This window comes from Nerophis lumbriciformis, linkage group LG05 (genome assembly GCF_033978685.3).
Source record: "Nerophis lumbriciformis linkage group LG05, RoL_Nlum_v2.1, whole genome shotgun sequence".
NCBI lineage: Eukaryota > Metazoa > Chordata > Actinopteri > Syngnathiformes > Syngnathidae > Nerophis > Nerophis lumbriciformis.
The window spans coordinates 37,164,404-37,289,392 of NC_084552.2; the positions used below are offsets into that span (position 1 = coordinate 37,164,404).

Below are 124,989 nucleotides of genomic sequence, written 5' to 3' on the forward strand. Positions count from 1 at the left end.
GCATTTCATGGAATCTACTTTTATACCCAATCATGGCACCCACCTGTTCCCAATTTGCCTGTTCACCTGTGGGATGTTCCAAATAAGTGTTTGATGAGCATTCCTCAACTTTATCAGTATTTATTGCCACCTTTCCCAACTTCTTTGTCACGTGTTGCAAATTCTAAAGTTAATGATTATTTGCAAAAAAAAAAGGTTTATCAGTTTGAACATCAAACATGTCGTCTTTGTAGCATATTCTACTGAATATGGGTTGAAAATGATTTGCAAATCATTGTATTCCGTTTATATTTACATCTAACACAATTTTCCAACTCATATGGAAACAGGGTTTGTATTATATACCCAGACTATAGTAACACACATTTGTTTCAGTGACTTTGCCGTGCAATCTAATGTTTTCTGTACGTGTTCCCTCAGTTTTTAACACATTCACTTGGCTGCTGGTTAGTGCCTTGCATGGCAACTCCCGCCATCAATGTGTGAATGTGAATGTGTGTGTGAATGGGTAAATGTGGAAATACTGTCAAAGCGCTTTGAGTACCTTGAAGGTAGAAAAGCGCTATGCAAGTATAACCCATTTATCATTTATTTTAACTATTGCATATTTTGTCAATATTATCAACCCAATTATTGCCTTCTTAGAGGGAAAATAAAAGAGGAAAAATAAGCCTTCAAATTTAAAAAAGAAAAGAAAAAATACAATTCTATGGAACCGTCAGCAGCTAATTAAAGTTAATTTGCAGCTTGTTTGAGCATAAAACATGAATGCAGCCGATTGTGACCTTTTTGAAGCAAGGGGCGGATTTGTCATCTCATCAGGTTGTCAGCAGCAGCTTCTCGTCTGCTCGTCATCTCTAATTGAATCCTGTTGAAGTGTGCATACACAACACCTCAGGAGGCGCGTTTACGTCACAGTGAAGTGGATAAACGGAGGTCAAGACACCGAAAAACCTAATTAGGTCAGATTCACTAGAAGGCTCTATTTCCTTTTTTTCCCGGACGCTGTTGCTTCACGAGGTTGTCACTATAAAAAATACACAAGACTCTTTGGCACGGCATGTAAAATTGATGGAACATGCACACTCAGCACGTCCTGCTGAAGGCTTGCAGGTATGTTACACGTGATGTCTGTCAACAGGTTGAGGACTCCAAGGCAGAAAGATGAGCTTCTTTTTTGACATACACGATAAATACATTTAAAAAGCGATTGTTCCCGTCTGCTATTTGTCAGAGGCAGTGTTCAGTTGCCACGGCAACAGAGGCAGATGTGCACGGCTCTGATGTGAACTGTTGACCTCTGCACTGGCAGTAATGGATATGGATTTGTGAGTGTTGTAGCTATATTGTCACTAACGCAGCTCAGCACGCCATATGCCACACTGTGCATTTTTTATGTCAGGCTCGCAGGAGATTGGCTGTTTGGAACCGCTGCTCCCAGTACAGTCAGCAGCCATTAGCATGATGGCTGCCCTCTTTCAATACACCGTTAATTCCACAAGCCGCTTCAGATATCTGTGCTACACATGACTTACAGATTTGCAGCTGCACAGATGCACGCATGCATTAACTCTTAGGCGCACATGTGATGGCGTCACTGCTTCCATCCGTGGGCTACAATGTGCTGGCTGCAGGTGTTTTCATGCCTCCTACCCTCCCTGACGCTGTTGTTCCACTGTCATGAGTGTTGTACACATTTACAACACCAATGTTGAGAATCATGTTGAATATGTCATTTATTAATGTTGCAATTAAATAAAATGTTGTTGAAAATATGTATTTGTGTGTCAAGAATTTAGGGACCCATGCGCTACACCGGTGTTTCTAACCATAAGGCAGGGGGGCTGCCAAAAAATATCTGTTTCTCAGCTGTGGTTCGTATGGGCCGTAGAAACTCAGTTGTAATACACTTTTCCATCACTTGTGGCAGTAATGAAAATCTCGAAAGAAACAGAAGAAGTCTGGAGCTAAAGTCATAAAGAAGTTTCTTAAGCACAAAAATTATGACTAAAGTGATCAAGCTGTCTTTTAATTTGCACTTTAATTTTATAGACAGTTAGTTAAGAAACTGTCATTATTCATTTAGTTTCTTTATTATAGCACAGCATAATTGTATGTAAATTAACTTTTCGTGAGTTATTTATGAGTACCTTCTTATGCAGTATATTTGGTTAGTACTTATTTTTGTAACCTAAGCCTAAGGGTTATGTGTTGAATAAATAATATTTGTGATTGGTCTCATATCATTTGAGAAGTTTGTAAACTGTAAGTAAGTTAGATATATTTATTGAATATGATTCAAATTAAGCGATGGATTACTAATTAATTGTTAATATTTGAGTGGGCCCGAGGCCCCCCTGTAGTGAAAAAGTTAAGGTTAAGAACCCCTGTGCTACACCATGGCTGAATATTAAAACATTAAAGAGTTCAGCGGCCATTTTGATATTTTTAAGATTCAACAGGCAAAAAAACCCATGTAAATATGTTAGAAAACTATATGGGCCTTTCCACCAAATCAGTGCCATTGTTGTCATAAAACTTTCAAAATAATTAGACATTTTACATTCTCTATCCTGGAGATACAAATTGCACCAAATCGGTGGAATGGTCCATTTAAAGAGGAATCTCGATTTTCTTATTTAATTTGTTCTTGAACAGTGTTCGTGTATACAAAAGTTTGTATATTTAAGCAAATTTCTCCACAAGAAACAAAGACAAATAAAGGGTTCAGCTTACCTGGGCTTCAGCTGAGGTAAACCCGTGCAATAAGGCGGCTCTGACGGTCATCTTGTTTGAATTCCTTCTTTTTCTGGCAGGTGGTGACTCTCCTGTGAGAAAATACTGCTCTCACTTCCTGTGTACACAATACCTGCTTGAGCCAAGACAATAGTAAAGTACTATAGTGCTTGTGGCACTGACTTCATTACACCCCCCATGAATATTTCATATTCGCCTCCCCCTGACCATCCAATTTTCATGAAGGTAATGGAGATAAAGCCCAAATGGAATATTAATCCCATCAGAAAGGTGGTAGAAAATATCCACTGTGGGTAAATGTTGTCAGCACCAGTGGAGGGCGCTCTTCCTCAGTGAACTCCTGACCTCTGCTGCTGGGTAGTAATGAGGACACTTTGATTATTTAGGCAAACGCGATGATGCACACTGACTCAGTGACCCTGTGGACGAGGACAGAGCTGACTTCCCTCTCTTGGTTAGTTGTCCTCTTCAGCCTTAGGGCTTCTGCCACCATGAGCTGATGGGAGGATGCTCGGCGAGGACATCAAGCACTCATCGTGCAGCCTAACTAACCTTCAGCTGAACCCCCACTGAGTAGATCAAAGTTGCTCATCCTCGACTTTCTCTTCACATTGACCTCATATAATGAAGACAATAATTTTAATGGACAATGATATGTTTTATTTGTACAAATTATTACATTATTGCAAAGACATTCTGGATGAGTCAGGTCATCTTTGTCCTGTGGTAAAAACAAGATGTTTTATTCATATCAGCGTGTTGCTTTCATTGTCCCTTCATATATATGTCACTGAATAAATAACATTGATATGTCTATATTATTTATCCCATGCATAGTCAAGCACACAAAAGTACATAAAAGATCACTAACGGAAGGCGGTGTGTGAAATGGCTTCAGATGCACTTAGAAAGACGCTCGTTTGCTTTAGTGTTCTAATAACCACACACCTTATGATTTGCAACGCTTACCCAGTGCTTCTTTATTATTAGCCAATCCTCTCAGCTTCTGCCAGGCTCTTAGCCAATGGAGACCTCGGTTTTGTGTGTGTGTGTGTGTGTGTGTGTGTGTGTGTGTGTGTGTGTGTGTGTGTGTGTGTGTGTGTGTGTGTGTGTGTGTGTGTGTGTGTGTGTGTGTGTGTGTGTGTGTGTGCGTGTCATTAGCTAGATTCCAGGAACTGGCCCTGGCCCACTGGACGCACTCAGCCGTAAAGGATGACGTCCAGAGGGGGATTCATCATCTGCAGCATCGTCTCCTCTCTCCAACTTTGCTGTCTTTTCAGGAACGCCTCAGGATGAAGATGACGGAATTTGAAAGCAGGCTTTCCACATGGCGACTGTTTCACCTTGTGACCCTCCTTGAATAGTCTTACTATGACTGTTAGATGCAAGTATTTTCATATTGAAATTAAAAAACAACAAGCAATTCCTGCACAGATAGTCGCAATGAGAGTACAAAAGTAAAAATAAAAATGTTCAAGGGTAAAAGACCTTTGCGGTACAGAGAGAAAAATGAGTATTTAATCCCTTGCTAATTGACTGAAGTTTATTCCCTTCACAGTGACCAGTCCATTATTTTTTTGCATGGGTGTCAAACTCAAAGCCCGGGGGCCAGATTTAGACCACCACATTATTTTATGTGGCCCTCAAAAGCGTAGAAGTAGAATGCATTGATAAAGTACACCATCTTTCTTCTTAAATGTATATATGTTCTTTCATTTTGACAGTATATAGTGCATGTACTGCATGCAATTGCATGCCTTTTAACTTTAATATTATCTGATCATGCAACATACATTACCCATCCATCTATCCATTTTCTACTGCTAGTCCCTTTCGAGGTCGCAAGGGGTGCTAGAGCCTATCTCAGCTACATTCGGGTGGAAGGCTGGGTACACCCTGGACAAGTCGAACATACATTATACTAACATATATTCAAAACAAACAACAACAACAACAACAACAAAAATATATATATATATTATACTTAAAAATCCACTTGTCACCCTGATTTAGGATTTCAAAGCCAATTATCCATTAAATGTGTACGTAAACAAATATGATCAAAATAATTGCCTATTGTATAATGAAATCATGAGGAGATTCTACAATAATATTCATATCTATTTAGGTAGGTTTCTTTATTGTCATTGCACAAGTACAACAAAACTTTGTTTTCAGCACAAACCCGTTCAAGATTAGACAAACAAACAGGTGTACAAAGTTACAGAACAGGTATGCTGATGGGTCGCCACAAGGCGCCCCGTAAAAGATGGGAAAAAGGTCAACGCTGGGTGAGGATGAGTAAAAAAATATAATCTAGACTGGGCTCCTAAAGGGTCTTAGTCTGGAGTGGGAAAAAACCTCCATAGCAAAGCATATATACATATTACAACATCTATCTCGAGACTTGCAACAGAGGGGAGGGAGTCGGGGCCACGGTGGCAGGCTGCAGCTCTTCATGCGCTGCCCATCCGTCCATCACCCCTAAGGGATTTGCGTCAAGGGCGTTGGATGGGGGTGGGGGGTGAGGTATGTGTGTGTGGCGTATGTTTTTGTGGATGCATGTCTGTGTAAGCCTGCCACGTGTCTCTATTCCACGGCCTTGATGTTGTGCAGTCGCTAGTTCAAAGTCAATAACAATAACAAGTGTGTGTCCATGAGAGACAAAAAGGGAGTTTGTTGTGTCTTCGCCGCACTGTCCTTCGGGAGAGTCTCGAAGCCAGGGAAACAATCCGAGTTAGAATGTTTTGTATGCGAGTGAAAATAAAATGTGCTTTTCACTCTAAATTGTCTATGACTGATCCTCAAAATCCATGATTTACTAGAATTATACAAAAATCCTGATACAACTTTTTCACTTCCTATGCGATAGCCTTGAGTATTGGCCGATACCGATATCAATTCAATATATCAGCACAATTCATAGTAAATACTTCTTATATTTTGTAGCGTGGAATGTTAGAAGTGAAGTGAATTATATTTATATAGCGCTTTTCTCTAGTGACTCAAAGCGCTTTACATAGTGAAACCCAATATCTAAGTTACATTTAAATCAGTGTGGGTGGCACTGGGAGCAGGTGGGTAAAGTGTCTTGCCCAAGGACACAACGGCAGTGACTAGGATGGCGGAAGCGGGAATCGAACCTGCAACCCTCAAGTTGCTAGCATGGCCGCTCTACCAACCGAGCTATGCTAGAAAAGTTTTGATGAAGTGAAATTACTCAGAGAACAATGGTACAGTAGGTATGACAAATACTAACCTATATGTTTAGAACTGGAATGGACTTATGTCGTGGAGTGGGAATTTGTTTTTGGCGACACCTTGTGGTCACGGAAACAATTTTGACACCCCTTTTTGGTTGCTAGGTGTAATGTAATAAAGAGACATAATGTGGACAAAACCAGAAAAGTAAACATATAAATGTGTTTTTGATTGAAGGAAATAAGTGTTTGATCCCCTACAGGCCGGTGATAAATAAATAAATGATAAATGGGTTGTACTTGTATAGCGCTTTTCTACCTTCAAGGTACTCAAAGCGCTTTGACACTATATGTCCATTAAGCAGACTAATTAGTCTTGACCCTTACTTCAAACTCGACTGCTATGTAGATGGAAAACACCAAACCTTTCTTCCATTCAAACCTCTTCGTCACAAGGGGAAAGACCAAAAAGCTATCAAAGCGTCTCAGGGACAACGAGATTGTAGACCCGCACAAGACTGGAAAGGATGATAACGGGGAAGAGGGGGAGAAGGGAAAGGAGGCAAAGACATGGTGAAAATGATCCCAACAACACATTTTTTAAACTATTGGTTCATCCTATACTGTTCATCTATTAAAATAAGGGTTTCACTTTAAGCAATCAGCATGGGATCAAATACTTATTTCCACTGAATGTTGGCTTCCTGCGGTCTTGCCTGCTGCAACTGCCCTGAGCAGAGCTAAATGTTGCCTCTGGGCTCTGGTTGAAGCAGACTTGGAGATCCTCACGGCCCATCGAGCCTGATAGAAATACTCCCCACCCCTGAGGGACGGCTGCTGACCTTAGCACTGACATCCTCTGAAGTTTTTACCAGTCTCATGAATGTGTAACTCAGCGCAAAGCAAATAATTGAATGTCTTTGTTTTTTTTCCATTAACAAACATTTTTTTTTCCTGTTCCTCCTTTTTTTCCCTCTTGGTAAAAACACCTAAAAGCCGAGCATGATTTATCACAAATGGGTCCAAGCAGCACGCTAATTAGGAGATCAAAAATAAACCTTAAAGCCACTCAAATATTAATGAAGACGTTGAAGCAGAATCCCATTTACATCCTTCCTGGGTCAAGAAGGACCAAACATGGCTGGCGAGACCATTATTCAAATGAGAGAACAAACGTAATAAAGAATTCTCTTCATTTGTAGAGATGGAAATGCAGACTGCATTTTCACTTTCCCAAAAGCTTCTCTCTCAATCTTTATAAGAGGCTCCAAATGAAAACAAATCGCTAGGCAGTACAAAAAGGCATCATTATTGCATAGGCATGAAGTAAACTCACGTAAGTGTTTCTCCTAATCAGTCCCAACTGAACCCATAGGAACACTTAAAATGTCTTAAAATTTGGTCTCACAGTTTTATACTTGATCTTTTACAGGATAAGTGACATTGAGGAGTGGTTGTCATTGTCATGTCACTATCCCAGGATATGGCTGCCCCAAAATGGCAGCGTGTCATGCAAATCTAGCTCAGTGATTGCAAACTGTGGATGCAGGGTCTATCTAGTGGTACGCCATATAATCATTTGATTAAAGTACAGTGGGGTTTTACCCTTATATTCAAACACAGTGTTACCGTTCAAACTGTGTGTAATGTAAAAGTGGCCAAAACTATTCAATATACATGTTAAATAAAACCTCTGCCTTGTTTTAATGAATACTTAGGCCTACTAAGCTACTGTATTTTAATGTTGGTCATTATGGTGGTACTTGGAGAGTGGAAAAAGTTTGAGAACCACTGAGTTAGCTCATTTTGCAAAAGCTTGCTGCCAGTAATGCTAAATGTGTGAATTTTCTTTAATTTGTTCATACAAAATAAGCTAAAAAGGTATCCCTATTAGGCATTTAGCCTCAAAATATGTGTCACAATGTTAATGCTAATGCTAATAAGACGCTTAATAAATGTGACTGTTTCAATGATTTTCAATGACTATATGTTGTTTGCTCATTCGACGTACATTTGTGATACACAAAAAGTGTAATGTTTTTAAAAATTAGAAATACATTTACCATGAACATCCATCCATCCATTTGCTACCGCTTGTCCCTCTCAGGGTTGTGGGGTTACCATGAACAGTGTAACATATATGTTTTTGTATCACAATTATTAGTAGTATTACTGACATTGCTCTGTTGTTCAATGTGTTAGAATCAATAAATAAACAGGAGGATGAATGATAGGTTTTTGAAAGAAATACATTATCCTTTTTGCGGTTGCCTTCAGATTTCAGTTTGTTTTCAACATGATGTTCAATTGTCCTCTTTTGTGACGGTTTGCAAGTTTGATGGAAGAAGCACGGATGCCAGAAGGACCATTAAAAAACATAGCCTCCATGTGTGGAGCACAGCAGCGCTCCCTAATTATTTGTTTGGTGATTGCCAATGCAGTATCAGGCCCACTCTGCTGTCAAAAAGTGTATTCAGAGCAAGATGTTGCTCTTTTCCACACTCATAATTTACTTGTCAGAGCACCGGTGCTCTCAGCGCGGACCAGGCCACCCTGGGTAATGATTTCAAAATGATTTTAGTTCTCCTTAAATGCCTCTGCTCAAGCAATGCGTGTTTTTGTTCCTTGTAACAGGCAGGCATTTATAAGGACACAAAATCTCATGTCAGCTGACTCATGAAGCAATGTCGCCATCTGGTGGCCACGAGAGGAACGTCTTCTTCTTCCTTGCTGGTGAGCTAAAGTTCAAGAAAACTTCATGTTTGTCTTGAGGAGCTGAAAGGTCTTCATCAAGTTTACCAGCCAGAACACTTTATGGGTGTTAAAATACAACTGTATGCTTGACTTGAATTCATCAAGGAAATATTTTGGAATAGTCACGGGCTACAGACATGTGACTATCTCAGGATATCCATAATGTGGCAGTGTGTCAGGTAGGCTAACTTATTTCCAAAAGCTTATTTTTCGCCATTAAAGCGATTTAACAAATACAATGTTTCCGTATTATGATAAACATCACAATTCAACCACTCTTAGTACATTTATTGAATTATTTCAAATAAACAATATAGGAAAATACCGCTATCTGTTTTTTTGCCTTCAAATTACAACATAAAGTCTGACGTCACGTGACACAAAATGCTAAAAAAAAAACAACAAAAAAAACAAAGACAATAAATGTCACTGTTTTAATGATTTTTAAAAAAAAATAAATGTTAATTGTGTATATACATTTAGGATTCATAAAAAAAGTGTGAAGATGAAATACATTTACCACGAACAACGTAACAGACATAAAGCATCTGAATTAGTAACTGCCCCATATTTTTGTGTAGATGTTAAATGTTTAAAATTCAACTGTTCTTACTAAATTTCTTCAATGCATTTTTACAAATCAAGCTAAAGGAAAATGTCGCTATCAACCTCTTAGCTACTTTGTGTTGTACAGTATGTCGCTCATCATTTGACTTTAAATGGTTCTTATGTGTTAAATAAATGTACTATTAACACAACAATACTAATTTTATTAAGATTAATTTTATAAATTCCCGTAAACAATGTTTTCCACCTTGTCCATTAATCCTTCAATCATAGAGTTGTTCTTCCTGCTGGTAACCACGTGAAACCTGCCTCCACATTTCTGCAGGAGTCCAGCCAGCTCAGCGTTTCTCAGGGCGTTTTTCTCCACGCTCTGGCCTAACGCCTCCCCCCATGTAACCAGCAGCAGCGTCCGCAGCCAAGCATCTTTTCCGAGGCAGTTCACATGGCTTTTGGCTGCTGTCTTGTACTCCCGCGTGCACGCCATATAGGCAGGCATGAGCAGGAGGACCACTTGAGGTCCTGGACTACACCAAGAGGCACTGGTGAGGATATTTTGTCTTTGATCCGTGCCGGACGGGTCTAGTCCATCTCGCCACCTTAGACCAATTGGCTCCACAACTTCCAGGCGGCGTCCGGCTATCTGGGTTTTCCAAGACCTGAATCTCAAATGTTTTCGGACTAGTGGAGTCTCTCCGCCCAGGATGGTGACTCCGGGTGGAGAGCGTAAAGACCAGTTCTCTCCTAGAAGCAGCACACTCCAAGGTCGTCCTATAGAAGGTTTTCCAGGACTGAGACTGGGAGACCACTCTTCCTGTTCCACCCTTCCTGTCTCACCCTCTTCTTCAGCCTCCAGGTGACTCACAAACTTGCCGCAATCTGCTTCCATCTTTTGATTGCTAACTCCTTCCTGATCCATGAAGATGGACTCTTTCTGGTGTTGACTTCCAGCTGTACTCAACTTTGTCTGTCTTTCTTCCAGACTTTGCTGGCATTTTCTCAGCTGCTCGGCATACCGATGTTCCCTGAGAAGCGTCATGTCCAGCTGCGGCATCATGCAGGTCACCTGCTCCATTTGCACTTCCACCTGTGAGGTACACTGGAGCAAGTCTTGATGTACCTCACCTTTCAGTCCTCTAAAGTGATCCTCTTTCTGTTTGACCTCCTCAATGCAGAGCAAATTTAGCTGCCGTCTTTCTCTGTTCTGGATGTGTTCCACCTTTTTGAACTTTCCTTCTCTCTCCATGTGTTGTTTTTGCTTTGCCTCAAGACATCTCGCAGGTTCTCGCTCTTTTATTTCAAGCATCTCTTCTTTCTTCTGCTGTTGTCCACATCTTCTGGATTCTTGTTTTAGACCCCTGCTCTCTTTCAGCTTATGCTCTCTTTCAACTCTCTCTCTCACCCTCACAACTTTTTGATGACTCTCCTTTTCCAAACGACGTAAAGCTGCGTCTTTCTCCTTGACAATCAGTCGCATGCGTTCAATCTCCTTCTCATACTCTTCCATCATGTTGTTGGTCTCTTTCTCCACCTTGCTTGTGAGCTCCTTCAGCTCAGACCTGGTTTTCTCTGTGGTCAGCCTCATCTGTATCATTTCTCTCTGGCTCTCTTTGACCCTCTGTTTCAAGTGACGGAGCTCCTCCTCTTTTTTCTCCAGTTGTTTCATCACATCCTGTGTTCTCCTCTCTTGCTCTGCTTGGCATGTCTTCGTGGCTTCTTTGTGCTCTTCTATCATGACCCTCAGCATGTTTACCTCATCTTCCTGTCTCTGCTCTTCGCTCCATTTCCCCAGTTCAGCCTGCTGGTCATGTACTTTTCTCCTCATGTCTTTCAGAAGGTCATCTTCCAGCTCCTTCTTGTCATTACTATGAAGTATTTGACTTTGCTGCATTTTTTCTTTCTCTCTGGTGCTTCTCTCCATCCCCTTACGAGTCAGATGAAGTTCTTGATTTTCTGCCTCACGTTTTTCTCCCATGCATCTTAGCTCCTATACTTGTCGATCTCATTCTTGTCCTCCTTTTTTAACACCATCACCTTCTATTTTTCACCTGCTAGCATCTCTGAGACTTGGGATAAGTTTGAACTCTTCTTCGCACTGAACTTTTTTTCCAAGTCTTTGTTAATATTTTTGCTCGACTTCTTTATTTTCTCTCATATTTTCTCCAAGCCGCTCTCTGACTTCCTTCTGTTGATCGACTTCCTGGTGGTGTCGAACATGTTGGGCCTCGGCCATCCCTTCAGTTTCTCCTGAGATATACTTTCAATATAATGTATAATATGTATATAATATCCTGCTGTTTTCTTTCTGTGATATTATTTTGGAGTCTCTGCTTTCTCTGCTCGCTGGTGTTGACATTGACGTTGCACAGGGCTGGTTTTTACGTTCCACCTCTTCCCCTTTTTGTTTCCTGTGTGGCGTCAGGGGAGGAGCCTCGTTGCTGCTGCAATGAGGAGCATTAGGCTATCGCTAGCACCATTGAGCGGCACAAAGCGGCAGGAAGTTTTGTGACACAATATGCAACTGTTAAAGTGTGAGGTGGGTGTTCCATGCGCACTGATACTCTCATGCTTGATTATTTGCCCCCCTCTGACGTTTTGAGGAACACTAAAAAGAGAGATTTCTCCCGTAAACATGACACACATTAACATTTCTTCAAACTTAGAACAGACCTGGTTGGAGGCCAGCTGTTGGTTTCTGTCAAAAAATATGCCTCTTTCTGAAAGGGAGGGAGGAAGGTTTGTCCCTAAAAGGTGAGGACACCGTATTGGTCAACGATCCAGGTGAAGGTGAATAAACGATGGCAGGTTAACCTCACTGGTGTGCACTGGAAAGGAACTGTTGATTCTCTACTTCATTTTTTTTACACCTGGCAGCAAGAGAAGCTCTGTCCGTTTGTATGAACATCTCACATTCCACATGTTCTTCCTAAATGGGACTAACGGTAAAACACACACACTCACACACTAGCTGGGGTCCCGCCCACCAGTGGACTAACCACCAATACACTATTTAAGCAGAAGCAGCTGAGCGGGGGGGACGAAAGCGTTCCGTCTTTCTTAGAGGTGTGTCTTCACTTGGAGACCCTTTACAAAGTTCTTGGTAAGAAACTTTTTGTATCCTCCAAACTTTTCTTTTGAACTTTCTTGCATGTTGTGAATTTTCAAGTATCGGGGATTAATGTGGGAAATGTTTGAAGGATTTTATTTGTGTTTGATCATCAGTCCTGTTTGAGGACGCTTAATGTCTTCATAAACCCTACAGCTGCGTTACTACTTTGGGCTTGTCAATCACGACATGTCACAACAATCTTTGCAAAGTACTCTCACTTGGTTGGTCATTACTTCATCATCTCTATCCGAACTCTGGCGTCAGCTAGGAGGACCATATAAGTCATAAAGTGATCCTGCCGTTCTGATCTCAAATAACCGTCATGCCAAATAATTTTTTTGTTTTGAGTGACTTCTGATGTGGCTTTTTTCTATTTTTATGTGTTTTTTTAGCAATTATTCACATCTGGATAGCTAGTTAATTGACATGTTGGCTGTTAAATTGCACTCAGTGCCAGGAGGATAATGGGGACCATGTGCGTCCTTAAAGTGTTGAATGTGCAGAGCAGAGATGTCCAAAGTGCAGCCCGCAGGTTGTTTATTATTGGCCCTCAGCATATCGTAAAAAATATAATTAATTTATTAGTAATGAGCTGTATAATTAATAATGACACTACTGTCCTTTGTCACCAGTCTCACACAAAGCTGAAGCCTGGTTTGTACATCAGCGTGGAGGCAACCCAAGAAAAATCAAGCCTCATGTTGCGGCTAGGTGGATCATAAACACTGTGATAAGTCGGCTTTAAATACATTATTTCTTGTGTATATGCGACATGTTCATGAGAAAGACCCCTTAAGTCCTGAAGAGGTGGGTTTTGAGTCTGGATTTTATTATAAGAATGTCTGGTAGGGGTGAGTTTCATAGTTGAGGAGCAGAGTAAAGGGAAATATGCAGATTATTGATGTGGGATTGAATTTGAATAATTAACCCCAGGGGAGGATGAATTGGAGGAATTGTTGTTACTGAGGGAGAAATTGTCAACTGTCTTAACGAATTATATTGCCAAGAAGGAGGGGCGCCCAGGACAGAGCCTTGAGGCATGCCTTTAGGCATGATAAAAGTGACTGTTGTAACACATCCATTCGTTCGAACTACAATAACACTCTCTGTTGTAATAGGTGCTCAGAGTTGACTCACCAGGTAACAGCACCTGTAGTGTTTCAACATAAATTGTATTGCAGGAAGATTCACGTCGGTGTCGGAAGGGACTTCACAGAAGCATGAATCAGGTTTAAAATATGTATTAGGAATGTGCTGTTTGATCGGCAATTTTCATAAAAAAGTATGTGATCGCCATTGCCGATTATTGCCATTTAATGCCGATAAGAAATGCAGAACACCTTTAAAGTTAAAAGTTAAAGTCCCAACTATAGTCGCCCACACCAGGTGTGGTGAAATTATCCTCTGCATTTGACCCATCCCCATCTCCCCCCTCCTGGGAGATGAGGGGAACAGTGAGCAGCAGCGTTGGCCGCGCTCGGGTATCATTTTGGTGATTTAACCCCCAATTCTAACCCTTGATGCTGAGTGCCAAGCAGGGAGGCAAAGAGTCCCATTTTTCTAGTCTTTGGCATGACTCGGCCGGGGTTTGAACTCACGACCTTCCAGTCTCAGGGCGTACACTCTAACCACAAGGCCACTTAGCTGACACTATTTATTTTAAGGCCCCTGGCTGCCAAGCAGCTTGCAGCTTATTATAGGTTTTCCTACACAGCGTGGAGCCGCTCCCCTAAGCTAATAATGATCACCTCCATTACTGCAAATAAACTGAATTTATTAGTATCTTAAATATCATTATCAAGTATCATTATCTCTGGAGGACAAGGCTTAACTTGTTACACACAGAGAGCAAGCCCAGAGCAGGCATTTCAATAGCTTAGCCAACCCCCTAAGATAGCTAGAAACAACACCAATAAATAAGTGCTTAGTAAAGTTTAAGAAGTGTAGATGGAATCACAATGCAGCAGAAAGTATGCAGATATTACAATGAAATTAACAGATAGATTAATAAGTGTCTAGAGAGAGGATAATATAACAGTAACTGTCGGTTGTGTCAGCTTTGTCACAGCCAGAAGAACACGACATGTTAGAGGGCGGATGGATCCATAAATTGATGGAGTCTATACCAAAGGTAGTATCAATATATGATCAATACAAGAGTGATTAGATAAATACTTTTGTTCTCTCAAAATATTTTTTGGGTTATTTTTGTTAACTCTTGTTACACACTGAAATAAATAAATAAGAATTATTCCCTGGACACATGAGGACTTTGAGGGGGGAGTAATATATATATTTTCTTAAGTTATTGTGTACCATTGACTTTTTTTTCGATCGAACAATTGTATGTAATAAAAGAGAAGAATTAACTAGTTTAAATATTGTGTTAATGATGTTGAACTGTCAACAGCACTCACCATAAATAAATGAAAAAGTGTACAGGTAATAGATGTGATCGGTATCGGCCAATTTCACTTATTAATGATCTGAGTCGGCATTAAATGTCGGAGTTCCTTTTCCTTGGAAGGTTTATACACCAGGCCATTATGTAATTTATTTGCCCTTTGTCTTCTAGAACTGTCACCAGCATGTCTGATCAATCTGCCACCACAACCAACCCCTCTACCGCCCCATCTGCACCTACCAATCCCGATGTCAAGGTGAGCAACCGTGGCCGCACCTCTGCTCCCATTGCCAACACCAACTCGGCTGAATATGACATCCCCGAGTTTGAGCTCTTTGGCGCGGTCGGACCAAGAGGACTTCCACCTATGACTGGTAAGGGACATCTGGCTGGAAAAAGATATGTCTTGCAAGCAGCATAGCTGCTCATCTTCCATGAAAGGTTTGACACTTGATTGACACTCTTGACAGGATAAACTCACTTCCTGCTTCCTGTCATCTCATCACGCTCTCTCACAGCTGCACATAAAAGATACCAGTGCATGATTGACAGCTAACAACTCACTCACTAATCTAGCTTCAAACACACAAGACGTATATGTAATCTAAATATAAAATGTGTGTGTCCAGAGTTCCTAGACGTCTGGGATGTGGACATGATGAGGAAACGAGACGAGACCAACAAGGTTCTCCACCACACAGCCATGTACCACTCTGAATATCTTATCGTGCGCAGAGCACAAGAGTTCCAGATCAAAATCACCTTTAACCGTCCCTACGATGCAAACAAGGACAAGATTGCTGTGGAGTTTGTCATCGGTGAGCCAACATGTTCACACAGATCCACGAACATGTCAATCACCGTCGTCTGGTCTTGTCTCTCAGGTGCCAGTCCTCAGTACAGCAAGAACACCTACATCCCCGTTTTCCCCACTGAAGAGCGCCGGAGTCCTTGGCAGGGGCGCATCATCCAGACCTCTGACAACATGCTCATTATGGGTATCATACCCACCGCCACCTGCATTGTGGGCAAGTACCACATGTACGTTGCTGTGGTGACCCCCTTCGGCATCCGCAGGACCAAGCGGGATAAAAGCCGCGATGTCTACGTCCTCTTTAACCCCTGGGCAGCCGGTAAGTTTAGACTGCCAGAACACGCCCCCCCCCCCGCCAGCCCCGACAAGCAGGAACATGAGCTGGTGTTGTCTTTCCTTAGCTGATGCCGTGTTTCTGGATGATGACACCGAGAGGGAGGAGTGCGTGATGACCGAGACGGGAATCATCTACCATGGCTCCCATGATGACGTTGCTGAGAGGCACTGGAACTATGGACAGGTGAAAGTGAAATCAACCGCTCGTATTTTCAAATGGCTAACTTTTTGCACTGTGTTGTTCTTGTGTCCAGTTTAACTATGGCGTCCTCGATGCGTGCCTATACATCCTGGACAGGTCTGAGATGCCCATTGCCAACCGAGGAGATCCCATCAAGGTGGCCAGAAAGGCATCTGCCATGGTGAGTGAATTCAGTTTCTCTTTGAGCACAAGTGCAAACTTTAAACAAGTCAAATTCCAACATAGCTGGACAATCGGGACGATGGCGGTGTGCTGGTTGGGAACTGGAGTGGCAACTACACTTACGGGGTAGCGCCCACTGCCTGGACGGGCAGCACAGAGATCCTCCTCACCTACGCAAACAGAAAGATTCCAGTCTGCTACGCTCAGTGCTGGGTCTACGCCGGCGTCTTTAACAGCTGTGAGAGCTCCTCCGTGCGGTCCTGACTTTTTTCTTCTTGAATTTGTGTGTCAACTCTTCTTTGGTTTTGCAGTCCTGCGCTGCCTGGGAATTCCATCTCGAGTCGTCACCAACTTTGTCTCCGCCCATGACAACGATGGAAACCTGAAGACGGATGTCATCCTGGATGACAACGGTCGCATGGATCGCAGCCGCACTCGGGACTCCATCTGGTACAAAAAAGCCTGGTTTCAAACTTATCAAGCCTGGTCTACTCTAATCACGCTGTGCTTCCATGTCGGCGCTATCAGGAACTATCACTGCTGGACTGAGTCCTACATGTCCAGACCGGACCTCCCCGCCGGCTTTGGAGGTTGGCAGGTTGTGGATGCAACACCGCAGGAGACCAGTGATGGTAACTATGACAAATAATTCAAGTCATAGTTCTCATGCAAACGTGAGGTCTTCTTAAAGGCATGTACAGATGCGGCCCAGCATCAGTCCACGCCATCAAACACGGTTACATCTGCTACCCCTTTGACGCGCCCTTTGTATTTGCTGAGGTGAGTGAGTAAGTGTCTGAGCCATGGTGGAGCCAACATGGTGCCCTTTGACGCCCTCTCCCCGCAGGTGAACAGTGACATGGTGTTTTATTCCCGGAGGAGAGACGGAACCATGGAAACAGTCAAGGTGAATCGCTCCCATGTCGGCCGCTTGGTTTTGACAAAAGCAGCCGGCACGCAGGACCGCCGTGACATCACTGAGCAGTACAAGTTTCCTGAAGGTGGCTTAGGAGCCTCTCTTATTTAACCATCCCACTCTGGAACACACCAACATGTCATCGCCCCCATGCAGGCAGCGCTGAAGAACGCACGGTTCTGGAGAAAGCAGAGATGTACAGCTGCCTAAGAGAGACGTCCAACCCTCCAATTGCGGATGTTGACCTTCTTCTGTCCAACTTGGAGGTCAGCCTGGGCAACGACTTCCAGTTGAGTCTGGAGTTTGTTAATCGCAGCAACCATCGGCGCACCGTGGAGGCCTATATCAGTGGCAGCGTGATCTACTACACTGGCGTCACCAGCTCCGAGTTCTTGTTCACCACCCCCACCATCAAGATTGGGTCGGGCCAAAGTAAATGATGGAGTGGCGGTAAAAGGGGATATGATGGACATGAAAGAGAAAACAGCTTTGTTCCATGCAGGTGTGAAGGAGTCTGTGAGCGTGGAGGCCAAGCAGTACATGAAGCTGCTGGTGGAGCAGTCCAACTTGCACTTCATCGTCACAGGGAAGGTCACTGAGACAGGCCACATTGTCACCGCCATGAAAGTCGTTCGTCTGCATAATCCCGTACTCAGCGTCAAGGTGGAGACTCAGCGAGACCCTGCTCAACCTCACAAAGTGCTCCAATGCCAATGGTGTGTGTGTGTGTGTGTGTGTGTGTGTGTGTGTGTGTGTGTGTGTGTGTGTGTGTGTCATGTCAGGTGTCAGGCCCCGCTGTGGTGAACGAGGAGATGATGGTAGTCGTGGAGTTTACCAACCCCTTCACCACCAGCCTTGAGGATGTCAACATTCGCATGGAAGGATCTGGAATCATGATGCCTACGTCAAAGCACTACAGGTGAGCCCCGCGCTAGTGGAAATTGCGTGTTCTGGTCTGAATCCGCTTACTCAGCTTTGTTTGCTGCTGTCAGGCTCATTACAGGAGGCTCCTCCATCACTTGGAGCGAGTTCTTCAGCCCGCAGAGGGCGGGCACCAGCCGGCTGATCGCCACCCTGGACTGTCCCACTCTCAGGCAGGTGCACGGGGAGGCCACGCTCACTGTGGAAGCCTGAGGATGGACGTTCAAGCTGGGAAGTTGACTGCTTTATCTGCAAGTTACATTAAAACAAATAAAAAATGCAGCTTAAATGCTTTAATGCCACTTTGACAATCCTCCAATCTCAGCCAAATAAAGGATTGAAAGACCCACATGTACACACGTCCATTATTGTGTCTCACCGTGTCTTTTTCACCCTAAACATGTGTGTGCTAGTGAATTTGTGTGTGCGTGCGTGTGTCAGCATGAGTGTTTATTTTGTTGAGGCTTTGCATGATCCAGCCACTATTGTGGCAGCGTCATAAAGGCCACCACTAATGGCGGCGGCCGAGAGGGGGAAGGTACATCCAGATGACAAAGATCACGAACACGCGTCGGACCTGATGATAGTCATGATGGAGCCAGCTGATGAATCCCATAATAAGAAGGAAAGTCCCTAGGAGCAACAGCAGCATCTTTCAATTGAACCACACGCATCCTCTTTGTTTGCTTCCTCTAATGGCGAGGTGGGTGTAGAGGGATGGGGGCCTGTGGTCAGGGATAAAGTCACTAATGGGGTGGCCCCGTCCCCAAAATGTCCTCATCACCCCCACCCCACACACACACACACACACACACACACACACACACAACTAGCTGGGGAAGCTATGAGGAAGTGAAAGTGCATGTTGACATTGATCCAACATCAGAAGTTTGCATCCCATGACTAACTTCAGTCCTATTCTGAGGCAGGTCACATGACTTTTTCATGCATAAATAGTGCAGAAAATGCTTGAGGAGCACACACACCATGAAGATCTGCACCTTGCTCACATTCGGCAGCATGCTCGCCCTCGTTTGCGGTAAGCAAACAAACACACGGTCATTGCATGTCATCTTCCTTCTTAAGGAGTCAAAACTGCTTCATCAGCATTTTGAGTTGAGTGACCTGATATTTTAGGCATGCCACCCCTGAGCCGTGACTACAACACACACTGCCGCTGCCTGCAGTTCGAGACCAGGGTCATACCACCGGACAGCCTGCGGAGCATCAGGCTGGTGTCTGAAGGGCCACACTGCACCAACGCGGAGGTCATGTAAGTCTTCTCGACCTTTGACATGTCCCAAGCTTTTGGCTCAATTCAGTACTTCCTGATGCTCGCTGGATGTTCTTTACCGAGTCCGTTTTTACTAAACAAGAATTCAAACTTTACCAGGAGTTCCACAAGACCCTATTGAGAAGAGCTGAAATGTCTAATCTTTCTGAGCAGAGCCATCCTGGCGAATGGCCAGCGGATCTGTCTGGACCCTCAGTCCTCGTGGGTCAAGAAGTTGGTCCACTTTGTTCTGGAGAAGCAGCGACATCAGAGGGGGGATGTGCAACGCCCCCGAGTTCCAGTTTGATGGGACAACAAGACAAGCTCCTGTCTCAAAATAATAAGACACTATATTTTCTTCTAAGTGAACATATCAGCAGTCTCTATCCATCCATCCATAGCAGTCTGTGTGTAATAATGTGAATAGCTAAAAAAAAATTCATTAAAAGTGTGATGAACTAAATGGTTGTGTACTTGTTTCATCAAGAGAAGGCCAGCGTCACATATTTGACTTTTTAATGGGGGAATCAGTTTATTATGCCATAAAATGTACTTATGCTAAGACAGCAACTCAAATTTGAGTACATAAACATAAAAATGAAGAATCATTAATGTAAGTAATAATATGTTCAACTTAGTGTTGTGGACATCTCTATCATGGCAGAGTTTGATATGAATCTCTTAAGCAACACACAAAGTGAAACAACAAATATTGTTCATTAGCATTTATTTGAACACAAAGATTTATAAAAAATGTTTTTTTTGTTTTTTAAATACACTGTGTGAGATTACAATCATGCATGTGTCTGAATCACATGTGGGCAAACTACAGCCGATTAATCTTTTTAATCTTGCCCGCCGAATGTTTTCCAAAACACATTTTCAAACCTTTAACGTCAAAGGCGATATTTATTGCAATGCTACTTTTGAATTGCAGTAAGTCTTGAAGTGTGGAAATAATTCCAATTGTTTGTGAAGCCGGAGACTACGCGATAACGGGTCATTACGGTAATCATAGGGACTGTGTGACAGTAGCTGCAGGAGGACGACGCTTTGATGCAAAGCTCAGAGCGAATGTGTGTGACGGAAAGGGACAGAAAAGCTACAAAAAAACCTTATTATTTTATCAAACATTTGATTGTTTCTATAGTTTTTATGTTTTATGGTGGATATTCACATACTCTTGGATGTTTTGTACTTGATAGTTCATATTGTAAATCCCAATTCCTTGACTCATGTACACTTGTTCAGTAGAAAAGCTGTAAAATCTGATTCAGCATTCAAAGTACTCCTGAAAAAAGGTAGACAAGAACAGACTTTTTTTTAAACTAAAAGTTGCTAAGTTTTTAAACCCAATGTGGTCCATAGGTCAAAGTTTGCCAACCGCTCGCCTAAATGTTAGTATTTGTCAGGTGCTCATGTCCTGTTTTGTGGACAGTTTAGTTTTTTAGAAGTGTACTTATAAAGACAAAATGTAGCCATGTGAACTGTCAAAAATTTAAGCCGGAATGACGTTGCAGCAGAGGATCATGGGAAATGGAGTCCTGACAGTGTGGTGCCACCACATAACCCTTTCCCTGAGGGAACCACTTGTTCAGAGCTTGTGTCCAACTGCCCGTGTCGTACAACGTCAGCATGATGTCCAACACTTGGAGCAGAGAGGCGTGGTCAGCATCGACACACACGTGACGAAGAGCGCCACTCACCTTGATTGATGGCCAGAATCTTGGAGTGGAAGTTCTTGTCGTTGTGCTTCTTCTGCATGTACTCGTCGATGGGGAGCCTCACCACGTGGACGCCAAGTTCCTTGGCTCGACTGAGGCTCAACATCTGCAGCACAGAAGAGTCAGCAAGTGACATTGGAGTTGCGGTCATGTGGAAGACGTGATAATAATAACAATAATAATAATAATAATAATAATTGATTACATTTATATAGCGCTTTTCTAGACACTCAAAGCGCTTCACAGAGAAGTGAGAACTCATCATTCATTCACACTTGGTGGTGGTAAGCTACTTTCATAGCCACAGCTGCCCTGGGGTAGACTGACGCAAGCGTGGCTGCCAGTTCACGCCTGCGGCCCCCCAAACCACCACCCATCATTCATCATTCATTCACCAGTGTGAGCGGCACTGGGGGAAAGGGTGAAGTGTCCTGCCCGAGGACGGCAGCGATTTGGATGGTAAGAGGCGGAGACCGAACCTGCAACCCTCAGTTTTCTGACACGGCTGCTCTACCCACTACGCCATGCCACCCCGTGATGTACCTTCTGGATGCTTTCGTCCACAAGCCCTCCAAGAACGTAGACCTTGTCCTGCTCTACACGCTCCAACACTGATGGATTGAGGACACAAATGTCAAATTTTAATATTTCCTTTTAGTTTTTGGAGCAGAGAAAAGCAATGCACCTTGTTCAGCGTCTGGTGAGAGGTACACAAGACTTTGTGCAGGGAAAATGTCCAGACAGCTCTGCTGCGTGATTTCCATCTGATAGAATGACAGATGTGAGAGAACCTTCACGCCAGGAATCAGTGTGTTTGTTTTTATAGGAAAGGACTCACAGAGTAATGCAGGAAGCCGGCATTCATGCGAACACACTCGCTGAAGAGGCGACTGTCCTCTCTCAGGTCCGTCAGGAACAGGTGGAAGGGTCGCAATGCCTGCTTGTTGGATCCGTAGAGTCTCCGTAACTGAGCCGCAAGTCTACTGACCTCCTGCATCACAACACGTGACACCTTTAAGAAAAGCTTCGCACAGCACGAGCATTTAAACCTACTGAGAGTTTAGTCCACCTTGTCAGACATGGAGTGTGTCATGCTGAGGTCGATACACACTTTGACGCCGCTGCAACGAGCCTCAGTTAATCGCTCTCTGCTGATGGCCTTCATGACCCGCTTGCTAAGCTGAGGGGACGCTAACACACAAACACCAAACATTTTCTACACTCTTCTAATTTATTATTTTCCTCGTCCTTACTAGACTCTCGGTTGAACTTCTTTCTTAGTTTCTCCTCTTTCCTTTTGCTCTTTTTAGCCGCCAGCTGCCTCTGCCAGTGTCGCTGCTTCCTCATCACATTCTTCTGTTCCAACACAGCATCACAAGTTGGCAATAAAATTAATCTGAAGGTATTTTAACGTGTTGTTGTTGCCTCTCCCCCACTTACTTACTGAACAGTGTGCTTGGTTTCTCTCAGGTGTGTCCTGAAGATCCTCCTCCTTCTCCTGCACGTCGATGCGAAGCAGCTCCATCAGCTCTGAAGCTTCATCTGCTTGCTTTTCACTCCAGTCTGACGAACCCTCAGCCATTTTTAGTCATAAACAATGTGGACAATAACATGTCCTAAGACGATGTCTGTATGTTTAGTTTGACATTTGACAAAATGTAAGAAATTATAGCATATATTACATGTATATAATGTACAGTACAATCCCTAGAGGGAAAGACAGCCAAGGCAGGAACTAAATGTGAGTGGAATGTGAGTGTCGCATGTGGATGACGTTTCGATGTGCCCACAAAACAGTATAATCGCCTTATTTTCTCAATTAATAGGTGACCATTTACGGTCAGTGTATGTTTTGGTATTTGAATTTTATTTTCATAAATGGGAATCAAAGAAAAAACGATTGTTTTATTTTAATTACATTTAGAAATGTGAAAGTGTGTATTGAAAATCAAAGCGTTCTTTTTTCATGTTGAAAAGCAATAAGTCGATCCAAACAACGGTTTTATTTTAATTTTATATTTCACATAACAAAAGTGAATATCATCAGTCAGCAAAAACAAAAACATAACCAAAATCAGATATTTGTCTAATGGGCGAGGGCGGACCTACGTCACTTCCGCCCTCCAATCCCCTAGCAACGCGGTCGCCATATTGAATTCGTTGAAAACAAACCAGTTCACAGCGAACACAGCATTGACAGAAAAGGCATTTAACGAGGTTTCACGGCATTTTAAACTGTTCTAAATGGCGCATGCCTATGTAAATAGTCTTTCCAGTGAGGCTAGGTTAAGATACAAGTTAAAATGTTCTGTAGTTGGATTAAACGACTGCCCTTACCGCCTTCCAGCAGATGCGTGGACTGATAATCCTCCACAATGGCAGGTGTTGTGCCGGAAAACGCACCCCTGCCATAATATGCACCCCCTGACGCGGGAGCGCGCTTACGTCACTCGATTGCATCACTCGTCTCGAAAAGTATATCTAACTCGGCTGTTGGCTGAAATAGCCTCTTTTAAATCGCCTCTTTCGGCATAAAAAAGTACATAAAGTGAAATAATCCAAGTTTTCTTTAATTGTGCTTTACTTGTGGATGAATTAAAAATTGTGAGCATTTAATGATTTCGCCGTCATTCAAGTGGCTGAAATCGCCTCTTTCGGCATAAAAAAGTACATAAAGTGAAATAATCCAAGTTTTCTTTACTTGTGCTTTACTTGTGGATGAATTAAAAATTGTGAGCCTTTAATGATTTCGCCGTCATTCAAGTGGCTGAAATCGCCTCTTTCGGCATAAAAATGTACATAAAGTGAAATAATCCAAGTTTTCTTTACTTGTGCTTTACTTGTGGATGAATTAAAAATTGTGAGCCTTTAATGATTTCGCCGTCATTCAAGTGGCTGAAATCGCCTCTTTCGGCATAAAAAAGTACATAAAGTGAAATAATCCAAGTTTACTTTAATTGTGCTTTACTTGTGGATGAATTAAAAATTGTGAGCATTTAATGATTTCGCCGTCATTAGATCAGATAAGGCGAAAACAACCAATTAATATTGGAATATTTGCTGTCCCGAAAATGTAGTATTGTCTACCAAATGACAGCTATACTGTAAAGAATGTGTACACCAAAGTAAACCTCTATATGTACTTTTTTAGAGACATCAAGAAGAACGAATGTTTGCTGCTTCATTCGACGTGTTGTCGTGATCCAATACTCGTATTTTAAAAATATGACATTTTCTTTAACTTTAGAGCTTATGGGTGGATGGATGAATAAATAAATGAATGCATCTGATGTCTACCTTTGATTTGGTTTTAAGAAGTTTCAAATTGAACATTCACAAATAACGTTACCAAAAGTACCCGAAGTACCAGAGGCGGAGTTATGGGGGGGTGCATTTCCCACCTGCCATAAAATGCACCCCCATCTATCTCTGGTTAGGAAGGTCCTAGAGACATGAAACTCACCCTGGTTACTCATCATAGCCCCCCGGGTATACACTGAAAACCATGTGAAAATTGGACTACCAGAAGTGGAGTTATGGGGGGGTGCATTTCCCACCTGCCACAGAATGCACCCCCCATCTATCTCTGTCTAGGAAGGTCCTAGAGACATGAAACTCACCCTGGTTACTAATCATAGCCCCCCCGGTATACACTGAAAACCATGTGAAAATTGGACTACCAGAACTGGAGTTATGGGGGGGGTGCATTTCCCACCTGCCATAAAATGCACCCCCCATCTATCTCTGGCTAGGAAGGTCCTAGAGACATGAAACTCACCCTGGTTACTCATCATAGCCCCCCGGGTATACACTGAAAACCATGTGAAAATTGGACTACCAGATGTGGAGTTATGGGGGGGTGCATTTCCCACCTGCCACAGAATGCACCCCCCATCTATCTCTGGCTAGGAAGGTCCTAGAGACATGAAACTCACCCTGGTTACTCATCATAGCCCCCCAGGTATACACTGAAAACCATGTGAAAATTGGACTACCAGAAGTGGAGTTATGGGGGGGGTGCATTTCCCACCTGCCATAAAATGCACCCCCCATCTATCTCTGGCTAGGAAGGTCCTAGAGACATGAAACTCACCCTGGTTACTCATCGTAGCCCCCCAGGTATACACTGAAAACCATGTGAAAATTGGACTACCAGAACTGGAGTTATGGGGGGGTGCATTTCCCACCTGCCATATCAATCAATCAATCAATCTTTATTTATATAGCCCTAAATCACAAGTGTCTCAAAGGGCTGCACAAGCCACAACGACATCCTCGGTACAAAGCCCACATACGGGCAAGGAAAAACTCACCCCAGTGGGACGTCGATGTGAATGACTATGAGAAACCTTGGAGAGGACCGCATATGTGGGTAACCCCCCCCCCTCTAGGGGAGACCGAAAGCAATGGATGTCGAGTGGGTCTGACATAATATTGTGAGAGTCCAGTCCATAGTGGATCCAACATAATAGTAAGAGTCCAGTCCATAGTGGGGCCAGCAGGACACCATCCCGAGCGGAGACGGGTCAGCAGCGCAGAGATGTTCCCAGCCGATGCACAGGCGAGCGGTCCACCCCGGGTCCCGACTCTGGACAGCCAGCACTTCATCCATGGCCACCGGACCTGTGCCCCCCCCCCCTCAAGGAAAAGGGGAGCAGAGGAGAAAAGAAAAGAAACGGCAGATCAACTGGTCCAACAGGGGGGCTATTTAAAGGCTAGAGTATACAAATGAGTTTTAAGATGGGACTTAAATGCTTCTACTGAGGTAGCATCTCTAATTGTTACCGGGAGGGCATTCCATAGTACTGGAGCCCGAATAGAAAACGCTCTATAGCCCGCAGACTTTTTTTGGGCTCTGGGAATCACTAATAAGCCGGAGTTCTTTGAACGCAGATTTCTTGCCGGGACATATGGTACAATACAATCGACAAGATAGGACGGAGCTAGACCGTGTAGTATTTTATACGTAAGTAGTAAAACCTTAAAGTCACTTCTTAAGTGCACAGGAAGCCAGTGCAGGTGAGCCAGTATAGGCGTAATATGATCAAACTTTCTTGTTCTTGTCAAAAGCCATAAAATGCACCCCCCCTCTATCTCTGGCTAGGAAGGTCCTAGAGACATGGAACTCACTCTGGTTACTCATCGTAGCACCCCGGGTATACACTGAAAACCATGTGAAAATTGGACTACCAGAAGTGGAGTTATGGGGGGGTGCATTTCCCACCTGCCACAGAATGCACCCCCCATCTATCTCTGGCTAGGAAGGTCCTAGAGACATGAAACTCACCCTGGTTACTCATCATAGCCCCCCAGGTATACACTGAAAACCATGTGAAAATTGGACTACCAGAAGTGGAGTTATGGGGGGGGTGCATTTCCCACCTGCCATAAAATGCACCCCCCATCTATCTCTGGCTAGGAAGGTCCTAGGGACATGAAACTCACCCTGGTTACTCATCATAGCCCCCCCGGTATACACTGAAAACCATGTGAAAATTGGACAACCAGAAGTGGAGTTATGGGGGGGGGGTGCATTTCCCACCTGCCATAAAATGCACCCCCCATCTATCTCTGGCTAGGAAGATCCTAGAGACATGAAACTCACCCTGGTTACTCATCATAGCCCCCCCGGTGTACACTGAAAACCATGTGAAAATTGGACCTCCAGAGGTGGAGTTATTTGCATTTTCAGGCAGGACGTTCAGGCCAGCTGCCTGAGAATGCACCCCCTATGTTTTTCTTGGTATGTACAGTGTCCCCAGCTCTTGGTACATGGGACTTCTCTAACAAAGTTTACCTCACAATAGAGATAAAGTCCCTGTCACACCAAACATCATAAATACATCGGTATTACGATAATATAATCTGAAACCAGTCTTGTAATTAAATAGGTTTTTTCAGGTCAGAGGAGAAGAAATATAATTTCTTATCAAACAAGGTATAATGCAAGTTATTTTAATACAAACAAATAACAAAATCCACCAATAGTTAAATAATTTATATATACAATATTCAAAGTCAAACGTCAAATAAAGTGAACACAAAGACAAGAACACTTTTTGGTAATAAAATGTAACTCCTCATAAAAAACTATACATCTATAAACAGAAATATTATTATATATTGGGCAGAAGGGGATAACATAAATATAGTTTAATACTTCCAACACTCCCCTCATCATGAACACGCAGGGCACAGGTAATCCCCATCCACATCTGGCCTCAGGACACACTCATGGTGAAACCACCTATCACAGATGTCACAGCAGATCTAAGGTGGGGGAGGAGGATGTAGGTGAGGAGGCAGATAAGTTGGGCCATTAAATGTATATAAATTCCGAATTTAAATAATTCATCATTATCACTGTTACAGCTCCATATCGAGACTTCACAGCCACAGAATCCACTTGCTCATACTACACATGAAATGGACTGAGACCTTTTTCCAGCTTCTGTATGAAATGAGGGAGTAGGTCATGGAAGAGTTAAGTAAACTGTTCTGTATTTGTTGGTTTCACTAACATTTGTAGGGCTTATTACAATTTTTTATTTTTTTACCTCTTTATCATTCAACCTATTTGTACACAAACACATTAAAACAGAAGGTACACTGTTTGAACTCATACGCATTATGCATTGTCACCAAAATACATTTTCCATTTTACTACAATAATGATGTTATCTACTCCCTGCTATTTCACAGCCTGACTGTATTGCACAGTGAAAACGTACCCATTGAGGGTTATCGCTCTCCTCCATCCCACAGCTGTGACAGACCTTGCTGGGATCATCTGTTCCGAAAAAAAGAGTATGCATCAATATTCAGTCTCGAATTTCTTCAAATATCTTGCTGAAATTAAAATAAACTCCAGTAATATGTAATTGTATTAAGCTGTCCTGATTATTTGATTTAATCTGTGCCATCAATATTTTTTATGGTTTAAAAATGTTAGTGGCAAACCTCATTTGAAATACGTCATCATTTACCGAGAAAAAATCTGTTTTTAAATGTGTTAAAGTAAAGCAATATGTTAAGCAGTCAACCAATTTTCAAATTCTTAAAATCAAGACTGTCTTGTATTACCTGGAGCAGGGGTCCCCAAACTACGGTCCACGGGCCGGATCCGGCCCCCCAGCATCCAAAATCCGGCCCACAGGAAGTCAGAAGTTAAACAAAAAGTTTTAATTTTTAATTTTTAATTTTTTAATTTTATTTTTTTTAAATCTTTCTTTTCTAATCCATTTTCTACCGCTTGTTACTCTTGGTGTCTCCTAGCTGCTCAGGCAAATCATATTGTCTAAAAATGAATTTTCCCATAGATAACGTGACAATGTTAAATGTTGATGAACATCAATGTTAATTGATGTTAAATGACAAAACTGATTATAAAGACAATGTATATATGAATATATACATACATATATATATATATATATATATATATATATATATATATATATATATATATATATATATACAGCCTGGCCCCCGGCCAAATTTTTTTAACCCAATGCGGCCCCCGAGTCAAAAAGTTTGGGGAACCCTGACATAGAGGGTTAAAAGAGAGTGAGACAGTAGGACCCAGAGGACCCCTTCCACACATGCACTATTAATGTTACTTAAATAATTCCAGAATATCCAGCATTTATAAATTGGTACAACATAGTGTCTTGTACCAAGGTTATGGGCAATTTCAGTTTAGAACTAAGCATTTGGATACAGTGCTGTACATTCCTCTATAATGATTTACCCATTCCCCTGTCATTCCAACTGAAGGGCATGGGATTTAAAACAGGGCATGGGATTTAAAACAGCTCAAACATGAAGTAATTAATTAATTAATTAATTTGGATTGACACAGCAGTGTGTGTGTGCGTGTGTGTAATATATATATATATATATATATATATATATATATATATATATATATATATATATATATATATATGTATACACACATATATAGACATTTTTAGAACAGCAATATCCCCCCCACTGCAAGGAAAGGGCTACGATGAGTAACCAGGGTGAGTTTCATGTCCCTAGGACCTTCCTAGCCAGAGATAGATGGGGGGTGCATTCTGTGGCAGGTGGGAAATGCACCCCCCCATAACTCCACTTCTGGTAGTCCAATTTTCACATGGTTTTCAGTGTATACCCGGGGTGCTACGATGAGTAACCAGAGTGAGTTCCATGTCTCTAGGACCTTCCTAGCCAGAGATAGATGGGGGGTGCATTTTATGGCAGGTGGGAAATGCACCCCCCCATAACTCCAGTTCTGGTAGTCCAATTTTCACATGGTTTTCAGTGTATACCTGGGGGGCTACGATGAGTAACCAGGGTGAGTTTCATGTCTCTAGGACCTTCCTAGCCAGAGATAGATGGGGGGTGCATTTTATGGCAGGTGGGAAATGCACCCCCCCCATAACTCCACTTCTGGTAGTCCAATTTTCACATGGTTTTCAGTGTATACCCGGGGGGCTATGATGAGTAACCAGGGTGAGTTTCATGTCTCTAGGACCTTCCTAACCAGAGATAGATGGGGGGTGCATTTTATGGCAGGTGGGAAATGCACCCCCCCCATAACTCCAGTTCTGGTAGTCCAATTTTCACATGGTTTTCAGTGTATACCGGGGGGGCTATGATTAGTAACCAGGGTGAGTTTCATGTCTCTAGGACCTTCCTAGACAGAGATAGATGGGGGGTGCATTCTGTGGCAGGTGAGAAATGCACCCCCCCATAACTCCACTTCTGGTAGTCCAATTTTCACATGGTTTTCAGTGTATACCCGGGGGGCTATGATGAGTAACCAGGGTGAGTTTCATGTCTCTAGGACCTTCCTAACCAGAGATAGATGGGGGGTGCATTTTATGGCAGGTGGGAAATGCACCCCCCCATAACTCCGCCTCTGGTACTTCGGGTACTTTTGGTAACGTTATTTGTGAATGTTCAATTTGAAACTTCTTAAAACCAAATCAAAGGTAGACATCAGATGCATTCATTTATTTATTCATCCATCCACCCATAAGCTCTAAAGTTAAAGAAAATGTCATATTTTTAAAATACGAGTATTGGATCACGACAACACGTCGAATGAAGCAGCAAACATTCGTTCTTCTTGATGTCTCTAAAAAAGTACATATAGAGGTTTACTTTGGTGTACACATTCTTTACAGTATAGCTGTCATTTGGTAGACAATACTACATTTTCGGGACAGCAAATATTCCAATATTAATTGGTTGTTTTCGCCTTATCTGATCTAATGACGGCGAAATCATTAAATGCTCACAATTTTTAATTCATCCACAAGTAAAGCACAATTAAAGTAAACTTGGATTATTTCACTTTATGTACTTTTTTATGCCGAAAGAGGCGATTTCAGCCACTTGAATGACGGCGAAATCATTAAAGGCTCACAATTTTTAATTCATCCACAAGTAAAGCACAAGTAAAGAAAACTTGGATTATTTCACTTTATGTACTTTTTTATGCCGAAAGAGGCGATTTCAGCCACTTGAATGACGGCGAAATCATTAAAGGCTCACAATTTTTAATTCATCCACAAGTAAAGCACAAGTAAAGAAAACTTGGATTATTTCACTTTATGTACTTTTTTATGCCGAAAGAGGCGATTTCAGCCACTTGAATGACGGCGAAATCATTAAATGCTCACAATTTTTAATTCATCCACAAGTAAAGCACAATTAAAGAAAACTTGGATTATTTCACTTTATGTACTTTTTTATGCCGAAAGAGGCGATTTAAAAGAGGCTATTTCAGCCAACAGCCGAGTTAGATATACTTTTCGAGACGAGTGATGCAATCGAGTGACGTAAGCGCGCTCCCGCGTCAGGGGGTGCATATTATGGCAGGGGTGCGTTTTCCGGCACAACACCTGACATGGAATTTGGAAATCTTTATGTCTACCTCACAAGCGCACCAGGTCGGTTGTTAGCTTCGGTTGTTATACAACGAATAAATCACATAAAAATTGTTAAATCACCCAAAGGAGGATGACACGGTGGCTACCAGTATCTGTATATTTATTCTGTAGAGAGCTCATTCAAATTCAGTTCAGTATTATGATTTATTATTTGCTGAATTACTGTTCCTTTTTTTAACTGAATTATTTATTTAAAATTACAGGCGTTTTCACTCATCAGGCCATGAAGGCATACAAATCACTGGAAGCTCATCGTTACTTCACAGCTGGATTTGTTCAAACTGTAAGACACCTCAAAACATGTTCATCAGTGACCATCCTGCAAGCCAGTGTTAGACCATCGCAGCGGAATGCTGGTATAACTAGTTCCGCAGCACATACAGTTGCAAAGTCGTCTTCCAGCGTAAAGCCTCTATCAGCGAGAATCTGATCACCTGGGTGATGAAGAGTCGGAGATATGAATCCTGATCTTCTTACAAGTTCCACATCTGAAACCCTACCACCCCATGCGAGTGACAAAAACGTAATGGCCCCAAGACAACTGCTGGCTATTAGCACCTTGGCTGTTGTGTGCTTCTTATAGTTTGAGTATGTCTGTTGTCGTGCTGAAAGACTTCCTGGGCTCTCAATAAATATCTCAAAACAGTCAATGATTGACGTCATTCGTGGGAATTTCTGACGAAATTCTGGGGGCAGGGTTTCTAAAATTGATTTGCGATCAGGCCACTGGATAAGAAATCCCAGCTTGGCATACATCACATCCAGCCATTTCCAAAAATAGGTTCTTATTGTTGTTTCACCGCGGCCAGTCTGATAAGCAAGAAGCTCAAATGAGAGGTCAAGCCGTAGTCGAACCAAGGTTAGGAAAAACTGGTCAATAAACGGAAGGCTGTCTTTGGTTTTCCCTCGAACGTGTGGAGCCAGGAAATAATAAGTCCTCATGAAGGTGTCCCAAGGCAAACCGGTGTAAAACTTGCATCTAGTATCATTGCCCTTCATAGCTGATGCAGAAAGACGCACCCCCTCCACCTTGTTTTCAAGTTCGTCAATCTTGTCTCTAGCATCATAAAGGTCCTAAGCAAAATAAATATAAATAAAATATAAGCACTATCGGAGCATGTTAGTAATACATAATACATTGCTGGTTTTTCAAATAACATGCTTATATTATACTTATATAAATAAAATGGAAATCTTGCCATTAATTAATTGATAAACATCCTCACCTGTCGCAGGGCCTGTATCTCAGAGTTCAGCTGTTGGATCAGTTGCTGTCGTTGATCTGGCTCAGTCTGGGTTGACTCTTCTCTCAGCAGCTCAGTCAACATGTTAACATTGATTGTAGCAGGCTCAATGTTTTCACACTCATTTGTCCTTTCCGTTGGATCACTAAAAGGTAGTCGTTTCCCACAGTGTTTCTTTGTACTTTTTGAGTTCTCTGCTGCCGATTCACGCTTTGAAGTTGTAAGTTGATGTCGCTCGTAACTCTCCATCCTATGGGATGCCTTCTTTCCACTCTGTGGCAGGTGAGGTAAGATGGACGGTGCATAATCAGGGTGCATGGGATTCTTTACAGGTCGTCCTGAGAGGGAAAAAATGAAAAAATATTGAGAGATTTGAGGGCTACAACTACAAGTAATGTTTGATTACAACAAAGGAGACTTGCAGACAGCATTTTACGACTGTCTTGAAAAGTTGATTAAATGGCAACATGAAAATTATAGGGTTTATTGGTTTTGAAAAACCCAACCGTTAAGTGCAAATTTAAATGAAACGGGTTTTCGAAAATAGCCTTTATACCGTATGTTATTGTTGTGCAACAACAACAACTTCAGCTGTCGAACGTTATTCAGTAAACATTTAACGGGTTCAACATTAGCATGGACGGTATAGCCAAGTTGTGGTTAAGAAGGTGGATTTTTGTTCCTTATATTTACCAGAAACGAAGTGATCCGAACACACGACCCGGGATTTTGGGGGACTCCAGTGAGAACCGTCCTCGTTTTCCCGGTGTAAAGCTGCGAGCCATTTGTCTCTTCTCTGTGGGCTTTTAGCACGCTTTGGCAGAACAAAATAAGACCTTTGTTTTCCCTGTTTCCAGTTGTGGTTTGCACAACCAAAAACAACACAGTTTTTGGGCATTTTCGAGGCAGAATGACGGGTTTAATCAGCGCAGGTCTACAGGTTAAACAGCAATGGCGACGGTTTGTTTTCAACGCCAGTCAGGTTGCTATGGCTCAAAGAACCCGTATGTAGCTCAGTTGCCCGGATGTCGGCGCTGCCCCATATTTCGACATGTGAACCGGAAGTTGCTACTTTAACTACAGGCCATGTGTGGATTGGCCAGTCGGAGGAAAAACTATAAAAGTATGTTGTTAGTTTGTATATATAAAATAAGGATACAATAACATCCTGATTTTTCCGACGTTTTTGTTTTTAAAATAGCAACTTCCGGTGTCCGAAAATAACAACACATTTGTTTTGGTCCGTTTTTTTTTCGTTTCTGCTGACTGGTTATTTTTATTTTATGTTACATGAAATATAAAATGAAAATCAAACCATTTTGTTCTATCCATTTGATACAAAAACGAAGAACGTTTTCGATATTGTCTTTTGGTATTTCAAAAATGAAAGTAACTAATCGTTTTTGCTCTTTAATTCCTATTCATAAAACGAAGATTTCATGACCAAATTATACACTTAGCATTTACCCTGTCGTCATCGGTAAATTACGTGTCCATGTTATCTGATTATGTTTGTGGTTTAGGAACTTTGACATGTACGATCGAGATAGACGCGACCAGATTGAACCATAGTTATTATTATAGACAGTTTTATATTTTATATTATTTTTTTATACATGTAAGAACTGTTTGACGAGAAAAATTAAACCGTATTAAAATAAAATGTTATCAGTGTTGCAGTTTGCACAATTGGCCACACGAGGGCATCAAGCACGGTGGAAGAAAATATGACAAGTTTTGTCTGCTTAATTGGGATAAGCGTACTCCTTTCATATGTAAAGTAGAATGTGTTCACTGTGATCGAATCAAATTTACAATTTATTGCAATGCTGGCAAGTGTTTCTATTTGGAATATAACACTGGTGCACAGCAAACCTTACTTAGCACCACTTTTGTGTGTCTTTTGTAATATTTATTTAAATAAAACTCACTAATGGTGACAAAGAAACACAAAAACACCACGAAAACTTTCCACATTTTAAAAAAAACATTATAAAACACTTTCAATCATATAGGTAATACTGTTTAATTCTATGCATAGAATTAAACAGTATTACCTATATGTTTAAGGGGCTTTAAATTGTTTTTGTTTCATTCGCTTCGAAGTGTCATCCCTTCCGTATAGGCGCTGTATTCACTGGAAGTGATAGATCGAACCAAAATAAGCAGTATCGTCCAGCCCTACATCTTCCTACTTTCTAAGTGGACCCCGACTTAAACAAGTTGAAAAACTTATTCGGGTGTTACCATTTAGTGGTCAATTGTACGGAATATGTACTGTACTGTGCAATCTACTAATAAAAGTCTCAATCAATCAAAAAAAATCCTTCATATTTACATATTTTATGATACAAGTCACGCCTTAAAGAAAGTTTTATTTCTGTCATTGAAGTTCAGTGCAGTGAAATGTTATGTTGTTTGTGGGGTAAGTGATTTGTCTCCCAAGCCTGCTTGCTTGCTCGTTCGCTCGTTGTCAGGGGCGACGCAACTAGATCCACCAATGAAATGAGCCGACGTGCGTCACGTGACTTCGGGGCGACTTATCCAACATGGCAGCGGCACATCGACTCTTGTGTTGCTGAAAGTTTGATTTAACGGCGCCTTGGTAACATGGCGTGCGTGAAAGTCGATCCCAGGGAGGGAGAAGACGACTCGCCGAGTGGATTGAGCGAGTAAGACATGTTTTAAACGTGTTTATTAAAGGCTGTATTTGCTGGTGCACTAATGGCAAGTGATGGTGACGTCAAAATGTAATATTTGTTCGTAATATTTGACACGTGAGGTCACTGCGTGCCAACTTGTTTGTGTCAGTGACCTGAGACCCGAATGGCTTGACAACGTTCAGAAGAATGGCGAGCTCTTCTACTTGGAGCTGAGCGAGGGAGAAGCCTCCACCATCGCAGCGCAACATGTGCCCACTCATCACAAACACTTCCATGAAAAGGAGGAGGAGCTCATCAAGAAACAGGGATGCAGCCAGCGGTCGAAGAAGGGGTTCCACCGCCAATGGGGTGGGACGGATGCTTCCACCTCATCTTCGCTACCTGCGCCAGTCTTTAAGAGTCAGCGGGGGAGCGGCAACCTGCAGCTTAAGGAAGTGTGCGTATACATCAACCCCAAATGTCTTGGAAGCTCGCCCTCGCCTCTGTTGGAGGCCTTGCTGGGCATCGTGCATCGGCCATCTTGGATCGGCGCTCACAAACCGGAAAGACTGACGGTAGAGAGCCTCGTCCCCAAAAGCCCGGCCAGCAAATGCGGCCGTGTCCTCATTGGTGAGCTTGAAACACAGAGTGACTGTTGCCACAGCAACCACCAAACATGTCACTTCTGCTACTTTAGGAGACGTGCTGCTTGCAGTGGATGCCTTGGACGTCAACGCCGAGAACATCGAAAAAGTTCTGTCGAGCATCCTGGGACCGACTCAGGTAGGAACAACAACACTGTGATCACAGCACATCCTAGCAATCTGATTGGACAGATTGCTAGGACATCAAGTCACATGACGATGAAGAAGACATTTCCTCCTCAAGGTGAAGCTAACCTTAGAGACGTCAGGCGGCGACAGCGGGCCGGGTCTTAGGGCGAAAGTTTCGGCGCCCATCAGCCCACTGGTGCGTCTCCTTTGGGGGCAGGACACAGCCGAACTACAGATGTCAATCAGCCAAATCCCACACGTGGTCATGTACCTGTCGCTTAAGATGGACGCCGCCTCACCACAGGAAGAAGTCAGTCTGGAGAAACATGTCAAACATGCTCTCGTATGTTCCCATTTAATCGGCCATGATGTGAACAGGAGGACATCTTGTACCGATACCCGGTATCGGAGGCGTTCGGTCGGCTAAAAGCAGCCAGAGGAATCTTCCTGACTCTATGTGACATGTTGGACAACGTCACAGGCAGCAGCATCGTCAGGTAGGAGAACTTTCAGATACACACAACAGATTGTATTCAAACTCTTTGGGCTGGTTCAGTTCCACGCTGCTGCTGGAGAAATGCTTGGTCCACGTTGGCTACTGGAAGGAAGGCCACGCCCTGCTGGTCATCGGGCTTCCTGCTGAGAGGTACACCAGTCTGTCTTTCTGTTTGTTTTGAAGATGAGGCTCACCTCTGTCTTCTTCCAGCGTTCCTTTGATGTGCCTGCGCTCGCTGGTTGGAGACGTGGTGCGAACATTAAAAGTCATGTACGGATCCTTGGACAGGTGTGTAACACGCTCAAAGCAGCAGGTGATTGACTTGTTTTACTTTTGATTCATGTGTGTCCCCCGCAGCGCCTTTTGCAGGGCGGAGCACACGCCACAGCTCGACCAGTTCTTCTGCATCTTCTTCCAGCGGCTCATCCAGCCGTGCCGCTTTACAGATGCCCTCTTAGCTCCGCCCCCGGATGTCTCTAGGAGCCTCTTCCTTGACAGACTGCCCGCCGTCCGATGGCTTACGCTTCCACCAGAAATTAAAGTAAGCGATCTATAACTCCTGATCTAGCACCCTTTGGCTTCTTTTGGTATCACACTGCTGCAGTAGGTTCCAAAGAATTGAACCAGTGTCCACTTACTGCCTACCTATTGTTCACCGAGTGCTTTGCAAGTGTCCACCTAGTGCCAACTAAGGGATTTACAAATATCTAAATACCACGTTTTGTACAGCATGTGCAAAAAATAAAATAGAGTGTACTATGAGTAGGCGTGTTGCCTGTGATCTACTAACACTGCGTGTGCAATTGACAAGAGGTGCAGACCGCCTTGTTTAATTTAGGATTTTGTGTGCCTATGGGGCTTTTACCACAAGACGATAATTTTCTGCACATTCATGTTACGCTCCTACCTGTGTGCGATGTCTTAATCTGGCGGCACACATCTACTGTATAATCCGTGACATTTTCTGAAACATATGCACACTGACACTTAATTCTGTGCGCGAGGCTCTGGATCTCATCACCAGCGCATTCGTACATCTGGAATGACTAAAACGCAAGAAAATGTGCACAATGCACATTTTCCCGTTAGATATGCTATTTTGAAATATTTCCTAAATAAAAACAACAAACGACATAAAAAAAAACATCGGCAGACACAAACGCACTTTTAATCAGCCCTAACAGCAATAAAATTATAAAATGATGTTGCTGAATAGACTGTGTAATATTTGTATTATTTCTGACTGTCCAAGATGTTGATACACACACTTGAAGGACGGAGGATTCTCGTCTTTGCAGCGCAAGAACCGATCCTGCAGTCGTGTGTGGAGTTTGCACGTCCTTCTGACACATGTTAAATAAAATCGCAAAACAGTGCTCGCAAAATGATAATTAGTGTTGATAAATCACATTGCGCATGCTAAAAAATTATATTTGCATTTTAGTCTCCCAGCATTTTGATGATCAGCATATATTTTGCATATCAATGAAAACAGAGACACAAAATGTATTGTACGCCTAAGGTCTTAATCATACTGCAGGTCAATGCCGATTTTTTTGCTCATATCCAACCTGTATGAGATTTTTTCATGTCCGTGTGAACAGTGCGATTCCAAATTTTTCACATGTGACCCAGGTTTCTTTCATATGTGGATATAAATCGGATATACAGTATATGGGATGCATCCTCAATGTAAACGCCGCCGCGCTCAGGTCGCATTCATCCGACTAAAAATCTTGAAAAAAACGATAAGCCTCATAATTATTCTCCTAAATAAAATTAATAAAATGTTATATAAAATTAAATTGTTGACAACGGAGCAGAAAACTAGGGAAAGTAATTAGTTTAAGGAATTTACATGAAAGTTTTACCACTTCTATCTTTGACTGCTCGCCCACAGACACGCTCTTTATTTTTATTTATTTATTTAAAAAAAAAAATTTTTAAACAGACATTGAAGCAAAATATTCCATAAATCTGCCAGAGCCAAAATATTGGTCTTCTTCCTACTCAATCTTCTACACGCATTAATTCCATTCAGAAACTGTTGAGTTTGATTTCACAAAATCCTTGAAATTGCCACAAATGTGCCAGAACTGAGACCGTGTCGAGTGGAAGCCATGTTTACTCCTGTAAACACTGCAGTGCGTGCGACGTCATGACGTCATGTCCGCATGCGGGTCAGATTGCATTCACATAAGAAATCACACTTTTTTTTGTAATGTGAATGGCCACTAACAAGATCGGACTTGACAAAAAAACAATGCGCTCTTGTTAGAGTATTTTTTTTAATGTATAGTTTGATTCTTTGCTCTGTAGATGGAGGTGGACTTTCTTCTCACCGACTTTGAGGCCTCTGATTTTGGAGAACTGGTGAGCTGACGAGCACCCACGGGCGGCCATAATTCTTGTCTTGACTTTCTGTTGCTGTCTTTCTTTTCACCATCATCAGTCGGAGGACTTCTTCGGCCTGAGGCGTTTCTACGAGATTCTGGGCTCTTGTCTCTACTACAAGGTTTTTTCATGTCTCAAAATAAGATCGTTTTCCTAATTGATGAACTCCAATATCAGAACGTTTGTGGTTGTTGCCGCCAGTCTTACCTGATCGCCAACCATCTCGCTAAAGAGGACCTGCTGGACGTGTGTCTGTATACGGAGCACCACTGCCTGCTACCGCTGGCGTCCAAGCCGCGAGTAGGCCAGCTGATCATCTGGAGGGAGGTGTTCCCCCAGCAGAGAAGCAACGCTGCATCTGAAGTCACGCGGCACCAAGGACGCCGCTTTCTCCTCATCGTAGGCCTGGTGAGAAGACGCACCATGGTCTTTTGTTCTCCTGTGGCATGCTTGTGACTTTGTGTGTGTGTGTGTGTCCTGCTCAGAGGAGTTTGATGCAGTGTGTCCTTCTGGAGACAGGCTGCATGTCGTCTTCTGGACCTTCAGGGCCCGACTGTGTTTACGTGGCTCAGGTGAAGCAATTAGCTCATTTTGTTCATGTAGCAGAAGCCTAACCACGCCGCCCGCTCTCAGGTCAAAGCCGCACTGCTGCAGCTGGAGACCTTGGAGGAGGCCATGGAAGAATGTCTGAACACTCCCGCCGCTCCTTGCCTATCCTGTGCCGACTCATTCCTGCCTGCCGCCACCGCCCGCAACCGCCTGGCTGCCTCCTCGCCGGTTCTTGGAAAGCTGGCAGCCAGTGTTAAGAATGCCTCGCCAGCATCCCGAAGCGGTAACCTGTTTGGAGAGAGAGCTCGGAGGTCCAGCCCCCAGAGGAGCACATCGGACTGTGGGGCTGAAGGACATGCAGACCATGGGGCTGCATCTCCGACAGCTCATGGTCTTAGTCCGGGCTCAGTCAGGACCCTGGCTGGAAGGCGGGACTCGCCGGGGTCTGATGGGAGTGGAAGCCTTTTCAAGGTGATGTGACCATTTAGGTGTGAGTGTGAGACATTCCTGCATCCATGTTCTTTGCTAATGAAGCTTTTCCTGTCAGGTGCAGAGGACGATCCCCCTGAGGAAGACCGTAAATGCGAGGGACACGCAGGAGACGTACAACACCACCAAGTTTGTCTTTCATCACGTTCCCTTACTTCATGTTGGACATTGTCACATCCTGAGTAGGGGTGTGCACAATTTTTTCACTTACGATAAGATACCAATATTGCCATAACCAATCCAAAAATTCCATGTATCACAAATTATACAGCTGTTTTTAATTACACATTTGACCAGCAGAAGGTTTCTTGTGCCAAAGCATTAATGAAGCTTCTGGAACCAATTGGCTCAAGTGGTTCAAAGCCTCCTGAGGCTTCATCTGACCATCACTACCTAGCAGCCACATTTCATTAAATCACGCTGATGACATAGAAGTAACGTTTGTTACTGGATACTTTCTAATATGCTTTTGCCTTGCAAACTTTGTATGTGTAAGTATGCTATACTATATTTATGATACTTGTTTATATTTACAAATGTGCTTTTTACACTGCAATATTGTTCAATTAGGGCATGTATTATGCACAAGCTGTTGTGTAGCTGCTTGCCCACTACAAGCCTATACCCTACCATGTTTATCATGTGTAAATTAATTGACTAAAATGCAAAAAAAGACCAACCATGTGTGCTTATTGGAGGACAAACAGTGCATCCGGAAAGCATGCACAGCGCTTCATTTTTTGTACATTTTGTAATGTTACAGCCTTATTCCAAAAGGAAATACATTTATTTTTGTTCTCTTTTGTTCTTTCAAATTCTACACGCATAATGAAAATGTGAAAAAAAAATTTAACTCTAATTTTTATTTTAAATAAAGAAATACAAAAGTATTCACATATTTAGCTCAATACTTTGTTGATGCACCTTTGGCCGAAGTTACAGCCAAAAGTATTTTTGAATACGATGCCATACGCTTGGCACACCTATCTTTGGGCAGTTTCGCCCATTCCTCTTTGCAGAACCTCTCAAGCTCCATCAGATTGAATGAGAAGTATTGGTTTTCCTCCAGGATGTCTCTGTGCACCGCAACATTAATCTTTCTGTCTATCCTGATGAGTCTCCCAGTTCCTGCCGATGGAAGACATCCCCACAGCATGATTCTGCCACCACCATTGTTCACTGTAGGGATGGTATTGCCTTGTGACGAGCAATGCCTGGTTTCCTCCGAACATGATGCCTGGCATTCACACTAAAGAGCTCAATCTTTGTCTCATCAGACCAGAAAATGTTGTTTCTCATGGTCTGAGAGTCTTTCAGGTTTTTACTAAGAAATGGCTTCTGTCTGGCCACTATACCATACAGGCTTGATTGGTGGATTTCTGCAGAGAAAAAAAAAACATTGCAATTATGGTGTATTATGTGTACAATTTTAAAGAAAGAAATAAGGCTGTAAAATAACAAAATCTGGTAAAAGTGAAGCGCTGTAAATACTTTCCGGGTGCACTTTAACTGGCTGTCCAGCTTTGCACAAGTAAACACGCTGCAGGACTGCTAGTATTGGACTACTTAGATGCAAGCCAAAATCAGTGTCAGATTGGGACACCCCATAATCCAGATAATTTTGTATCCACTGTGACAGACTGAGCTCTGGTGCCAACAATACCTTGTTCCATTACGTCCTCATGGAAACTGTCCAGGGAATCTTCATTACCCCCACACACACAGAGGAGGCTCAGCTCGGCGGATCCGTTCACCCTCAGCTCATCCACAACTTTCACCACTGCTGCCTGTCCATTCGGGCGCTGTTCCAACAGAACAAACCAGTGCAGGTCAGCGCAGCCAACAGTTCTAAATGATCCCTCCCAAACACGCATACCTTTTTAACATTTTTTTTTTTTTAATACAAGCATCTCATCCTGCTTTTCTTTCAGGATCGCTGCACAGCAGACGGACCTCGAAGCGCCAGCTGGGGTTTCGGCCAAATCCAAGAACACGGAGTCCTGTTCCAGTGCAAACCCCCAAATTGGACGGACCAGAGGAAAGTCGCTCCCACCCTTAATTACTGGGTCATAGGGTATGTGCACCTTGGCTACTGTACATCCCTCTGCAGCACCACAACAGCCTTTTTAAACCATTTTGTCTTTCAGGCGGTTTCTGCTGGAGCCTATACCTCAGGAGTTCTATGTATGTTTCCACGACTCTGTGCCAGAGGTTCCTGTGGAGATGGCCTTCAAACTTTGTTTCGGTTTGTCCACGTGACAACAACAACAAGAGCATTTGACAGCTTATTTATTAATAAAGGTGTCCTTTTTACAGTCATGACTATTGTTGATTAATGATTAGTGCTGCTGGTGCACAAAGAGTTTGGAGGTGGCGCTGCATGTTCTTCTTGTAGCACTGCAGACTGCACAGTGGGACACCCGTCTTGGAGCAGCTGTACTTCTTCAGCTCGCAGCAGCCACTGACCCCGCAGTTTACAGAGGCCGCAGGTGGCAAAAGGGTTGCTGCAGCTTCTGGAGCGGGAATGCCCACAGGGAAGGAGATGGTGACCCCCTGGGCGGAGTCACTATAGCGGATGGTAGGACACTGACTCTGCTTGGACTTCCTGTCTCTCATGCTTTTGATCTTGGCCTTGCTGGTCTTGGTCAGTCTCTCAATGGTCTGGTTCTTGTTCTCTTCCGCCTTCTTGGCCGCTTGCAAGCGTCTCTTCCGAGCGCGCTCCTCTCGCTTTTGCATCATCTCAGCAGTCAGCTCCTTCTCCTTGTAGCCCATGGGCAACTCCAGGAGGGGCTGGATCTGCTGCTTGTGGAGTAGCGCTTTCTGAACACACAAAGCGTTGGTCAGCAAGTGCGGAAGTCAAAGCTCATCTCATGTTATTACTTCCTCACCTGCCTGGTGGTGAGCAGCGACTCATCCACCTCCTTCTTCAGTTCGCCATTGTCATCAAGCTCGCCCTTCTCCAAAGCGTCCAGCCATCTCTCCTCCTCGTCCGCGGGACCTCTCAGCAACGTGTGTGAGTCCATGTCTGGCAGAGGAGAGGCAGCCATGTTGCTGTCCTCATCTGGCAGGCAAAGATGCTTAAATTATACACATGAACGCATCAGAAAATACGCAATTTTTCCTCACCGAGCCAGGCCCGATACTGCTCCAGAGGCACAGAGGGCTCATCGTCGTCGTCGTCATCGTCTTCATTATCATTGTCCACAATAGTCAGAGGTGAGGGAGGACAAGCCACACCAGGGTGCACTGTAAAGGTGGGGACACTGCAGACAAAAGCAGTAGTCAACATATGTTCATGTGAACATTGGATGTGTCCCACCTTTTGGTTCCCAGCGTCTGTCCTCCCAGCTTGATCTTGAGGCGCAGTTGCGGCGGCGGGCGAGGTACCAAGACTGGCTCCGGATGCTTCCTTTTGTGCTTCTTGTGTTTTTTGTGTTTGTGCTTGTGAACCGCATGCAGTCCAACGCTGCCATCGCCTGCACGTCACCAAACAATGACATTACACACACTCGCAAGTCAGAAAATCAAAATGTTTGAAAAAAATTGACAATCATACAACTGATGCTCACCTGGAAATCTGGAATGAACTATTTCTTTCCTCTTCCCCATTTTCTTAACTCAAAATGTCCAAAAAAAACCTTTTTACAGTAAACACAAACTCCTTAAATGTAGCACATTTTACTACATTCTCAATACGTTTTAAAAACGCAACAATACGTTGCTGCTTAATTAAGAGACGATTTAATCATAATATGGCAATATAGTAAAGTAACAAGTATATGCAACTATAATTGAATACAAGCGGGAAGATGATGTCGACAAGGGTTACACCAAAGTCAACACTTAAATAAATACATTCACGTAAACAAAATCTAACGTTCAAATACCAGTAGCCTTATTCGTGTAATTACCATTAAAACATCTAAAATCACACGAATTAATAATACAAGTAATAAATGCAACCCACGTTTGAACGAGGATTGTTGTTCGGATGTATGTGACAAAGTTTAACAGTTAAGAAGGCGAGTTGGAAAAAAACAAGGCAAGCTAAGGCTCACAACACGGAAGTGACGTCACTTAACGGTTTCCGCTCAATCCAAAACTCGACGCCTTATTACACACTGCCCTCTAGTGGCAGCAGGCCTTAAACACACTCGGGTTTAAATTTCCTTCCATTTTGTTTGGCTTGAAAAAGTCAAGACGTGTTGCCTGACGGCAGGGCGTGAAATAAACGTCCGAACTGGAGGAAGGTGGCTTTTTAAGGTGTGTTTGTGGTAATCTAGTCTTGTAAATTCGATAACGCAAAGCAGAGCGTTTGAGCGTTAAGAAGCTGCCAGTACTAAGCAGCACAAGGTCAGCTGGTAGGATCTTTTAGGTTACGTGCTGGTTATTCCTCCTATTTTCTATATCAGAATGGTTTCTCTGTCTCTGTAAACAACACATGTGTTGTAAATAAAGTAGTCTGGTTGAAATATAAGGGACCGTTGCTGCAGTCTGTACGTTTGACCTTTTTTCTTTTTTTTAACAGATCAACAAGTGAAAAGTTACAGACTGTAAGAGGAAAAGTGTGCTTACAGAAAATATGAACTATGCTAGATTTCTGACGGCGGTCAGCGCAGCCAGGAAGCCGTCGCCCATCAGGATGCTGAGTGAGTGACAGCTAAATCCACCAAACTGAGTTGACGTCATCTTGGCTTCATGTTGCTGTTTTGTGCTTGAAGCTGAGCTGCAGCAGCGTTCGCCTCCATCGCTGATCTCGCTGGCCGGGGGAGCGCCCAACCCTGACACGTTCCCCTTTGAGTCGGCGACCATCCAGGTGAAAAACGGCCAAACGGTCTCCTTCGACAAGATGGCTATGAAAAGGGCGCTGCAGTACTCTGCCTCCAGCGGGTAAGAAGGTCTATGTGAAAGGCCCCAAAAGGTTCTAAAATCTAACGGTGAACCTTTTATGTAGGATCCCAGAGTTGCTGACGTGGATGAAGAACCTGCAGAAGAACCTCCACAACCCACCGACGGCTGCCTACAGTCCAGAGAATGGACAGATGGATGTGTGTGTGACCACAGGGAGCCAAGAAGGACTCTGTAAGGTCGGTCCCGCCCCTTTGTTCTTATTTCCTGTTTGTCTGGGCATCATTCAGCCTGCATGTTTGCAGGTGTTTGAAATGCTAGTCAGCCCTGGAGACAACGTCCTGCTGGACTCACCCACCTACCCGGGAACACTGGCGGCGGTAATCGCGCATCCCCTGGAATTGGTCTCCAAACTCCTAAAACCTTCTGACGTCCCTCCTGTCTCCTGCAGCTGCAGCCGCTGGGCTGCAACATCATCAACGTTTGCAGTGATCAGCATGGAATGATACCAGCATCGCTGAAGGAGGTCTTATCTCGCTGGGACCCGTCAGATGTTCACAAACCCGGCAGCGGCGCTCCCAAGATCCTCTACACCATTCCCAACGGAGGGAACCCCACCGGCGCCTCCATGACGGCTCAGAGAAAGAAGGAAATCTATGAGGTAAACAAAAGATTAAACACCTTCATAGTCTTCCAAGGAGATTAATGCTTGCTTGGTGTGGTGCTGCACAGCTGGCAAAGAAGTACGACATGCTCATCATCGAGGACGACCCCTACTACTTCCTGCAGTTTGACAAGGTAATCCGTCTTTTTGTTGCTCTCAAGCTGTCTCTCAAGTCTAACACTTCTGACAGTACACTTCAATAAGTATACTGTGTACATACACGGTGTACTTAGCTCCTGAGTGAAACAGCATTTTTCAAACGGATATAAAAAATGTCCACTGTAGAGGACGCTGCTTCTCATAAAGTAAAAGTTGAAGGACTTTAAACTGAACATTAGTGTTCTACACGGGATGTTTACATTGTCACTTTAAAGACATTCAACTGTAAGTTTTTTTTAAATTTTTGCTTGAAACAGTGGATGTTCCTGCTCAACGATTTGCACTTAAAAATACATGTTTTTAGTAATAAATATGATTAGAACTTTTGAGCATTATATCTGTGTTCCATTACAGTAAGTGTGTATATCCCAAACATTCCTGCCAGTTAATTTTACACACTATGGCATTTTTAAAGTCTTTTTTGTGTACATATACCGCAATAATATCATACAGTGGCTTTAATACCGTAATAATATCATTCCGTGAGATTTTGTTACTGTTACATCCCTATTATGCATTAGTCAATTTCATAACAAAAATGTATAAAGTCATGTAGAAATGTTTGTTATTTATTACCATCAGAAAATCATTAATCAATTAATAACATAATAATAACAGTACAAAGTAATAAATGTAAACAAAAAGCATTTATAATGAACTAATGAATCATTGTATTATTAATATACGACTAATTAACTTAAGTGTTATTGTCATCAACTGTCATCCATGCCTATTAATTTTTAATCATCTATTTTATTATGCATTAATATAACTGGAATGCACTTACGGTAACTATATCCAATGGTATAGTGCAGTTATTGTACAAGCTCTTGATGTTATGTTTGTGTTTTAAAAATGTCACGTTTTTAATCACACTTAATTGGAAAATCGTTGCATCCCTGTGTGAAGGTGATAAGTGTCTAGCACTGTGCACTCACCAATTTGGCTGTTTAAGTGCTGCATCCACTGACAGTAGGTACTGACAGTGCACTGCATTTTTCCGTACTCCTCACTTATGCACTCCAAAGACTTAAAGGGGTTATTTTATGATTTTTTTCTACATTTAAAACACTTCCATATGGTTTACATCAGTGGTCCCCAACCTTTTTGTAACTGCGGACCGGTCAACGCTTGTCAATTTTACCACTGTGTACTCAATCAATACATAAAAAATCACGTGTTTGTGTGCCCCAGACTCTCAAGCTCTCCTCCTCTCCCCTCCCCTCTCCTCTCCCTCACCTCCCTCTGTTGGCGACCACTGTAACGCTCTCTGATTTTGGTTGCTATGGTAACGTTTACATGCCTTCAAACTAAGATGCAGATGCAACATTAAAAACGAATATAAAGTGCATGACAAGTTTAACTCACCGTAACGCTAAATCAATGGAGCCCTGAGCTTGTTTCTCTGCAACGAGACGGTCCTAAAGTTAAAGTTAAAGTTCAAGTACCAATGATTGTCACACACACACTAGGTGTGGCGAGATTATTCTCTGCATTTGACCCATCACCCTTGATCACCCCCTGGGAGGTGAGGGGAGCAGTGGGGAGCAGCGGTGGCCGCGCCCGGGAATCATTTTGGTGATTTAACCCCCAATTCCAACCCTTGATGCTGAGTGCCAAGCAGGGAGGTAATGGGTCCCATTTTTATAGTCTTTGGTATGACTCGGCCGGGGTTTGAACTCACAACCTACCGATCTCAGGGCGGACACTCTAACCACTAGGCCACTGAGTAGGTAACTGGGGGTAATGGAAGACAAAGACACCCCAAGTGTGTTGCTTATGTCCGGTCTGCTCCGTTGTTTTGTTTTGGTGGCTGTCACTGCAGAAAATCCCGCTTCGCACAGATAGGATGTCGGAAATGGCAACAGGGTTTTCAGTGCTGTGGTGGCGATCTCGGGGTATTCTGCCATGACTTTAATCCAGAACATTGTTGTCTCAAACACACTTTTAAGGCTGCTGTCATTTGCGATCTCCAGCAGTTGATCTTCTTCTTGCACAGGCATGCTGGATTCACCTGCTTTCTCAACAAATGGGTCGCGGATCCATTCCTTGGCAGTTTGTGGGTCCTTTGAAGTTGGGAAGTAGCGCTCAAACTTTTTTAAAAGCACAGACAGGTGATCCTGCACCAGCTTGGTGAATGAAGGCGCAGGCTCAGTCTCACATAAAATCCCCGCTAATGTTTGAGAGCCGTTCGCCACATATTATGCAGAGCGGGCTTGGTGCGTGGGAATCACCTGTTGCGATAAATCCATATTTCAAGTATGGCTCCTGGTATTGTCTATCAAAAGCTTTCTTTTTGTTGGAAGTCATAGGCTGTTCTTCTCTCTCTTCACTGTGCCTTTTCCCTTCACAAAGAAACTTTCCAAAGACGTCTGTTTTTTACTCATTTTGCTAGCTGGGTTAAATTTTGGCGCTCAAGTGACCAAGATATAACCGAGAGAATCCGGTCATTTTTCAAAATAAAAAAGACTTTTCAAAACAAAAGATTGTTCGGGCTCAGATAATAAATAAAACGGAAATAACTAATTAATTCTTGTGCGGCCCGTTACCTATCGATCCACGGACCGGTACCGGGCTGCAGCCCAGGGGTTGGGGACCACTGGTTTACATGACGTGTAATGGTATTTTTTTGGTCAAAATTTTGCATGTATCGTTTTACCCTGACCGTCTCTTCAGGATGCACCATTTTGTGGGCAGTCTTATTTACGGTACTTGTCTCCACTTCAACTGTCTTCTCCCCGTCAGCCATGTTTTAGTTTTTACTGCTTCCATAGCGAGTCTACTGACAGATACTGTATAAGTTCCAACTATATGCTACTTTGTATTAGAAATGGCAACAGCGCAGGATGCATGTGCATGAGCCAGTCTGCCCCACAACAAGAGAATAGCGGGGGGAAAAAAGGAAATTATTGACAGCAATGTATTGTCCATCCATTCATTCATCCATTCATTTTCTACCGCTTGTCTCTTTATGTAAAACATCTTAGTAAGTTGATAGCATTGCAGCAGTGAGAGCAGAGCTGGGCAAATATTTTGACTCAGGGGCCACATTGAGAGAAAAAATGTGTCTGGGGGGCCAATGTGTATGTGTGCATAAATTACATATACCGGTACACATTTAGCTGTAAAAGTCTGCTGTGCCGTATGTGTGTTTAGGTCCCTTTTTTTCAGGAACACTAATACCAAAAGTCACAATGTCCGATAGAGTCCTAAAAAAGTTATGACAGACCACCTCAAAAAACGGAATGGAATTTTGTGTTTTTTTACTGAATGGAACACCCAAAATATACATTAAAATAAAGAAAGTGGGATTTACAGTATTAACTATGAACAATAAAAAACTGAATATTATCAACATATGAACATCGCTCCTCTATAGACATCTTTTACAATCAAGCAAAACACAACAAAAATGTAACAAAACGCAAAATACGAATGCAAAGGGAAATAAACACCTACAATATGATATATTATCACTTTTATGCAGAACTATGTTGTAAAAATCTACTTCCCGCATCTGTTTCTGACACACGCGTTTGCGGCTGGCTGCTCTAAAAACAAACCCTGCCCACTCTGCTTTGTTCCTAGTCTGAGCTGCTGTGACATAGATTACCGTAATAACTCGTATAACACCCAAAAGTGCAGATTTCGACCATTGAAATACTTTCTATAGTTCAAGACTTACGGTCATTTAAAAACAGCACTGCACATCATAATGGCGGCTACAGTTTGATGTTAAAGGTCTAAAAAAATTATGTAGAACGTGCGGCGGGCCAGAATGAAAATCTTAATGGGTCGCATGTGGCCCGCGGGCCGTATTTTGCCCAGATCTGACTTAGAGGCTCCCCCTAGCGGTCACTGGCAGCTTGTCACAGTCAGCTGGCAGCGTGGTGGATGGAGAGGTGGACGGATTGGTGGACTGGAAAAGCTGCATTGACTTAAAAAGCCAAAGATAATCGCAATAATTATTAAAATTGTCCCGCTGTGCGAACCAGTCTGCCCCACAACAAGAGAATAGCGAAAAAGAAGGAACTTATTGACTGCAATGGCGGACTCACACAAAGATCTTCAGGTAAATCTCTACCATGTGGAGATATTCCGTGACAGCAGACTTTGGGAAAATATCAGAACTGGGGAACAAATTGAAAATGGCTTGTTTGGAAGAAGTATGAAGGAAAGCAAGATTGTTCTATAAATATCTCTGCCATGCCTCTATGGTTTGATTTCAAATTTGTGGCCGTTATGCAGATCCCAAATACACAAAAACAGGTGTCAACAGATAAGAAAAGTTGGTTTAAGTGTACGTACAGAAGTGCGTCAATTGAAACACAGCCTCAATCTTTCACTTGGTGACATTTGATGATTAATGTTGCAGCCATGGGCACCAACCTTCCTCTCCATGGATGTAGACGGGCGTATCATCAGAACGGACTCCTTCTCCAAGATCCTGTCTTCAGGGTGAGCCCCCTGATTAAATCCCAGCTGCCCGCATTTGTTTCAACTCCTCGTGTGTGTGTGTGTGTGTGTGTGTGTGTGTGTGTGTGTGTGTGTGTGTGTGTGCTGTCTTTGTCGGTCCAGCTTAAGGATCGGTTTTGTAACGGGTCCCAAACCTCTGCTGGACCGGGTGGTGCTGCACATTCAGGCGTCCACCATGCACACGAGCACCTTCACACAGGTGAGCCCGACAGCGTCCGCCTCGCCCAGCCTGCTCTGACGTCACATTTTTTACCTTTTTAGCTGATGGTGTCACAGTTGTTGCACAGCTGGGGCCAAGAGGGCTTCCTTCACCACATAGACGGGTAAGTCGCCTCGATTGTTCCTCTCCTCAAAGAACGGCGATTTTGTTGTGAGCGTTCCTTCCGTCACAGGGTCATCGACTTCTACGGAAAGCAACGTGATGCTATGATTAGCTCCGCCCACAAGTGGCTGGCAGGTATCGTCCCTCTGTCAGTGTTGTAAATGAATAAAATCGCTGTGGTCACTGAGATGAGACATTTCAACATGCACAGATATGGCTGAGTGGCACGTCCCCTCAGCTGGAATGTTCTTGTGGATCAAGCTGAAGGGAATCCAAGACACCCGGCAGCTCATCATGGAGAAGGCCCTGGAGAAGGAGGTGTGTGTGGAGCAACATTTCCAATGATGCAAAGCAACAGCACTCAGCTTGACTTGTTTCCCCTCGTGAAGGTGCTGCTCGTTCCAGGAAGTGTGTTCATGATCGACAGCAGTGAACCATGTCCTTACGTCAGAGCGGCCTTTTCGCTGTCCACTCCCCAACAGATTGATGAAGTATGCAAACACACACATTGCACAAAATGAAACACTGAATCACTTCATTCATTTTCCAACAGGCCTTCAGACGCCTCGCCAGTCTCATCAGAGAGGCTTCCTGACCCTGCTGCCTTCTCCATTTTACATGAAGATTTTATGGTGTTCAATGTAACATTCATTAAAGTTAATGCCAACGGTGGGAGTCAAACTCTGTTTTTTGATTATAAAAGCAATGCAATGGATGCATATAAAGTCAAATAATAATTAGCTGAAAATTGTGTAGATGCCTGCTTTATTTTATGTTTATGTTGCTCTCTTGTACGACAGAGGTGTGCGTACTGTCTCTTTAAGAGAAAATGGACTATGTCTCCCGGCTGGCCTGGGAACGCCTCGGGATTCCCCGGGAGGAGCTGGACGAAGTGGCTGGGGAGAGGGAAGTCTGGGCTTCCCTGCTTAGGCTGCTGCCCCCGCGACCCGACCTCGGATAAGCGGAAGAAGATGGATGGATGGATGGATGGATGGACTGCATCTGCAGCAGCTCTGTTGGTGACGGGTATTCAGGCCGTCTTCTTATAGTAGCGCTTTGCTGGTTAAAAAACGTATTTGGAATGCTCATGTACAAGAAATAAAACTCAATTGAATAACTTATTTTTTGCATCAGTCCTGTGGAAGCTTTTGTTGCTGCTTTTAGTTTCCTCATTGTAAATGGAGAAAAATGCAAAGAATATGAAATAGACATGATGTGAAAAGAAATACAATGAATATGAAAATTAATCAAATAAAAAGATTACCTACAATAATTCAAAACATTTCAGCAGCACCTCTCAGTGGTAAGTTGATAGCATTGCTGCATTAATAGGCTCCCCCTAGCGGTCACTGGTAGCATGTCACAGCCGGCAGCGCGGTGGATGGAGTGGAGGACTGGAAAAACTGCGACGACGAGGATAATCGCAATAATTATTAAAATTGTCCCGCTGACGAGTCCTGATGTGAGTATGAAATAAAATAAGGCGAACAAAACGAACTTTTTACTTTACTAACGTCGACGACGAGGTGGTTGAGGAATTACGGTTTTTTTTTATGCATTCTCTCCGACATTCTTTTTTAGCCGAACATGTAACATTTATCGTCGAATTGTCTCCACAACATTTATCAGGTAATTGTTGTAAATGTCCAATTTTCCGTCTGCTCGTCGATACTTTGTAGCGGTTTAATCCCCGGAGGGTCCCGTGACTGAATACCCACCTTCCAGTTAATAGCCGTAGCCCGCTGCCTTTTGTAACCACACGTTTGTATTTCTTATGAAGATCAAATAGTCTCATTAATATTTACAGAATCTTCAGTTTCAGCATTTTCTTCCGACTAGTCGCACGGCATGACATTTTTATGGTCATCCCCAACGATGTCAACCAGGAATAAAACGCAGCCCATTTCCTGTAATATAAGGATCCGATGTTTGCTGTAATATGATCCGATGTTTGTTTTAAAATGATCCAATGTTTATTTTAATATTATCAAATGTTGTAATGAGATCCAAAATGTGTCGTAATGTGATCCAATCTTCATGTTTAATTAAGTAACAGTGGGTATGTTAGCTGAAAACATGAACAATGGGTCAGCAGCGTCGAATAAAAGGTGTTATTTTTTTTATACACAACCAACTAGATAAATAGCAATAAATTATACATACACAAAAACACAAAATATGAATTGATGTAATTGTGATATACATCTAACACCGAATGGTTTATATTTGTACCAACAAGGTTCCCAAAGCATACATTGGAATACTGAAAAGTGGTCGCATTTCAGTGACGTCACTTGGGCTGTGTCAGTTGCCACAGTAACCAGTTTGTGTGCGGGATTGTAGCGTCCTATTGACTTTTTTTCTCTTTTCCAGTGAGATGTGTCCCCGCGCTCGGCCGCCAACCGTCATCCTGCCAATTGTGCCGAGATAGCCAGTCAGCGAGGGCGGCTCGGGAGGAATGACCTGCGTTATTCGCCTTGGGTGACACGCTCACAAGTCTGAAAAATGATGCACGCCGCCAGAATGGACTTGGTGCTTCTAGTGTCTTTTCTTGCCTTTCACGCCGCCACCGCCTCATCGGGGGATGGAAGCGCCGCCGACAACGGCTCTGTCCCGACCGTGCTCACCGCCGCAAGCCAGCTGATCGCCCGTGAAGGAAGCTGCATTCTCATTGATTGCAACGTCACCGGCGAGCCGTTCCCCAACGTGAGGTGGTTTAACTCTCACGGCCGTCACGTGGATGCCGACACAAGTGGTAAGACACACTCATAGGTTTCTTGTTGTTCTCTTTGGAAGTGCTTACCGTTGTAGGAATCAGGTATGCAGCCTTTTGCAGTCTCGTTCAGACTCGCCTAAGTGTGCCTCAAAGTTCCGAATTAGTACTTGTATGAGCCCATTCGTGCCGGCACAGGTACTCGGGTTTTATTCCAACACGTTCACATTGTACTTCATGTGACGACTTGCTTACCTAAACTTGTCCCTTCTCTTTTCACTCTGCTGTCTTACTGCAATTTCTTCTGACTAGACCGTGATGTAAGTCAAGTTTTTGATGTGAGTCATATCTTACATCTCAAAGGGGAACTGCACTTTTTGTGGAATTTTGCCTGTCGTTAACAATCATTATGAAAGACATGATGACGGATGTATATATTTTTTTATGCATTCTAACTCATAAATAAAAGTCCACTTATAGCGGAGCCAATGGGAGGTCTTCTATTGCGCCCATAAAACTCAACAAAAAAAAACATTAAAAAAGCGCTAACAATACTACATTTATAACTCAACAAAAAAAAACATTAAAAAAGCGCTAACAATACTACATTTATATCTCGTGACTTGACTATTAACCAAGTATTAGTGATATTGTTATAAGCGCTAACTCAGACAAACTATTTATAGCTGTGATCACAAGCTTGCGTGCCAATGTTGACATGATCGGCTGATCAGCTGTTTCCTTGCTCGTCCAACTTTATTCTAGATCATAAATAATGCCTCTCAGTAGTTGATGAATGAGGACGTATTTCGACAAGTTGGTACACTTTGACAGCCAATTTAGACCGATTAATGGCGAGAACGGCACAAAAAGACGCTTGGTTCCACCTCCCTTTTCCTCGCAGTTAAAGGCACACTCCCACGAACCATAGAAGGTAAAAGTAAGTCACTTTTTACCTCAGAACAGGCTAAACATTTGTGACTTAAAGCAACAACAGAGCATTTTCCGTCATTGGGTTTCATTGTGGACATGTTGTGGTACACCCAGTCCGGTCCTCGAAACATACTTGCCAACCTTGAGACCTCTGAATTCGGGAGATTGGGGCGGGGTTGAGGTGCAGGCAGCATACCCCTTCCCCTTCGAGCTTTTCTGGATGAAATGAAATTCGTTTTTCCAATCATTTTGGAACTTGCAAGCATATTTCTTCTTCTTACTCGTCGACGACATGTCTCTTCTTTGTTCTTCTGCTTCGTCTCCTTCTTGTTGTGTGTGCAGTTGTGTACCGAGCTCCAAAAGCCATAGATGTTATTGTAGCGTCCCGGAAGAGTTAGTGCTGCAAGGGATTCTGGGTATTTGTTCTGTTGTGTTTATGATGTGTTACGGTGCAGATGTTCTCCCGAAATGTGTTTGTCATTCTTGTTTGGTGTGGGTTCACAGTGTGGCGCATTTTAGTAACAGTGTTAAAGTTGTTTATATGGCCACCCTCAGTGTGACATGTATGGCTGTTGACCAAGTATGCATTGCGTTATCATTAAACCAGTTAAAAAGATCATACAACGTGTCAGCATTTTTTGACATCTTCGAGTAAAGACCACTGTTAAACGCGTCCAACGCTACATTATTGTGTGACTGGGCCGGCACGCTGTTTATATGGAGGAAAAGCGGACGCCTGGACAGCATGCGGCTGTTAAGGAGTAAAGGTTTCAGATGAGAGAGGATGTTAAAGGCAGTGTCTTTAAGGCACGCCCCCAATATTGTTGTCCGGGTGGAAATCGGGAGAAATTCGGGAGAATGGTTGTCCCGGGAGATTTTCGGGAGGGGCACTGAAATTCGGGAGTCTCCCAGGAAAATCGTGAGGGTTGGCAAGTATGCCTCCAGAAATGGCTGACTGTTTGGGTAAATTTCGACCATATATGGATAATCCGCTGACATCACAGTCAGAAAATGTCACAAGTCAAAGCACATTCCAAACGGACCGTATGTAGGAAGCCAAGATTGTTTTATAAATATTTCTGCAATGCCTCAGTGATTAGATTTTAAATTTTCGGGACTTATGCAATTTCCAAATACACATAAGCAGGTACCGATAGGTAAGATAAGTTGGTTTTACATGAAAGGGTCCCTTTAAGTTTTTAATACATTTATGGCAGTTCTGTTGTTATGTTATCAATAACCTGCAAGATTATTGTCATATTTTCCCTCTGCTGCGTTGCGATTATGCGTGTGAACGGAATCGGGCCGTGCCAAAGGATAGGAAGTGTGCTGTGCCTGTGCATGGGTCAATGTGCTTGCGCATGAGTCAATGTGCTCACACTCAGCAAAGATGCGAGGTGTTAAGTGTGCCAAACACCGTTCGATTGGGCTTGTGTGAATTTAACTTTCGTACTATAGCACTTGTCCTCTCTTTTGAGAGAACTGACTTTCCCTCCGAATCCAACATCATCACAATCAATTGGTAAATCGTCACACAATGGAGGCAGAAAACTCCACTGGCAGTAACCTAGCTGTTTTTTTCTGCAGGCGGGAAGTGGTGGCTACTGGAGAACGGCGTCCTCAACATCACCAGCATCGAATTTGCGGACCGGGGAAAGTACACATGTGTTGCATCCAACTTGCACGGCACCTCCAACTGCACGGTGACGCTGCGCGTGGTCTTCACCAACGGCGACATGGGCGTTTACTACATGGTGGTGTGCCTGGTGACCTTCACCATCATCATGGCGCTCAACGTGACGCGCCTCTGCATGATGAGCAGCCACCTCAAGAAGACGGAGAAAGCCATCAATGAGTTTTTCCGCACGGAGGGCGCAGAGAAGCTGCAGAAGGCCTTTGAGATTGCCAAGCGCATCCCCATCATCACCTCCACCAAAACCTTGGAGCTGGCCAAGGTGACGCAGTTCAAGACCATGGAGTTTGCGCGCTACATCGAGGAGCTGGCGCGCAGCATCCCGCTTCCACCACTCATCATGAACTGCCGCACCTTCATGGAGGAGATCCTGGAAGTGGTAGGCGTGGAGGAGATGAGGCACACCTTTCTCAGACAAGCACCAGAGGGACGTCGAGAGACAGTGAATGGGATGGCCGCCATCGGTGCTAGGGATGTGTTCACCGTCCTGCAGGAGAGGGAGGAGGAACGCGGGCGCCAGCTGGAGCGCAGCGAATCCCCCGCCGGCGACTCCGACAATTCGTCTGTTCAGGAGCAGCCGCAGCACATCGCTATTCAGGTGTCGGTGCACCCGCAGCTCGCCGCCGCAAGTTGCTGTGCCGTCGACGCCGACTCCACCCCTTCCACGCCGCCGCCAGCTTCTCTACAAGAAGAGGAAATGGAAACAAGTCAGAGCGAGGAGCCGGCGCCCCCGCCCTGCCAGATTATCTACGAGAGTCACGTGTGAGCAGGAAAAGAACAATCGAAGCTCAACAGGCTGTTACAGCAACCAATCAATCATGCGTCCTGGCACGCTTGAATGTATCTTATCATCAGCAAAAAAATGTTTACTTTCCCTGGGATTTGTCACCCTTTCTGTTTCCCTTCACCTTTAACAAGTCTAGCTTCTGTTTTTCTTCTTCTTTCTTGTTCCATTCCCATTCTGTCTGCATGTGAGCCATCTTTGCTCTCCTAATGCCTTTTGTAGTGAGTGACTAAAAGACAAATAAAACTCAAGTCTTTCATTTCACATGTATATAGTTTTGTGCATGAATAATGCAAACCAAGATCTAACATGGCAATATTTGGCTTACTATTAGGAGGTGCCCCACATCCCCCCCCAAAAAAATTTATTTGTATTTTCTTTTCTTTACAGGTCCAACAGAGGTCAATTACTTTTCATATAGATCCGGCGTATATGTTCAATTTGCTTATTTTATGTATGTGCATGTCGGTTTTTTCTCAGCCGGAGGAGCAATTGCTACATATTCTGCCACACTGTATGCACGTTAGTGTCATTTTCATCACAGCCACACACACTGCACTTGTGCACTCTTGATACAACTGTGAAGGTGCGATATGGTATTAGCCAGCTATGCGTGTATGTGCATTAGGGCTGCAGCTAAAATTCGATTAATCAAGTAATCGGATAAAACATAGTTTACAGCCCCTTCTACACTAAGCCGGCTCAGGCTATCCGTGTCAACACACACACAATAGTCGTTTAAAACCCCCAACCTAGTACGCATGCGCGAAGAAGAAAAATGCGCGCGTCATATACTCACCTCTGACCTGGAAGTGCATTCTTACTTAACTGCGACGATATACGAAAATGGCTACTCTTTCTGCGAGAAAAAGGGAATTCTTTATTTGGTCCGACGACGAGGTGGAGTTACTACTAAAAGTAACCCAGGAATACAAAACCTTCATGGCGGCGAAAAACGTTGACTGGGAGTCCTCGCAATCCAAATACGGGGACATTCTTGCGCGATTTCTGGAGCGCTACCCCTCGCCGATGGAGGCCAGCTTAAGCGCCAAAGATTTTCCCCATCAAACAGAGGACATAACTAAAGGTATGTTTTTGTAACAAGGTTATTATGGCTTAATTTAACCTTAATATGTGCGTAGAATGAGGAGCACTCATTTGTTTTGGGGGAGGAGATATGGGGCTGACTGTTGACCGTAGGCTACCCTCGGTTTTGTGCCGCCATTAATCCAATGTCTTTGTTTCAACAGCACACCTTACGACAAAATTAAAGAACATCCGTGTGCGGTACCGACAAGCAGTCGACTCGGGGCGCAAAAGTGGACACGGGCGTGTGGTGCTTATATACTTCGACGAATGCGAGTCGATTTGGGGAGGATGCCCGGCCACTGTTGCCACGGGCGAGGGTCTCGACACCAGCGACCTGGAAAGAGCACCACACGCCCCGGAACTGTCGTCAGGCGAGCCATCACCGCCCAGCAGCTTGGCCGAAGAGCCGGCCTCACAGAGTCGTAAGCGGCGTCTCGATGAAGAGCTGGGCGACTACCGCACCCAGACACTTCGCAAGGCGTTAACCCCCGCGTCCATAGCCCAAGAGGACCTTGAGCTAAAACGGCACTTCTACCGACGACAAGAAGAGACGGACCGCAAGTTTATGCACAGTATGGACCGCATCACCTCCAGTATAGAAATGTTGGTGAAGCACATAACACAGCCAAGCACACAATAGCCACACCACACTACACCATCACCAAGGACCCGGCATGAACATCTACCTGAGCATCCATCTGCTCCAAGATCTCCAGTAGATGACTTGACTTCACTGTGAAGTTGTGCTGTTTAAAAAAAGAGCTATATTGTAAATAGTTTGCTGTGTAGCTTTGTGTGCAAGTTTTTAAATTAAATACAATTTCTCCTGAACAATATCCTGTGTTGTGGTATTTTAATTAACTAGAATCCAGTGTGCTGTGAGGCCCTATTGTAGTGAATCACACCTGAGCCATCGAATATGACTCAAATCTTTAATCGACATGAGAAAGTAGACAATTTGATGAAGAACATTTTACAACAATTAATCTAGGGAACCCAAATATCTGGTCAGGACACTCCTCACTCTTTTGCCTTCTCCTTCATTTTCCATTTTTGCAATCCAGCCTGTGCTTGGAGGCTGAAAATGGCAGTCGTACTCCAAGGCGGCAACCACTGACTGCTCGTTTAGTGGCTCCTTCATGGCTTCACAGTAGTTATGGAGTACAAAACAAGCATACACAACGAATGGTAGGTCAGTCTGGTTAATGTTCATGGGGCGGCGCAGTGCACCAAAGCGTGCCTTCAGTCGTCCAAACGCACGCTCGATGACCATGCGGGCCTTGCACAGAGAATACCCAAAGTATTGTTGTTGTGTGTTGACTCCACCGTTGGGGTATTCTTTCATTAGATATGGCGCCAGGGGATAAGCTGGGTCACCCAAAAGAAAAACAGGGACCGGATCTTCATCTTCCAGTAGTTGTTTGGGACATGAGGGGATGGTTCCATCTTGCAGCTGCGCGCTAATGGCGGAGTTCGCGAAGATGCGGGCATCATGCACACTGCCTGGCCATTTCACAGCCACGTCCATGAAGCAATGTTTGTAGTCACATACTGCCTGCACGTTGTAAGAGTATCTGCCCTTTCTGTTGATGAAATCCGTCGAGTTACACGACATCTTCCTGACCTCGATATGCGTGCAGTCAATTGCACCCAAACACTGCGGCATACCATGGGCTTCATGGAAATTCTCCACAAGATCTTGAACGTCTGCCTCCGTTTTTGGTGACTGTATATACTCTGGACCAAGACGTTGAGTAATCGCACGACATACGTGGCGGACAATAACTGATACAGTCTGCTTTGCCAGTCCAAATGCATTCGCCGTTTTTCGTAGTCTTCCCTCGTCGGCCAGGTAATACAAAGTACACGCTACCTTTTTTAACACATCTACGGGAGCTCGCATTCTCGTTGTCTCTCCTTCGACACATGGACGAAGTTTTTCGGCAAGTAGAATGACAGCTGACCTGGACATTCGAAAGTTATCTTGCCATTCATCCGGCACAACACAGTCGTTGACAAACATATCCCACCAGGCCGTCGTTCTTCCAGGTCTTATCCAAGACCGTCGCTCAACATTGCTATGTAGCCGTCTGAAATGTGTTGTATCCGAAATTGCTGCAATCGCGTGTTTCCTTCTCTTAAGGTATTCATGTGTGATTTCCATAAGCGCCTGTACATGTACAAGAAGGAGAAACACGGGCATGTCTGGATGATTCGCCTCCATCTGTTTAGTAGTTCCCGCCGAGTTAACGAACGAGTTGTTATGAAGCTGGCTGTGGCGCGTTCTTTCTGATGTCACTTCCTGTGTGGGGCGTGGTCTTTTCTGTGCGCTTTACTGCAGTGCCTGTGTGGAAACTATGTCCGCATATAAAAAGTGCCGGGCACTCCATGCAGCCCAGATTTAATACATTTTTATTAGTTACATTATTCAAAGCAGCCTTATATTAATCGGTATGTAATAGATTAATGGTTGCAGTTATAATGCACACATTGATTGATTGATTGAAGCTTTTTATTGGAGATTGCACAGTGAAGTACATATTCCGTACAATTGACCACTAAATGGTAACACCCGAATACGTTTTTCAACTTGTTTAAGTCGGGGTCCACTTAAATCGATTCATGATACAGATATATACTATCAAATATACACTAACATCATAATACAGTCATCACACAAGATAATCATCAAAGTATATACATTGAATTATTTACATTATTTACTTGTAGCTGAGATAGGCTCCAGCGCCCCCCGCGACCCCGAAGGTATCCATCCATCCATCCATTTTTCTACCGCTTATTCCCTTTGGGGTCGCGGGGGCGCTGGAGCCTATCTCAGCTACAATCGGGCGGAAGGCGGGGTACACCCTGGACAAGTCGCCACCTCATCGCAGGGCCAACACAGATAGACAGACAACATTCACACTCACATTCACACACTAGGGCCAATTTAGTGTTGCCAATCAACTTATCCCCAGGTGCATGTCTTTGGAAGTGGGAGGAAGCCGGAGTACCCGGAGGGAACCCACGCAGTCACGGGGAGAACATGCAAACTCCACACAGAAAGATCCCGAGCCCGGGATTGAACCCAAGACTACTCAGGACCTTCGTATTGTGAGGCAGATGCACTAACCCCTCTCCCACCGTGAAGCCCAACCCCGAAGGTAATAAGCAGTAAAAAATGGATGGATGGACAATCCGGGGTGTGGGATATGGAGGGAGGAGGGGGGGGGCTTAGGTTTGGTTGGTATCAACACTTCAGTCATCAACAATCAGCATCAACAATTGCATCATCAGAGAAATGGATATTGAAACAGTGTAGAACTGACTTGGTAGGATATGTACAGCAAGTAGTGGACATAGAGAGAGAGATCAGAAAGTATAAGAAAAAGTGTCTACATTTGATTGTTTACATTTGATTATTTACAATCCGAAGAGGTATTATGTGGAAGGGAGGGTGTTAGTTTAGGGTTGTAGTTGCCTGGAGGTGTTCTTTTAGTGCGGTTTTGAAGAAGGATAGAGATGCCCTTTCTTTTACACTTGTTGGGAGTGCATTCCATATTGATGTGGCATAGAAAGAGAATGAGTTAAGACCTTTGTTAGTTTGGAATCTGGGTTTAACGTGGTTAGTGGAGCTCCCCCTGGTCTTGTGGCTATGGCGGTCAAGGAAGTAGTTTGACATGTACTTCAGTATCAGGGAGGTGTAGCAGATTTTATAGACTAGGCTCAGTGCAAGTTGTTTTACTATGTCCTCCACCCTAAGCCAGCCCACTTTGGAGAAGTGGGTAGGAGTGAGGTGTGATCTGGGGTGGAGGTCTAGAAGTAATATGACTAGCTTGTTCTGGGATGTTTGGAGTCTAGATTTAAGGGATTTGGAGGTGCTAGGGTACCAGGAGGTGCATGCGTAATCAAAAAAGGGTTGAACGAGAGTTCCCGCTAGAATCTTCATGGTGCTTTTGTTGACCAGAGAGGAGATTCTATAGAGAAATCTCGTTCGTTGGTTGACCTTTTTGATTACCTTGGTTGCCATTTTATCACAGGAAAGATTAGCCTCTAGAATGGAACCCAGGTAGGTGACCTCATCTTTCCTTGTCATAACAATGTCACCCACTTTTATAGTGAAATCATTGACTTTCTTAAGGTTGATGTGGGACCCAAATAGGATGTATTCCGTTTTACCCAAGTGTATGGATAGCTTGTTGTCAGCGAGCCAGGTGCAAATTCTAGAGTTCAGCACTGAGGATTTTCTCCACCTGTGACTCGTCCTTGCCGGATACCAGCAGGGCCGAACATATGTGTTCCCAATTCTCCCTACATGTGTACACGTGTCGATATCCCCTAATAGTGGGGTCTGCCACCCCCATGCTTGAAACATTGCACAATAAGTTGCTTAAATTTCAAAGCAAATTTAATGAATCGTCCTGTTTCAAATGTACAATCAAATAAATTTAACATGAAATTCTTCACAACGATGCACAACTTCATTGACACGGTACATAATTGAGGAAACATCAGGTTGAAGAGGAAACACTCTTCTCTATGCCAACCATCTTCATCAGTGGAGATGATAAATAAATCCACAGATTTCTCCAGAGGCCCGGAAACTTCGGCATGAGGACACAGTCTCCCGATGGAAAAGTAGCAAGAGTGAAAAGTAAATTGACAAATTGCATCATTTGTTTCACCTTCATTTCACGCTGACGGACGGACGGATGCTCGATTCTCTTTTTCAAATCTCCCGGGCAAGCACAGTAATCTAGTGTGGCAACCGGAGACGATAAAGTTCATTCAGGAGGACGGACAGGTGAGGAAGGTTCACAGGTCCAGCTGCGGTCAATACCACATCGTTGTGTGTGAGCGGACAAGAGCGCATGCGTGAGGTGTTCCCTTTAATGGCCACCGGGGGAGTCTATGAAGCTCAAAAGTGAAAAGGAAACAAAAAGTGTCATAGGTTGGCACCGTCCAGTAGGTGCACTTCCTCCTCCTCGCTGTCACCTCCCCCTCCGACCCAGCCGTCCTGGAAGGAGCGGATCAGTTGAACATGATGGACTCGGGATCTTGGTTTGCCATTTGAGCCATGTGACGGAGAATATCTTTTTTTGTGATGACGCCAAGAAGCCGCCTGCAGAGGAGACAGAGTGAGGAGGTTAGCCAGGACGTTACGATGCTTTTAACGGCACAATCCGTCCCGGTGGTGAGACAGAAACACACAGTCCACAGACTAGTTGCATTCTGGACGGTGTCTATGCTGACATAAATGTGGCCAAGAGGAGAAGAGGAAGAAACCAGAAGGGGGAAAGCAGTGAAAGGTGCTCTATGTTGGTCCTGGCGAGGAAAACATGGGAAGTGGTGACAGGATTCTGCAAAAAGAAGCAGGAGATGAGCTCCCAGGATGCACCAAGCCACTTGAATGAGAGTCAGCCGGGACACCAAACTGGAGTGACAAAACGTGCTGCTGCTGTCACAGCAACGCCATCATCGGGACCGCGTCTCAGCGACACTGGAATGTGTTCAGTCGTCACAGGAACTACAGCGACAGAGTAGCAGGAAAGACCGCACTCTGGTCACCCAAGACGCTTGGGAGACCAGGGGCAGATTGCAGTGATGGAGGGGTCAAAGGTCAGCAAAGAGGGGGGCGTGAATCCAGTGTTTCCTAAAAGCCAGCAATGCCTTTTTCTAGATATTTTCGCTGGCTTAGATGAAACATGGCGGATGGATCAGCACATGCTGGCTAGCTAGCGTTAGCGCTATAAGCACCACAACAACACATCACGCTCCAACACTGAGGTCAGGAGGAAATACGACAACATCGCTCTCCGAGGCGGCTAGCTACCCGCCGAGTGGTTGCTATGGCGACAGGTCACATGCCATCCATCTGCGAAGACCGAGGGGATGGTTTCAGGACACACAGAAAGAGGAGAAGTCATTAATGACGCGACAACTCATATTTTTGCTGACATCTTTCCTGACACGACCATTAGGTGTAGCAAGCTGACCTTTGACCTGCTCGTCTTAGAAAGCCGCAACAAACTAACACCCCAGCCCTCCCCCACAATAGGAAGTGAAAGCAAGAGGATTCCGCCGCCACTCTTTCATGCATCCCTCCAAAAAAGGCGGAGCCTAAGACAGTGTGTGTCATGTGTATAAAGGGGTGGGGCTAGTCACCAGGGGCTCCGTGTGCTGCTTGAGCTCCTCCAGATGTTCTAATATATTCTTCTTTGTGATGATGCCCAACAAAATCCTGCAACACACACCAGTTACTGGAACACAGCTGCCCCAAAACAACAACACTCCACCTGCAGCACTGAGGGGGGACAAAGTCAGACCGACGAGCACGTATGTAACTCACCCGTTGTGAGTGACCAGGCACTGGCGCAGCCCCAACTTCCTGAAAATGTCCACCACGATCTCCATGGGAGTGTGGTCTGTCACCGTGAAGGGACTCATGTCCAGGATGGAGCGCAGCTTGAGGGGGCGGGGACTGTCAGCAGGCAGGGTGGGGGCGTGCTGGGTGAAGTAGACCCTGGAGTTCAACAGGATGCCCTCCTGCTTGCGGCGAGCGTTCTCTGTTGGGGAGGAAGTGATTAGGTGTCAGGACGACAATAAAGCGGAGAGGGCGTAGTTACCTATAGCGATCGTGATGTCCCTGCGCAGAGCGAAGCCCACAAGCCTCTGGGACTCCTTGGATACGATCACGGGAAAACCGTTGTAACTTGTTTCATTTATGACGGCCTGCAGTTCCTCCACGCTCAGGTCGTCCTGCGTCAACACGGCGAGCGGCGGGTCGCTGCGGCGAGGTCTCATCACCTCCCTGGCGAGAGTCGTGTGCGTAAATTCCTCCTTGGCGTCCAGGAAGGGGTAGCCATTAAGGCGGATGTGGGCCTCGTAGATGCCCTCACGGCCAAAGGCGTCACCCACCCATTTGCTGGTCATGACGGCAGCCATGAGGGGCACGATGTACTCCAGGCCGCCGGTCAGCTCGAATACGATGACCACCAGAGAGACGGTCATCCGGGTTACGCCCCCTGCAGAAGAACAAAAAAAAGCGTGTTTGCAAAATACAAAGTAGGAAAGTTGACCAGCCATCTTCCACAGACTCACCCAGACAGGCGGCAGCCCCCACCATGGCATAGAGTCCCGGCGTGATGCAGTCAGTTCCGACTTCGCACCACTCTCTAAACAGGAACCAGTCATGGTGGTAATACGCCAGCTGCTCCACGGCGATGCCCACGATTCGTCCAGCTATCGCCCCGATGGCCATGCTGGGAATGAACAAGCCCGACGGCACCTGGTAGAGGGTGTGGGGGTCAGTGACCCTTCGATTGCAGATCATGTAAACATTTGCTGGAAACGTAGGATCACCTTGAGGCCGAAGGTGAAGATGGTCATGATGATTTTGAAGATGAGCGCCAGGCACAGCTGCCACATGGCGGCGTAGACGCCGGGCCCAGCGGGCCGGTTGGGGTTGTCCGAAAAGGCTTTGCTGCCGTTCATCTGGCTGCGGTACTGGCAGAGTTGTGAGGACTCCAGCGGGCCGCAGTCAGTGAAGAGCTCCTTGATCAGCTCGCTGGTGTTCTGGCGGGTATACGGGTTCGGGAACGCCACGATGGCTGTAATCGCCGCCACCAGGATCACCTCCAAAACCGGATACTTACCTAAAGTACAAGGAAACAGGCCTATTTTTACACTGAATGCACGGCCTAGCAACTCTCCTCCTTTCTGATTGGTCACTTTAAACGCCTCCGGAGCCAATCCGAGCAAGCCTGTTGTGTGTCCCTTCTGAAGAAGATTAGAGTCTTTAGACAAAATGAGCCAATATTAGTGTATTTTTTTCATTTTAATATACATGTTTTACACTACCATCTGTCAAACAAAGACATTAACATTTATGACAATGTTGTGTCAAAGATCGCGATCTTTAACGACAACTTGATGTCATAAAAGATAGCGTATTTCGGCTGGCAAAATGTTTATAAGAATATATGCTCCCCTGGTAATTGCAACATTGCATTATATAGACCTACGTAACTGCATATGCTAAAAGGCCCTTTATCGAGGCTCTGATGTCCTAGTGCCAGAGTCCTTACAATGTGATCAAATTTATGTGGTATTTTGTTGTTTTTATTCTAAGGACTTTATTTGAAAATAAATTCTTATTTTGTCTACACTTTAGACTACAAAGCAGGGATATTAAACTTAAGTCTTTAGGGGCCCACATTTCCAGAAAACTAAGGACTGGAGGGCCGGACATCTTCCTTCAATATTATTCTTATGATGTATATTCTGGAGAACCAGCATCCCCTACATTACACATTTGATTTACTTATGTTGATAGTTACAGGAGCGCTCTGTTGTTTTTAAAGATGTTCTATATAAAAATAGTCAAAGATAATCTCTATAACAGCACTCTATTGTGTAATAGATAATAATCTGCTCAGAATCATTCACAATCTTTATGTAAGACAAGGACACTTTTTTCTTTTTTATGCATTCTAACTCGTAATTAAATGCGATCAAAAGTCTGCTTACAATGAAGTCTATTGGAGTCGCTCTATTGTGTCTATAAAGCGCTCTAAAAAAACACGCCCTTCAAGATTGTGTGTACCTGCTGTAAGTATATATGTAATGTAGTAACAGGCACATTCATATTAACATGTAATATTTACGTATTTTAAAAAATTGTAATCATACGTTGGCGCATTAAGTTCATAGACGTATCACAACGATCACTTGTCTTTTCAACAACAACAACACTGATACTACGCACTGCAGACATCATGAGACAAAAATTGTAAAACATCACTTACTGTAGAAAGTCTGCTCTCACTATGATGCCAACTGTTAGGATGTTGATATATTCCCATTTAGATGATGAATGACTCAGAGTCCTTGCGAATGGTTAAAAAAAAGGGTGGGTGCAAACCGGCGTCTTTCACATGTCTTTTTCGCCATCTCCGGGTCTAAATTGGCTGTCAAAGTTGACCAATTTCTCTGTTTATGTCCTCATCATTTTACTATTAAGGTGAGAGGCATTATTTTTGATTTATAATTAACTTTCACAAGCTCAGATGCGAGGGAGTTGCTCAGCAGCTGAGGATGTCAATACAGCAACATAAGGAAGTTACGGCTTTCTGATCAATGCACCGATAAATGTATGCTCTTAACGTTAGCAATTATAATAACAATATTGCCAATACTTGATTAATATTCAGGTCTCGAAATGTAAATGGAGTATTGTTGGCACATTTTGAATGGTTATCTATTGGGTTTTATGGTCGAAATAAATGTAATAGACGCAATGACATCATGGCTCCCATTGGGTCCATTGTAAGTAGACTTTTATTTACGAATCCATTTGAAAAAAGGCATGTGTTCTTGTCTCTCATGAGGATTATGAATTATAGGCAAAATTCCCCAAAAAGTGCAGTTCCCCTTTAAACAGAACTTACGAGCCACCAGTTGAATAGCCCAAATAATGACAAAGAGAGGACCTAAAATGCAACTTTGAGAAACACTACTAGCATAACTAAAGGAGTTAAACAAATGATTACTGACTGCATCTGAGGTAAACAAGGTACAGCAACACCTTAGTTACATAAATCACATTACACAAAAATGTTTAACTGCCAAAAAGGAGAGCACTTAAAGTGGTGCCTTGAGGAACGCCTTCGTTATGTAAATCACAGCGCGCACAGAGAGGAGGAGGAAAAGGTATAAGAGTTTGCGCAATGAAATTAGTGTGATTTTCACGCCAAGGATTTTGGCACTGTTTTGACTCCATATATTTCTTCTAGACTGACTTTTGGACCCTGATGACCAAATACTTGCCAAATCGGGTGGACTTCCGCCTCCTACACCAAGCGATGTTGGCCCGGATGAAGAAGGCGCCCCACAAGCCCCCAAAAACCCCTAAAAGGATGAAGGGGATGAGCTCAAACAGGGACCATGGCGTGTGGTACTCCACGTAGAACAGCACCAGCCGGCTGTTTCCAAAAGGGTTGATGGAGCGCAGGACAAAGGCGGCCACCAGGGCGGCGAAAAAGGAACGCCACAGGGTCTTCAGAGGGAAGTAGTAGCTGACCTGCAGGAACGACAGAAAGGGGCGAGTCAAACTTGTCAGCACACATCACGTGACCTCATGTTGTTCACCTCCTCCAGGCTGAAGAGAACGCCACCAATCGGCGCTCCAAACGCCACAGACACTCCTGCTGCCGACGCAGCAGAGAGAACCTCTCGCTTCTTGGCCTCGTTCTTGCTGTACTTTGGGAAGAGGTAGGAGAAGATGTTGCCGCAGCAGCACGCCACATGGACCAGTGGACCCTCTTTGCCCAGACTGAGACCCGATGCTACAGCCAGCACCAAAGTGATGGTCTTTATCATCAGGGTCCACTTGCCCAGATAGCCTCTGATGATGAAGCCACTCAGGATGGTCTTGATCTGCGCAGAGCAGAAATCAAAGCTTCCCACTAAGAACTCAATATGTCTTTTTCAGGTGTTATTACCTCTGGGATCCCTGAGCCGCAAGCGTACGGAGCAAACACCTTGACCAGACACACGGCGAGGAAGGCAAAGGACAGCGCCCAGTAGATGTACATGAAGTAGTTCATGATGTACGAGCCTGGGCCCTGCAGGAAGAAACCAAAACTTAAACAGGAAGTCCCTTCGCATTGAAGCATCCAATCACCACCGAACCCCTGACGCTACCTCGGCCTGGCCCAGGATGAGCTCGGCCCAGCTCTTCCACTGGGGACACTTGTCTCTCTCGGCAAAGGTGGTCTCGTTAGACGTCCAGCAGCACTGCTCGTGGTTAAACCACATGGCGCTCAGGCACACGCCCTCCTTCAGGTCGTTCATCCAGTCGGCGGCAATGTCGATCAGACCGGCCAGCGCGCCTGGCAGGAGGAAGAGAAAAAAAAATGATGGAAATGAGGCGTCTCCCACATTCGCCTGCAGGACAGGGAGGAACCGTGCATGTTTGAATATGGTGTGCTCGCACCTGAGGCTAAACCTGTGAGCGTTACCACCAGCCATCCTGACCAAGCGTCATATAGACTCTTTGTAAACTCCCATGCTGACTCCTTCTTTTTACTGGTGATCTACAAACACACACAAACGCGCACACATACACACCACCAGTTACTCCACTCAAGTCTTCACTTTCTGCATGTTGAGAGGCGCACAATATTCAAATTGTCAATATTTGTTGAAAAGGCGTCGACAGGCCAAAGCTGCGGTTATGAGAGGGGCGTGGCCTCTAGCATAACATCTCTACAAACAGTCATCATTCCAGCACGTCATTCATTACCTTTCGGTGCCTCTCGCGATCCTTGCATTTCTCGCGCACCCAGTCGATGGTGTGGAAGTCGTCATAGGTGCCCACGCCGGGAATGGGCTCCTCTAGGAAGTCCAGCAGGTGGGTGGAGCTGCTGGGTGCCCCGCCCCCGTTAGACATGGCGTAGTTGGAGCCTATGAGGGACCAATAATGACTACATGATGGATAGCATCACAACAGTGTTTAGTTGGGTGTCAAAAGACCCTCAGCAATTGTAGCAAATCAGATTAGAGAGCTTTGCGGGCAGTTGTTTCTGGGTTAGCCAATATGTGACCAGCTGTACAAAATGACCCCAACAGCGTCCAGCTGAAAACAACAAAAACACCTCAAGTGTCAGATTCCAGGCCACAATGTTAAATACCTGTTGAGTAGTTTTACAAAGCTACACCCTGAATGACGGACAAGGCGACCACGTCCGTGGAGGTAGATGACACTTCATTGCAACAACGCGGTGCTAAGTGGAAGTAGGCCGCCGCCAACTGAAACTCATCCGGGGCCTTTTGTCTCTGCTCAGTCTGCGTAAAAAGGCTGACAAAGCCTGAAGAAAGCCACACGCCGCACAGAGGAGAAGTACCACAAAGGTCTCACAGCAATGACAAACGCTCACACATTCAGATGTATGACATTAGAATATTCCTTATAGGAGGAGCGGTCATGTGACTTATGTGCCATTCCAGCATCATCCAACAGGTGTCGCAGAGCCCAGTGCAGGTGGTCTGCTCAGACAATTCATGTATGTATTGTGGCAGTCACAGGCCTGAGCCTTCACTCTAATCCCATTATCTCTGCACCGCCGCACGTCGTCGTCAGTGGCAACAGCGCCTCACATAGCAAAGTCCCGTAAGGATGGAGGTAGAGCTATGACGTACCTCTTCTTGGGATAGCCTGCAGGGGGATGGTGTCCCCTCCCCCGTCGTAAGGCAAATAGGGATCGGCGCCTGCGTCCTCGTCCTCCATGTTGACAGACAAGACGGCAAACCGAGGATAGGCTAGGCTAGGCTAAGCTTCACTACGCACTGCTGTGTGCGTATGTCAACTGCTGCCATGTTTGCCCAAGCAACACGATCCCTGTGTGTGTGTGTGTGTGTGTGTGTTCTCTTGCCTGGCTCCTCCCTCTTGTCTCCCTCTCTTCCCACTGCAGCAGCTGACTCTCAAGGCTGATGACATCATCACATGCATGCACAGCCTGCTCGGTTGCCTGGGTAGATCAGCATTTAGAAGTATCACTTTAAACTGTCGTTTTTGTACAAATTAATAAAATGTCCTTCAAAGGCTGCTGTATATACGCACACACTTTTCTAGCTTGGTCAAATTTGTAAAAGGGGCTGACAGTTTAGTTGTTCCACCTAGCGGGCTGGAGGCACTACTGGATCCAGCGTCCTGCAGAGGATGAAACTACTGCATGCAAAATTATCCCTAACCTCTAACCCTAATGAATCAATCCTCATGTAGAGGAGGAAACTACTGCTTGTAACCTTAACCGCTAACCTGGGGGTGCCCAAACATTTTATCTCCAGGGGCTAAAGTGAAAATGTGCTAATGCGCCGCGGACCAAACACACCAATTGTAGGTGTGAAACACAACAAATCTCAGTAGAAATACTAAAGTTCTTTAAATATGTGCAAATAAAATGGATAGATGCAGGGCCGCTCCTGGCTACATTGGAGCCCTTGGCATTTTGTATTTGGAGCAGTCTGCCCATACCCTTCTCTACAAAAAATGTCCACACTAATTTGCTGTAAAACTTTTGTACCAATCCATTTTTTTGTACCATTTCAATCAAATTTGAATTTAATTTGATTTGTTTTGGAATAAAATTATTTATTGGGCAAAAAATATTTTTATAACATAAATCAAAAATTTATAAAATAAGTTTGCAAATCTGGCTTTCCTTCAGGTTGTCTGCTTTGCAAAAAAAAAAAAAAAATGAATACTGCGCGCCATGGGGCACCGTAACAATCTTTAGGGAAAATTGCTATTGTAGTTTTATCAGTGACAGAGCAGGAAGGGGCTCTGATAAGTTTGCGCCCTGTCATTCATTGCTTGACATTTTACATGCATTTTTACACAAAATGGGGGCCCCTACAGAACACAGGGCCCTACGCACAGCACATGACCTGTGTATATGGAACGGTGGCTGTGTATATATCTCAACTAGTTAACCATCAATTATTGTGTGAGCTTGAAAGAGGTCAGTAAGAATATGTATTTAATTTGGGAAGCCACCCTTGGGCGGGCCAAACGAAATGACTCGGTGGGCTGCATATGGCCCACGGGCCCTACTTTGGGCACCTCTGCTTTAACCCTAACTCTAGTGGATCAAGCCTTATGCAGCGGATGACACTATTGTATGCAACCTCGACACTAACCTCGTGGATAGATGAAACCACTGAGTGCAACTTTAACCATGAACCTAAACCTAATCAAAAACCCTACTGGATAACCTTTATGCAGTGGATGGATGAACCTACTGTGTGCAGGCCTAATCGTGAACCTCACACTTTAGAGAAGGCTCACAAGTTTAAAACACGCCAGCAAATGATGAAGATGATGATGAAGGGTATCAGTCTGTGACACAAGTAATGGTTCGATCTGATTGGAGGTTTCTGGCGTGGGTGTAGAATGACCAGGAGTTGAGCGGGTCCACATGAAGGGACTCCCTACCTGGGGAGGAAGCGTCCCCATCCAGCAGGTTGTCGTCCTCAGTGGTGTGGAAGTCCATGATGATGCCGGCTCCATCAAGCAGTTCCTCGTCGCTGCTAGCGCTGGCAATGCTGTTGTAGCTGTTCCTGCAGTGGCCTCTGTGGTACAGCTGCTCCGACTCCATTTAGCAAAGCGCCCTGGGAGGCGAGGGGGGTAGTGGACATATACATACAGTGTAGTGAGGATGCGACTGAGTCGGTGGGACAGGCGGACAAACGCTGCGGACAACCCCAAAAAGGCTTCAAGAAGACACAGCGCGCCTCCAGCCAGCAAGAAGACAACTACTACGGGTCTAACTTCTGCAAACTAAGCCAAACACCAAAAATCTGACTACAAAATGTTGTGTAACTTAGTAGCTTGGTTGCACTTTTTACATGACATATTACACTGTTCGTCCATGCCATGAACAAGAGAACTTATCTACAGTACTTCAAACTGGACACCATGGAGGCGTTGCCAACGGTAGTGGGGATGACTCAGCACTATTTCTCGCCCATATAGCAAAACATTAAGCAATCTTTCACCTGAGAAATGGCTTATGACATCACCAGTGTCTCAACCTGGACCTTTGACTGGAGCAAAGACGCAGCTGTTTTTGCACCGTGCTAAGTAGTAATGCTATGAGTTTGGCTGCCTTGCTTATGCAGTATCACCAACTTAATGTCATCTTGTATTTCCAGACATATTGTGGTTGTTACGACACTATTACATACAAAGTTAGTCAGTTAGCTATAAGTGAGTTTGCGCTCAATCAGACCACAATTTAAATCAACAGGTCTTTAATTCGAGCTGATGAAAACAATTAAGAGCCACAAAAACAAAACATGTGTGATAACCGGGCTAGCCTCTACTGTTAGCTTAGGAGCTAACTGGCTGGCTAGCTTTTAAGTTAGCAGGCAGGCGGCACCTGTTTCCTGGCAGAGAAAGTGAAAACAAGCTCGGAAGATAATGAGCTTCAAGCCAGCACCATCCGAGCCAACAAGCACGGCCTCGAACGAGCTAACGTTTTACTGTCCCTCCTCGTTCGCTGACCGGAAGGACGTGACGTGAAACTAACCTCGTCAATGCATGAAATCCACCCTTAACACAACAGTTCATCATCTTCGCTGCCAAATGAGACGGTTTGCTCATTCTCCTCCTCCTCCTCAGCACCGCGATGTTTTCGTTTTAGCCTAATTTTTATGTTAGTGACGTCCACTTCCTGTTTCCCATGGCCGAGCTCATTAACTATTCATGACGTCAAGGCGGTCCTCATTATGGCATTTACCCATATACAATTCTACACCAAAAAAATAATCTATTATTATTATTCCGCCGCAACAGTTTAGTGGAGGCCGAAGCCCAAAATGTTCATCCGATCGGAACCGTTCCAGTATCAAATTAACGTTCGGCTCCACTGGGAATCGTGAGCGCCTCCCAAAAATAAATAAAAAACAACAACAGATTACCTAGAATTTCTTGTTTTCCGGGACATTTCTCCTGTTGGAAATTAATAGGCCATTTTGTGAACTTGCACAATTTCCACATTTCTCAACCGAATTAATTGAACCGTCCACACACCACCTTGGACAATCAAAGTACCATTTTAAGTTCAAAAAAAATTCCAGGAATTCCTGGTTTTCCATAGCCTTATTTTCACCTCTTACTGGAAAGTTTTCACAGTCCACATTTTTCGACCAATTCCAACCGTTCCACCTGCTAAACATTCCTCTTAGTTGGGACAACAAATTTTACTATTTTTTTCCCGTACAAATTCCCGGTTTTCCCGAAATTCCGAAAAACCCATTCTCATTTTAAACTGTTACCAATCAACATTTTTGAAAAATTCCAACACCAACCCATTCATATAACCTAGGACAATTGTGCTCCTATCAATATTTTCTAAAATGTAATGGACATATACAAAGTTCTACAATGCCCAAAATTCTCACAATTTTGCATCATTTTTTTACCCCATTCCGACATTTCAACCATTCACACACACACAACTCTTCCGATATATCGAACACAAAATATGTTTTCCCCTTCTTCAAATTCCTGGAATTGACAGCTCAGTGGCCTTGTGGTTGGAGTGTCCGCCTTGGGACTGGGAGGTTGTGAGTTCAAACCCCGGTCGAGTCATACCAAAGACTATAAAAATGGGACCCATTGCCTCCCTGCTTGGCACTCAGCATCAAAGGTTGGAATTGGGGGTTAAATCACCAAATGATTCCCGAGTGCAGCACATGCTGCTGCTCACTGCTCATCTCACCTCCCAGATTTCAAACATGGGGATGGGTCAAATGCAGAGGACAAATTTCACCACACCCAGTGTGTGTGTGACAATCATTGGAACTTTAACTTTAATGGGAATGATAAAATCTACTGAATATCCCACATTTTTTATCCGATTTGAACTGTTCCACAATCCACACATGCACTCCACTTACATTTAAGCCAGTGTGTTAACTGGTTTGGAAAGTTCCCTGATTACCCGGAATTTCCCCGCCTTGAAAATAAATAAGCAATGTACAATCCTCTCCATATCCCACATTTCTGTACTAATTCGAACTGCTTCAACATCCACACACTCCACTCACCCTGGATATTCAAGCTTTTCAGTTCCACTCACGCGTGTCAGCGTGTCACACGCAAATTCGCAATTCCTACCGGAGTTGCAAATTCTCTTTGAATATTATATCTTCATCTTATCTTAAGTATATTTTCTTTTTTTCTACTGAAAGTCCACTTTTTGATATTTTTTGATACTGTTACACTAAAAATACTAACGCAATACAATGTTATTTGTCAGGCTGCATACATGTATTCCAACAAGGTCAGTGTGAGAAAGATGCTGAGTCAGAGTCATCACATGCTGAGATTTTACATAAAGGTACTTAAAGTTGCGGTATGTTTCATTGTTATGCTGTTATTTCTTATGCTATGTTACATTATGTTACTTTACATTATTTTATGTAATGTGGTTATCCTATGCCGTGCTACATTATGTCACATTGTTCTATGTTATGCAATTTTACATTATTTTGTTATTGTACTCTATTTTATGCTGTTATGCTATGTAACATTGTTACGCTATGTTAAGTTACATTATTTTATGTCATGTTATGTATTGCTATGCTGTACTATGTTACTGTATGTCAGCACAAATAAATAACATAACTTATGTTCCTACTCTTTATTACCCAAAGTCATGATGATTTATAATTTCATCAGTCATCAGACAATCTGGTGTAAAAGTTCTCGTCTCTGCGGTGCTTTAGGAGTGGCATATTTGTGCGGATGCTGCTCATCTTGTCCAGGTCCACTTCTACCAGCAGCATCCCTGCTTTCTCCCCTCCACAGTCACCCATCACCACGCCCCAGGGGTCCACAGCCAGGGCGTGGCCGTAGGACGAGCGGCTGTCATGGTGCCGGCCAACCTGCGCCGCCGCCAGGACGTAGCACTGGTTCTCGATGGCTCTCGCGCGTAGCAGTACCTGGCAACAAAAGGGTTTTAAAGGGGGTTGCATTTGATTAAGCATGCTATCATTCCTAATACCTCCCAGTGAGCAGGTCCTGTAACCTCATTGAAGGCTGATGGGAACGTCAGTATCTCAGCGCCATTCTTTTGCAACGCCAGTGAGAGCTCAGGGAATCTTAAATCATAGCAGACTCCCAAACCAACCTGACAGAAAAGGCAACATTCACTAAAATGAAAGTCCACACTAGCGCTAGTGCTGATGACGAAAAGACACCTTTCCAACAGGAGTTTGGACCGGAGACACCAGCGTAGGTCCCGGGATAGTGAAAGCACTTTCTTTCATCGAGACGCCTTTTTCAGGAAGCTCCACATCGAACAGGTGAGACTTTCTGTAGATGGACACAATCTGACCTGTGTGAAATGTCAAGTGGAGACGTGTGAGGGAGTCGTAGACTTACAGTAGACATGTCAGCTACCTTTGTTGTTAATAACGACATGGCTGTTGTATGTTCGCTGATCAACATCCCAGGCTGGTCCTCGCTCATGGAAGCCCCCCAGAGACAACCAGATGTTCAATTTCCTGGAGCGAGTGTACGAATCAGAACATGACAAGAGTCGACTTATTCTTCATTATTACAGACATTTAAACATGTGTAACAGATGCCAGCTAGTGTGGCTGTGCGGTAGTAAACCTTATTTCCTGACACTTTGCGCTAGACAATGAGCTGGCAGCTCGGGCTTTTAGCTCATTGTCTTGTGCTCTTTCCTTTCAATCAATGGACCCGAGTTTGAGCTGTGCCAGGTGGGTTACACATGTACCTGGCCATCTGAGAGTACTGCGTCATTGTGTGCCCTTCAAGGCTCTCCGACAGCGCCAGGGTCTCCTCCAAACTAGAGCCAATGTAGTCGAAGGCCTCGGGTAGGAACGCAACGCTGGCGCCTCGCCGCGCCGCCTCTTCCAGCAGCTCTTTGGCAGCACATAGGTTGGCCTTCTTGTCTGGAGTGGAGTTCAGCTGACACACTGCAGCAAGTGACCGGCCACAGTTGGACATCCTGCATGAGGACAGCGCCATCATTCACGTTAAAAGCGATAATATAGTGGTACCTCAACTTAAGAATGTTTTGAGATAAGAGCTGTCTGTCGGCTAATTGTTATGTTTTAAGTTGCAAGCAAAAAGTTGAGTTCCAAGCACCACTGCCATGAATTGATTAACGTGGACCCCGACTTAAACAAGTTGAAAAACGTATTCGGGTGTTACCATTTAGTGGTCAACTGTATGGAATATGTACTGTACTGTGCAATCTACTAATACAAGTTTCAATTAGGGCTGCAACAACTAATCGATTAAATCGATTAAAATCGATTATGAAAATAGTTGGCGGCTAATTTAGTCATCGATTCATTGGATCCATGCTATGCGCATGCGCAGAGGCTACTTTTTTTTCTTTCTTTTTTTTAAATAAACCTTTATTCATAAACTGCAACATTTACAAACAGCTGAGGAAGAAAGTTAGTGTGAAGAGGAAGTGGATGATATTCATTGAATTAAAGAAAGAAATCATCAAAAACATGGCCGAGCATTTCGCCAACTTGGTGAAGCAATTTGAGCGCATAACTGCTAGCCTGTAACATACTGAAGCAACATTAGTTGCAATGACTTTAAAATAATTTATCCATGAAAATATGGAAGAGCTGCTGATTACATGTTTGACAGAGAAGCAGCTAGAAGAAGATACAGTAGAATTCCACTCTCCAAGGTAAATGCTGTACATAATTATTACAATACTTCATAAAACTACTGCAGTTGTTAGTGCTACATTCTATTGTATAGTTTTTCGTACAATATATATTATCTAAAAGTTCGTTTTTCTTTTCAAAAGGCATGTTACTTGTTAAAATTGTGCTGTTTTGGGTTGGGGGTTGGGTCCAAGCATCAATTGATCATTGATTTCAATTCATTTAATTGAGATAATATGATTTAAGATACAAGTGTTTTGAGTTAAGAACCAATTAAGAAGCAATTAAGCTCGCAATTCGAGGTACAACTAAACTGACATTAAATTAACGTTTACTATTTTGTTTTAGGAGCAGCACTTCCATTTGGCACATAAACACTTGACTTCAACAAACCCTTGAAGGGTTTTATAAAAATGTTACTTGAATATAATATAATAATAGTAGTTGGGAAATTGACCAGCCTACCTGTTGTGCAGTTTCAGAGTCCAAGCAGGCAGTGAGGCAATAATCTTTACAGATGATCCCAAAATTGAGAAAAACATTGGTTGAAATAACCCAGAGTCCACTAAGACTTTTTCACGCCATGTTAAAGATTAACAGCAAACAGCAAGTAGCTGTGTGACTTGTCCCGCGTCAAATATTACCAGAATTGTTCAAAGAAAGACACACTTTCTTGTCTGTTTACATTGCCTAGCTAGTACAAGCTACACGAACCACATTTATTGCAGGTTATTTTCACACAGGCAACCTCGGGGACAGCCCTTCACAACCGAGCTGGGTCCTTCTGAGCAACACCCTTCCAAAATGGCAGCCAACAGTAGCAACACGGGTTCTAAGTCAGGCACCAGTGCTGGGGGTAAACAGTCCGGTCCCTCCGCCGAACAGGTACCACCACGTACACTTTATGTCTGTGTACTGGTTCTGATTCTGGTCCGGCCGTTTAATGTCGATCCACAGGACGTGTTAAGACCCTCGACTAGCCAGCGCTAACATTAGCATATATTGCCATCGTCTGCCTCCTAAGTGCTGTTACCATGAAACTGCATTAGATTAAGCTTCTAAATGTGTTAAAATATGCTCTCTTTTGTCTTACTTGGCGCCTTTTGGTATTTTTGAGGCGTACAACCGTCGGTGTGTTCATTTAGCATGGACGTATATTTGAGTGACACAACACAAGTTGTACACATTAATACAGGCCAACACATCTACTGCATCATAATGCAGCAGTTTTGCGTGAAGCTCCTTCTGTCGTCTTCTACTGCTTTAGTGCAAATTGCCTGAGCAACATCCACATGTGCATATGAATCATTGACTGCTGTCGTTATTGACAGGTGGTGGCAACATTTCAGAGGATGCGTCAGGAACAGCGCAGCATGGCTTCCAAATCAGCAGAATTAGAGATGGACATTAACGAACACAGGTGAGCTCTTACACTTCCATCTTAAATGGGTTCTATCTTATTTTATTGTTTATTTAACAGGGATAATAACTGTAACATTACACCAAAATTGAATTTTCAGTCGGTCTATGGTTTTCAATCTTTCGTGTTACAATCAGAGGTGGGTAGTAATGCGCTACATTTACTCCGTTACATCTACTTGAGTAAGTTTTGGGATAAATTGTACTTCTAAGAGTATTTTTAATGCAACATACTTTTACTTTTACTTGAGTATATTTATAGAGAAGAAACGCTACTTTTACTCCGCTCCATTTATCTACCGTATTTTCCGCACTATAAGGCGCACCGGATTATTAGCCGCACCTTCAATGAATGGCATATTTCATAACTTTGTCCACCAATAAGCCGCCCCGGACTATAAGCCGCGCCTATGCTGCGCTAAAGAGAATGTCAAAAAAACAGTCAGATAGGTCAGTCAAACTTTAATAATATATTAAAAACCAGCGTTCTAACAACTCTGTTCACTCCCAAAATGTACGCAAATGTGCAATCACAAACATAGTAAAATTCAAAATAGTGCAGAGCAATAGCAACATAATGTTGCTCGAACGTTAATGTCACAACACACAAAATAAACATAGCGCTCACTTTCTGAAGTTATTCTTCATTCGTAAATCCTTCGTCTTCGGTGTCCGAAGTGAAAAGTTGGGCAAATTTACGATCCACTGGCAGATGTTGGCGTCGTCTGGCGCTGCCTCCTCGTCTTAGTGAAGGTGTGTTCGCCTTCTGTCATCCATTGTTCCCACGCAGTTAGCAGTCTAGCTTCGAATGCCCTGTTGACACCAATATCTAGCGGCTGGAGGTCTTTTGTCAATCCACCCGGAATGACGGCGAGTATTGAATTAAGCGCGTAAGCGTGTCTCTCAATGTGCTGTTATGAGCTAGCAAATATAACAACTACACTACCCAGCATGCAACGATAGTTACGAGCATGCGCGGTAGCCCTGAGAAGCGTTGTTGTATGCTGGGAGTTAGAATGTGGTTATGAGCACGCTGTGAGTAAACGTTGAGAACTCAGTTAACACGCCTCGTCTGCATTATTTATAATTAGACAGACAACACACTTAATAGGAGCCATTTTGGGGTCTTTACATAAACACACAAATGGAAATGAAACGTCACATATCCCAGCATGCACCGCGCGCTTCTTCGTCATCCACTGTTCCCACGCAGTTAGCAGTCTAGCTTCGAATGCCCTGTTGACACCAATATCTAGCAGCTGGAGGTCTTTTGTCAATCCACCCGGAATGACGGCGAGTATTGAATTAAGCCCGTAAGCGTGTCTCTCAATGTGCTGTTATGAGCTAGCAAATATAACAACTACACTACCCAGCATGCAACGATAGTGACGAGCATGCGCGGTAGCCCTGAGAAGCGTTGTTGTATGCTGGGAGTTAGAATGTGGTTATGAGCACGCTGTGAGTAAACGTTGAGAACTCAGTTAACACGCCTCGTCTGCATTATTTATAATTAGACAGACAACACACTTAATAGGAGCCATTTTGGGGTCTTTACATAAACACACAAATGGAAATGAAACGTCACATATCCCAGCATGCACCGCGCGCTTCTTCTACGGGGAAAAAAGATGGCGGCTGTTTACCGTAGTTGCGAGACCTAAACTTTATGAAAATGAATCTTAATATTTATCCATATATAAAGCGCACCGGGTTATAAGGCGCACTGTCAGCTTTTGAGAAAATTTGTGGTTTTTAGGTGCGCCTTATAGTGCGGAAAATACGGTACATTCAGCTCGCTACTCGCTACTGATTTTTATCGATCTGTTAATGCACGCTTTGTTTGTTTTGGTTTGTCAGACAGACCTTCAAAGTAGGATCTATCGCATGTCTGCGTTTCACCAATCAAATACGGTCACTGGTGACATTTGACTCTGTTTCACCAATCAAACAGAGCCAGGCGGTCACATGATTAACAAGCTTAAGCTTACATGAACTCAACATCAAATTTGAGGAAGCACATCGCGGTAAGTAACGTTAGTAGATATTTTGGCTGTCACCGTAGGCTGATGTTAGCTTCCCTGCAATGAATCACTGTCAAATGTACATTGTGTGGGGACATTTATTAACGCACTGCAGCCTCATAGACACGCACAGTCGCACACACACACACGCATGCATAGAAACACCAATCAGTGTGTTCCCAGGTGCAGCCCACACCTATCAGTTTATGGTTTGCGTAAAGGCTAACTTGTTATTTTCCTTTGTAATCTCTGCCTACTGAGCCTATGGTGCTGTTAAGTTATTGTGGCTCAATTTGCCTTAATTTGTTTTATGTTAATGTATTATTATTTAATATATATTATTGTTTTAGTTGCTTAAGAGATATTCCTGGCTCTGAATTTGCTCATTGCTATTTTTATGTTTTTGTGCATTATTTGTTGCCGTCATCATTAAACGAACAGGTTACTCGTCAGTTACTCAGTACTTGAGTAGTTTTTTCACAACATATTTTTACTTTTACTCAAGTAAATATTTGGGTGACTACTCCTTACTTTTACTTGAGTAATAAATCTCTAAAGTAACAGTACTCTTACTTGAGTACAATTTCTGGCTACTCTACCCACCTCTGGTTACAATGTGAAATTTATCACGGCGAATTGGTTCCAGGCCTGACCGTTGTAAAATAATTTTTGCAAAGTCACAATACGACGGTCCTGAGTTCAATCCCAGGCCCGAGATCTTTCTGTGTGGAGTTTGCATGTTCTCCCCGTGACTGCATTGGTTTCCTCCGGGTACTCTGGCTTCCTCCCACCTCCAAAAACATGCATCTGGGGATAGGTTGATTGGCAACACTAAATTGGCCCTAGTGTGTGAATGTGAGTGTAAATGTTGTCTGTCTATCTGTGTTGGCCCTGCGATGAGGTGGCGACTTGTCCAGGGTGAACCCCGCCTTCCGCCCGAATGCAGCTGAGATAGGCTCCAGCACCCCCCACGACTCCAAAAGGGACAAGCGGTAGAAAATGGATGAATGAAGGATTATAATTATTAAATCAAATATTTTCATAGCTGTAGCATAAAAAAACAGTTTACAACCTTTTAAATATGTTTTTAACATAATTAGAGCCCTCTAAACATGAACTAACACCTATAGTCACCGTTACACACCTTTCACCCAGTATAGTAGCCTTGAGTGTATTCTACTGTAGATCACATTATGCACTCCAGCCCGAAGGATCCTCCAAGCGTCATTGGTATGGCCATCGCCCAACCACTACACCATGGGCACTATGTGGAAATACTCCGTCATATCCTGTGTAATTATTTTCACTTAAAACTGGGCTTTGACGTGCCAAAACCATAGCGTGTGGTGTTCCTAAACGTAATCCACTTGAGTCGGAGCTACGACCATTAGCCGTATTGTTAGCATTGTGTGTTGTTAGCATTGCGTGTCCCGCGTTGTCATTCCACATCGCTCAAGACGACGGCTCACCAATATAATGTGAAGCTGAGTTATTGATGTCGAAGATAAAGTGCCTCAACAACAAAGTTAATCTCTATTTAGCATTGCCCAGAAAGCTGCTGTCTTTTAGCATTAGGCAGCGTGCCGAATCCTGTATGTCTCACATAATTTTTCAAGTTAAACTTCTGACAATGCTCACTTCAAAGGCTCATTAATGTGGAGATGTGTAATTGATTCAGGAGAAGAAGATTAGGGGCATCAAACAGTTCTTCTGCCAAAATTTGGTCAACTTGATTAGTAAAGACAGAACCAACCCTTAACCCGGAAACAAAAGTCCCGCTTGGTGAAGATCTTTACCGCGCAACACAATATATTTATAGAAAAAATACATACTGCACTGTAACACATATAAGGCATAATTAAGACTTAATTAAACACTTAAGTCCAAACTTACGTAGAATATTTGGTAGTGAAACCAGACATCGATCGTCACAACAGCTACACATTATTTCCTCATTGTGCACCAATAGAGAACACCAAATTTCTGAACATCAATACTACAACACAAGCAGATCGGTTTTCAAAACTACCAATTTTGCACCAGAGTTGGTTAAAATGTAACCTGTATCCTACCCATTCCTAATCAATACTGGCTGCACATCACAACCAAGGATAAAGATTGTATTTTTCTCTGAAATCAGTTCATCTTTTATACTACTGTTACACTTGTTGTATATATATTTTTTGTTACTGTATTTTTTTTCCTACACAATGTGAGTGGCTTAGTTGTTAATTCAGGCACGTTTTGACATACACAGTATTTTTCGGGTCATTAAAAGTAATTAAATGGATTTAGCATCAATGTTCAATGGGCATCAATGTGATGCAATCACACACGCGATTGAAAGCATCACTAAGTAACTTTTGAACCTTCATAAAATATTTTCATAACTTTTGGGATGACATCAACTTACAACTAGTCAAATAACACCTCTATCATGGTCTATCGCTGTCACTGGCACTTAGTAACTTTGTTGGCCCTGTGATGAGGTGGCGACTTGTCCAGGGTGTACACCGCCTTCCGCCCAAATGCAGCTGAGGTAGGCTCCAGCACCACCCGCGACCCCGAAAGGGACAAGCGGTAGAAAATGGATGGATGGCAGGAACCCTGCCACACAAAAAACTACAAAATGTGCTGACTTTCTTTCTAGCATACGTCAGTCCCCCTTTCCCCATTCGTTAAAAAGACGGAAGTCCACCAGAAAACTAAAAGAATGCCTGCGTGCAATGACTGCTATCATAGCTGAAGCTGCAAAACAACCAAAGAAACGAAAAGTTTTGTCTGAGGAGACAAAAAAAGGTTAACCGGATAAAAGGACAGTCAGGATCAACATTGGCTGTCGCTGGCGTGAGCTCAAAGATGAGGAGGGATTTTCGGTCGATGCTGCCTTGGCTCTGTTCCTGCTAAACTCGTACGTGACTTCCGATGCTCACTTCAAAATGATGCTAATGTTAGCTATCGGAAATTTGCGCGGTAGCAGTAAGTAGCCACCAGCTTGACAGTACGCAGTTCCACCCTACTTCCTTCGAAAAAACTCTCCAGACGCTGTTTCTTTGCTTCGGACCTACATCCACCCCGATACATTATTGGTAGTAGTGTCATGTTTGTAGCGCAATCCAACATAATTTCTTAATAGTGTCTGCTATTTAACATCAGCATAGCCATTAGAGACGTAATATTTGTAATTTGTGCCACTATTACAGCGGACATCATGTCAGTTGGACGCTATATGCGCTAGTTCTCATGGGAAATGTGGTCTTCCTTCTGGCAAAACACTACCGCTTTGGTACACTGGCGCCGCCAAAATAAACTAAAACTGAAAGTTCTTAAGTGGAGCGTTAACTATGTCAAATTTATTTGGTGTGACCAAAAAACACACTTCTGCTGTATAGACTAAATGAAAATATAAATAAATTCTAATTTGCTATAGAGTAACTGTTGATGTAAACTTTTCAACTAATCAAGATTATCATTGTCAAATGCCTAATATTTTTTCTATGCAGACAATTGTAAGTTTTTGACTATATGTAATCACCATCTGCATAGGCTTTAAATGTGTTTTAAGCGGCATTAAAAATTAATTAAAACACATTAAACTAGACTTGCTGATAACTGCAGAAACTCTGTTACACTAATAATTAAGGCTGAAACGACGCGTCGACGTAGTCGACGTCATCGGTTACGTAAATACGTCGACGCTGTTTTTGTGCGTCGATGCGTCACATATTTACGTCACACTACCGTCATGGCGCAGCGCAAAGCAGACGATGCGAGTGGTGCGAGCGAGGGGAAAAAAGCACGCCAAAAGTCGTCAAAAGTGTGGGAGTATTTCAATAAACGGCCTAATAATGTTGTAGCGGCGAACAGCTGTCTCGTCAGCTGATGCGCGAGCTGACGAGCTTAGTCTGGAGGCTAAATACACACGGTGTTTTGTGTAACTGTTGTTTAGTAAGGAAGTGTTGATATTCTTTGCTTAGTTTGATAAATGTTGGAGCAGTTTGCTTCATCAGGAGGGTGAAGTCGCTCAACTTAAAGTGTTGGATTTAACTGTGTTGGATCATTGGCTGCTGGTAAAGGGCATAGAAAAAGGGGCGTTTTTCTACCAGTAGACAGCGTTTAAGATTGAGTGTTTCACTGCTAATTTAATAATATATTTATATTGAATATGGATTTTAAATATGTATCTAAATAGGTGGTTAATTGGTTAGGTATTCATGTATTTGCATATTGGGTTTTCTGCTGCATTTATCTATTGTGTTTCTGGGTTTAAATGTATTGTATATGTATCTTGGTGCATTTATGTTGAGACAATTTATTTAAAATCTGTTTTAACTTAAAGGGAAAAGATGTGTCCATTTTCTTGCACTTGTTTAATGGTTAAGAGTTTGATTGCCTAATTAATAATTGTAAATTATGGGATTGATAATTGATTGATTTTTGACAGCATGTTAATCTTGTAGTGTTTTGTCCTTAAAGGTTTTTCACCTACTAAAGAAGCTAAAGGCTACTAAAGACAGCTTATGACAGCTAAAGAAACTAAAGTCTACTAACACTGCTAAAGACTGCTAAAAAGACTAAAGAAGAAAAAAGAAGCTGTTTCTTCGTTGGAAAAACTGTTGCAAACTAAAGAAAAATAAAAGGAAAAAGTAACTACGGTCTGGTCTTTTGAGTGAAATCCAGAAGCCACATTTAGCATTGGTACATCCCTTCAAGTGTGGGATAAGCACAGCGAAAAAAGCAAAACACTTGACAGTTGTTGTATGCACACTGTGTCGAGCGGAAATGGCCTATCATAGCAGCACAACGGCTATGAAGGAACATTTGAAAAGAAAACACCCGACAGCGTTCTTGCCATCACCATCAACTAGTCAATCGTCCGCGTGAGTATACGTTGTCATCATTACACAAAAACATGAATGTGTCATTTGTATCTGCGTTATAAATTCATAAACTAAAACACCGTTTCGCTCTGAGAGGCGCGTTTGGCGTGCCTGTTCAGTGTTTACAAAGACGCTAACGTTAATTAGTTGTGCAAATACCTTTTACAACATTAACAGTTACATATACTATGTACAAACCAACAATTAACTTTCACTTTAATCATACTATCATTGTTGTGTTATTAAGCAAAATAAGCAATAATTTTACTTTTGTTGAAATGTTTACACTGTTACAGAATATTTCGTTTTGCACTTTTTTGTATTGGATGTTTATCTTTATTTTTGTACATTTTAAAGCAAAATAAGCAATACTTTTACTTTTGAAATGCTTATACTATTGCAGAATATTAAGATTTGCACTGGATGTTTACTTTTATATTTCCACATTAAAAAGCAAATACCGGTAAGCTACTTTTAATTTTGTTAAATGTTAAAAGTTTTAAATGTTTACATTGTTACAGAATATTTTGTCATGTTGTTGTCAATGTTGACTGAGTGGCCATACTTTTTTTTTTGTAAATAAGTCATGCGTTTTGAAAAAACTGGCCTAAATTTATTTTTTTATCTTCATTTTAAATAAAAAAAATAATCGGTAAAAGAAAAAATAATCTATAGATTAATCGAAAAAAAATAATCTATAGATTAACCGATTAATCGAAAAAAATAATCTATAGATTAATCGATAGAAAAATAATCGTTAGCTGCAGCCTTACTAATAATTGACTAACATTGTAGGAACCGAGCTTGCTCGTAACCTGTGTAGCTAATTTACAGTCCCTGGCCATGATTTTGGACATAATAAATGAATGTAAACAAGGAAACAATATAAATGTGATTGTATAATGTAACATACATTTTTATATTTCTGCAGATGCTTTGGCCAAAAGTGCATTTTGACACAAAACTGAGATAATTTTATAGGAGTGTTCTTTTCACTTAGTGGGGTGTTAGTCCCAACTTTATCCTGCACTTTGGGTTTTTTACATTTCTGTTCAGTTACAGTTGACATTGACTTCCATGGCGTGTGTCCACATCCAGTTTAGTCATTGACACCCTCAAGGACGTGGCTCCATCTCGGAAATGCTATCGTCTGGTCGGTGGCGTGTTGGTGGAGAGGACAGTGAAAGAAGTCTTGCCGGCACTGGAAACCAACAAAGAACAGGTCAAACATTTTAAGCTACCAGTACATTTTGCAAATGTTGTTTCAAAAGCTACTGAGTGACCTATTAATGACATATGATGTTGTATAAATGTGGATTGGACATCTCAGGTAACTACATTCCAGTTAGTGATGCTGCTGTTAAAAGGCAGCTCTAAACTGGATGTTTTTCTCGAGTATCGGTGGTCAAAGCATCCTGTCCACACTGTCCTACATAAGTTGACACTCTCTTCTGTCCCCTTACAGATCTCCAAAATAATTGAGTCCATTAACACAAAGATGCAGGAGAAAGGGCGTGAGCTGACCGAGTACAGGGAACGCTACAATATTCGCTTGGTGGGCGAGGGTGAAGGAGAAGCACAAGGCCAGTCAACGTCGTCCACCAACAGCGAAGGAGGCGGCCCGAAAAGTGGAGCGGGTGTTTTGGTTTCCTAATTTTTGACACTATGATTCTGTTAGCGTCTCACATATTGAAAAAAGTTGGCAAAAAAAATGTAGATTTTAAAATGGAATTTGCCTCTGTGCTTTTTTATGGTCAGATTTTGGGTCAAATGTAAAGCGATTTCATAGACCTTCAATGTGGTTTACAGCGTTTCTGTCCACGCACATGACAATTATGTTCATTAATGAATGACAGGGTGCTTCATTTAACATTTTACCGCAAACTCCTTTACTGATAAGAATTTAGTGACAGATTTCCCTTCATATTCTTAGTGGCTTTGGTGGCGCACTGCATAAATGGTTGTTTTGCATGGCAGAGGTTACTGGGTTAAATCCCAGTCAGGGTTGATATAGCATGGTGACATTTTTTATTTTGCACTTAAAATACATCATTAAACTATTTATTTGCCACAAAGCTGTTCAAGTACAAAATTGCATTCAATCAAATTCAAGTTTAATTAAAAAAGTGTACAAATATTTTCACATAAAAAAAAAAAAAGGGTGTAATGGGGAGTGACAAGGGCCTCCAAAAAAAATCTGCATAGGACCATAATTTGGTCTGCGGTGTTCCTGTTCCCATCACACAAAATATTTGGATAATTGGCACCACAGCAGTCGGCCAAGTTACTTTGCTTCTTGAGTGCAGGTATTACGGTAAGTAATAGGTTTGGGCGATACTGGGGATTTTGGTATCAATCCGATACCAAGTAAATGAAGAGTCACTGTATAGCCAGTACGTGAAATGTCAATCGTTGAATAATTTGTGAATTTGTCTCTAGTTGATTAATACTATGATACAACAGGAATAAATGTATAACCAAATGCTACTATCTAAAACAATGTACTGGTATAAAATGCATTGGTAATACACTCAATTATACAACTGTCAAGAGTAAAAGGTAAATGGTGCAAACTTAGAATGCTGATTGATTGAGACTTTTATTAGTAGGTTGCACAGTGAAATACATATTCCGTACAATTGACCACTAAATGGTAACACCCGAATAAGTTTTTCAACTTGTTTAAGTCGGGGTCCACTTAAATTGATAAATGCAACAACATAAACATCCCATCACGATAGTATCAATCCGATACCAATATCCATGCCTAGATCGATACGCCCCTCAATAGAAATTAGATCGTGAGGATCCGTTCCTTTCAAAGATTCGTTCAAAAGATCGTCTCGTTATTATAGGTTAGTTTGATAAAGGAAACAAACACCGGTAGCAGTTAAAAGACAAAATGTAGAACAGAATAAAAAAATATGAAATATTGACCATGTTTTTATTATTGTCGGACTCTGACTTGTCTTATAGTCCAGGCGCCAGTCGGGTGACAAACTCATGCAACATGGGCATTTGATTATAAAAGTGGCCTCCGAACGTATGTGCAATTCGGCTCTCCACTGTCACTTAAATAGCTGGTCAAAAAAATCGTTTCGTTCGCGAACGTCACATCTGAAGCGGCTAGCGCCTCGCAGTGAAGCAAAGACGGTAGGTCCATGGCGATATTTGACAATCTTCTGCAAAACACATGTTTTTTTTCTCAAGTTTCTAACAAGTCGTCGAGTGCTAAATAAACATTTGACTGCTAGTAGACAGTCAACAAGCTAGGCTAGGCCGCTAGCTTCAGTTTAGCAATGTAGGCTACGTCAGCTAGCTCGGAAGCAAGCACGCATCCCAAACAGCAGCCGTCCTCTCACTTTTGGCTTTGGTTCTTGTGGAATGCATCTGTCCAAGAAATGTTCCGCCTTCAGAGTGGTGCTGAGTGCTCTCCTGTTGGTGGCGCTGCTGCAGCTCCTCTACTTGTCCTTCTTGTCCAAGTTCCACGGCAAACAGCAGCGATACCGCTACTCGGAACTCTTCGGAGGCTCCCGTCCGGAGAACGTGGAACACCCCGAGAGGAACTCACGCAAGGAACGTCTGAGGTACTCTCTCTCCACGGGGGGCATATTTGACAACAGTGGACAGTACCGAGTGTACAAGAACCTGATTAAAAGCGAGCAGAACCCGGCCAACAACGTCCTGACTTTGGCGACCCACGCGAGTATCAACAACCTTCACCACCTCGAAGCTCTTGTGGAGAGGTGGCAGAACCCACTCTCAGTGGCTATCTTTGCTCACGGACAGGATGTCAAGTTTGGCACGGCGCTGGTGTACGCGCTCAGCGTCCTGTGTCCTCAAGTCCAGGCCCTGGTGGACTTCCACCTGGTCTGCCTCTCAGGGGAGACGGCCAGCTTTCCCGAGCAGGATCACCAGCACTTTGCAGGCCTGGACGACTGCGCCGCCGTCTTTTCCAGGCTAGACTCCCACAGGGACAAATACAAGAACTACGTCATCAGTGGAAACATATCCTACCCCAACAACCTTCTTCGGAACGTGGCCCGAGGAGGCGCAGAGTCGTCTTACATCCTGGTGATGGACATGGACATGATGCCCAGCGCCGACCTGCACCGAGACTTCCTGGCCATGGTGGAGAGGCGCGAGCCAGTCCCCAACCAGGTGTTTGTCTTACCTGCATTCGAGATCCGCCACGCCAGAAAGATACCGGCCACCAAGGCCGAGCTGGTGCAGCTCTACCAGGTGGGCGAGGTGCGGCCGTTTTACGAGGAGCTGTGTACTCGCTGCCAAGCCCCTACCAACTACTCGCGGTGGGTCAACGGCCACGTTCGAGGCAGCGATGCCCTGGAGGTGGCCTACACGCTCACCTGGACCGATCCGTGGGAGCCCTTCTACATCGGCCCGCGTGGCGTGCCGCTCTACGACGAGAGCTTCAAGCAGTACGGCTTCAACCGGATCAGCCAGGTCAGTTCCTCCTTGATTTAGTTTTTACCTTGGATCTCTGCACAATCATTCATAGTTTATCTCTGGTAGGCCTGCGAGCTTCATGTGGCCGGATACCGCTTCTCCGTTTTAAACTCGGCCTTCCTGGTCCACCGCGGCTTCAAGATCCAGGGGGAATTCCACGCCAAGAAGGACGAGGAGAACAAACGCAACCGGCTTTTATTCCGCAGCTTCAAAGAGGCTCTGAAGAGCAAATATCCATCGTCTAGCAGAAGATGTTGATAACACTCGTTTGGACTCCTGAAACCACATTTCAGTCAACGACACTGGCGGCCACCAGATGGCAGCAGGCGCCCTGATGGTACTTGGGTGTTGCCAGTGCATGTGATGCGCTGCAACAGGGCCCAGTAAATCAGATGTCTTCATGTTTGTCAGCCTGTCCACGTAGCATCTGTAGTGCCTGAGCCTTTGTTGTCATTTCTGCACAGTATTTATTGTAAAGTCATACGGTTATTTATGCTACGTTGCACTGAGTTGTATTTATTTTGACTTTGTACTGTTTCTTAATAAAGCTGCAGGAGGACAACGGCCAAAACAAACCAGCATTTTTTTATAGATGGACTTAACATTTTTTAACAAAGTATTTATAACCGGAGTAAAAGTCCATGACCCATTTGGAGTAGCAGCATTGCTCTATTTAAATTTAACAAGCTGAATTGTATTCCCCAACTGTCTGAATCTGCTTAAAGTGTCCCAAGTGCAGACCCAAAGGCCATTTTTTGCTTGCAGCTCATTTTAATTGGGCCTCAGCATATTTGGTAAAATCCGATCTTTTTATGTAGTTGTTCACATTACCTCAAAATTGTACTCGAGTTTTGTGTATAACCTTTATATCGACTAGTTTGTTCGATCAAGCAAGTAATCGGGAAAACCCCACTTAATAGCCTCAACGTGCGTTTCAAAGAAAATGGTATAAATAAAGATTGTTCTGCTTTCCATAGCCTTTGATTTTTTTTCTAAAAAATGCACATCATCAACTTTAAGGTTGCAATTTTAACAAGTGTGCAAGAATAAAACTAAACAAAAAAAACCTTTCTGCTGTTGGCCGCCAACACAGATCAGCACCACACACCACTCTCATGTGCTCTATTGCAGCGGGTGTGTCCGCATCTTTACTCCATGCAATCCGGGTTCTATCAACTTTTATTAGTTACAAACGTACAATCATTAAAAGATTAACTGAAGCAAAATAATATAAATCACATAATTATTAAAAAAAAAAATTATTAATTTGATAGGGAAATCGTAATACAGGTACTGAGAAAACAGACACTTTTTTTTGTTCCCCCCAGGCCACCCCCAAAAATTACAAAAAATAATACATGTAAAATAATAACACCCCCTCCCACCCCCGTCCTACATTTCAGTCACAGTTGGGTAGCAATGTACTGCCTTCCTCTTCACCACAAGCAGATAGAGAATCATACGAACTGACTAAAAGCAAAAAAAGTAACAACAAAAATAAAAATCACAAACAAACAGAGAAGTGTCACGAAATAAAAACAACAACAAAAAAGAGTTGAGGTAAGTGAAAAGGTACATTGTCAACGGTGAATGTCACATTTATCCTATAGTGTCTTTAATTTAGCTATGCAACTAATTATGCAGCCCCAGGTAAAGTGAAATTGTTTTGATGTGCCCCTCAGATTATATTTAATTTTCTCTAAATCTAAGAAAAACATGAGGTCCTTAAACCATAGATAGGCCTTGGGGGCAAACTGTGATTTCCACTCCAATAAAATCCTTCTACGAGCTATTAATGATGCAAAGGCGATACTATCCCTAAAAGTCTAATCACAGATTTATTTCTAATCAATTAATCGATGCAGCCCTATGATGAAGTGATTCGATAAAATAAATAACCAGTGTATTTCAGAACTGCTCTGCACATTTTACAAATTAAGTCAACTTGTCAAAGGTTTTCAGGCGTAATTTCACACTGTTGACATGATGGATGAGGAATTGCTCTTTCTAGAGGTCCAAAATCAAAGAATTATACTACAGGCATATTCTGGACAGCTCTTTGAGGACCTCGCGGGGGATGAATGACAAGTGTGTGTACAAAGCTTGCAAGGGATGTTGTTACTGCTGTGTTGTTGGCTAGAAACACCAACATAAAGTAGTTGTTCTGCAAGGCAAAATACCGTATTTTCCGCACTATAAGGCGCACCGAATTATAAGGCGCACTTTTAATGAATGGCATATTTTAAAACTTTGTTCATATATAAGGCGCACCGCATTATAAGGCGCACCACGTTATAAGGCGCATAGAATAGACGCTACAGTAGATGCTGGGGTTACGTTATGCATCCATTAGATGAAGCTGCGCTAAAGGGAATGTCAACAGAACAGTCAGATAGGTCAGTCAAACTTTATTAATAGATTACAAACCAGCGTTCTGACAACTCCGTTCACTCCCAAAATGAATAAACAGCTGTTTTATTATTTTCCCCGAGGTAAAGTCAGTGATGTGGTATTTTGTTTATCTTTGAACAACAGCAAGGTATAACATGTAGTGCAACATTTATATCACGTAGTGGAGAGGAACTTTTCCTCGATTCAATAAACACGTAAAAAACAGTCTGATACTCTTACGGTAAATCAAACGTTAGTGCAAGCACAATATAGTAACACTCGAAATAGTGCAAAGCAATAAGAATATATCAACTCAACGTTGCTCAAACGTTGATGTCACACAACTCAACACAAAAAATAAACATGTAAAGCTCACTTTATTAAGTTATTCCTCATCCACGAATCCCTCAAATTCTTCTTCTTCTTCAGTGCCCGAATTAAGCAGTTGGGCGAATACGGCATCCAACATGCCCGCTGCTGCTCTATTCCCGTGTTCTACTGCGTGACTGATCGCCTTGAGTTTAAACTCTGCGTCGTAAGCGTGTCTCTTAATAGGAGCCATTTTGGGGTCTTTACATAAACACACAAATGGAAATGAAACGGCACGCCTCGTGCAGTCATATATCCCAGCATGCACCGCGCGCTTCTCCTTCTACGGTAAGCAGCCGCCGACTTCATTCTCCCCCGTAGAAGAAGAAGCGCTTCTTCTTCTACGGTAAGCAGCCGCCCACTTCATTTTCCCCCGTAGAAGAAGACGCGCTTAGTAGAAGAAGGTTGCGAGACGTGTTGTGGCTCAATATTGGTCCATATATAAAGGCGCACCGGATTATAAGGCGCACTGTCAGCTTTTGAGAAAATTGGAGGTTTTTAGGTGCGCCTTATAGTGCGGAAAATACGGTAGTTGTCTTTTCCACGAGTCAAATCAATGCTGTCATAGACGCCCGCCAGTGGGTACTGATGGACGGCGAAGCTCGGAGACATTCCGCGATGTTGCCGTTCAGCAGCCTTTGCGTATCGTGAAAATCCGGAGTAAAAACAAACTGTCACATGTATACTGTCACACCTTGTCCGTGTATTCAAATCCATTCTCATTTTCAGTTACGTAAGGTAACGTAGCAAGCGTATGTATCTTTTCGCAGGCAGCACTGGCTGTCGCATTATTTTAAAGACAAAAAGTCTTAACTGATTTCTAATTACAATAATGTTTCTACAGTCGATTAATCTAAAGATTAACAACAATTGAGATGGCTGCTACCGAATCACTCACTTGTCAAACCAGACATCCGGTCGCATCAGTTTAGCTTTCACAACCCTCGTATCTGCATTGATATGACCAATACTGCCCCTCTAACTACTTGGTATTGGATCGATACCCACATTGTAGTATTGCCCAAACTAATGTAAAGTATGCAGACAACAAAATAATAATTGCTTATTATCTTTGACCAGAAGTGTGGATAGAACCATGTTACAACAGAAAGTAACCAGATATCAACAACAACCACTGTGAGGCTTCCCAGGTGAATGGCATTCATGTTTATGTTTGTGACTGGGCCAACATTAGTGCTTACCCAGCCTGCATCGCATCTTTGAATGGTGCAAACTAAAGTATTGCATTGACTTTAAACCTAAAATAGCAGGTGGCGTAACGAAAATAGTAGCTGGCCCACTGGCGCCCAGCAGTACGGCAAGGGGTTAATGAACGTAGGGTGAAAAGTCGCTTGCTCCGCCCACCTGACACATTAGCCTGTGTTGTAACACGGCTTAGACTGGCTTTTAAAGACACCCCAGCGCTGATGATTAGCAAGGGGTGTCAGGCCAGCATCCAATGAAAAGCTGCTCTTTAAAATTAAATCGTGCAGACTTGAAGAGATAATCGGTCAAACGTGTCCGTTTAGTTGAACTGTTTTGTTTAACTATTAGCATTATCGTTGTTAACGAGTGTGGCGGTAGTGTGCCACTATACCAGGAACGCTTGGCCCACTTTGGCTTTGTCTGGTTAGACTTGTGCGTTACGGGGAAAATGGGGAATGTTTGCAAGGACTTATGGCCTGCGAGCGTGCGCACGTTGGCGTTGTTGTTGATAAAGTGGCAGAAGGCGGCTGGTGTAGATCAGAACAGGTTTGCTGGATCAAATTGGGCTTTATCTCCACAGGCTTATCTGGGTCACAGAGCTTTACGACAAAAGCAATTAGGGCCGTCCTCTCCTGTGCAGCCTAGCAGGAGGCCACCACCCGCCAACTTCACCCGAGAGAGCAGCTCTGGGAAGAGGGGGCTCAAACATGTCGCCGCTCTTTATGAGTCAGAGATGAAGGAGTCATTCGGGTCCAACTGTACTGATCTATTCTTCACATCCAGCTGGCCTTCCGTTAGACTCCACGTCGTTTTCAGCAATCAACATCTCTGTCTGTGTGACGTGGCCTACTTTGTGCTGCGTGTCCACCAACACAACAAGCTCTCCAACACGTCGATGTCCCTTCCACTTAAAACAAGTGAGGGCTTAGCCGCCACCAACTAACTTCTCACCTATCAAAGCTGCGGCAGGCTGGACGTGTTTTAAACATGTCCGCTGGGTGCAGCCGGGCCAGGCTGGAGGACAGCAGTAATGAGACGTGACACTGGCCGGGGGAGAGAAAAGGAGACTTAATCCTTCTCACTATGCTAACACCTCTTAGCGTACCACCCCTGCTGTCACACAAGATCAGCAACACACACACACACACACACACACACACACACACACACGCACACACACACACACACACACACACAGGTGAAGAAGCTTCGTAGTGGTCTTGCAGACATGTATGTCATGCTTCATGCTGTGCTGCTGGCAACATTATAACACTCCCACACACACCAGTGCAAAGCATATGTTCTTACGCACACACAGATCGATGCACTAATACACATGCAGCTATGATACAATGATGTTTGCACAACACCAAGTGGCTGCGTGCCAACACCGGCCATCGTGTCTTCCTTTTAAAAAGTGAGTGTACACTCTCTCTGCAGGCCTCGTGCACATGATGAAGTTGTCTGCCAGCGTGTGTGTTGGCTGAGCAGGCTATTGTCAGCATGACACTCGAGCATCCTCAACTCGCACTTTATGTACTCTCATTGTGTGTGTCAGCACTTACACCTTTGACTACATAAGTGCATTCACACTGAGAAGTACATCGATTAGTCTCTCTGGCTGTATCTCAAACTGAAAAGTACACTTCTATAAATAAGGATGTCCTAATATTTTTTTACCTACGATCTGATTTTTCAGCCTCAGATCCGATTCAATTTCGCTTCCCCATCTTATACTATCATAACAGACTATAGAACTGAAAATTTTATAAAGCTTATCTTGGAAAAATTTCAATTTGCTGGTATTGTTTTAAATCAGACATATTTGATTTGTAGTATTAGATGCTACATATATTTTTTTTAACAAAATAAAGTGGCGAGTGCACAATAACTAAACATAAACAAAAACTACTATTGGCTCCCATTTAAATCGTTTGGGTTTTGCCTCCAAAGCCTTTCTGTATCCAGACACTTACTCCCTAAGTTAGTAAATAATGATAAACAATGATTTTAGTAATAACAAGAACAAAACAAAATAAACATTTTATCTAATTACTTTAGTAATGTTTATATTCTAATAATAGCTATGAAATGATTATCTTTTTTTCTTTACTGTGATTAATGATGATTAATCACTGTTTCTTATTTGCTTGAATAAACATTTGCTCAAGAAAAAACACCAATAATTGAATACAAATGCAATTTGGTAGTCAGAACGACATACAGGAAAATGTTTTAAATGTTTAACTGAACTGCAAGCCATTGATTTTCTCAGAACTTGTTGACAGTAAGTATAGTAAGAATTAAGTGTACATTTTGAAAGCCTTTGTAAAAATATAGCAAACAAAGTACAGTTACTAATCGATTACATAGTAAACACACTCATAAACAACTTAACATAGTACACCATTTAAATCTGCATTTTCTCTTCCGGGTTAAGCCTTAAAAGGGAACTGCACTTTTTTTGTGGAAATGTTTCCTATCGTACTGAATCACAATCATTATGAAAGACACAACGACGGATGTTTTAAAAAAAAAAAGCATTCTAACTCGTAAATACACATAAATAAATGTCCGCTTACAGCGGAGCTAATGTGAGGTCCTCTATTCCGCCCATAAAGACCAATAAATAACCATTCAAAAAGCGTTAACAATATTCCACTTACGTTTTGTGACTTGAATATTAACCAAGTATTAATTATACATTTTATTTTAAGCACAAACGCAGACAAACTATTTATAGCGGTGCTGTGATCACGAGCTTGTGTGTCAATGTTGACATGATCCACTGATCAGCTGCTTCCTCGTTTCCTTGCTCGTCAAACTTTATTCTAGATAATTAATAATGCCTCTCACATGGATACTAGGACAAAGATGTATTCCGACTAGTTGGTAAACTTAGTACACTTTGACAGCCAATTTAGACCCGATAATGGCGAGAACGACACAAAAAGACGATTTGTTTCACCCCCTCTTTTCTTTGCGAGAATTATGAGTAATTCTTCATCTATATGGGAATATATAAACATACTAGCAGTCGGCATCCTAATGACAGCCGACCTTGTACAGTAAGTGATGTTTTATTATGTTTGTTGGCTCTCATAAGATCTGCAGTGAGTATGTTGTTAAAAAAAACGACATTAATTTTGAAATTAATGCGCCGCATATGCTTAAAATTATAAAACTATGTAAATATTAAATGTTATTATAAATGTGCCTGTTACTACAGTGCATATACACTTATATCATGTAAAACCTTAATGGAGGTGTTTGGATGTTTTTAAGCGCTTTATAGCACAATGGAGCCGCTCCCAAAGACTCAACTTTTGATCGCATTAATTTACTATTTCGAATGCATTGAAAATAAAAAACATCCGTCGTCATGTCTTTCATAATGATTGTGTTCCCCTTTAGCCAGGATGTGATTAATCTTAAAATAAAAAACTATATATATATATATATTTTTTTATTTTTATTAATCACATTCATTATCATTAACAGTCCTAATGCTAATACTATAGTAGATATTATTTTTTATGGCCCTAATGTGAGCGTGAATGTTGTCTGTCGATCTGTGTTGGCCCTGCGATGAGGTGGCGACTTGTCCAGGGTGTACCCCGCCTTCTGCCCGACTGCAGCCGAAATAGGCTCCAGCACTCCCCGCGACCCTGAAAGGGACAAGCGGTAGAAAATGGATGGATGGATGTTTTTTTCCAAGATGGCGCCGCTGTACTGGCTGCTGGTTGCGGGAGCTCTGTGCTCTTGTGTATCATCCTTATGTGTTCCTGATGTTTCCCTCTTGTTTTCATGTCTTGAATGTGCGTCAAGGGGTGGCACTTTCGTGACTTCTGCGGCACTTTTTTGTGAACTTCTGGATGTGACCCTTTTGGCCATGGAGAACCAGCTGCTGGGTTTCTGCCACACCATAGTCCGTTTGGAGAGACTGGAGGAGATGTGGAGGAAGAGATAGGGCTGCGGAGCTCGCGCTGAGCGCCGGAATGGACAAGCTTCACAGTGTCTTGGCTGAATGAGCATGTATCGGACACCTCGGTCTCCTTAGACCACAATTGGCCCGCCGTGTAATTACACTTGGCCCTTGAGGCGATATCAAATTAACACTAAAACTGGCCCGCCGATTATATACAGCGGCGGTGCCGCGGTAACACCGCATTCACCGCTAATTGTCATACTTGCCAACCCTCCCGGGAGACTCCCAAATTTCAGTACCCCTCCCAAAAATCGTCACGTCCGCTTTTCATCCAGTCCAACGAGTGCTGTCCCAGTCACATAATATGTGCGGCTTCTGCATGCACACACAAGTGAATGCAACGCATACTTGATCAACAGAATACAGGTCACACTGAGGGTAGCCTTATAAACAACTTTAACACTGTTACAAATATACGCCACACTGCGAATCCACACCAAACAAGAATAAAAAACACATTTCGGGAGAACATCCGCACCGTAACACAACATAAACATAACAGAACAAATACCCAGAACCCTTTGCAGCACTAACTCCTCCGGGACGCTACAAAATACACCCCCCCGCTACCACCAAACCCCCCCCACCCCCCCACACACACACACCTTGTAGCGTCCCGGAAGAGTTAGTGCTGCAAAGGGTTCTGGGTATTTGTTCTGTTGTGTTTATGTTGTGTTACGGTGCGGCTGTTCTCCCGAAATGTGTTTGTCATTCTTGTTTGGTGTGGGTTCACAGTGTGGTGTATATTTGTAACAGTGTTAAAGTTGTTTATACGGCCACCCTCAGTGTAACCTGTATCGCTGTTGATCAAGTATGCATTGCATTCACTTGTGTGCCTGTGCAGAAGCTGCACATATTATGTGACTGGGACAGCACTCGTTGGACTGGATGAAAAGCGGACGTGACGATTTTCGGGAGGGGCACTGAAATTTGGGAATCTCCCGGGAGGGTTGGCAAGTATGAGAATTAGCGGTGAATGCGGTATTACCGCGGCACCGTCGCTGTGTATAATCGGCGGGCCAGCTCTAGTGTTAATTTGATATCGCCTCAAGGGCCAAGTGAAATTACACGGCGGGCCAAATTTGGCCCGCGGGCCAGAGTTTGACACCCATGGTTTAGAGCATATTGAGGGCATCATCAAAGTACTGACAGTGCACCGCATTTTGTTACACTTTTCCGATTGAATGCACTTTAAAGTCAAAGTGGAAGTGCTTCATTAATAGAATCATCTCCTTTGCTTCTTATTGATATTTTGTGTTGAATGAGAGGTGGTAATGTGTTCTTGTAGCACCACCAGCAGCACAACAACAAACACATTTATGTCAATTGTCCACTTTCTCGTGTCTTCTTGCAGTGACGACATGAGGATTCCCTCTCGTGAGCACTAAATGGGTCATGTGCAACCCCCTCTCAGCCTTTCTGACCGCCGCTTTTGTCACAGTGTCCTCAAATCTCTCTGGACGCTAAGGCCCCACTCGGCACCTGTCAGTCTTACGCGGTCTTTCCCGCCTTCCCGCTCAGATAGACAAACAATCCCGGCTGACAGCTGAGCGCTCTTCGCGTCGAGGCCACGGAGGCGTCTGCAGCACAGGCCGACCCGGCTCGGCCCGTCCACAGAGGATCAGGGGGAGCTAAGACACCAAAGCAGGAATTAATGAGCATTATGCTCTTAGGTAAGAATAAGTCCCACCTTTAATCCCGGGCCATTCCTAAACAACTCCACTAACACCTGTTACATGGACACACACTTCTTGTATTCACGCTGCACTCATTCATGCGCCACAGAAGGACGACATTTTCAGATAATTGTCAACATGCAGATTAATACAAAATACATTGGGTTTTTTTCTTGTAAGCAGTGTGAGAATGCATATAACCACGACAACCAAGCCACCCTGACTTATGTCATGTTAGCTAGCGAGTACCGTGGCTTTCCACAAGTCAGCGGGGGCCGTGTCAGCAAACAAGAACAGCAATAATCCGCTGCTATTTTTTTTAAAGGTGAGCTTTGGTTAAACCGATCCCTCAAACAACGAGCATGACAGCGTCTGCCGTGTCTTCTTCCCTCTTCTATCACTATATGTCCAACATGGTGTAACATGACCAGCACATTAAAACATGACCTGTGACCTAAAGGTGAAATACTCCCTCACCTTGACTGAGGGGAGCGTGGCGGTAGGGGTTGTCGGGAGGGGGTGGGTGCATGGCGTCTTCGCGTACGTGTGGGGTGAGGCGTTAAACTAACGCTCGGTGTCTTATGGAGGGGGTTTGAAGGGGGGGGGGGGGGCTGTCTGAGGGGATATCGCTATTGAGTTGCAAATGAGCTTGTAATTAGCTCTTACACATTTGCCTGCAGGGAATTACTCTGTGTGTATGCGTGCGTGTGTGTGTGTGTATGTGTGTGTGTGTGCGTGTGTGTGTGTGTGTGGAAGCCATTTTCCCTGTCAGAGTGTTAAGCAGATAATACTAATTACTTCTCCTCCCAGTGGCTTGTTAATTGTGCTCATTGTGGATTTATACAGCATTGCTAAAAACCCCATCACTCACACGCACACACGCGCACACACACACACACACACACTCACACACACACGCACGCACTCACGCACACAATCAACAGGTCATTTTTTTAGGCAGAAGGCTTGACTTTAAGCCACTAATTAATTATGCCAGGTGGGCTTCCATACACACACACACGCACCGAAGGGCGGGCAGCAGAAGTAACAAGTAATGTGCAGATGTTCCAATGATGTCAATCCTCTTTGCGGATCATCCTTCACCTGACGGCGACCTCCCGCGTATACCAACGTGCACACGGGCGGCCTATGATCCTCAAGGATTTAGAGGCCAACGTCGTGAAGTCATATTTATATTACCCACTTTGTGTGCCCCACCCCCCACCCCCTATCCTGAGGCTAATGACCCAAACAAGCTGATGAGCCAGTCACCTCTGTCCACAGCCCCTCCCTCCCCGCCACCCGCTAAGAGGTTAATGGTCGAGCCCAATAATCCTTCTCCAAACAAGCCCTGAGATGCTAATTGTGTCCCCCTATAAATACAGCCTGACTCCTGGTCCGCTTTCTTCACCGTGGCCACCAGGACCTGCTGTCACACCGTACAAGACCAGGGCGAGCTGGCATCATCTCGGACGCGCACCTGGACTCATGTTCCCACTGCCCATGTTCACAACGGACCAGGTGGCCCGGGTGTGCGAGAACCTGGAGGAGACCGGCGACATGGAGCGCCTCGGCCGCTTCCTCTGGTCGCTCCCCGCCGCTGTGCCGGGCTCCGCCGGGGAGGCACTAAACCGGCACGAATCGGTGATGCGCGCCCGAGCCCTGGTGGCCTTTCACGGGGGGAACTTTGAGGCTCTCTACCAGATCCTGCAGAGTCACCGCTTTACACGGGAGTCCCACGCTAAGCTGCAGGACCTGTGGCTGGATGCGCATTACCGGGAGGCGGAGAGGCTCAGGGGTCGACCCCTGGGCCCGGTGGAGAAGTACCGAATCCGCAAGAAGTTCCCTTTGCCACGAACTATCTGGGACGGCGAGCAGAAAACACACTGCTTTAAGGTAAGAGAATATGCACCTTTTAGTCGGAACACTAAAATGCCAAGATTGGGAATTTTGTTCAATAAGACACACAAATGGCGAGATGAGATATTGCCTTAAACTGCTGAACATGATCTAACTTAGTGGGCCGACTGACTTGGAAGTAAAGCTTCCAGTAATATCAGTCTAAGACGATTATGGTGGACATGATATGAGATTTATAGGATGATATCAGATACTGTACTTCCTGTGTCCTCGTGTCTTTAGGAGAGGACCCGCAGCTTGCTGAGAGAGTGGTATCTCCAAGATCCTTACCCTAACCCATCCAGAAAGAGGCATCTGGCCCAGGCCACGGGACTCACGCCCACACAGGTCGGCAACTGGTTCAAGAATCGGCGCCAGCGAGACCGCGCTGCGTCCGCCAAAAACAGGCAAGTTGATGCGAGCGTTCAGTCACTTGGTCCCGGCTTGTCCATGCTTCATGTTAGACTTACACTTGAACTTTGACAATCTTTATTAATCCACAAGGAAAATTGTTCCATATAGTAGCTCAGTTTCAAAGGATGGAAAGGATAATGCAGGTATTAAGTAGACAAAAAATGTACCATAGTAGCAATATAAAATATAACATATGTGTAATATTTACATATCATATATACTGTACATAATATGTTGTCCTTTTGCTCCTTCCAGATTGCAGCAGGACCACGCCCATCTCCCCTCTGGGACTTCACCTAATGCCTCACTTCAGGTGTGCAGCTCCCATCTATTGGCGCCCTCCCCTCGCCACTTGGGCAGCCCCGAGGCAAGCGACTGCAGCTCAGGGACTGAGCACAGGGGGGCCGGCGCCTCCACCCCGGAGATATCCGTCAGTAGCGACAGCGAGTTCGAACCCTGAAAAGATGGACCGTTTCGAGAACGGGGTGGGCGCGCCAGAGAGACAATGTGCATGTGCTGCCTATGCAGGGATGTGGGGTTTGCCCCCACGAGAGGACTATGGCGTCACGCCGCAAAGACGCCGCGCACTTAACAAGCATGGTGACTTTGACAACAGTGTCGTAGAAGAAAACGTTCTTTAGAGAAAAACTTTCATGTTGACATATTCGTTGGTGAGCGTGAACATATTCAACATGTCGCTGCCTTAAAGGAAGTCAGGGCGTCACATCACTTTACATCACATCACCTCCTTATGTCATTGCACTCACATGACCTCTGTAGGTCACATCATGTCACATGCATGTCACGTAGCCTTAGGTTGTGTCACTTCACATCAGGTCCCACCACGCCACCTCAGGTCACATCATGTCACCTCATATCACGGCACTTCATGCCACATCACATCACCCCCTTACGTCAATGACATGTCATGCCATGTCTTATTATGTCACAAACCGTCACATCACCTCATTTCACATCACCTTACATCACGGACACGTCATATCATGCCACATAATGTCACGTCACCTCATTTTACATCACCGACACATCATATCATTTCACGTCACTTTGGGTCATGTTACTTCACATGTCACCCAGTGTTGTCACGGACACGTCATGCCACATCATGATATGTCACTTCACATATCACCCCCTTATGTCACGGACACGTCATGCCACGTCATATCATGTCACATAACGTCATGACACCACTTTGCGTCACGGACACATCATGCCATGTCATATAATGTCACATAATGTCACGTCACCTCACATCATGTTGCATCAAATCATGTCACGTCTGCCCCCGCCATGTTTTGTTATTAAAGCAGCAAAGTGATTGGACTGGCTCAACTGGGGTCCGTGCATGAGCGCTAGTGCCTCTAATGTCACAAACTGCATTTTAATGAAAGATGAAGCTTTGGTGTTAATAAATAAAAAATATTTTTATCCAAAATCCTGGTGCCGAGTGTGTATTTGATCTCACCTGAAACATGAGGACAAGGCAAAGAGGTTGTACTCAGGTGGGCGGGCTCAGGCTGAGTAGTCCCACCCACAGCCTCTCAGCCAGGTGTGCAGGCTGAATACGCAGTGAGCTGTCGACGGGTCAACATGGACTCTGAGGGCAGAAAAGTGGTGGTCTGCGACAACGGGACGGGGGTAGGTCAAACGACATCGCCACTTCCTGTTAATTGTGTGTCTTTACTTCATGAGTTCCCAGACAAATTCTTGATAGGATGATGGTAACCAGGTTGGGAATGTGTGAGCCCGTCCAGACTTGTTGCTCTCTTGGGCCACCATACAAGGCTGTGAGGCTCTCAGCTCAGCATTCATTGGCTAAGAAGCAGGAAGTGACGTTTCAGAAGGGGTTTTATAGGCCTCTCTGCAAAAATTGCAAAGTTAAGTGGAATGGAATGTGCTGCAGGCCCTCAGGCAAAGCAGGTTTATGTTCAAACATTAGTGCTCAAAGTGATGCAGATTAAAGTGCAGTTGGATTAATAAACTGAATGGAAGCATTTATAGCAATCACGTGCAGGATTCAGATAAATGTGCTTCTCGCTTCCCTTGCAGTTTGTAAAGTGTGGCTTTGCTGGATCCAACTTCCCGGACCACATCTTTCCTGCCATGGTGGGTCGCCCAGTCATCCGGTCCACCACCAAAGTGGGCAACATCGAGATTAAAGTAGGACATTCAAATGAAACATTTTTTATGGGCTTGTCAATTATCAACATTGTTGTGACCCGCTTTGCCGGCCTTTCTCCATTCGTAATCACAGGACCTAATGGTGGGCGACGAAGCTAGCGAGTGCCGCTCGTTGCTCGAGGTGTCCTACCCAATGGAGAACGGGATGGTGCGCTGCTGGGACGACATGCTGCACCTCTGGGACCACACATTCGGTCCGGAGCGGCTGGATATTGATCCAACACAGTGCAAGGTACCAAAAAGACCGGACTGACGAAGCAGGTGGTGGGGGTGCATCACATTTATAGAAGTGACCTTCTTTAAATCTTCTTGTGGCGCAGATCCTGCTGACAGAACCGCCCATGAACCCAACCAAGAACCGCGAGAAAATTGCTGAGGTCATGTTTGAGAAGTACCAGTTCCACGGCCTCTACGTGGCTATCCAGGCCGTACTCACTCTCTACGCTCAGGGTGTGAGCAGCCGCCAGGAACAGACAACCAGTGCGAGGCTAAATTGACAAAATAAAAATCCAGCCTGGTTTCTGCCGCAGGTCTTCTGACGGGAGTGGTCGTGGACTCAGGGGACGGAGTCACCCACATCTGTCCGGTGTACGAGGGCTACTCCTTGCCGCATCTGACCCGCAGGCTGGACATTGCCGGGCGTGACGTCACCCGTTACCTCATCAAAGTGCGTGGAGCTGCGCAGCCTGAGTAAACGTCTACACGGTAACGTCACATGACCTGCTTTATGACCTCAGTTGTTGCTGCTGCGCGGTTATGCCTTCAACCACTCGGCCGACTTTGAGACGGTGCGCATGCTAAAGGAGAAGCTGTGCTACGTAGCGTATAACGTAGAGCAGGACCAGCGCCTGGCCACAGAAACCACCTACCTGGTGGAGTCCTATACGGTATAGTCGCACCTAAATTTGGTAGTTCAGTCAGCCCCACCAAGAAGTCGCTTTTGTAAAACTAAACAGTTGTGTTTAGCTCCCTGACGGTCGGCAGGTGATGGTGGGGGGCGAAAGGTTTGGCGCCCCGGAAGCGCTCTTCCAGCCTCACCTGATCAACGTGGAGGGAGCAGGTGTTGCCGAGCTTCTCTTCAACACCATCCAGGCTGCTGACATCGACCTCAGGTGGGCTTGGCGTCGCCTGGCTTCGTGAGCACATCGTCACGTGACTTAGACGTGTTTGCATTCACAGGGCAGACTTCTATAAACACATTGTCCTGTCCGGAGGGAGCACCATGTACCCCGGTCTCCCGTCCAGACTGGAGCGAGAGATTAAGCAGCTCTACCTGGAGAGGGTTCTGGACGGAGACACACATAAGTTGGCTGTAAGACATTACATTGAAGGTGTGTGTGTGTGTGCGTGTGTGTGTGTGTTCTCAGCGAGTGTCTTCACCTCCGCAGAAGTTTAAGATTCGCATCGAGGACCCCCCGCGCCGCAAACACATGGTGTTTCTGGGCGGCGCCGTGCTCGCCAACATCATGAAGGACAAGGACTCCTTCTGGCTGAGCAGGGCCGAGTACCTGGAGAGCGGCCTTGGTGTGCTGCAGAAACTGGGAGGCGGGGTGAGATAAAGCCGCGCCCATATTGTCATCAATAATATGCTTCCTATTTTGTCCTATTGTCTCTTGAATTGTTTTCACAAGCAAGGTACTTTGAAATAAAGTTTATCACCTGTAAATAATTGCTCCATTTCCTGTTCCATACGCTGTCAATGGGCGACTTTGATTGGCTCAGCATTTCCTCCACAGTCCAAAAACACAGTTTCTGATTGGTCGACATCTATTTAATATGTCTACCACGACTTGAGTTGTTTCGAATGCAAACGCCGGTGTTGTGCCGGAAAACGCACCCCTGCGTCAGGGGGTGCATATTATGGCAGGGGTGCGTTTTCCGGCACAACACCGGCACAACACCGGACATAAAACGCACATTCCTTATATTTTTCATTCTTAAAATCCACCAAGTGATACATATTATAGGCAACACGACACTGAAATAATTCCACTAACCACATAGAAGACGACTTGAAGATAAGCTGTGCTGCTGGACGCTTTTCAAAGTAAGTTTCCTCGTGATCAACCAACATAAACCTGTGTCCTTAAATGTGTGCTTTAAATATTTGTGTTGTGCTGCCCCCTGCTGTTGGCACTAGATAGCACAGCTGCACAAATAAAATAGTTTTATTGCGAGTTAGCTGACACATTTACACTGATTAGGAATAGTGAGCTCACACAATCAACACTTTCGCGTAGCCTCAAATTAAAAAGCATGCATTACGTTCAAAACACATTGTCTTTGTCATCATCATCATCATCATCATCATCACTTGCTGGGTAAAGCCGGCACATGTTGCAGATTACTGAAACCAGGCCCAAACAATCAAAGTTACTTTGAAATACAAGACGTGAAGTTGAACAGTCAGCAGACCCACCACAGTGTGATGGTGAGACAAGTTGTAGTACAGGGGTGTCCAAAGTGTGGCCCACAGCTTATTCTGCTGATAAACACTGATATACATAGCCCACATTAGATCATCACACAGAATATCAAGCAAAACTGCAATTAGCCCAAATTCCCTCAAAATTACACCTGCAACCCAAAATGGGTTTATGCTTTTTGATTATTTTCATGCATGCTGTCATGACCCTTCCCTAGAAATGGCAGGAAATCCTCACTCTCTGGCAGGAACGCTCGACTGACCAGAATATACCTGCTCGCAACATTTGGTTTTTGGGTATGTTCAAGCCCTTGAAAATGCAATTTAGACGGACAAATAATATTAATGGATTTATTTTTGCGTGCCAATGTGCGCCTTCCCTTCCCACACACCCACCTTTCAGTCTTTCAGTGAAAAAAAAGTTTGGACACCCCTGATTGAATACATTCAGCTGGTTTCCGTTTCCAAGACAACATCACATGGTGTTTTTATAATGCAAAAGTGATCAAAAAGCTCCTCATTCACACTCATCATGCTAAGGCTTCACTATGGTCACAGCCAATAAAAAACACAATGAAAGTCAAAGGTGGGTCACATCTCCTCCAAAGTCCAAGTTTGGAAACTTTAGCGTCCAGGTTTATGTTGCTGTGGAACAGCGAATGAGAAGATACCAGCGAGTTACATCAGCACCAAGTTGTGTGCTTTTGTTTCCAAGCAACAGCAGTTCACCTTTTCATGATGCCATCCATGCACGTTGGTGACACAAATAGAGCCCACTCTCCTGCCAGGTGCCGGGGCGCTCCTCACGATCCCCCGCCGGAGAGAGTTGCCATCCATCTCCTTCTCCATCCCTCCTCTCTCCGCTCATCTCCTCCCACTCACTCCTCACACACCGACTCACTCAGGTCCACAGCGCCACCTCTGGTGAGCCGCCGCATCTTGCTGAAGTCGTGATCGGTCCTCAGGTAGGAGAGGGAGGGGCCTCCCTCACTGTGGCCCGCCAGGTCCTGAGGCTGGGCCTGAGGCGGCAGGGCCCGCATTTCACCGCCGCTGCGCCAGTACAGCGTGTACTGCTGCGGGTCAGACACGCCGAAGGTGGCGGCGCACAGCTGCGCCAGCGCCTGACTGCTCTCTCCCGCTCGCCACTGTAAGGTCCGCACGGCGCTCCGCTCCCCGTCCTGGAAGAGTATCCGAACGCACCTCTGGAGGCGAAGAGGAGAAACAAAACTCTGGGTCAAAGACGCTTAAGAAAGTGGATGGTGGAGTCCTAAGCTCTGCAGAACCTTGACAGTAACTTTGACGCAAATTGAAACAAGCCTTTATATAAGATCACAATTGACCCATTTAATAACACACACACACACACACACACACACACACAAAAACACACACACACACACACACACACACGCACGCACGCACGCACGCACGCACGCACACACACATCAACAGGTCCAACTTACAGAGTCACTGAGCTCCTCGCTGTCCGTGTGCATATTGTGTTTGCCTGCTTGGATGCGTAGCTCAATAAATTTCATGTTATCTGACCGCCCACTTCCTCATCGCACTCGCCTCACGGATCGCCCGCCTGTGTCGGAGCAGAATCTGGCTGCCGGCTCACTTAGATGGGCTATTTGAAGCCTGGGGAGGCACCACGTGACGGCACACAAACGTTGACAATGCCTCTTTTCTCTTTTTTTCTCTCTGGCATCTGCTTTGACCAATCTAAACAAGCGGTGTGAGAACAGGTGAAAGTGTGTGTGTGTGTGTGTGTGTGTATGTGCGTGTGTGTGTGTGTGTGTGTGTGTGCGTGCGTGCGTGCGTGCGTGTGCGTGCCTGACCCAGATCAGCGGATTATCTTTTAAAAACTAATCCTCTCAAATGAATTCCAGACGTGTTTATGAAATGTGGAAGTGGACCACCAAAGGCTTGTGCGGGACATTTAGCATATACGAGCTGAGGTTCAGTCATGAATGAAACCTCTGACCTCACTGCTTGATCCAGGATGTTCAAAAAGTAGAACCTAATTGTTCTGAACTTTGTCACTGTCGTAATATGAAGTCATGCACACAACAGAAGCCTGTATTTATACCTGGCTCTGCAGGTTCTCTTTTTGCCTCTGGGCCTCACGGCTTCGTCTGCAGCGCCACTCCCTTAGTGCCTCCTGGGCCTCAGGGGTCAGGCAGCCTGAGGCAGGCTGGTGTCTGTCCAGACTCTGGATCAGATGGATGCTGGCAAACATGCTGGTTAAATAAGAGCCACCTGGAAGCGCAAGACGAGCAAATAGGCTTCATAGAAGTTCCTCTAGTTGATGCTCAGTGACTGACCTTCTCCACCAAGCCAGGACGGCTCCAGCAGCTCCATCATGTACTCCACCTCCATCAGGATGTGAGGCCTGTTAGACTCCACCATCACGTAGGAGAGTGATGGCAGAAAGTCCTCCCAGCTCACTTCTTGCCCTGAAAAGAAGCCAATACTCCAATGCATGACTGAATCAAGGTAGTTGTGTCGAGTGTCTCACCGTGAGCGGCACCCTTGGCCTTGTGCACGCACTTGCACACCTGCAGCAGCAACAGCACCTTGTCGATGGGTGAGTGCGTGCGCCGCATCATCACCAGCTTCTGCTTCACCTTCTCCACCTGGCGACTGTCCGGCACGCCTGTGCGCACGCCAAGACGCTCCATTGAACCTGCGCCTTTTAAACGCAGGAGGTTCTGGCTGAAACGCTGACTAAAGGCATCCTGCTGGTGCAGTGCTGTCAGGGCTTTGTCCAAATGTGACCTCAGGGGTCGGAGCACACAGGAGAACATAGCGCGTTCCAGAGCCAGATCTGCCGAAACCATAAAGAGTAAATATTTAACTATATTTAACTCTAAACTGCTGAAGTCACATGACCATATTGACGTGTAAGTGACTCCATGCTTCTACTGTAACAGTACCACCGCAAAACCCTCCCCCACCACCCGAATCGTGCGCTCTCAAAGCGTGCGTGGGCCTGTGAGATCTTTTGATGATAAAAAAATGCAAATGGCTCCCACCAACGCAAAAGCAGATAAATCAGGGTGCAGGAAGGAAGGCAGCGGCCGTGCACTGCCAGGCAACACACGTAAATGTGCGCGCATACACAAGCCCACGCACAGGGCTGCTGAGAAGTAGCAGCCTGTTACTTTACAATTACCTGATAGAAGCCCCCTCCCTGAGTTTTATACTTTTGTTTCAGTGACGTGTGCTAGTAAACAGTGAGTGTTTTTTTAGGATGCGTGACATCATTGGGGTATCTTTACCCTTTTCGTTCTCTGGCACCAAAGTTTCAATGGGAGGTTCCAGCTCTCCGCTTTCAAGCAAGCAGCATTTGGCCTGGGACAGAAAGAGGCGTACACCCTGCAGGAGCTGCACAGACGTCATGTGTGGGGACGAAGAGGAGGCAGCGATCGACCTAAGCAGTCCCTTCTGTGCCAGGAGGAAGTCCTGGACCATCCCTCCAAAAACGGAGCGCCTGTCCCGGGACAGCTCCTCGACAAGTCGCGTCAGCCGCTTGTCCGGAGCAAAGAAACACACAAACGCTTCACTCATGCGGCGCAGCCCACCGCGGCCTCGCGAGCGCATAAGTGGCGGTCTCATAGAGCCTTGTGTTTGGGTTGTCGCGGTATGCTCGGAATCGGAATCAGAGTCATTTTCTTCATCCAAACTGCTGAAGGAGCTGTTGCTGTCAAGCTCGGCCAGAGATGGAGCAGGGCGGCGTTCCAAAGCCAGGAGAGCCACTTCGATGGCGGGTGTCTCCGATGGAGGCTGGCCCATCTTAGCGGAGAAACGAGAAGTGGTCATTTATCTTTAAGACATGCCTGTAAGCAAGAGGTCTTACTTGAGGCACTCTGGCAGCCATCATGTCCTCTTCGTCTGCCGACCCCGGCGACACAGCAGGAGTTCTCCTCAGAACCCCCGCCCCTGCGTGGACTCTCCTCTGGGAATCAGAGCCAGATCGCAACATCCTGAACTCGCCAGGCATCTCCACCGATGGGGGTGGCGAATAAGACCCCACCCCCTCAAGGGACAGATTCATAGAGGACTCTGAGAGGCGTAGTCGCATGCTGCGCTTGAAGCGGTGTCGTTTGTTGGAGGCACTGTGGTTCTGGAGTTCTACCTGCTGTGCAAAGGAAGACATAGATGCATCAGCTTGTGGAAGTGTTGACCAATCACATATTCGCATACGTGTAGGGCAAGGCTACTTAACTGGCAGCCAAGAGGCCAAATTTGGCTCGAGAATGATATCATACTGGCACCCGAGTTCAGTTCAAAAGTTGGTAGACAAACATTTTTGCAGAAAATTACTAAAACATTATAGTGTTCCTGGTTTTCAAAGTAAGAATAAAAGTGAAGGGAGAAATCCAGCCCCCCACATAGTTTTCTGAAAATCTGGCCCCCAGAACAATCTAGTTGAATAGACCAGGGGTAGGGCTTAAACTGCTTGAGAACCCACCGTGCAGACTTCCAGCTGAAGGAAGAGCGGGTTTATAAAGCAGAGTTTGCCTTGACTGCTCAGGGCCTGAAGACCACATTGGTTGGAGGTCACCTGCACCACTGGGACCTTTCCACTGCTCCAAGAAATAGGAGGTCCATTTTGAAGCTCGGAGGCGCTTAGCGAGCTCCAGAAGTCTGCATGGAGTCAAGAAGAAACAAAAGACAGAAGGTTACAGGTTGTTGACATGGAAAGGTAAAGATAAAGAGCACCTTGGCCCATGTGTGAGATGGCCTCCAGCTGCCTGTGTGTGGTGGCCTTGGCGATAGCGTCTGGCAGCTGGAGAGGGAAAGGCAGCACGTCCCTGCAGACAAAATGACTGATTGAAATTAGTGTTTGGGTACATGAACACTTTCTGAAGCAATTCAGTCAATTGAGAAGCTGAAAATGAATGGAGTCTCATGTTCGTAAACCAGACCTGCTGATGCAGTAGAAGGCCACCAGGCGACACAGGTCAGGGAAGCTGAGCGCTGAGCTCTCCAAGGCAAACGCTGGGGAAAGAGGAAACAGAATCTGATTGACAGGCTGCCCTCAGCGTCACACATGCTGATGAAGCTGCACTCACTGTAGTCTTCCTCACAGATAAAGCACTCCTTCACAGAGGAAGGACGCTTTTCGGCGGCGACCCTCAAACACAGAACCTTCCGCTGGCTCGAGTAGCACTTGCGCACTAAGAACGTCTGCTGGGACACCAACAACATTTTATCAGTGTAAACGTTTGCATGTAGCTTAGCATAAATCTAGCTGACCCCGACAGGCTCTCTGAGCAGAATGTAGAGGGCGGATTCTTGGTTGAGTGACAGCTGCAGCCACACTGGGTGTGTTAGCAGCAGACGATCTAGGACGCTAAAGGCCCTCTCAAGGCCCAACTGAGAGGGGCCAGCCTCCTGCATCTGAAACACAAAGGACACAGAGCCCATAGTCCTGCCATCCTTCTCTTGTATGGGCATACTCACACCAGGCCAATACACTTCACACCTATAAAGCACAGAATATTTGGCTATGGTGGGAGCGCACTACCCCTTTTCCGTGTCATAGCAATTGGAAACACATTTATTTGTTCACTTCCTGCGCTCTGTAACACAAACAAATAAATAAAAAGAGTTACAGTATCATAGATAATAGTTTAATTGTGATTCACATAATACAATGAATAAGGTTCTAATTTTTCAATAATTGGTTCAAGATGTTTATCAGGATTCTTCTTCTTTGTACTTTGTAAACACTTAGAGTTTGAACACTTTCTTAAACTGTATCATATAAGTCCATTTTGATTTATTTGCTTAACCCATTCCGAAATTTAATTCCACATACTAATATGCTAAAGGTTTTAGGTGTTGTATGTGCATACTGTTGTTTTAAGTATTTTTTTCCCTAAGGTTATATTTCTCCTCTTTTGTTGAGAATAATTGTTTTACATGATTGGGTAGCAGATTATAGTTTGCTTCCTGCATAATCTTAGCTGTTTGTAAATGCACCAAGTCAATTTAAATATGTTTGATTCAATAAATAAAGGGGTTGAATGTTTTCCATAACCAACATTAAGTATCATTCTAACTGACCTCTTTTATAACACAATTAATGAATCATACTTTTGTAGTTATTTCCCCATATTTCTACACAATAACTCAAATATGGTAACAATAGTGAGCAGCAGAGATAATGGAGAATTTTCTTTTGTCCAGGTCAAATTTTACTTTATTCATTACTTACATATTTCTTGCAACCTTATGTTGTATATTTTTTTTAGATTTCCAGTTGATTTTATCATATGTTATTACACCTAAACATTTCCCTGTCAATGTCTTCAGTTGTATTTAGTTTGACTTTCTCTTCTACTGTTACCAAATAGTTTATTTGACTACAAACCATATGAGTTGGGAAATTGTGTTAGATGTAAATATAAACGAAATACAATGATTTGCAAATCCTTTTCAACCCATATTCAATTGAATGCACTACAAAGACAAGATATTTGATTTTCAAACTCATAAACTTTATTTATTTTTTGCAAATAATAATTAACTTAGAATTTCATGGCTGCAACACGTGCCAAAGTAGTTGGGAAAGGGCATGTTCACCACTGTGTTACATGGCCTTTCCTTTTAACAACACTCAGTAAACGTTTGGGAACTGAGGAGACACATTTTTTAAGCTTCTCAGGTGGAATTCTTTCCCATTCTTGCTTGATGTACAGCTTAAGTTGTTCAACAGTCCGGGGGTCTCCGTTGTGGTATTTTAGGCTTCATAATGCGCCACACATTTTCAATGGGAGACAGGTCTGGACTACAGGCAGGCCAGTCTAGTACCCGCACTCTTTTACTATGAAGCCACGTTGATGTAACACGTGGCTTGGCATTGTCTTGCTGAAATAAGCAGGGGCGTCCATTGTAACGTTGCTTGGATGGCAACATATGTTGCTCCAAAACCTGTATGTACCTTTCAGCATTAATGGCGCCTTCACAGATGTGTAAGTTACCCATGTCTTGGGCACTAATACACCTCCATACCATCACAGAGGCTGGCTTTTCAACTTTGCGCCTATAACAATCCGGATGGTTCTTTTCCTCTTTGGTCCGGAGAACACGACGTCCACAGTTTCCAAAAACAATTTGAAATGTGGACTCGTCAGACCACAGAACACTTTTCCACTTTGTATCAGTCCATCTTAGATGAGCTCAGGCCCAGCGAAGCCGACGGCGTTTCTGGGTGTTGTTGATAAACGGTTTTCGCCTTGCATAGGAGAGTTTTAACTTGCACTTACAGATGTAGCGACCAACTGTAGTTACTGACAGTGGGTTTCTGAGGTGTTCCTGAGCCCATGTGGTGATATCCTTTACACACTGATGTCGCTTGTTGATGCAGTACAGCCTGAGGGATAGAAGGTCACAGGCTTAGCTGCTTACGTGCAGTGATTTCTCCAGATTCTCTGAACCCTTTAATGATATTACGGAGCGTAGATGGTGAAATCCCTAAATTCCTTGCAATAGCTGGTTGAGAAAGGTTTTGCTCACGCATTTGTGGACAAAGTGGTGACCCTCGCCCCATCCTTGTTTGTGAATGACTGAGCATTTCATGGAATCTACTTTTATACCCAATCATGGCACCCACCTGTTCCCAATTTGCCTGTTCACCTGTGGGATGTTCCAAATACTGTAAGTGTTTGATGAGCATTCCTCAACTTTATCAGTATTTATTGCCACCTTTCCCAACTTCTTTGTCACGTGTTGCTGGCATCAAATTCTAAAGTTAATGATTATTTGCAAAAAAAAAAAAAAGTTTATCAGTTTGAACATCAAATATGTTGTCTTTGTAGCATATTCAACTGAATATGGGTTGAAAATGGTTTGCAAATCATTGTATTCCGTTTATATTTACATCTAACACAATTTCCCAACTCATATGGAAACAGGGTTTGTATTACTAAGATTCTGTGTGATCTATCCTGAAAAAATTTGGTATTTTTGTCTGCAAATAATCTAGTATCTTTAAGTCCTTTGTGACCTTACAAATTTTGGTTGCAGTATTGATCCCTGTGGTACACCGCAAGATATATTTAGAGCTGTAGTCATGTGTTCGCCTAGCTTCACAAATTATTTCCTGTAAGTCAAGTAGCTTTATCCCCAGGTAAGATAACCAAGATAATTCATTTATAGAAACCCAAAACAAAGACTCAAAATAATACGAAAGTAAAACCCACAACACGCTCGCTAACCTGCAACTAATTTTGTGTGCATAAGGAAAATGGGTCATTTAAGCCAAACAAACTCTGCTCATAATGTATATGACAACCGACACCTTTCACAATAAATAATCAGAATGACTCAAATTAATTCACAAAGGCAGAAAAATATCAGTGAAAGATCAGAATAGAAATGATACGGCAAGTAAACGGACGATCAATGCGAATACAGACCAACCTGGGCCAGAATGACCAGGTGGGGCAATCAAGTTCATGTAAGTGTGAGTACGCCCTACGCAAGGAAAGAAAGAAAATGCGTGAAGAGAATAATGAACTTCATGACCACACATGAGAGCATCCAGCTGTGTGGGCTGTTTTTCATTTGGACTATAGCTGGAGTTTGTGACACGTTCCCTTGTTGGCCAAACTTAATAGCAAATGCTATTAAGTACAGTAACCTATGAATTTATTTATATATGCACCTTATTGCTTTTTTATTCTGCACTACCATGAGCTGATGTAACGAAATGTTGTTCTTATCTGTACTGTAAAGTTCAAATTTGAATGACAATAAAAAGGAAGTCTAAGTCTAAGTCTAACACTTGCTCGGTCCGATAGCTGCACACCTTAGTTAAAAACTCTTCTTCTTGCTCAATGCTAAAAGAACGAGCAGTCCATTTCAGCGATTTGTGATATTTGGCCGTGGAAAGTGGCGATCGCTCGGCGTGCTGCTGGATGTCACATTGTGTGGGCTGCAGTGAGCAGATGGTTACCATGGCAACCCTGGCCTACACATTCTACCAGGCATTCCCACTCAGTAAAACACCTTTTTCCTTGACAAGTCAAGGCTGCGCGTGCACAACACAAACACGCCGTTGTTAAAGTGGTGAGGGGGTAACTCATTCCCATTTTCTCGCACCTTTTTATAACGTTTGTGAGCAACAATCTGTTTCAGCCACATTTAACATTACGGGTATTGTTTTCATTTTGTTTGCACCTCCTGACACCAGCTGTTATGTAACTCCTCCACCGGTAGCGCATGCATGGCGACGACAAGTTGCCAAAGTCTAGCCTGGGAGATTTTTGCAAGAAAGTCTGTAAGTCATCATCCATCCATCCATTTCCTACCGCTTGTCCTTTTTTTGGAGTCATCATATTAGTGAGCATCAACAAAACTTAGTAAGTTCATGAAAATTACAACCCGAGTGAGATAACACACATGTTAACACTGACGTGCACCTGCCATCAGCCAGTAGAGACCCTCCCCCCACACACACACACACACACACCCCACTCACACACACACTTACGTGTGTTTCAATAAGCTGATCAAAGGTGAAAGTGATTTAGCATAGTTAGCAAAACATGAGGATGACACCACATTTTCGTCCGTGCAGACATAACTTGCAAAGGCGCAACACGGGTGCTGATGCATGGAGAACCCGCTGGTGCCTCTTTGGGAACGTCCGCTTGCAGTGCATGGTTCCACCTTTGTGCGCTCCTGGTGAGTTTGCGTCAGTGTGATAGTGAAACCACAGGAACATGTTGTCGTCGTTGCGTCACAAAAGTGACTCAAGACTGGGGGGAAAAAAAGTTAATTTGTCATTATTTGACGCGTGCGCACACGCACACGCATGATGACCGTGATGGAGGCTAACTTTAGCTTGATGATTCATGGAACAACATCACCCTAGCGAGCTATAAGTGTCCACATAGAAGGCGGTGTGGGGGGGTCTCTACTGGCTGATGGCAGGTGTCAGTGTTAATGTGTGTGTGTGTGTGTGTGTGTGTGTGTGTGTGTGTGTGTGTGTGTGTGTGTGTGTGTGTGTGTGTGTGTGTGTGTGTGCGTGCGTGCGTGCGTGAGTGAGTGAGTCAAAAGCAACACAAACAACACGGACTAGCTGAAGGAGAAGAGGACTGTTAGCATAACTGTGAATAATCATCGCTTAGTGTGTGTGAGTGTGTGTGTGTCCAAAGTGTAATGACCTAAGCAGATTGTATTGCTTGGATTTACATGAAGTCATGTCCGGCTCAGGGCAGCACGGTGGGACAGGTTCGATTCTTGGGCTCGGGGTCTTTCTGTGTGGAGTTTGCATGTTCTCCCCATGACTGCGTGGGTTCCCTCCGGGTATTTCAGTTTCCTCTCACTTCCAAAGACATGCACCCGGTGATAGGTTGATTGGCAACACTAAATTAGCCCTAGTGTGTGAATGTGAGTGTGAATGTTGTCTGTCTATCTAAGTTGGCCCTGCGATTAGGTGGCGACTTGTCCAGGGTGTACCCCGCCTACCGCCTGAATGCAGCTGAGATAGGCTCCAACACCCCCCGTGATCCCGAAAGGGACAAGCGGTAGAAAATGGATGGATGGATGGACGTCCGGCTCAGTAATTATGCGCGGTGGTCAAGCCAGCATCTGTTTTCAATGCATTCTAGGCATCATTTAGCTATTCTTGAAGAAAAATGCCCTATGCTTGCGTTGTTTTCGACTGTACGAACCGTTCAAATAGCAAAAAGGATCAGCGCTTCTTCAGAGTTCCTCGAGAGATAATCAGGAAGGGCGAAAGAGTGCAAGAATTTACAAAAGACGATGAGAAAAGTTGCACGCACCCCAGTCTAAGGGAGCAGAGTCGAACAATGCCATACTTGCCAACCTTGAGACCTCCGATTTCGGGGGGGGGGGCGTGGTTAAGAGGGGAGGAGTATATTTACAGCTAGAATTCACCAAGTCAAGTATTTCATTCATATATATATATATATATATATATATATATATATATATATAAGAAATACTTGACTTTCAGTGAATTCTAGCTATATATATATATATATATATATATATATATATATATATATATATATATATATATATATATATATATATATATATATATAAGAGAAATACTTGAATTTCAGTGTTCATTTATTTACACCAGTGACGTGCGGTGAGGTTCATGACTGGTGAGGCACTGACTTCATCACAGTCAGATTTACAAACATATGAACCCTAAAGAGTATCTTATTCACCATTTGATTGGCAGCAGTTAACGGGTTGCGTTTAAAAGCTCATACCAGCATTCTTCCCTGCTTGGCACTCAGCATCAAGGGTTGGAATTGGGGGTTAAATCATCAACAATTATTCCCGGGCGCGGCGCCGCTGCTGCCCACTGCTCCCCTCACATCCCAGGGGGTGAGCAAGAGGATGGGTCAAATGCAGAGGACTAATTTCACCACACCGAGTGTGTGTGTGACAATCATTGGTACTTTAACTTAACTTTAACTTTACACATACAAACTGTAGCACACAAAAAAGCACATTTAATAAAACAACGTTATTATGGTCTTACCTTTACTTATAAGTGCGGGAACAGTGGTGTTCGTGTTGGAGGAGTTGTGAATGAATGAAATATGAAATTCGTGCTGCAGTCTGCAGGTGTACTTAATGTTGTGTCCCTGCAGCGTCATTGGTACTTTAACTTAACTTTAACTTTACACATACAAACTGTAGCACACAAAAAAGCACATTTGATAAAAAAAACGTTATTATGGTCTTACCTTTACTTATAAGTGCGGGAACAGTGGTGTTCGTGTAGGAGGAGTTGTGAATGAATGAAATATGAAATCCGTGCTGCAGTCTGCAGGTGTACCTAATGTTGTGTCCCTGCAGTCGTTCACGGCTCCTCCGGCGCGAGCAATGTTGTTTTTGCACTTTTTGGCTTCTTGTTAAGTGACTTTTTTTTGGGAGGATTCGGTCTTGCACGTCGAGGGTTTGGGTGTGGGCTTTGGTTGGTGTGGCGTTCCCGTCGGGGGGTGCATTAACCGGCACCAGGAGGCGGGGTTACGCGAGCCTCAGCCAGTGCGTCTTCGCAGCAGTTTTATGATTGCTCAGCATAAGAAATACGTTACACACATACAGGTGTTGACAAAATACACTGTACATTATATACCTCAGCTAACTAAACTATGGAAATGTATAATATAGTTCATATAGCAATACGTTCTCACTGCACAGCAGGCCAGCAGTTAGCCGAGTCCGTAATCCATGTTGAGGCACAATTGAGTGACGTGCCTCAATTAACTGGCTGCTGATCACCGCACCGTCTCTTCTCAGTATTTGAACGGCAAATGTGAAAATTCAGCAATTTTGAATAAAAATAATCTAAAACTGGTGAAGTTAAATGGAAAATAACATTATAGTATAATCACTGGATACATATAACAATTTAATTTTTTTTTTTTCTTTTCACATTTTTTTTCTTTCCATGATGGCAGGTGAGGCCCTGCCTCACCTGCCTCTAGTGACTGCACGTCACTGATTTACACATATACACACACATAACACTCATCTACTCATTGTTGAGTTAAGGGTTGAATTGTCCATCCTTGTTCTATGCTCTGTCACTATTTTTCTAACCATGCTGAACACCCTCTCTGATGATGCATTCTGCTTCGTCTCCTTGTTGTGTGCGCAGTTGTGCACAGCACTCTCTAAAAGCCGTAGATGTTATTGTCACATATGCATGCACAGTAGATGGCAGTATTGTCCTGTTTAAGAGTGTCACAACATTGCTGTTTACGGCAGATGAACTGCTTTACGGTAGACGAAAACATGACTGCTGTTGTTGTGTGTTGTTGCCGCGCTGGGAGGACGTTAATGAAACTGCCTAACAATAAACCCACATAAGAAACTAAGAACTCGCCCTCGATCATTCTACAGTTATAACGTGATTGGGCAGGCATGCTGTTTATATTGTGGGAAAGTGGACTTGAAAACAGGCTGTCGACACGTCACTCAGGTCCGCCTGAATTTCGGGAGATTTTCGGGAGAAAATTTGTCCCGGGAAGTTTTCGGGAGAGGCGCTGAATTTCGTGAGTCTCCCGGAAAATCCGGGAGGGTTGGCAAGTATGAACAATGCACAAGCTTGCAGGTTTGTTTTATATACTTTTAACGTTTACTATTTTCCCTTTAGGTATTATTAAATCAACAAATGATTCCCACGCTGCTGCTCACTGCTTCCCTCACTTCCCAGGGGGTGAACATTGGGATGGGTCCAATGCAGAGGACAAGTTTCACCACACCCAGTGTGTGTGACGATCGTTGGGACTTTAACTTTAACTTTATCTTGATATTATTTGTATGTCTTCAACACATCTTTGCTACGAGGGTTTTGTAAAGCACCAACTCGGCGAGTCTAAATAAAAGAAAGAAAATGTGAGAAAAACCTAAAAGAGTTAAGCTTCTACCAAAGGCAGCAATCATAAATGAAGCTTTCAGCACATGCACGATGTTGACATCTAGTTGTATTTTAAAAAAGACGAGGAAAATTTGTATAAGTAAACGGCGGGTGCAATAAGAAATAAGGCAACAAACATTGCTGTTAAAATGCGAAATGAAACCTTACCCAAGCAAAAACGATGTATAATTTGTTTATTTGTTCCTTTCATTCATTTTCTAGCACTATCCAGAAATTCATTTGTACTAAATTTGTCAGCTGTCATTCACAGAGCTAATGGAGACAAACAACCACTCACATGCCTTTCCTATAGACCAGGGGTCCCCAAACTACGGCTCACGTTTTTTGTTTTTTTGTTTTTTGTTATTATCACACTGGAGTGGTAAAGATAACAAGAGTGTAGAACACAACACGAGTGAAGACAACAGAGTAAAAAAGACAACAGAAGTATATAACAGGGTTAATGAAGGCAGCAGGAGGGAGATTAGAGTGAAGAAGACAAAAGAAGTGAAAAAGACAGGAGTAAAGAAGACAACAGGTGTGAAGAAGACATAGCAGTGAAGAAAAAAACAAGAGTGAAGAAGACAGGGGTGAAAGAGACAAGAGTGCGTGATGAAGACAAGACTAGAGTGATGAGGACAAGAAAAGTGAAGAAGAGTGAGGAAGCGTGAACATCACGTCCACTCCCACGCGGGCAGGATGGCGCTTCAGTCTTGACGTTATGTAACGTCCCATGTGTGAGCAGCCGCCCACTTTGCCCTGGCGGGGCGGGTAGAGGGTGAGGGGGGCCGCTGGGGGTCAAACTAACGGGTTCTGCATGGGGGCGGTCGGCATGCAGGGTTCACCTGTGGTCACCTGCTCCATTGTCTGTTGTGTTCACGCGCACATGCACGCAGCAAAAGGATGTGACGTTATTTCTGTCTCCCACAACACTTTAAAGTGCGATGGAAAGTCAACAAACACACCCTGTGACGTCACCATGGGAGTTGCACGCCAGGCAACAAGCATTGTTTAAACCGGAAGACGCGTCAAACAACAAACTTAAGGTTCAGGGGACTTACCTTGTGCTAATTAGACGTCCTGTGCACCACGGAACAGGCAACGGACTGCGCGCACCATGCCGCGGGAGCGCGAGCTCGTCAGCGGAGTGCGCGCATCAGTGGCGACAAGGCGGAGGTGTGTTTGTGTGCGTGTGCGAGAGATTCTGACTGAGCGTCGTTTTCACACACACACACACACACACACACACACACACACACACACACACACACACACACACACACACACACACACACACACACACACACACACACGCGCGCGCGCGCACACACGGAGGATTTTTTTTTCATTGGGTCAATTAAGTAGACTTTTTGTCATGAATAACATTTGGCAAGCCGCACATGAAATCACACTTAGGTCTCGGCGTGTCCATGGGAACACTATTTGGCGCGCAATTTTACCGGAAGTGGACTTTGACGCACGCAGCGTGCTATTTCTGGACCGCTGCGTCCATCGCTGTCCTGGTCCACGCAGGTGAAGGGGGGATGTGATCCCTTCTAAGGCCACTGGAGGCCGCCGCAGACTGTTAGAATTAAGTTTGTTTTGTTTGTCTTGCCTCGCTGAATTCTTCAGTCACACCAGAACATGATCAATTTTTTAAATCAATTATATAGAATTTTTTTTTTTTTTTAACATTATTTTTTTATTGCCAAAAATGTTTGCAAAACAAATGAATAAAGCTGAGGTATATGGTCAACAAGTGCGTAACTTTTCATAGGAATAGGAAGACTTAGCTAATACTATTTTACAAAGATGGTTATAACGCGCTACATTTACTCCGTTACTTTTTTGGATTATACTTGTCAGAGCCGTTTTATGCAGCATTCCTTTTACTTTTACTTGAGAATATTTGTACAGACGAAACACTACGTTTACTCCATTACAGTGTGTTTCATTCTGATCTCTACATTTATTGTAATCTATTGATTACTGGCTGTTAATCTTTTGGCACTACACAATTTGATTAGATTCTACTCTTCGGGGTAACAATTCGATTCAGAATCGATTCTACAATGGGTGCCATTTCTATGTTAACTACATTCCTCCATAAAATAGATAAACCGCTCTGATACATTTCTATATTACTTAAAAGCAAAAAACATCTACCCAACCATTTAATAAAGTCAAATACAAATAAGGCAATAATCAGTGAAGTATCTCACACTTCTTTTTTCTAAAGTAAATATATATATATATATATATATATATATATATATATATATATATATATATATATATATATATATATATATATATATATATATATATATCCATCCATCCATCCATCCATCTTCTTCCGCTTATCCGAGGTCGGGTCGCGGGGGCAGCAGCTTAAGCAGGGAAGCCCAGACTTTCCTCTCCCCAGCCACTTCGTCCAGCTCCTCCCGGGGGATCCCGAGGCGTTCCCAGGCCAGCCGGGAGAGATAGTCTTCCCAGCGTGTCCTGGGTCTTCCCCGTGGCCTCCTACCGGTCGGACGTGCCCGAAACACCTTCCTAGGGAGGCGTTCGGGTGGCATCCTGACCAGATGCCCGAACCACCTCATCTGGCTCCTCTCGATGTGGAGGAGCAGCGGCTTTACTTTGAGCTCCCCCCGAATGACAGAGCTTCTCACCCTATCTCTAAGGGAGAGCCCCGCCACTCGGCGGAGGAAACTAATTTCGGCCGCTTGTACCCGTGATCTTGTCCTTTCGGTCATGACCCAAAGCTCATGACCATAGGTGAGGATGGGAACGTAGATCGACCGGTAAATCGAGAGCTTTGCTTTCCGGCCCAGCTCCTTCTTCACCACAACGGATCAATACAGCGTCCGCATTACTGAAGATGCCGCACCGATCCGCCTGTCGATCTCACGATCCACTCTTCCCCCACTCGTGAACAAGACTCCGAGGTACTTGAACTCCTCCACTTGGGGCAAGATCTCCTCCCCAACCCGGAGATGGCACTCCACCCTTTTCCGGGAGAGAACCATGGACTCGGACTTGGAGGTGCTGATTCCCATCCCAGTCGCTTCACACTCGGCTGCGAACCGATCCAGCGAGAGCTGAAGATCTTGGCCAGAGGAAGCCATCAGGACCACATCATCTGCAAATAGCAGAGACCTAATCCTGCAGCCACCAAACCAGATCCCCTCAACGCCCTGACTGCGTCTAGAAATTCTGTCCATAAAGGTTATGAACAGAATCGGTGACAAAGGGCAGCCTTGGCGGAGTCCAACCCTCACTGGAAACGTGTCCGACTTACTGCCGGCAATGCGGACCAAGCTCTGGCACTGATTATACAGGGAGCAAACTGCCACAATAAGACAGTCCATTACCCCATACTCTCTGAGCACTCCCCACAGGACTTCCCGGGGTACACGGTCGAATGCCTTCTCCAAGTCCACAAAGCACATGTGGACTGGTTGGGCAAACTCCCATGCACCCTCAAGGACCCTGCCGAGAGTATAGAGCTGGTCCACAGTTCCACGACCAGGACGAAAACCACACTGTTCCTCCTGAATCCGAGGTTCGACTATACGGCGTAGCCTCCTCTCCAGTACACCTGAATAGACCTTACCGGGAAGGCTGAGGAGTGTGATCCCACGATAGTTGGAACACACCCTCCGGTTCCCCTTCTTAAAGAGAGGAACCACCACCCCGGTCTGCCAATCCAGAGGTACTGCCCCCGATGTCCACGCGATGTTGCAGAGTCTTGTCAACCAAGACAGCCCCACAACATCCAGAGCCTTAAGGAACTCCGGGCGGATCTCATCCACCCCCGGGGCCTTGCCACCGAGGAGCTTTTTAACAACCTCGGCAACCTCAGCCCCAGAAATAGGAGAGCCCACCACAGATTCCCCAGGCCCTGCTTCCTCATAGGAAGACGTGCTGGTAGGATTGAGGAGGTCTTCGAAGTATTCCCTCCACCGATCCACAACATCCGCAGTCGAGGTTAGCAGAGCACCATCCCCACCATACACGGTGTTGACACTGCACTGCTTCCCCTTCCTGAGGCGGCGGATGGTGGTCCAGAATTGCTTCGAAGCCGTCCGGAAGTCTTTTTCCATGGCCTCCCCGAACTCCTCCCATGTCCGAGTTTTTGCCTCCCCGACCGCTGAAGCCGCACACCGCTTGGCCTGTCGGTACCTGTCTGCTGCCTCAGGAGTCCCATGAGCCAAAAGAACCCAATAGGACTCCTTCTTCAGCCTGACGGCATCCCTCACCGCCGGCGTCCACCAACGGGTTCTAGGATTACCGCCACGACAGGCACCAACTACCTTGCGGCCACAGCTCCAATCGGCCGCCTCGACAACAGAGGTAGGGAACATCGTCCACTCGGACTCAATGTCCAGCGCCTCCCTCGTGACATGTTCAAAGTTCTTCCGGAGGTGGGAATTGAAACTCTCTCTGACAGGAGACTCTGCCAGGCGTTCCCAGCAAACCCTCACAATGCGTTTGGGCCTGCCAGGTCTGTCCGGCATCCTCCCCCACCATCGCAGCCAACTCACCACCAGGTGGTGATCGGTAGAAACCTCCGCCCCTCTCTTCACCCGAGTGTCCAAAACATGATACCGCAAATCCGATGACACAACTACAAAGTCGATCATGGAACTGCGGCCTAGGGTGTCCTGGTGCCAAGTGCACATATGGACACCCTTATGTTTGAACATGGTGTTTGTTATCGACAATCTGTGACGAGCACAAAAGTCCAATAACAGAACACCACTCGGGTTCAGATCCGGGCGGCCATTCTTCCCAATCATACCTCTCCAGGTTTCACTGTCGCTGCCAACATGAGCGTTGAAGTCCCCCAGTAGAACGAGGGAATCACCCGGGGGAGCACTCTCCAGTACTCCCTCGAGTGAATCCAAAAAGGGTGGGTACTCTGAGCTGCCGTTTGGCGCGTAAACGCAAACAACAGTCAGGACCCGTCCCCCCACCCGAAGGCGGAGGGAAGCTACCCTCTCGTCCACCGGGTTGAACTCCAACGTGCAGGCTTTGAGCCGAGGGGCAACAAGAATTGCCACCCCAGCCCGTCGCCTCTCACTGCCGGCAACGCCAGAGTGGAAGAGAGTCCAGCCCCTCTCAAGAGAAGTGGTTCCAGAGCCCTTGCTGTGCGTCGAAGTGAGTCCGACTATATCTAGCCGGAACTTCTCCACCTCACGCACTAGCTCAGGCTCCTTCCCCCCCAGCGAAGTGACGTTCCACGTCCCAAGAGCCAGCTTATGTAGCCGAGGATCGGACCGCCAAGCGCCCTGCCCTCGGCTTCCGCCCAGCTCACACTGCACCCGACCTCTATGGCCCCTGCTATGGGTGGTGAGCCCATTGGAGGGGGGACCCACGTTGCCTCTTCGGGCTGTGCCCGGCCGGGCCCCATGGGGACAGGCCCGGCCACCAGGCGCTCGCCATCGTGCCCCACCTCCGGGCCTGGCTCCAGAGGGGGGCCCCGGTGACCCGCGTCCGGGCGAGGGAAATCTGGGTCCTTTGTGTTTGTTCTTCATCGAGGTCTTCGAGCTGCTCTTTGTCTGATCCCTCACCTAGGACCAGTTTGCCTTGGGAGACCCTACCAGGGGGCATAGAAAC

At 44.3% G+C, this 124,989-nt stretch overlaps 15 protein-coding genes across 30 annotated transcripts; 10 read left to right on the plus strand and 5 right to left on the minus strand.

Annotated features, from left to right (window-relative positions):
- The first annotated feature begins 14,953 nt into the window (after nucleotides 1-14,953).
- On the plus strand, nucleotides 14,954-18,485 carry f13a1b (coagulation factor XIII, A1 polypeptide b). Of its 2 annotated transcripts, none has more exons than XM_061960562.2 (14): nucleotides 14,954-15,044; nucleotides 15,418-15,606; nucleotides 15,673-15,921; nucleotides 16,004-16,122; nucleotides 16,193-16,300; nucleotides 16,366-16,540; nucleotides 16,614-16,752; nucleotides 16,831-16,934; nucleotides 16,994-17,082; nucleotides 17,150-17,303; nucleotides 17,375-17,650; nucleotides 17,721-17,881; nucleotides 18,001-18,137; nucleotides 18,211-18,485. In XM_061960562.2, exons 2-14 carry the CDS (start codon nucleotides 15,444-15,446, stop codon nucleotides 18,350-18,352), a joined length of 2,016 nt encoding a protein of 671 aa, XP_061816546.1. In that variant the 5' UTR covers nucleotides 14,954-15,044; nucleotides 15,418-15,443; the 3' UTR covers nucleotides 18,353-18,485. The 2 variants fall into 2 exon arrangements, with proteins under 2 accessions (XP_061816546.1, XP_061816545.1); XM_061960561.2 differs by having other exon boundaries at nucleotides 14,973-15,162.
- A 531-nt stretch (nucleotides 18,486-19,016) lies between these two features.
- On the plus strand, nucleotides 19,017-19,875 carry cxcl19 (chemokine (C-X-C motif) ligand 19). Its single transcript, XM_061960570.2, has 3 exons — nucleotides 19,017-19,178; nucleotides 19,277-19,412; nucleotides 19,587-19,875. The coding sequence occupies exons 1-3, from the start codon at nucleotides 19,127-19,129 to the stop codon at nucleotides 19,717-19,719; spliced, it is 321 nt and encodes a 106-aa protein (XP_061816554.1). The 5' UTR covers nucleotides 19,017-19,126; the 3' UTR covers nucleotides 19,720-19,875.
- Nucleotides 19,876-19,928: 53 nt separating this feature from the next.
- Nucleotides 19,929-33,283, minus strand: trmt10b (tRNA methyltransferase 10B). 5 transcript variants are annotated; one of them, XM_072913194.1, is made up of 9 exons: nucleotides 23,474-23,499; nucleotides 22,581-22,699; nucleotides 22,390-22,492; nucleotides 22,206-22,327; nucleotides 21,975-22,127; nucleotides 21,822-21,900; nucleotides 21,680-21,747; nucleotides 21,119-21,242; nucleotides 19,929-21,060 (listed from the first exon to the last, which is right to left on the minus strand). In XM_072913194.1, exons 2-9 carry the CDS (start codon nucleotides 22,659-22,661, stop codon nucleotides 20,903-20,905), a joined length of 888 nt encoding a protein of 295 aa, XP_072769295.1. In that variant the 5' UTR covers nucleotides 22,662-22,699; nucleotides 23,474-23,499; the 3' UTR covers nucleotides 19,929-20,902. The 5 variants fall into 5 exon arrangements, with proteins under 5 accessions (XP_072769295.1, XP_061816553.2, XP_072769294.1 ...); XM_072913193.1 differs by lacking the exon at nucleotides 23,474-23,499 and adding an exon at nucleotides 32,307-32,400 and having other exon boundaries at nucleotides 19,930-21,060; XM_061960569.2 differs by lacking the exon at nucleotides 23,474-23,499 and having other exon boundaries at nucleotides 22,577-22,712.
- intu (inturned planar cell polarity protein) lies at nucleotides 32,466-41,961 on the plus strand. Of its 2 annotated transcripts, none has more exons than XM_061960559.2 (18): nucleotides 32,466-32,606; nucleotides 34,802-34,996; nucleotides 35,136-35,596; nucleotides 35,664-35,749; nucleotides 35,855-36,049; nucleotides 36,118-36,236; nucleotides 36,296-36,385; nucleotides 36,446-36,523; nucleotides 36,593-36,776; nucleotides 38,555-38,608; nucleotides 38,688-38,750; nucleotides 38,831-39,037; nucleotides 39,115-39,201; nucleotides 39,263-39,649; nucleotides 39,726-39,796; nucleotides 41,307-41,496; nucleotides 41,599-41,741; nucleotides 41,815-41,961. In XM_061960559.2, exons 2-18 carry the CDS (start codon nucleotides 34,935-34,937, stop codon nucleotides 41,924-41,926), a joined length of 2,589 nt encoding a protein of 862 aa, XP_061816543.2. In that variant the 5' UTR covers nucleotides 32,466-32,606; nucleotides 34,802-34,934; the 3' UTR covers nucleotides 41,927-41,961. The 2 variants fall into 2 exon arrangements, with proteins under 2 accessions (XP_061816543.2, XP_061816544.2); XM_061960560.2 differs by having other exon boundaries at nucleotides 39,732-39,796.
- Nucleotides 41,940-44,162, minus strand: ino80b (INO80 complex subunit B). 2 transcript variants are annotated; one of them, XM_061960567.2, is made up of 6 exons: nucleotides 43,635-44,162; nucleotides 43,237-43,305; nucleotides 42,987-43,143; nucleotides 42,794-42,930; nucleotides 42,556-42,728; nucleotides 41,940-42,487 (listed from the first exon to the last, which is right to left on the minus strand). In XM_061960567.2, the coding sequence occupies exons 2-6, from the start codon at nucleotides 43,274-43,276 to the stop codon at nucleotides 41,990-41,992; spliced, it is 1,005 nt and encodes a 334-aa protein (XP_061816551.1). In that variant the 5' UTR covers nucleotides 43,277-43,305; nucleotides 43,635-44,162; the 3' UTR covers nucleotides 41,940-41,989. The 2 variants fall into 2 exon arrangements, with proteins under 2 accessions (XP_061816551.1, XP_061816550.1); XM_061960566.2 differs by having other exon boundaries at nucleotides 43,237-43,827.
- Nucleotides 43,784-50,808, plus strand: aadat (aminoadipate aminotransferase). The gene is made up of 14 exons (XM_061960565.2): nucleotides 43,784-43,930; nucleotides 44,196-44,316; nucleotides 44,389-44,557; nucleotides 44,622-44,754; nucleotides 44,821-44,895; nucleotides 44,967-45,176; nucleotides 45,248-45,313; nucleotides 49,714-49,796; nucleotides 49,917-50,013; nucleotides 50,076-50,137; nucleotides 50,207-50,271; nucleotides 50,348-50,454; nucleotides 50,526-50,627; nucleotides 50,690-50,808. Exons 2-14 carry the CDS (start codon nucleotides 44,250-44,252, stop codon nucleotides 50,729-50,731), a joined length of 1,278 nt encoding a protein of 425 aa, XP_061816549.1. The 5' UTR covers nucleotides 43,784-43,930; nucleotides 44,196-44,249; the 3' UTR covers nucleotides 50,732-50,808.
- Nucleotides 50,809-51,456: 648 nt separating this feature from the next.
- Nucleotides 51,457-56,523, plus strand: mfap3l (microfibril associated protein 3 like). The gene is made up of 3 exons (XM_061960557.2): nucleotides 51,457-51,598; nucleotides 52,510-52,891; nucleotides 55,370-56,523. The coding sequence occupies exons 2-3, from the start codon at nucleotides 52,642-52,644 to the stop codon at nucleotides 56,239-56,241; spliced, it is 1,122 nt and encodes a 373-aa protein (XP_061816541.1). The 5' UTR covers nucleotides 51,457-51,598; nucleotides 52,510-52,641; the 3' UTR covers nucleotides 56,242-56,523.
- A 512-nt stretch (nucleotides 56,524-57,035) lies between these two features.
- LOC133606515 (uncharacterized) lies at nucleotides 57,036-58,182 on the plus strand. The gene is made up of 2 exons (XM_061960558.2): nucleotides 57,036-57,346; nucleotides 57,510-58,182. The coding sequence occupies exons 1-2, from the start codon at nucleotides 57,106-57,108 to the stop codon at nucleotides 57,986-57,988; spliced, it is 720 nt and encodes a 239-aa protein (XP_061816542.1). The 5' UTR covers nucleotides 57,036-57,105; the 3' UTR covers nucleotides 57,989-58,182.
- A 3,556-nt stretch (nucleotides 58,183-61,738) lies between these two features.
- On the minus strand, nucleotides 61,739-72,606 carry clcn3 (chloride channel 3). Of its 7 annotated transcripts, XM_061960554.2 has the most exons (15): nucleotides 72,441-72,606; nucleotides 71,345-71,520; nucleotides 68,654-68,814; nucleotides 68,345-68,444; nucleotides 68,053-68,240; nucleotides 67,851-67,973; nucleotides 67,498-67,785; nucleotides 67,177-67,429; nucleotides 64,711-65,003; nucleotides 64,450-64,636; nucleotides 63,975-64,373; nucleotides 63,698-63,914; nucleotides 63,514-63,589; nucleotides 63,182-63,223; nucleotides 62,322-62,470 (listed from the first exon to the last, which is right to left on the minus strand). In XM_061960554.2, the coding sequence occupies exons 2-14, from the start codon at nucleotides 71,505-71,507 to the stop codon at nucleotides 63,209-63,211; spliced, it is 2,463 nt and encodes an 820-aa protein (XP_061816538.2). In that variant the 5' UTR covers nucleotides 71,508-71,520; nucleotides 72,441-72,606; the 3' UTR covers nucleotides 62,322-62,470; nucleotides 63,182-63,208. The 7 variants fall into 7 exon arrangements, with proteins under 7 accessions (XP_061816533.2, XP_072769296.1, XP_061816537.2 ...); XM_061960549.2 differs by lacking the exon at nucleotides 63,182-63,223 and having other exon boundaries at nucleotides 61,739-62,470; XM_072913195.1 differs by lacking the exons at nucleotides 63,182-63,223; nucleotides 72,441-72,606 and adding an exon at nucleotides 69,783-69,878 and having other exon boundaries at nucleotides 61,739-62,470; nucleotides 71,345-71,387.
- A 1,937-nt stretch (nucleotides 72,607-74,543) lies between these two features.
- nit1 (nitrilase 1) lies at nucleotides 74,544-77,359 on the minus strand. Its single transcript, XM_061960547.2, has 6 exons — nucleotides 77,047-77,359; nucleotides 75,663-75,896; nucleotides 75,320-75,423; nucleotides 75,118-75,254; nucleotides 74,922-75,047; nucleotides 74,544-74,859 (listed from the first exon to the last, which is right to left on the minus strand). The coding sequence occupies exons 1-6, from the start codon at nucleotides 77,121-77,123 to the stop codon at nucleotides 74,593-74,595; spliced, it is 945 nt and encodes a 314-aa protein (XP_061816531.1). The 5' UTR covers nucleotides 77,124-77,359; the 3' UTR covers nucleotides 74,544-74,592.
- Nucleotides 76,513-86,698, plus strand: pfdn2 (prefoldin subunit 2). The gene is made up of 5 exons (XM_061960548.2): nucleotides 76,513-76,601; nucleotides 77,325-77,466; nucleotides 77,913-78,001; nucleotides 86,000-86,123; nucleotides 86,367-86,698. Exons 1-5 carry the CDS (start codon nucleotides 76,528-76,530, stop codon nucleotides 86,553-86,555), a joined length of 618 nt encoding a protein of 205 aa, XP_061816532.2. The 5' UTR covers nucleotides 76,513-76,527; the 3' UTR covers nucleotides 86,556-86,698.
- Nucleotides 86,699-86,860: 162 nt separating this feature from the next.
- Nucleotides 86,861-90,330, plus strand: b4gat1 (beta-1,4-glucuronyltransferase 1). The gene is made up of 2 exons (XM_061960546.2): nucleotides 86,861-89,365; nucleotides 89,435-90,330. The coding sequence occupies exons 1-2, from the start codon at nucleotides 88,286-88,288 to the stop codon at nucleotides 89,624-89,626; spliced, it is 1,272 nt and encodes a 423-aa protein (XP_061816530.2). The 5' UTR covers nucleotides 86,861-88,285; the 3' UTR covers nucleotides 89,627-90,330.
- A 10,090-nt stretch (nucleotides 90,331-100,420) lies between these two features.
- six7 (SIX homeobox 7) lies at nucleotides 100,421-102,753 on the plus strand. The gene is made up of 3 exons (XM_061960545.2): nucleotides 100,421-100,894; nucleotides 101,141-101,304; nucleotides 101,567-102,753. Exons 1-3 carry the CDS (start codon nucleotides 100,487-100,489, stop codon nucleotides 101,769-101,771), a joined length of 777 nt encoding a protein of 258 aa, XP_061816529.1. The 5' UTR covers nucleotides 100,421-100,486; the 3' UTR covers nucleotides 101,772-102,753.
- A 74-nt stretch (nucleotides 102,754-102,827) lies between these two features.
- On the plus strand, nucleotides 102,828-105,173 carry LOC133606508 (actin-related protein 2). Its single transcript, XM_061960544.2, has 9 exons — nucleotides 102,828-102,970; nucleotides 103,382-103,492; nucleotides 103,587-103,745; nucleotides 103,834-103,963; nucleotides 104,044-104,180; nucleotides 104,251-104,400; nucleotides 104,480-104,625; nucleotides 104,693-104,825; nucleotides 104,902-105,173. Exons 1-9 carry the CDS (start codon nucleotides 102,923-102,925, stop codon nucleotides 105,070-105,072), a joined length of 1,185 nt encoding a protein of 394 aa, XP_061816528.1. The 5' UTR covers nucleotides 102,828-102,922; the 3' UTR covers nucleotides 105,073-105,173.
- Nucleotides 105,174-105,663: 490 nt separating this feature from the next.
- rin1b (Ras and Rab interactor 1b) lies at nucleotides 105,664-120,531 on the minus strand. Of its 3 annotated transcripts, none has more exons than XM_072913197.1 (12): nucleotides 120,429-120,531; nucleotides 111,204-111,347; nucleotides 111,020-111,134; nucleotides 110,873-110,945; nucleotides 110,667-110,758; nucleotides 110,416-110,591; nucleotides 109,801-110,079; nucleotides 109,223-109,736; nucleotides 108,460-108,768; nucleotides 108,266-108,397; nucleotides 108,031-108,200; nucleotides 105,664-107,140 (listed from the first exon to the last, which is right to left on the minus strand). In XM_072913197.1, exons 2-12 carry the CDS (start codon nucleotides 111,345-111,347, stop codon nucleotides 106,817-106,819), a joined length of 2,328 nt encoding a protein of 775 aa, XP_072769298.1. In that variant the 5' UTR covers nucleotides 120,429-120,531; the 3' UTR covers nucleotides 105,664-106,816. The 3 variants fall into 3 exon arrangements, with proteins under 3 accessions (XP_072769298.1, XP_061816525.2, XP_072769297.1); XM_061960541.2 differs by having other exon boundaries at nucleotides 109,801-110,082; XM_072913196.1 differs by lacking the exon at nucleotides 120,429-120,531 and adding an exon at nucleotides 115,447-115,707 and having other exon boundaries at nucleotides 109,801-110,082.
- Nucleotides 120,532-124,989: the final 4,458 nt, after the last annotated feature.

Coding starts and splice junctions, on each gene's coding strand:
- f13a1b (XM_061960561.2), top strand. CDS start 14,973: ATGTCTGATCAATCTGCCACCACAACCAACCCCTCTACCGCCCCATCT. Junction 15,607..15,672: donor TGCTGTGGAGTTTGTCATCG/GTGAGCCAACAT, acceptor CTTGTCTCTCAG/GTGCCAGTCCTCAGTACAGC. Junction 16,123..16,192: donor GGCACTGGAACTATGGACAG/GTGAAAGTGAAA, acceptor TCTTGTGTCCAG/TTTAACTATGGCGTCCTCGA.
- cxcl19 (XM_061960570.2), top strand. CDS start 19,127: ATGAAGATCTGCACCTTGCTCACATTCGGCAGCATGCTCGCCCTCGTT. Junction 19,179..19,276: donor CATGCTCGCCCTCGTTTGCG/GTAAGCAAACAA, acceptor CTGATATTTTAG/GCATGCCACCCCTGAGCCGT. Junction 19,413..19,586: donor TGCACCAACGCGGAGGTCAT/GTAAGTCTTCTC, acceptor CTTTCTGAGCAG/AGCCATCCTGGCGAATGGCC.
- trmt10b (XM_061960563.2), bottom strand. CDS start 33,222: ATGCCCAAAAACTGTGTTGTTTTTGGTTGTGCAAACCACAACTGGAAA. Junction 32,663..33,017: donor TTCGGATCACTTCGTTTCTG/GTAAATATAAGG, acceptor TTTCCCTCTCAG/GACGACCTGTAAAGAATCCC. Junction 32,155..32,306: donor AGATACAGGCCCTGCGACAG/GTGAGGATGTTT, acceptor TATTTTGCTTAG/GACCTTTATGATGCTAGAGA.
- intu (XM_061960559.2), top strand. CDS start 34,935: ATGGCGTGCGTGAAAGTCGATCCCAGGGAGGGAGAAGACGACTCGCCG. Junction 35,750..35,854: donor GCATCCTGGGACCGACTCAG/GTAGGAACAACA, acceptor TTCCTCCTCAAG/GTGAAGCTAACCTTAGAGAC. Junction 36,524..36,592: donor ATGTACGGATCCTTGGACAG/GTGTGTAACACG, acceptor TGTCCCCCGCAG/CGCCTTTTGCAGGGCGGAGC.
- ino80b (XM_061960567.2), bottom strand. CDS start 43,276: ATGGGGAAGAGGAAAGAAATAGTTCATTCCAGATTTCCAG. Junction 43,144..43,236: donor AGTTCATTCCAGATTTCCAG/GTGAGCATCAGT, acceptor GGTGACGTGCAG/GCGATGGCAGCGTTGGACTG. Junction 42,931..42,986: donor CAGACGCTGGGAACCAAAAG/GTGGGACACATC, acceptor TTTTGTCTGCAG/TGTCCCCACCTTTACAGTGC.
- aadat (XM_061960565.2), top strand. CDS start 44,250: ATGAACTATGCTAGATTTCTGACGGCGGTCAGCGCAGCCAGGAAGCCG. Junction 49,797..49,916: donor TCCAAGATCCTGTCTTCAGG/GTGAGCCCCCTG, acceptor TTGTCGGTCCAG/CTTAAGGATCGGTTTTGTAA. Junction 50,272..50,347: donor CGCCCACAAGTGGCTGGCAG/GTATCGTCCCTC, acceptor CAACATGCACAG/ATATGGCTGAGTGGCACGTC.
- mfap3l (XM_061960557.2), top strand. CDS start 52,642: ATGATGCACGCCGCCAGAATGGACTTGGTGCTTCTAGTGTCTTTTCTT. Junction 52,892..55,369: donor CGTGGATGCCGACACAAGTG/GTAAGACACACT, acceptor TTTTTTCTGCAG/GCGGGAAGTGGTGGCTACTG.
- LOC133606515 (XM_061960558.2), top strand. CDS start 57,106: ATGGCTACTCTTTCTGCGAGAAAAAGGGAATTCTTTATTTGGTCCGAC. Junction 57,347..57,509: donor AACAGAGGACATAACTAAAG/GTATGTTTTTGT, acceptor TTGTTTCAACAG/CACACCTTACGACAAAATTA.
- clcn3 (XM_061960549.2), bottom strand. CDS start 71,507: ATGGAGTCGGAGCAGCTGTACCACAGAGGCCACTGCAGGAACAGCTAC. Junction 63,915..63,974: donor GGACATCACGATCGCTATAG/GTAACTACGCCC, acceptor CCTCCCCAACAG/AGAACGCTCGCCGCAAGCAG. Junction 62,471..63,513: donor AGCAGCACACGGAGCCCCTG/GTGACTAGCCCC, acceptor TCTCCTCTGCAG/GCGGCTTCTTGGCGTCATCA.
- pfdn2 (XM_061960548.2), top strand. CDS start 76,528: ATGGAAGAGCTGCTGATTACATGTTTGACAGAGAAGCAGCTAGAAGAA. Junction 78,002..85,999: donor ATGGACATTAACGAACACAG/GTGAGCTCTTAC, acceptor GTCCACATCCAG/TTTAGTCATTGACACCCTCA. Junction 86,124..86,366: donor TGGAAACCAACAAAGAACAG/GTCAAACATTTT, acceptor GTCCCCTTACAG/ATCTCCAAAATAATTGAGTC.
- nit1 (XM_061960547.2), bottom strand. CDS start 77,123: ATGTTTTTCTCAATTTTGGGATCATCTGTAAAGATTATTGCCTCACTG. Junction 75,897..77,046: donor ACTCTGAAACTGCACAACAG/GTAGGCTGGTCA, acceptor GTCCTCATGCAG/GATGTCCAACTGTGGCCGGT. Junction 75,255..75,319: donor TGTCGTTATTAACAACAAAG/GTAGCTGACATG, acceptor CATTTCACACAG/GTCAGATTGTGTCCATCTAC.
- b4gat1 (XM_061960546.2), top strand. CDS start 88,286: ATGCATCTGTCCAAGAAATGTTCCGCCTTCAGAGTGGTGCTGAGTGCT. Junction 89,366..89,434: donor GCTTCAACCGGATCAGCCAG/GTCAGTTCCTCC, acceptor TATCTCTGGTAG/GCCTGCGAGCTTCATGTGGC.
- six7 (XM_061960545.2), top strand. CDS start 100,487: ATGTTCCCACTGCCCATGTTCACAACGGACCAGGTGGCCCGGGTGTGC. Junction 100,895..101,140: donor AGAAAACACACTGCTTTAAG/GTAAGAGAATAT, acceptor TCGTGTCTTTAG/GAGAGGACCCGCAGCTTGCT. Junction 101,305..101,566: donor GCTGCGTCCGCCAAAAACAG/GCAAGTTGATGC, acceptor TGCTCCTTCCAG/ATTGCAGCAGGACCACGCCC.
- LOC133606508 (XM_061960544.2), top strand. CDS start 102,923: ATGGACTCTGAGGGCAGAAAAGTGGTGGTCTGCGACAACGGGACGGGG. Junction 104,181..104,250: donor TCACCCGTTACCTCATCAAA/GTGCGTGGAGCT, acceptor TTATGACCTCAG/TTGTTGCTGCTGCGCGGTTA. Junction 104,626..104,692: donor GCTGCTGACATCGACCTCAG/GTGGGCTTGGCG, acceptor TTGCATTCACAG/GGCAGACTTCTATAAACACA.
- rin1b (XM_061960541.2), bottom strand. CDS start 111,347: ATGCAGGAGGCTGGCCCCTCTCAGTTGGGCCTTGAGAGGGCCTTTAGC. Junction 110,946..111,019: donor TATCTGTGAGGAAGACTACA/GTGAGTGCAGCT, acceptor CTCTTTCCCCAG/CGTTTGCCTTGGAGAGCTCA. Junction 110,083..110,415: donor TTCAGCTGGAAGTCTGCACG/GTGGGTTCTCAA, acceptor TCCTTTGCACAG/CAGGTAGAACTCCAGAACCA.